General features: G+C 35.2%; 7 protein-coding genes, 2 long non-coding RNA genes and 1 pseudogene across 9 annotated transcripts; 1 reads left to right on the top strand and 9 right to left on the bottom strand.

Annotated features, from left to right (window-relative positions):
• Positions 1–11,601: 11,601 nt before the first annotated feature.
• Positions 11,602–14,960, bottom strand: LOC126728780 (alpha-farnesene synthase-like; annotated as a pseudogene).
• Positions 14,961–26,167: 11,207 nt separating this feature from the next.
• Positions 26,168–30,671, bottom strand: LOC126727290 (anthocyanidin reductase ((2S)-flavan-3-ol-forming)). The gene is made up of 6 exons (XM_050432874.1): positions 30,375–30,671; positions 27,658–27,824; positions 27,361–27,561; positions 27,076–27,235; positions 26,731–26,944; positions 26,168–26,424 (listed from the first exon to the last, which is right to left on the bottom strand). The coding sequence occupies exons 1-6, from the start codon at positions 30,499–30,501 to the stop codon at positions 26,280–26,282; spliced, it is 1,014 nt and encodes a 337-aa protein (XP_050288831.1). The 5' UTR covers positions 30,502–30,671; the 3' UTR covers positions 26,168–26,279.
• Positions 30,672–57,032: 26,361 nt separating this feature from the next.
• On the bottom strand, positions 57,033–60,589 carry LOC126727282 (protein HEAT-STRESS-ASSOCIATED 32). Its single transcript, XM_050432865.1, has 5 exons — positions 60,349–60,589; positions 58,998–59,189; positions 58,696–58,906; positions 57,486–57,709; positions 57,033–57,390 (listed from the first exon to the last, which is right to left on the bottom strand). The coding sequence occupies exons 1-5, from the start codon at positions 60,469–60,471 to the stop codon at positions 57,280–57,282; spliced, it is 861 nt and encodes a 286-aa protein (XP_050288822.1). The 5' UTR covers positions 60,472–60,589; the 3' UTR covers positions 57,033–57,279.
• A 2,604-nt stretch (positions 60,590–63,193) lies between these two features.
• Positions 63,194–64,596, top strand: LOC126727281 (protein DESIGUAL 2-like). The gene is made up of 3 exons (XM_050432864.1): positions 63,194–63,450; positions 63,558–63,763; positions 64,147–64,596. The coding sequence occupies exons 1-3, from the start codon at positions 63,352–63,354 to the stop codon at positions 64,391–64,393; spliced, it is 552 nt and encodes a 183-aa protein (XP_050288821.1). The 5' UTR covers positions 63,194–63,351; the 3' UTR covers positions 64,394–64,596.
• A 540-nt stretch (positions 64,597–65,136) lies between these two features.
• On the bottom strand, positions 65,137–66,035 carry LOC126727280 (probable histone H2A.1). The gene is made up of 2 exons (XM_050432863.1): positions 65,741–66,035; positions 65,137–65,614 (listed from the first exon to the last, which is right to left on the bottom strand). Exons 1-2 carry the CDS (start codon positions 65,927–65,929, stop codon positions 65,402–65,404), a joined length of 402 nt encoding a protein of 133 aa, XP_050288820.1. The 5' UTR covers positions 65,930–66,035; the 3' UTR covers positions 65,137–65,401.
• A 16,841-nt stretch (positions 66,036–82,876) lies between these two features.
• Positions 82,877–84,560, bottom strand: LOC126727278 (probable transcription factor At1g61730). Its single transcript, XM_050432862.1, has one exon. It carries the CDS (start codon positions 84,425–84,427, stop codon positions 83,147–83,149), a length of 1,281 nt encoding a protein of 426 aa, XP_050288819.1. The 5' UTR covers positions 84,428–84,560; the 3' UTR covers positions 82,877–83,146.
• A 3,379-nt stretch (positions 84,561–87,939) lies between these two features.
• LOC126727277 (uncharacterized) lies at positions 87,940–89,483 on the bottom strand. The gene is made up of 2 exons (XR_007656199.1): positions 89,234–89,483; positions 87,940–88,223 (listed from the first exon to the last, which is right to left on the bottom strand). It is a non-coding gene; the product is annotated as an uncharacterized LOC126727277 (long non-coding RNA).
• A 1,177-nt stretch (positions 89,484–90,660) lies between these two features.
• LOC126729192 (uncharacterized) lies at positions 90,661–92,776 on the bottom strand. The gene is made up of 2 exons (XR_007656534.1): positions 92,617–92,776; positions 90,661–90,952 (listed from the first exon to the last, which is right to left on the bottom strand). It is a non-coding gene; the product is annotated as an uncharacterized LOC126729192 (long non-coding RNA).
• A 5,565-nt stretch (positions 92,777–98,341) lies between these two features.
• Positions 98,342–101,098, bottom strand: LOC126727276 (receptor-like protein 56). Its single transcript, XM_050432861.1, has 2 exons — positions 100,751–101,098; positions 98,342–100,341 (listed from the first exon to the last, which is right to left on the bottom strand). Exons 1-2 carry the CDS (start codon positions 101,088–101,090, stop codon positions 98,453–98,455), a joined length of 2,229 nt encoding a protein of 742 aa, XP_050288818.1. The 5' UTR covers positions 101,091–101,098; the 3' UTR covers positions 98,342–98,452.
• A 38,354-nt stretch (positions 101,099–139,452) lies between these two features.
• On the bottom strand, positions 139,453–141,264 carry LOC126727275 (oxygen-evolving enhancer protein 3-2, chloroplastic-like). Its single transcript, XM_050432860.1, has 3 exons — positions 140,883–141,264; positions 139,732–140,027; positions 139,453–139,642 (listed from the first exon to the last, which is right to left on the bottom strand). The coding sequence occupies exons 1-3, from the start codon at positions 141,166–141,168 to the stop codon at positions 139,544–139,546; spliced, it is 681 nt and encodes a 226-aa protein (XP_050288817.1). The 5' UTR covers positions 141,169–141,264; the 3' UTR covers positions 139,453–139,543.
• Positions 141,265–143,936: the final 2,672 nt, after the last annotated feature.

Genomic DNA, 143,936 nt, shown 5'->3' with positions numbered 1-143,936 from the left:
CTGGCTTTCTCATACCATCTCCCTCGTTTACATTTTCAGTATCTCTTTGATGCTCTCTCATATTGGGCACCTCATTGTTCTGAGTACCAAATATGTCATCAAGATAATCTAGTCCTTCATACCCTTCATCTAGCCAATCAAGTTCATCCACATGAACATCTTCACTACCAACAGTTTATCCATGGGTAGCATGGTCATCCACATGCACAGCTCCACCAACACTACCATCCTTTAAACCCTCAACAGGTTCTTCACTAACATCATTTTGGTCAACCACAAATGATCTAACAGTATTGGTCACCTCCTCACAATCAGTATCATCATCTTCATCATTCATTTCCCATGGCTGGTCTATTGCAATTGGTTGATCTAGTTCAACTATAAGTTCTTCAACAGCAATTGGTTCAACTTCAAGTTCTACATAAAGTGTGATTTCATTGGTTGGGCATTCAGCATGTAGTTCACACATGTAGATCACATCATCTTCTGAAGTAATTAACATTAACCCTTACTCTAAGTCACTACCAGGTATTAAATAATAAATCTTACTGTTAATGGGTTCCCCAGCCTCAGCACAAATGTCTTGTATCTCAAAATGACTTAGTAGATCTGAATCAACATTATCCATTGTAGATACCTCACCACCTACATGCTCTAAACCAGGGTTCCACTCAGAAGTCCCACTATGGTGAATAGTAAAATCAAAATGAATTTCAGTAGCCATCTGCAGGAGTTGAAACACATGCACAAACAACAATAATTAAATACATAACCAACACATGCACACAGAGCACCAATGACAAAAGCAAAATAATTTCAGTTGCACATAAAATACCATTTAACATGGGGTTAGAGACAAGAAACACAACCAACTAAAAAATTTGTCTCCATAGGACCACAAACAACCTAAAGATGCATCTAACTAAAGTATTCCTAGGGACCACAGTCATCAATGTCAACTATAAAAGAACAAACACACCAATTGTTAGGTTTTGAGTTTGTAATGTTGGCAAACCATGACAAAAACTAAGTCTCATTAGTTTAGAATGGTCTACATTGAAGTTCAAGACAAAAAAAAAAAAAAAAACCTCAAGTTCAGGATGAAAAAAATGAGTTACAAGCTATTTCGTTTGATTGGTACTCGATCAATTGAAAATCGCATATCAGCAAAAACCAGCAAACATAAAAAGCTCATAACTTGACCGTTTAAAGCCCAAATCGCGAGCTGTTTTTTCCAGTATTTAAAGGACATTATAAACTAACCTTAGGTGAGGTTTTCAGAGTTTTTTAGAGATATTAAAGTGTATCTTATGCCTCTTTTGTAGATCTAGGGTTTTGTACCCAAATGCTCTCTAATGTCTTCTACCAGTGTTATTCCTTAAAGAATCTCATGATCCGGTGTTGTAGAAGTTGCTGCATACAACATCAACATTTAAGGAGATCCAAAACCTTTTAGTGGAGTCTCAAAGTCACAAGCAGGTGAGCTTGTGTTATTGCAAAGACCGAGGAAAGAAGCAGTCCGTGGACTCGAAGCTATCATAAGGTCGTGATAGTAAGTTTTCTACTCGAGGTAGCAATAGAATGTTAGTGGTCTAAATTCTATTGTACAAACTTCAATTCTTTCATAGTGGATTTTCTTTTTACCTTGAGGATAGCTAGGTTAAATCCTCCCCAAGTTTTTTACCAGGTTTGGTTTTCCTAGGTCATCATATCATTGTGTTCTTTATATTTTCCGCTGCTTTACATGATATGATTGTTATTGTTTTAACCTAGATCTAAATAATAAACCTAAGTATTCACTTAATTAATTAATTAGGTTAAACAATCTAGTTTACAAGGGTCTAAAAACGTATAAGTGGTATCAAAGCTAGATTTTCCTCAAAACTATTTTTCCTAAAACATGTTTTGTTTTTCCTATTTTTATAGAGGGAGAAAAGTTTTTTTTTAACCTTTTTTGTTCTTAGAGGGAGTTGTTGCTCTTCATAGAGGGAGTTGCCTCTATTCTCTATAGAGCTAGATTCTTTTGTTTCCTTGATTCTCTATTTGCTCGTGACTTTTGTTGCGTATGTTTTTGTTTACTCTTTGTTTGAGTTTTCTTTGTCAATACGTGACAAAAAGGGGGAGAAATAGATGAAATGTGGTAGGAATCCTGTTTAAAAAGGTTTTTAAAATGTTTTTTTAGGGGGAGATAAAATTGTTTTTGAAAGGGGGAGAATATAAAAACTTTTTGATGTATCTAACTTAGGGGGAGAGTTAGTTTACTTTTGTTTTTATATTGTGTTCCATATTATTGTTTATATGTTTTTCTTTCCACACATGCGGTGATGTGTTTTTTTGAGTGTTTTTAGGAAAGATAGGTACATTTTGATCAAGACCTTCTACCTCTTCTTGCAACTTCTAGGTTAGGAGTCTTAGATTAGGATTTGTGATATATTTGGGCATTTTATTGTATATGGGCATTATGTTGTATGTGTGTTTTGTCACGGATTGCCAAAGGGGGAGATTGTTAGGTTTTGAGTTTGTAATGTTGGCAAATCATGACAAAGCATGACAAAAACTAAGTCTCATTGGTTTAGAATGGTCTACATTGAAGTCCAAGACAAAAAACTCAAGTTCAGGATGAAGAAAATGAGTTACAAGCTATTTCGTTCGATTGGTACTCGATCAATCGAAAATCGTATATCAGCAAAAATCAGCAAACGTAAAAAGCCCATAACTTAACCGTTTGAAGCCTAAATTGTGAGCCGTTTTTTCCAATATTTAAAGGACATTATAAACTAACCTTAGGTGGGGTTTTCAGAATTTTTTAAAGAGATTAGAGTGCATCTTGTACCTCTTTTGTAGATCTAGGGTTTTGTACCCAAAAGCTTTCTAATGTCTTTTATCAATATTATTCCTTGAAGAATCTCAAGATCCAATATTGTAGAAGTTGCTGCATACAAGATCAACATTTAAGGAGATCCAAAATTTTTGAGTGGAGTCTCAAAGTCACAAGCAGGTGAGCTTGTGTTGTTGCAAAGGCCAAGAAAAGAAGTAGTCCGTGGACTCGGAGTTATCATGGGGTCGTGGTAGTAAGTTTTCTACTCGAGGTAGCAATAGAATGTTAGTGGTCTAAGTTCTATTGTACAAACTTCAATTCTTTCATAGTGGATTTGCTGTTTACCTTGAGGATAACTAGGTTAAATACTTTAGGTTTTTTACCGGTTTTGTTTTTCTGGGTCATTATATCATTGTGTTCTTTATATTTTCTACTGCTTTACATTATATGATTATTATTGTTTTAACCTAGATCTGAATAATAAACCTAAGTATTCACTTAGTTAATTAATTAGGTTAAACAATCTAGTTTACTGGGGTCTAAAAACGTACACCAATGGTAAACCACTAATTTTATGACAGAAAAACTTTAATCCGAATCACCTTTATCAATTGTTACACAATGAACAAGAATAAACACAATGGTAAACCCTAAAAAGTCATTTCATACCTGATATAGAGGAAAACCCAAGCTTCAGCACATCTCCTCCTTACTTGCAAGTGTTCGGGTATTTCACTTTGGCAATCAAAGTAAAGAGAGAAAGGGATTATGAGTTTGAGTATTTTTAAGGGTTCTAAGGTAGAGATAGGGAGAGAGCTCGTTTCTTTTTTTAGGGTTCTGATTGGGTTCTAATTTTGGCTTATATAGTGAAGGAGATTTTCTAACAAAAAGGGCAGAGGTGGGTAACAGGGGTCTAACGGAGGCCACCTCAGGTGGGTTAAGTAATAACTTTTAAATCACGGGTGGACACTGTTAAAACGAGCCAAACCACAGGTGGGTAAAGTGCAATTTCCCAAAAAAAAAAAAAAACTTAATCCTCTTAGAGTCTGTTTGGATATTACATATTTTGCTGAAACTGAAAACTTATTACTGAAAGTACTATAGATAAAGGTAAAAGTTAGTTGAAATAGTACAGTGGAACCATGAATAGTATCAAAAAGTACAGTAGGACCCAAGAATAGTAGAAAAAATAAGCTAAATAGTAAAATAATTTATAATTTTCATCCAAATCCAAATGCACACTTAATATATAGAGATAACTTGTCAAAACCAAGTAAACCCATTGGTTTACCACTTTATTATCGTACTATTTCTCATGATGTGGGGGTAAGAGGGATCAATATTACATTATTGTTATGACAAACCTAGAATGGGCATGGCCTAACTAGAAGCCTAGGACCTCAGCTTAGTCAAAGGCTGTAAAAAGAAACACAGGCTGCACAATTGATACCCTCTTTTCGGCCTCCTTGTTAGTAGACTATCCAATAGGATGAGATTGACTACTAGAATTGGCCATGGCAGACTTGGCAGTAGTAAATTGCATTTAATATGGTCATTTTGTCTCATGTCTGTGTCTATTGTCACCCCTAAAAAATAGAAAATATACGAAAACTTGACAATACTTTATTAGGTCTACAGTGAGAACGGCTAAAATGGTCATCCTAACTAATGAAACGATATTGTCTATATAAATGTGTTAGTTAGCTTTTTAATCAACATAAAGAAACTAAAAGAAAAAAAAGGAGATGTCACATTTGCACAAATAGTAGAATTTTACTGGTTGGAGGACCACTTCAACTGTTATAGACCTAATAATATCTCCACATTGACAACCAGTGTAAAATTTGGTAGTTCAGATTCTACATGAAAATTTATTTTATCAGCAAAAGTTCCTTTGCTTACTCTTCTTTCCCCCTTTTCTCTACTGATTCTGTTCTTGCTCGCAGCTATATTTCTATTGTAAATAATTAAAATGGAATATGGGGATGGTGATGTGGTCCAAATGTCGATCAACCTATGGAGTTAAAGCATGTTGGGACAATGGTAATCATAGATTATGACTGAGCCGTTTGGCCCAAATCTGACCATCTACACCCTATACAGAACCAATTTTCCTTTTTAATGCAGTTAATTATGCCTTTGTTGGTGAATCAAGATTTTTGTTTTTGGTATAGTTGATCTACAATCGAGATGGAATCCCGTTTAATGCCCCCAGTTTAGGCTAGTTTTAGTGGTTTACAGTAAATTGAAATAGAAATATGTGTTAGGAGGAGATGGGTCCAAGCAATTTGAAATAAACTACAACACTTACCAAGCAAATGCATATCTGCCACTGGTTTGGCTGGTAAGCAGATGCAATGTATTTCAAAAGCTTGATGTCTTCAAGCGTACTTACTAAATTGCTTTAGATTATTGGTAAATGAACTATTTATTATACTGAAACTCAAGCAAATTTAGATGTTGTTACACAATAGGACTAAAAACCAAGCCAGAGCATCACTAGGCTCCTAAACCATTAGGTCTTATATCTGCAGCAGGCCCTTGGCTTTGAAGTACTCGACAGTTTGGTCATAAATGTATTCAATCCCATACTTAAAACTGAACCCCTCTTTGATAAGTTTCTCTGAAGATAAGGTCAGCTTGGCCTTAGAGGGGAAATCTCCAAAACTGCAATTTCCAAATGACACAAGTCAAACAACACTTCACCACTGAAGAGAGAGAGAGAGAGAGATATCTCAAAACCATAATCTATATATATATATATATATATATATATATAACCAAAGCCTTTGAAGCTCCCACAATTTTCCACATCAGCAAAGTATTTAAAAAAAAAAAAAACAGTAAAAAACTTTTCTTAAAAAAAAAATAAAAGTAAGCACAAAAAAAAAAAAAAAAAACCTTTTCTAAAACCCAATAAAAACCAAAAAATAAAAAAACATAACGCAAAAAGAAGCCTCTGCCGTTCCTCTCTCTTCTCTATTTCTCTACCGTCTCCATCACCAAAACCCAACAATGAAAATCAATCCTGCCAAGAAGCCATCCCCACACGGTTAGGTCCGAGATAGAAAGAAGGCATCACCAACCATATGGTTTGGTCCTTCGGCGATACATACAACTATGGTTTCACAGTCGGAGAGTTTTTCCGGAAGCGAAAGTGACGATGGGACCACAACAGAGCTTGAAGAGAAAATCAAATCAAGCACTGCCACTGCTAGTAAATAATTTTTATACCATTAACATATTTTATTTTTATAATTTTCCTAATAAATGTAAATGTTTAATTTTCCGATTTGGGTATTTCGTAATATTTTGATTAGGAATCCATAACCCTAACCAAATTTGATTAGGAATCCATAACCCTATGTTATAATATAAATAATGTTTTTTTAGGGATTATTTGTTACCATGCAACTCACGGCTGAAAATTTGTATCTTTCATTCCTCTCTTCTAAAATTTTTTTGCTCGCTTTATAATTCTGAATTTTTATTGCTCTCTTTATAATTCTTCAATTTTTTTGGATTTAATTTTGTGAATTTTTATCTAGGTTCATGTGACTACCCCTTAAAAACTTGATTTTAGTGTATAGTTTGGGGATTTAAATTCAAAATTCTTAAGGAATTTTAATTTCTAATTCTTTGAGATTGTGTATTTGAAATTCTTTTATGATTCATATGTTAGATATTGGGATTGGTATTGATGGTGGGATAGGTTTATATTGTAGAAAACAACATTTATTTAGATAGTTTTGGTAATAGTTGATAGTATTGTACAATTGTTTTTTTTTTTTTTTTTTTTGGCTGCACTATTGTAACAATAATTTACCATATTAATTATTAGTCTGTGGACTGGTGTTACTTTGGAGCTTTAGGGGCCTCTCTTGGGTTGCTATTGTTGTGGACTAGAAGAATAGTAGAGAAATTTGATGGAGCTGTGGGAAATTATTCAGTTTATGTAAGTTTGGATGTGTGGATGATCAATACAAGTCAGTGTTTCAAGTGCCTATGGTCCCAATTCTAAGCATGATAGATATGTGGGTTTGGTGGAGTCTTGGAGGAGATTTTGATATAATTCCGTTTGAGATATAGGTTTGATTTTTTTAATGATTTATTTCATGGTGTGTTTGTGTCTGGATGTGTTTAGTATTCCCATCTCTCTTACATGAACATAAGTTGTTTGATAAAATTCCTATGTAATTTTTTTTTTTTTAATAGTTATTCTAGGAGTCATATTACATGGAGATTGGTAAGGAAGAAGATAATTAAAGAATGTGATGCTATGTTGGTGATTTAATCAGGTTGAGATGTGTTTGTCGGCCTTAGTTTTTCAATGTCATTTTTTTGCGATGTAAAAACATGACTGGCTAGGTTGCTTATGCCTCTAGAAAATTAAAGAATTTTGAACAAAAATTACCCAAACTCATGATTTGGAATTGGCTGCTGTGGTTTTTGCTTCAGATCTGATGGTAAAGTATTGAATGTTAATAATAGGCCCTTGGTTACAAAATTGTTATGATTCAATATGTAGGTATGATATATAAAAGGTCCATATATGATTTTGGATGAGGGATAGCACGAATGGTTTATATAAATAGTCTAAAGAACTCCACTCATTTTTCTTATGCTTTTTTAATTGAACCAGGATGGATTTTGTTTCTCTAACTTAAAACAAATGACTGGCTTTTATGTGCTACACCTATTCTTTGAACTTGCTTTCAAGTTTCATATGATTGTATTCTTTAAGAAAACATGTATTAAAAATTTACCTTCTGGAATATGCTTTTACATCCTTTATGAGATTTTGTGTTACCAAGATTTGTTGTAGCTCAATTTGTTGTATAGTTTATAGTGGTGGAACAACTAAGTGTGTATTTTGGTTTCTGCAATGACAATAGTTGGTTTAAGATCTCTAAAGATGACAAGAATTATCTGCAAAGTTGTGAAGTTTGTTTAATGGTAGGAAACAGAATTTTGTGTTGGGCAGGAAGAATAGACAACCACAAAATTTCAAGGGTGGTTAGAGATGATAACCCATAATGGAAGTGGTGACCAGATGGTATGGATGATATAATATACTAAGTAAATGCTATTTAGGAATGAAATTTTTTCTTTTCTTATCTTTGAGTTGTTTTAGTAGTGAATATTATTTTTTCACTTTGACATTAACGAAACCGTTACATCAATTATGTAGTTTATCTTATTTTTTATCAATATATTTTATTATATTTTCTCCTTAAAATTTTGATAGAGATGGTAGTAGCTTCAAAGCATACACACGTAATTCCTTCATATTATTTTTTTCCTATAAAGTTTTTTTTTTTTTTCCCTTCCAAATCATCACCATTAGCAATTCATTACTATTTTTTTTTTCTCAAAGTCATAATACATTTAGTGTTAATTTTGTGATTTTTCTTTGGTTGTCCTTGATAAATTTAAGTTGAATCTTTGAAACGAACAGTGGGAGCCATCCCAATTGATAAGGTTATTATTGTACAATCTATTTGTATTTTAGATTGAGCCAATTGTTTGAGAAATTCACTAAAGCTATTTGATCTGTCAGATATGGGCTTAGATAGCAAATTTGGAAGTACTAATAGATACATGCTTTGGAATTTTTTCTGTTACATTTGTAGTTTTGTAATGATTTATAACTATTATGCTACTATTTTAAAGTTGAGTATAGACATTTTTAATAATGTTCACTTTCATTAAGTATTGTTTCTTTTACATGTACACAAGGTGTTTGATGAAATTTCTTATGAGTTCTAGAAGCCATAATACATGGAGAGTCGTAAGGAGGAAGATAGGTAAGAAATGTGATGCTCTATTGTTGATTTAATCAAGGTAAGCTATGTTTGATTCTTATTACTATTTATCAATTAAAAATGTATTGTATATAAATGTTTTTTTTTTCTTCTGAACTTTGTCTCATTATTTTTATTTTCTTTTTTCTCCTGTTTTATCCTATACAATTGTTCAACTCAGGAGCCCTCCACCAAATTTTAGATTCCTTTTCAATTGAACTAGGATAGGCTTATAGATATGCGTACTCCAACTTATAGATAGACTATCCATTTGGATTAAAAATTTGTTGTTTTTTACCTCTGGTAATATGCCATTACATCATTTATGAGATTTGTGTTACCAAGATTTTGTATAGCTCAGTTTGTTGTATTGTTTATAGTGATGGAACTATTGAGAGTGTATTGTGGTTTCTTCAATGAAATTGGTAGGTTTTAGAATATTTGCAAAATTGAGAATATTGTTTAATGGTGGAAAACATAATTTTTTGTTGGCTAGAAGCATAGGCAACCACAAAATTTTAAAGAGTGATTAGAGATGATAACCCAAAATATGGTAGGTGGATGGTATGTTGATACAATAGTTTCAGAATTAATCCCTTTTAAATTTGATGGTTTTTCTACACAATGATGATGAACTATTTAGTACATTGATACAATTCTTTATTATGTTCAAAATCCTAACTTTCTTGATGTGTGGCTCTATCAACCTTTCATATGAAAGCCAGGAAACTTTGAAATTTTAAATTAATAATATAGATCATGTAGTCCAAACAAGATGTTCAAATTTATGATTTATGTCCCTTCCCATTCCTCTCTCACTCATTTTAGATAAAATTTTCTTGAGGAATGATCTTAATCTGTATAGCAAATTGCTTGCAGCCTTGCAATGTTGTTGACTACAAGTATTCTCTACATGGGCTGGCAATGGATTCTGATGAGTACCTTCACGTATTATATGAGGTTTCTTTTAAACCTTCTCTCTTTTTGTGTCATTGCAATTTTTTTTAATAATGATTTCTGTTTGGTTACTAAGAAAGTGTAGCAATAGAATACATATAGTTTTAGGTTTTTATTTTGGTTGGGGTTTGGGCATCTTCTTCATATAGCTGTTTGGGCTTTGTTTTTTTCTCTCCCCCCCACCCCCCCCCCCCCCCAAAAAAAAAGAATTCTATTTGGTTGTTGAAGGAAATCAAGTTCAAGTTAGAATCTCAAATAAATTACATTGTCGGCGAAAGAAAGCAAAAATATTTAAATTTTTACAACATTATTAGATTGCATGCATGGGATCTCTTATGGTCATTCTCTCAAAATTTTACATTGAACTACTAACATATGTGGTGACTCTTGACAGCATCATATGCATTGAGAATTGACTTTTTGAAAATATGTAAACAACTTTTTGGAGAAAAAACACCATTGTCTAATCCTTTAAGCAAATATAGATTCTAATTTTAAAATGGTTTACACATTCCAATCATTTTAAAAGGGTGTTGATGATTTTGCTTTAAATTATTGGGACTGTTTTTCTAATTGAAGGGGTTGCCGATATTTCCTAGAGGTATGAAAGGTTTGATTTAGTATCAACAAAAAGTAGATAACTCAATTCAATTATGATCTTGCTTTCATGGAGGAAATGAGGACAAGAAGACAAACATCTCATGAGTTTCACATACACAGTTGCAAAACCAGTTCATAAACCATAGAAATATGGACTATGTAAATGGACAAATGTCTATGTACAATGATAGATTTGCTTATTCAACTTATGGTGGTGTTCATAAAGTAACGTTCAACTAGCATTGATAACACCTACTCTTCTATGTTTATGAAATTTTACATGTATTACTTTTGCGATCTTTTGAAATTATGTTGTTTTAGGTTTTTACAAGTTTGTGTTTATTTTTATTTTTATGTGAACTTTTATTTTGAATAATTTTTTTTTATTTTCATATATTTTCAAGTCAATACCTTGAACAAAATAAATATATTTAATTTTTATTTAAATATCCCGTGCATCACACGGGTTAACGACTAGTTGAAATAATTCATTAAATTTTGTAAAATATTTAGTATCATTCAAATGAATTAGTTATATTAAACCATGAGAATAATGGATTTTAAATAAAAATAAAAATATAGAACATTAACTAAATTGATGACAATAAATTGAATATTATTTAAGTGATATTCAAATATAAAAATGCTCATTTAAATTTTTTCATTAGGCCTTAATTTGTATTGAGCTAGTCTGATTATCCTGTATGTGTATGTATATAAACAAAATATGTATAAATTTATTAAACTATATATATATATATATATATATATATATATATATATATATAATTTAAATATAAATTTAAGTGCAAAATACCGCAAATTGTTATGGTGCGTGTGAGAAATTGATTGTTTTAGCCAAGATTCATGCCATTTTAAGCTTTAGCCACATGGCCCACAACTTTAGAGTTCCTAGTAAACTGTAGGAAATCATAATGGATACATACACTTCAATGTATAAAACGAAACATCAAACATATTTGTTTAAAAGGAGGGGAATTCCACACACAAGATAAGACGCTTTTATTACATAATGTAAAATGCTTTACAAACCCATCACACTTATTTTGCATGGTAAGGACAAGACCATACACTTATGACTTAACCTAGATACCGATTCAAGTTACAAATCACAATACACTGCATTATTGGAAGGATGAAAGTTATTACATAAGTTGTTATACACACATGAAAAGCAATTGAAATTGTGACTTAAAGTAATAATTTTCAACTTGAAAATTGAGACTTCAAGTCACAATTTCACTTGATTTTTCATTTGTGCATAAATGTGTGTGTAACAAAATTTGTGTAATAAACGCTACTCTTATTAGAATACAAAACAATAAAATGACACGTTTTTATTAATGCAAATTATTAGGTACTCTTGAAATACGGAGACTTGATACTTTCTCCTCTTAAATTTCAGTAAAGCATAAAAGGTTCCACTAGCAAAGACAATATATTTTTCTTTATGCCTTGGTCTTGAACACCAAATCCATCTTCATTTTGGTAAAGGCTATGTGCCATTCGCGCAGTATTTGTAGCAATATTAACAAATTGTAGCTTCGGAAATTGCTTGAAGCATTGCTCATTTATTTTCTTCCAAGTTTTGTTTATCATTCCTTGAATGTGCATCCGGCTATTTCCTCCGAAACATTTGCTTCTCTCCTATAACATACAATTGATGAAGGAGCGTCGCCTCTCTCTTGCTCAGCCTGTTACAAGTTATTGTACCAATTTATGCTCTATAATGAATGAACAAAAATATAATTAATAAATGTTCAATAGGAAATGCATAATACGAAAATAATTACTATAGGCTTCTTCATTCACTTAAAGGGAATAGTAATTACCACTGAAGTCACTAGATCATTGCAGAGTCGAATTATCATAGATATATTATAAACAATTTCTTGGTTTTTCTCCAGAAAATCTTCCATCCCCTTTGTTACCTCATGTCCCATAGAAACAAATTCATGAACCAAAAGTAAGGTGGCAATTGATGAAATCCGTGCATTACTTAGATATTCTTGCAAGGATGGTGTGTAGCCCATGTTGTACCACTTTGCTTCCACAAATAATGCATTACAAAAATCTGTCCACTATTGAAAAAAGAAAGAACGAAAAGATTTTCATCAAGGTTCCAATAACAATGATCTTTACCTTCATATAGCAATAGCGTATAATATTCCACACATGCATGATGAAAAATAAACATATGAGTACCGCTTTTTTTAGATGAGGTAATAATTGGTTCCAACCCTTCTCCTTTTAGATTTCCTTAGCGATTTCATTAGTCGTATTGTAGAGCTCTAGGAAGCAAATCTTCATACACTCTGGAAGCTGTTGAGTTTCAATGACATCCCACCTGAATTTCATATTTTGGTCAGAATAGTTAATAACGCCCTAGTGCCTATTTAAAAGTGAAAATTTTCAGAGGTGATATGCAGCAATACTAACCTATTTACCGCATTGGTGAATTGCTTTAGTTCTTCAAATGTGCCGAAAACATCAGAAACATCATCAATTATCAGTAACAGAGTAATGACTTTAGTAAGCCATTTTCTAAGACGTGTACTTAGGCTCAAAAGCCAAGGCCACCGAGCACAGAAAACTTTCGACCAGTCTGTCTCTTGCAAAACTCAAGTTCTCTATTAGGCCCAGATTACTCCACCACCTAATAAATGACACAAAAGAACAAGTAATTAAGCTATATTCTTTCGTGATATATATATATATATATATATATATATGTGTGTGTGTGTTGTGCAAATATTGGTAGCTACCTGGATGATTCCCTTAAATCTGATAGGCCACAAATTAAATGATCCCTTATGATAGAAATTAATTAATTAATTAGTCAAGTTATTAATTAATTAATTTATCATGCAAACACATGGTAGCACAAACAAATCACCAATAAACTAATTATGCAGCGGAAAATAAATAACACGGTGATTTGTTTACAAATTGGGAAAACCTAACGGCAAAAACCCCACCGGGTGATTTTCAAGTCACCACTCCCGAAACTCCACTATTATCACAACAAGCAGTTATAAGTAAAGGAATCCCAAGTACCTTACCAACCTACGATTGAACTCTTACCCCAATACCCAATTGGACTTGTTCTGTAGTGACAGTTCCCCTTTCTGATGCACGACTCCTAAGTACTTGACTAACCAATTACGCGGATCCCAGTACGCGACTTCAATCACCAACTAAGAAGGTTGTTGGTTGCAAAGTTCTTCAGTTCATCCACATGATAAAGATCAAGAAGATACTTGGTCATAAAACTTTATGGTGCACATACACAGCAACTTCTTCAAGAGAAAGAGATGAACTAGGGTAAAAGTTTCGTCTCCAGTCACAATTTGCTTGAACAGAGTTTGCTCAATGCTTATGTAACTTGTGAACTGTTTGACGGCCCTTAAAACAATCCTTTTATATGTCTAGAGTTAGGAGAAAAGAAAATCCAAAGACATATTCACGGATCCTAAGAAAATCAGACAAAATTCTGAAATTCTTAAACCTCGACAGATAAGAGGTGTCGAGAAGCTGTCGAGCAGGTGTCAAGCACACCAGTCTTTGAACAGCTTTCTTAAGCTCGATAGATGCAGCTGTCAAGACAGCTGTTGAGCTTTAATGAATTTGCACTATCAATTTGTTTTCTTGGACAGACTTGAAAGTTTCAACATTTGATCTTGAAACATGATTTCTTGAAGTATTTAAACACATCCTAAATCTACCCAAATACAAGTAAAGTGCGTTTTCTCAAAGGATAAGCCAATTACGTAAAGTAGTGATATATGTTCCTAACAAATGAAACACATATGTCCTAACAATCTCCCCCTTTGGCAATCCGTGACAAAACCACAACAAACAAATGAGCATATGAGAGAAGTCATAAATCACTCAACTCATATTCACTTGTTGAATACAATAAAATCTATCCTAACACAAATTCTTGAAAAACTTTGCAAGAAGAGAGTTTATGGCAAGTAGACTTTGACAACCTATATTTCTGAAACATTTTAAACAAAACTCATCAAGGCATCTTTGTGTGAAACAGAAATAATAGATTGCATACAAGTAATAAGAAGCATGTGTATAAAGGGAGAAAAGAAACAACACATGAAGGGGCAGGTGAAAGAAAAATATACACAAATATAAATAGGAGTAAAGTATAATGTATGTCAATAAATGGTCACAAGACCTTATATACAATAATAATGTATCTAAAAAGAAAGAAAAGAAAAGATACATACTATCCTCACTACACAAATATAAATAGGAGTAAAGTACAATGCATGTCAATAAATGGTCACAAGACCTCATGTACAAGAATAATGTATCTAAAAAGAAAGAAAAGAAAAGAAAAGATACATACTATCCTCACTACATCCCTCAAAACATATCAACACTCCCCCTAATAAAATGGTCATATACTAACTCTCCCCTTAAGAATGACTACTCTTATATCCATAACTACTTCCCCTTTTTGTCACGAGTGACAAAGGGTAAGAGTGTCAAGTAGACATCTCATCGGTAGAGCTAACATCTCCATCAGCATCATCTGAAGCATCATCGTCATCACCATCATCATCATCATCCTCATCCTCAGAATCAGAAACCACGGGAGAAGATGGTGAAGGAGTAGCCTCAAGAGCAAAACCAACCATGGACACCTGTCGCCGTGCAATACGACTGACACAAACGTTCACCTGATACAACTCCGTAGAGAGTATATCTAGGCGAGCATCGATACGCTGCAACTGCGTCATGATGTCTCCTAAAGTCACTTCGCCCGAAGAAAAGGGAGAAGCGGATGTGGATGGAGCAGAACGAGAGGGAGGAGCTGCTGAATTCGACTGCCGCAACCGAAACTAGGCCTCGCTACGTTTAACGGTAGCGTAATCTATGGCACACATGATGGTGAAATGGTCGAAAGAGGGAAAAGGAACGGAAAAACGACGTAAGATGCTCGTGATAGCGGAAGGAAAGATGAGCTTATCACGAGACGCCGAATCTAGATGAACATCTATAATAGAAAGAATGAAATGAAAAGGGAAATCTATAGTAAGATGCTCAAGAAGAGATAACAAAAATCGAGCACGAGGCTCTGTAATGGAGTTATAGTGAGAGAGTGGATGCAAAACAAAGGTCATCACCATGTTCTAAGACTTTAGCAAAAGGTCTACATGGTGTAAACTGACGCTCACCCCAAAAATAAGGGCGCTCACAGAAAGCAAACATAAGCTCATCCCTGGACACAGTCCTCAGACGCTCACAACTAGGATAGTCAGGAAACTCTATCCTAAGGACCCAAAGCACATCCGCAACAAGTTGCGGTGTGATAGGAATGCGCGCACCTCTAACGCGAGTGAAGAAAAGAGGTACTGAACAATCAATCCCGTGCATGTTGGAGTAAAACTCCTGAATAAACACGAGAGGACAGGTGACCGGGACATCACACAGTGACTCCCATCCCCTACTGTGAATGACAGAGGCAAGGTCAGTGTCGGCAAAGTCCAACAGAATGACTTGGCCTTCCAAATGAATGCCTCGTCTAGAAAAGTTCTCCAAAAATGCCTTGAAAGCATCATCATCACGGAACCGAATATGAGACAGAGTAGGATTAGAGGATGAAGAAGCTCCGAAACGAAGAGGGTTCCAGGCTGGAGTGGATTTACGCTTATGTGCCATAGACACGACTAACGTAAACAGAAAGAGAGGGAGAAAAAGAAAGACAATCAGAAAAGTCCCAAGCAATTTTAAATATAACAATTATATTGAAAGGAGAGTACGATTGCATGAGAAATGCATGAACATGTGACATGCAAAGGAAATTTCATCGTGGGCTCAGCCCAATCCAAATCTATCAACACACAAATAGATAGCACACATCTAAATGCATGACAATACCATTATAATGCTAATGTGATGCAATGTATGAGGTTTTAAACTCATTTAAGTGTAAACTCATCCCAAAATTTCAATAAAAACTCATCAATTTTGAAAAACCCCAAAAAAATTTCAAAAACCCCAAAACCTAGGTTTCAAAACATGAAATGCATGAATGCGAAAGGATTAGAAGTTTACCAAGTGAAGAAAATCTTGAAAAAGCTTGAAGAAACCTTGAGGAACAATTATTAGAGTGAGATGAGAGAGTTTGGGAGAGATATCAGAGAAGTATCGAGAGAGAGATCGAGCGAAATGAGTTCCGGATCGCACAGGGAGCTTAAATAGTGTACCAGTAAATCTCGAGAGATGAAGGTGTCGAGACATCCGTCGAGGAAGGTGTCGAGAAAATGGTCATCGACAGATATAGGTATCGAAGAGGTATTAAGGAACAAATCATCAGATACTAGATCAGAATCTCGATCGATCCAATAGGTGTCGAGAAGCTATCGAGGAGGCAGAAGCATTCTCGATCGATCCACCAGGTGTCGAGAAGCTGTCGGGATTGCGATGAGAAAAAGCTGAAAAGGCTCGACAGATAGCAAGGTATCGAGGAGGTGTCAAGCAAGCTTTTAAAACCAGTTTTTCGAGATATGAAAAACACAAACATGAATGCAATCCAACATGTAACTCAACCAATGATTCAATCAACATATTAAGCTCTCAAAATCATCTCTCAATAAAAATTTTAAGCACATGGATCGTCAACAACACACACACACACACTAAACAAATCTAACCAATTTTATATTTCAAAAAAAAACAAGTCAAGACAGTTTAGTGAGCATACATTAACACATGTAAAACCTTGTGATGGCCAAATCACATTGTACATGCACATATATCAAGAATAGCAAAGAATATTGCATGTTGTGTGTGAAAAATATCGCAAGATTGCATATGTGCATACAAGTTATAACGATTTGAGATATGAGAAATTCACTTTAACTCACACACAATCATAACTGCTTGATGGGGACTATCACCTTCGAGGTACATCCTATAACTCCCACATCTCCTAAAATACACGCTTGCAATCATTTTTAAAGCATTTTTTATCTTTTTGCTTCTTCTTTTTTTTTATCTTTTACATATTTTTTCTTTTAAGCATATCATGCATGAGTATATTAGAGAAAGAAAAGAAATACTCAATGATATTTGACATTCCAATTTTGCTATGCCTAAGCACATAAATGTCATTGACACTGCACTTTTGCTATGCCGAAGCATACAAGTGTCATATTATGATTGGCGAGTAACAGTGGTGAGATGGTTATTTATGTCTTTCTCTTAGGATTTTCTAGTCCTTCCCGTCAGAAAGAATGATATGAGTGTTAAATACAAGAGACAACTTAATCTTACTCATCACTAACAAGAGCCACAAAGTTCACTTGCTTAGTTATACATAGAGATGCTCATCTAAGCTACAAATGATACAAAATTTAGAAGACTTTATTTCAATGGCCATCCAAGGTACACAAGTACCAATGTACACAAAACACACATTGTTTTTGTATTTTTTCTAATTTTTCAATTTTTTTTTATATGAAAAACAAAACAAAGAAAAACTAAAAAATAACCAAACAAAAACATGTTAAACAACCAAAGCATAAAAACTAGACTGACTCAAAACTTGAAAGCAAAACACATAAGTAATGCACACATAAAAACAAGAAGAGAGAGAGAAAAGTGACAGAATCACTTGAAACCATTTTCCTTCCACACCCTAGAAGAACCTTTCCTTTGATTAAACCCTTGAACCGAAGGTGAGGGAGAAAAACCGTTCAAGTTCGAAAGGAATATAAGGACTTTGAGAAGATCTCCAAAGGGAGCAAGAGAGGATTGAAGTTGATTCTAGTTCCCAGATGCTATCATGTTGTTACTCTATTGAGTGGCAAGCCACTTGTAGCAATTTGGTCGAGTATGACCGGCAGCTCCACTTTTGTTTAAGCTTTTAAGAGTCAGCCTTCTTAGCCCTAAGGTTTTTAACATCTTTCTTCTCAAGCTTAAGGGATGCTCCTAAGATAGATTTACCCTTGTCTATGTTCTCACTAGCTAATTCAATTTTAATCTCATTATTCTCAATTTTAACATTATTAGCAGGAAAAATAAAAACAGTAGTACTAGAAGAAGCAATATTAGAGGAAGAGAGACCATACCCTAAACTTGTTCGATCTGAAGCAGATTTTTGAATGCTTAGCATCTCAGCTAGCTTTGCACTTGAAGTCCTTTCCAGTTGAGCTCTGACTTGACACAGCTCTGCTTTAAGCTTCTAGGTCTTCTCAACCAAGAAATTGTTCTCAAACCTCAGTGCTCCAATGGTCTGATTAGCCTCATCAAATTTTGTGGAAAGCTCCTCACGGTCAAGTTCCACATCACTGAACTTCTTGGTGGTTAGTCTATACAGTTTCTCATGCTTCTTAGAAAGCTTGTACAGTTTTTCATAGGCTGTATGAATGTCATCTTGATCATCCATCTTCTCAAACTTAGATTCCACCAATTCCTCTTCTTCAACCACATCTTCAACAATCCCATCAGTAAGATTAACAGTGGTTGTGAAGGCATTTAAGATTCTGTCATCCTCATTGTCGGAATCATCTTCAGGCTCGGTGTCACTTAGGGTAACAGCAAATGTCTTGCTCTTCCCAATGCTCTTGAGATATGTAGGACACTCATGCTTCATGTGACCAAAGCCTTGATAGCCAAAGCACTTAGGTCCTGCGGGAACAGTGTACTGACCACCTTCCTTAGCATCCTTCTTCCCTTTGTCTTGACCTTTAAACTGAGAAGAACTGGATTGCCTGCGGTCTTTGTCGAAACACTTTCCATTTGCATTCTTCATAAACTTCTTGAACTGCCTGGTGATGTAGGACTTCATTTTGGAATCTTCATCATCAGAAGACTCATCTGTCTCACTGTTCTTGGCTTTCAGTGTCATGCTCTTGCCTTAACTCGTCTTGCCAATCCTTGTTAACCCAAGCTTGTAGGTCTGCAAGTTTCCAACCAGCTCAGTCAAATGAATCTTATCAATATCCTTTGATTCCTCTATTGCCGTGATCTTGGCATGAAATCTCTCAGGTAGAGATCTGAGCACCTTCCTTACAATCTTGGGTTCAGAAATGGTTTCCCCAAGATTGAAGGCTGAGTTCACTATGTCCTTTAACTTAGCATAGAACTCATCAAATGACTCATCCTCCTCCATTTTTATCTCTTCAAAGCTTGTAGTGAGCCTCTGAATTTTTGAATCTTTTACAGCCTTTGTACCCTTATAGGTTGTCTAGAGGATGGTCCAAGCCTCCTTGGCAGTTTCAGTTGAGGATATCTTCTTAAACTCCTCATTGGTGACTGCACTTAACAACGCATTCAATGCTCTACTGTTGAAGTTTGCCGCCTTAATCTTGGCATCATCCCAATCAGCTGGCGCTTCTGTAGGCTTAGTCCAACCTATCTCTACAGCTTGCCACACTTTCTCATCTAAAGACTGCAAGAAAGCTCTCATGCGTACTTTCCAGTATGCATAGTTAGTGCCATCAAATAAAAGAGGTATGATTAATGACTGTCCTCTATCCATGACAAACAGGGGTCAATGGATCAACACAGTAAAGATTAAACCCTAATCAGAGTGTATCTGCTCTGATACCACTTGATAGGCCACAAACTGAATGACCCCTTGTGATAGAAATTAATTAATTAATTAGTCAAGTTATTAATTAATCAATTAACTCGGCCATGGTTGAGTTAACTCTGCTCATATATGGTCTATTAGGTTTATCCTGATTATTTTTATAAAAAAAAAGTTTTTCTGTTTGATTTTGGACTTTACTTTATATATAATGGTACAATGAGATGATGAAAATGATGAAAACTAATGGAACTAGTTGTTCTCTCTGTTGCTCATCCAACCCTACATCCCTTCTCTCTCCAAACTCAATCCGTGGAACATGATTATGGGTTAAAGATGTGCTAACCTTTGTGACTGCTGATACTAATTGGCAAGAGTAAAAGAATGAAGTCTTTGATTGAGTATGGAAAGATTTATATATATATATATATATTTTTTTTTTTTTTTTTTGAGTTTGGCTGTTGCAAAGTACTGCATCGGATTAAGAAATTCCAAGTGGAGAAGGGCGAAGGAGGTGGGAGGGGAAGATGAAGATGAGGAGTGAGTAACAGAGGAATGACTGGAAGGATTGAGTTTGGAGATAGAAGGGATTTGGGTTGGATGAGTAATGGAGAGAAACTAGATATGTTAATTTTTATAACGTGGATGTGATTTGGATTTTTAATTGATGTGGCTGATTTTGGTTGGGCCAAACCTATCATGTTACAAGCCACATAAGCTTCTGAGTTCACGCTATTAGCCACATTGGTATTTTTCGTTAATTAGTTAACGGTAAGGACCAAATTGATTGCAAGTTGAAAATAATAAGGATCAAATTGATTGTTATTAAAACATAAGGACCAAATTAACTGTGATAACAAAATGTATGAATCAAAATGGTATTTTCATCAAAATAAAAATAAAAAATTTGATATAATTATAAAATGAGTGGTGCTCTATTCACGAGCACTGTTCTTAACTCCTATCTCGATATTCATGCTGTCAATTAGATTTTAAGACTTTTGTGTTTGGTGGCTGTCAACTGATGATGAATGTGATTTGACTCGAGACTGAATTAATGGGTGTAGCACATGTTGTTTAGAATTTTTTTTTTTTTTTAATATTTTTTATGATCAACAAATTTTATTAACAATGGACTTACAAACAGCATCTAAGAAACTAAATCCTAGCTTGCTCAAGAGCTAAAAAAAAAAAAAAAAAAAAAAAAAAAAAAAACCCTAAATATTTGTTTTTAAAAGATCATGAAATCAAAACATGAGCAATTTAATTTGCCTCTCTAAGACCCATTTGAACTTAATAGACCGATAAAGAACTGCCAACTTGGTAGGCACGTTTTGTTTTGATGCATCTATGATTAGGAGATTAGGACGTTGACACACGAAACAGGACCAGTGAATTCCAAGAGGAATTAGTGGATGTTGCTAATTTTATCATGTTCCACGCCAATCTTGTGCATGTGGGGCACGTGAAACAGTAGCAGTATATGTTATCTTCTGAACCAAATCTAATAAATAGATCTAATTCCTGATTTTTAAAAACTAAAACAACAAAAAATTCTGATTGAACAAGACATTAGTAGAAAGTTTCTATGTTTCTCCAAAGGCCATAAAAATAAGTGTTATGGGTATGATATGAAAGGTCATTGGTCATGTGCCTGTCATACGCCTAAACATTTGGTGTGTCCGACTATGCAATATTATCATATCAAATGTTTGGTCCACCACATGTGTTGTGTACATTAAATTCAATCAATATAGAGTGGGTTGTACTCATAATTCTTCAAAAAGAAACAACGCACCTTACCATTAGAAGAATCAAAATGAACTAAGATAAGAAAATGACAAGGGTTTGCAAAATAAACAACCAAAAGGTCATGAAAATAAGTGTTATTGGTATGGTATGGAAGGTCATTGGTCACATACCTGTCACACGCCTAAACATTTGGTAGATCTATACCAAGCCTCCATAAAAGTAAAGAGAAAAGGTATTGAAACAAACTTTGCTTATCATAGTAATCTTGAAAACCCTATGAGTTATCTTCATATTCCAAATGGAGCGAATATTACTCATCTTGATGTCTATAATTTCTTTGAGGATGTTGATGGAAAATTGATAATTTGATTAGTAATGGAAATGTCCATACCAATTAATTTTTTTCTTTTATTATATTTCCGCACTATAATAAGTTTCTTTTTTGCCATTTTTTTATGTTTAAAATAATAAAGTTTAATTTATGTTTTGCATAAATATAGACATGGGTCTTACTAATAAATTTAATTCCAAGATGACTACTGAAGATTTTTGTCTAGTAGACATACAACAACTCATACAATCATTAAAAATAATAAATAGGATAATAAAATTACTAATTCTTAGGAAGAAAACTTATAGTGAGTTGAGAGAACTACATAACTTCCTTTCGAAATTGGGTAGAGTCTCGTGCTGATTATGTATTATAAAATAAAGGAAATAGATAAAACAGAGCAAGAAGAAAACAAGGAAAATATATATAAACTCTTGTATTGAAGTGATCATCCACTTTCTTAAATTAATATATCTTAACTCTGTACAAATTACAGCAAAACATTCTCACATATATATATATATATATATATATATATAGCCTTAGGATGCCTATTGGGTTTAAGGGATAAGATTGCATTAATAAGCACAATAATAATTACTCCCTCCGTCCCACTTTGTTTGTCCCCTATTCCATTTTGGGATGTCCCAAAATATTGTCCTGTTTCTAAAAATAAAAGTCATTAATTTACTAATGTTCCTATTATACCCCTATTAATTTACTAATTTAATTTTTTGATAAATTTATTTAATGATAGTTTTGAAAACTTATACATTTTTAAAAGGTAGACAATACAATAAATGATGTTCCCTTAAAAAGTTTGACTTTTCATACAGGACAAACAAAGTGGGACGGAGGGAGTATATAAGGAGTAAATGATATACATCACCCGTGTAAACTTTACATTTCCCAAGTAACTTTACATTGCCCAAGTAGACTTTATTTCTAACAATTATGAGATTTTTTTTTTTTTTTTTTATGTTTGGCTTGTGTGTTAAAATCTTTAACATTTTTAATGTGTTAGCTTAGTCTATAACATTTTAGTACTGTGTCAAAATAGTCTCTCCATAAAGTGGTAGCTAATGGTAAAATTAAAAAGAAAGTCAACAGTTATGTTTAGCTTGTGTGTTAAATCTTTAACATTTTTAATGTGCTAGCTTAGTCTATAACATTTTAGTACTATGTCAAAATAGTCTCTCCATAAAGTGGTAGCTAATGGTAAAATTAAAAAGAAAGTCAACAGACACAACAACATAGCATAACATTTTCATGAGTTGTTCTACAAAAACAACAAGTTTTCCTAACAATTTTACAACCAGCTAAAGTATCAGTCCCTCAATAAAGACAAAATGACACCAAAGTGTCCCAAGATCTAACAAGCCCAACTTGATGTCAATTCAGGCCCAAAAGCTTTCCTTGAAGACCAAAATAACAACCCATTATTTTAAAAAAAAAATTATTATTAATTAAGTCAATTTGCCTTTATTTAGTGTCTCCTAGGATGAATTAGACTTTATGTTTTATTTCTCCTAGACCAACAAATAATTCATTATGTTTCTAAATTCCTAAGAGTCATATCTGACTTTGATCAGATTAAGTGAATGTACTTATTATTATTTTCATTTTCCTATGCTTGGGGGTTGTTCCAAGCTCTATTTAAGCTTTTGGCTGAATCTAATAAATATCAAAGTGTATTTTCAAAATTTAATAAAAAAAAAATTAAAAACCTTGTGTTTTCAGAAGATGTATTTCTTCTAAATTATCTCTTATCCCTTGGGTGGATTCCTTTGGGTGGTGAGTATCCGTTTTTGCATCTCTTAGGTGGTGTTAATCTGTATCCCATAGAGCGGTGAGCCAAATAGTTCTGAATCCTTAGTTAAATTCCTTTAGGTGGTGTTATCTGTATTCATTTGGGTTTACTTTGGTGATGAGCTTATCTATCATTTAAGTTATTGAGTGATTTTCTTATCCCATAAAACCAAAAAATACAAAATATATTCATCCAGCCTATTTCCATTTATTATGAGGCCATTTGGATTGTGCGTCTCAGTTTCAGTGTTTTTTTTTTTTTTTTTTCAGTGCATGAACAGTAAAATCACATGAAGTTACTGTGCAAAGACAAAAATCACTGTTCACACACTGTAGCAATACTGTTCACACATTGTAGTAGCACTGTTCACACATTAAAAAATATTAAAAATGGGTCCCACAACACTATTCACACATTTAAAAATTATTTTACTACAGTGCTTTCAGTTTTCAGTTTTTAATTTTAAGTTTCAGCAACAATAAATTCAATCCAAACGAAACCTATATCAATTAAGTTTGGGTTGCCCCTTACAAATCCGGTATCACAAATGACATTATGAAGTTAAACTAAAACCTTGTAAATATGGATTATAGGCCTTGAACTTGAAGTACATCAAATGGGTCAATCGTGTTTTCAAACTACGGCCTTCTATGAGGGATATGGTCCAGATTGTAGCTCTAAAGATGAGACATAATAACAAGCAGCCCAAGTGAAGCATTACACTAAGGTGGCCCAGCTAGGAACCTAGGATACTTTGTTAAAGTTAGGTTGTAAAAAGGTACGCAAACTGCACAATAGATAGCCAAAATGTAGGTTATTAGTTTTTAATTTCGCCCGTGCTGTGGGGGAAACAGACCCCTTTTAGGCCTCTTTGCTGATAGGTTATCCAATTGGATTAGATTGGTTAATGGGAGAGGAATTCGAATCTTGTACGCCTTTTTTAAAAATACTAAAAGTAAAAGATACTCGTTGAATTACAAAAAATTTATCTATTATTAATCTACTTAGAGAAATTTTTATGGTAATCAGATGCTACAGAGAGGGGAGGGCTTGGACTTAAAATTTTTTTTTTAATTGTTGCATCTATTTTACTAGCCTAATTCATCAATGGCAGCCAAAACCAGTGGCAAATTTTTTAAAAATGTAGCAACTTCAAATTGTAATGAATGAAAACTGTTAACTTTTACAAAAAAAAAAATTAATAGAAGAGTAAACATGTGTCCAACGGCTAGGTATTTTTGTGATTAGAAAATGCAGCGATCCAGATTATAATGAATGAAGATTATGAACTTTTTTCAAAAAAAAAATTAATTAATTAAAAGAGCCTCTAAGCACACGCATGCTTAGAGGCTTAGCGTAGTTTTTATTTTTTTGATGTGATGTGGGTAGGTTTTATATATATATATATATATATATATATATAAAACATGGGGTATTTTTTTTTTTTTAGTTTTGGTTGTGTACATCGGATAGTGGGAAGTTTTTTTTTTTTGTGATAAGTTGGATAGGAACTTTTTTTTTTTTTTTTTTTTTTGAGCATCATTGTATAGGAACTTTGTATCTATTAGCATCTACTATTTATTGGGGAGCTTTTAACCGTAGGTTTTTTATTTTTAATTTTTGTCTGTTTACCGTTTTAACCCCATTTCTTATGTTTTAGGAATAAGGATAAATTAATTAAATTAGAAATATATTTGGAAATCAAAAAGACAATAATTAATTTTCTTATCTTCTTAATATATAGAGATAACTCATCCGAATCCCCGTAAACCTGTTGGTTTACCACTTTATTTTCTGTATTATTTCTCATGATGTGGGGTAAGAGGGATTAATATTACATTATTCTTATGAAAAACCTAGCATGGACCTGGCCCAACTAGAAACCTAGGACCTTAGCTTAGTCAAAGGTTGCAAAAAGAACAGGCTGCACGATTGATATCCTCTTTTCGGCCTCCTTGTTAGTGGACTATCCGATAGGATGAGATTGACTACTAGAATTGGCCATGGCAGTAGTCATTTTGTCTCATGTCTCTGTCTATTGTCACACAAAAATTAGGAAGTATACGACAATTTGACAAGAAATTATTGGATATATGGGAAGGACTTCTAAAATGGTTTTCCCAACTAATAAAACAATACCGCTATGTAGGTGTGTTAGTCGGCTTCCTAATCAGTATAAGGAAAAAAAAAATAATGTCACATTTGCCCAGACGGTAGCATTTTATTGGTTGAGTGGACCAATTCTAGTGGACCTAATAATATCTCCAAGTTTAACGCCCCCGTTTAGGCTAGTTTTAGTGGTTTAAAGTAAATTGAAATAAAATATGTGTTAGGAGGAGATGGGTCCAAGCAATTTGAAATAAACTACAACACTTACCAAACAAATGCTTATCTGCCACTGGTTTGGCTGGTAAGTAGATGCAATGTATTTCAAAAGCTTGATGTCTTCAAGCGTACTTACTAAATTGCTTTAGTTTCCTGACATCTTCAAGCTGAGTTGCTTGATTGCTTTAGATTATTGGTAAATGAACTATTTATTATACTGAACTCAAGCAAATTTAGATGTTATTACACAATAGGGCTAAAAACCAAGCCAGAGCATCACTAGGCTCCTAATCCATTGGGTCTTATATCTGCAGCAGGCCCTTGGCTTTGAAGTACTCCACAGTTTGGTCATAAATGTCCTCAATCCCATACTTAAAACTGAACCCCTCTTTGATAAGTTTGTCTGAAGATAAGGTCAGCTTGGCCTTAGAGGGGAAATCCCCAAAACTGCAATTTCCAAATGACACAAGTCAAACAACACTTCACCACTGAAGAAAGTGAGAGAAATATCTCAAAACCATAATTGAAATAATTCAGTAACCAATTCAATTCTTCTACAAGCTAATGGCTCATTTGAAGCATGTCGCCACCAAATTTGGTTTTGTATTTATTCTATAGTGCTTCAACCTCATTTATTTGGTAGCAGTTTTGACTTTTATTTCAAGCAGGACCGTTATGCATACGACCTTTTTTATTAACCAATTTGCTAATTTGAAAGACTATGTGCCTTGATTAATTAGATTAGAAGCTTACTCAGTTGGGACTTTGTACTGAGGATATCTTTTATTGAGGAACTTTGCAAGCTCAGGAACACTGGAATTGATACCACAGCATATGTATCGACCAGAAGCAGATTCTTTCTCAGCCAAAAATATATGAGCCCGGCAAACATCCTCCACATGTGTGATAGATATTGAACCTGACAGCATTTGCATACCTTTCAATGCATTTATGAGGAATTCAGTTCCTGCAAAATTGTCAAAAAAGCCATTGAAACACTAATCTGTCAATTCAGGTATGGTGCAAGCAATTTTTCATTCCAGCTGCACGGCCTAAAGTGGAAATTGCAACATATTATGTAGTCCAGCTTATTTATACCTGTAATTAAAGACATTGCTAGACCAATACTGCTAGGGACGTCTGGAGTGAGTGATGCACCAGCCATGAGAGTAGGGATCACAGTAACGAGATCAATATTATTTTCTTCAGCAAATTTCCAAGCTGCTTTCTCAGCTAATGTCTTGGAGGCAGGATAACCCTGAAAATTAATTCAGAAAATACTTAAATCTTTTTGTTAAAATTGCTTTGACATAGGCCTTTTTTCTTGCTAGAGCTTAAGAGAAAACATTTATCCTTAATGATTTGATGTAATTCGGTGATTACCCAAGTAGGTGGCTTCTCAGTACTCAAAAACTCAACATCAGTCCATTTGCTTTCATCCATGACTAAACCTGTCCCATTGAGCTTGTTGATTGTTACAGCAGCTGCTGAGGATGTCAAAATGACACGCTTAACAGTTTTTGCTCTCACACATGCTTTCAACACATTATGTACCCCTTGGATTGCTGGCTTTATCATATCATTCTATACATGTCACAAAATTAGCTAACTTTGTCATTAAAAATTCAAAAACTGTGACATTACTGAAATTACTGATGCATTTCTTTATTTTTTTTTTACCTCCGGATCTTGTGAAGCAAAGTTAACTGGTGTAGCAATGTGGAAAACAAGGTCACATCCTGCTATAGGAGCATCGAAGCTTACTTCATCTGTTAGATCTGCTCCAAAAATTTTTAGGTCCCCCAAACCTTGTAGTTCTATGAGGTGAGAGATCTTTCTCTTATTTTCTGCGCATTAAAATACTTGATTAATAAAGTTCATTCTCATCTATAATTTAAAACATAATGCACCTTGTTAAAGATACTATGATTTATGAAGAGGCATATTCATGCTAAGCCAATTATCTATGGTAGAGACAAATTGGCCAACAAGTACAAATTCATTGTAGATCCCTCAAATCTTGTAGTAAAATAAAAATTATTTACTTTTACTTAGTAACTAGTTGGTAATCCGAGTAATGCACGGGAAAATTTAATATAAAAAAATTTTCTTTTTCTTTTTTTGGTCTTAATATTTAGACCAAAAAAGGGAAAAAAAATATGTAACTATATATTTATTATGATTGTATTTGACTATTTGTATATGAAACTATATATTATACTATTTAAAGAAAATATAAATTAAAAAAATTTAATGGAAGATTTAAATATAGAATATTACTTAAACTCAATTAAAAATTTATAATAAAATAATAGCCTGTAAAATTATGATCTCTCATAATTTTACATGTAATTATTATAAGATAAAAAAAATTAATATCTTTATTTTTATATATATTATAGATATATATATTACTGTTTGATGATACTATTTCTTTTTCTTTTGGCTGAATTGGTATGGGCCCTACTTGAGTGTGACTCTAATATCCTTAGACCTCAGATGAGTTCAACTGTAGCATGATCTTACCCTTAGTAGGGTCCTAGATACATTAGCCTGTTGGTGTTGTGAGATTATATTATGATGCATTTTGTTGATTTGATGATTTGATTTAGAACCACAAATTTGCCAACAACCGGGTCCTTGTAGTCTAAATTCTCATCAATTTAAATGTTCTGTGAAGTGCAATACATGTGGGCTAACCAACAAAAGTGGGTTCTATGTAACATATAAGACAAAACTTTCGTATTTAGGAAAACAAGGCCCCTCATTTTCCTTTTGTTGTTTCATCTTCAATTATTTTGTAACTTTTTGAGAGTACGACACTTGAGGTCTTGGGCAACTCATCTCAATCTTCAAAAGCCCCACCGCTTGCTGTGTATCGGATTGAAATCTAGTTATTGCACCTAATATATATATATATATATATATATAATAAAATTATTTTTGAGAGTAGGTTACAAGTCTTAAGCATTTCATCTCAATTTTCAACGGACCAACCAATTTACCAATTTACTTTGTATCACACACAATTAAGTTGGCAAACTTTTCTTGATTTTTATTTAGATCTATCACTAATATTATTTTTCTTATTTACCATTAATTTTGTCTTTAAACTCTCTCTTATATAAATGATGTGACATGTTCTAACCTCTAAACATCATTTTTTTTTTTTTTTTTTTTTTTTTGGTGAGTAAAAGTCACCATCAAATTTTTATTTTATATGAAAATTTTTCTATACCATCTGGAAAAATGTGTACCTTTAACTTTAATTTCCATATTGCTTAAGAAAAAACCTTTGATCTGCATATATATTTATGAAAGTGCAGTTTTATCTACTTTATTTTTGTGGGGTTATGGTAGGTAGATAGAATGACTTGTCTGTTTAGGTACCCGCAATTTTCAGTAGCTTATTTATTTAGAGATTATCTGAAAATATAGTTTTTAGTAATTTTTGCATTAAATGTGTATCTAAAAGTTAGATTTTTTGCCCAAAAACAAAAAAACAAAAAAAAAAAAAAAAAAAAAAAGGCCAAAAAGGCCTTTTCCATTCGTCCCTCAACTTCCACACATCAACTTTGTCACTCTTTCAACTTCTAGCAGCTATCTCAACAGGTTGATATTTTAAGAGTTTGTAAGTTATTTCACAAGTTATTAAAGTGATAATTATGATTGGTGTAAGAGTTTTTTTATACAAGATAGAAAATTCTACTCTAACATAATTTAAATGTATATGTGTGTGAAGTTTCCTCTTAGAGACTTGAATTCCGATCATTACCCCCCACACCCCACAAGCACTTATACTTGTAAAGTGACCATCGCACCAAGGGTGTGCGGTGAATATGATTGGTATAAGAGTTGGTAGCAACATTTTCAACAAAAAATTGCACGAAATAATTTAAACTAAAATCCAAGTCCCAAGTATAGAAACTAAGAGACTGGGTGCAATTGTGCAAAACTATGACTTATCTAGATCTTTTGCTCTTTCAAGCTCGGGCCCAACAGATAAAATGTCACTCTGGTCACATTCAAGTGGAAGATAGCAACAGCCACCCCTTTCCCATTTTTTGTCACAAAAATAAATTTTTTTTAAAAAAGGATAGAAACTATAAGGGTGCAAGCGCAACAAAATGCAAATAGCATGGGAAGCAAATACAAATTACTCACATGCAGGTAAATACGTGTAAAATGTAAATATGCAATAGTAAAGGGACCAATGCAATCACAAACAGGCGGTGTGTACGTTGTAGAAGACAAAAAGTGTATATTTAGATTATAAAAAAAATTAAATTAAATTAAATACAGAGAACACATTAGTATCAGGGTATGCAAAATAAATAAATAAAAAGTGATAAAATTATTTTTTATTTAAAAAAAGGAAAAAAAAAAGAAAGACTTACCAGGGTCTCTAACAGTGGTATTGACGGCATAGCCTTTCTGAAGCAAAAGCTTAACAAGCAAAGAAGCGACGAACCCAGTGCCGCCCACAACACACGCAGTCTTCTTTCCAAGGTTTTGGGTGGCCATTATCGAATTTCAAAACTACTTTCTTTGATTTTGGTAACACTACTTTGGATACTTAGTTTTGTGTATGAGAAAATAAATTTGGTGTTAGTTATACATATATATAGTCTTTAAATTTGAGTGGTGGGGTTTGGCTTTTTTAAACGGAGTTACTTTCGTTGATTTCGAAATTGAGAAAGAAGATGAAGAAGAAGAAGAAAAAGAAGAAGGTGAGCACGTGATGTTGCTTGTGCGCCACCAACACCAACTACGTTGAAAACCATTTTTAAGGAGTCTAGAGGATTCTTAAATTATCACTATTGTATTGTATTGTCTATGTCACTCACTATAATAATCAAAATACCATTGACTTCACCAAACAACTTGGGATGGGTAGATAAGATAAAGCATTGCACATTATTTTAGACATTACCATCCACATTAATTGCAATCTTAATTTTTTTTTTTTTTTATATGAATTGTCTATTTCCCAATCATGTTTTCATATGTTTGATTTGAAGAATCTTACATTAGGTTTTTTTTTTTTTTTTTTTTATGTGGACCAAATAGGAATTTAAAAACCCCTTAAGCACCCTCCACAGACAAAAGACGTGTACAAATTGAGTAATTATGTGAATTTTCATCAAGGGTGTTAACGTAAATTAAAAATATTATTTTACTTTCATAGGTCCAATATTTCTTTTTCTTTTTCTTTTTTTGGTGAAAAGAGAGGAGGTTTTATGACTTTATCTATTTAATTAACCAGCAAGTACAAAAGATGGTCCCTGTAGTGTTCCTTCAAAATGAAGATTTCTTGTTCTCGATCCCTTTTCTGTTTTCCTCTGGGTTGAACCAATATCTCCCATTTTATCGCATTAAAAAGGGGAAAAAAGTTCAAAAAACCCCGTAAAGAACAAAAAATAATAACAATAAAAGGAGGATGTTGAGGAAGCTCTCAACCATTACAGAAAGCTCATCAACTCCATCAATAAAAACTAATTGGTATCTTGATCTGATGATAAATAGTTATTATCAGGAGCGAACATTATAGATTAAAACACTCTAAAAAAAAATTTTAAGTTTGCTACATATTTTATTTTCTTTCCTTATAAAATTACGAAAGTTTAAAATAGATAACTTCTATAGGGGTAATTTGGTGATGGGATCATTGGTATGGGGCATCACATAAACCTAAAGGTTTCATGTTTAATTTACCACACTATAGGTCCATTGAATTTTAGAAATGTCTCGTAAATAAAGACTTGAGTAGTATAACTAAAGGTTGAGATACCACTTACTTATCTAAAATATATAAAATCAAACATTTGGTATATTATATACCATGATAAATTACCATTTCATCTCTAAAGTTTAAAATGTTAAAAAAAATGAATTTAATCATTTAATTATAATTATAACATGTAATTTTGAAAATCAGTACGAAACAAGGTGTTCTTAAGCTATAATACTATAGTTGCAATTTTTTTTTTCTTTTACATAAAGTAAGGGTATAGGCATTTGGGTTTGTTCTATTTCGATATTGTGTTGATTGATTCATGGACATGAGCTTCCATTAGAAAAAACTGGTATTAGAGCTTTTGTCCTTTTGCTATCATAATAAACTGGTATAAAAAACTCTATTTGTCACAACAAATTCTCACAACATAAAACACCAAGAATTGAAAGTCTACTCAATTTTTAGGCATTATAGTTAGTTATTAGTCCTTTCACCAGCTTTACCTAGGAAAATAAGTTCAAGAAACACAAAACTTTTGTTACCATGCTAGAAGGTACGAGCTCACCCAAATTCTGGAAATAAAAATTAGAATAATATTAGGACCATAACTTTTTCATAACTTATTTTATAATTTGTAGAAATGATAAAATGTGATTGATGTAACATACTTTCAGACCTACCCATCACTAACACCACTTTTCTTAGAGAAATGCTACAGTCAAATTATTTTACAATATTTTTACAAAATGTTGATATAACCAACTTCTTATTGTTTTTCATTTAGCCTCATCATTAATATCATATTTTCATTTATTAATAATCACTTACCACATAAGGACTTTATAAAAAAATTTGTAAAATAGTTTATATTTCTAGGATTATTCATTTTCTTATATGTCAATAACAACATATCACTTTAGTAATTATGAGAATAAATGTAAAAATTTGTGTCGCTAAATCTATGATTTTTTTTTTTTTTTTTTTTTGGCTAAGAAACAAGGCACTAAATCTATGAATTCATTAACAAGGAAATATTAGGTATAATTGAACATAATCCACATCCTAAGTCTGCTGGAACATTATAAAAGACTTTTTGTTCATTTGAAATGAATTAATTTTATAATTCATATTAGATATTATAAATCTAAAAATATATTGAATGCTATTTTATTTTTATTTCTTTATATGATATCGTGTTTTATTTAAAGGTTGTAAATGGTGGAAAGAAAAATGAAGTTAGTGGTTGGTCTATGTAAATAAATATGATCGTCTACCAACCACAGCATATCAAAATATCCAAAAAAGAAAAAAAAAACATATCACTTTAGCAAGTGGCAAAAAAAAGTTTTATTTGTAACAAATTGTTAAAATTACAGCAATATCACTTTAGCAAAATTGCAAAAAAAAAAAAAAAAAATGTATTTTTTACAAAATTTTTAAAAATTACAGCAAAATAATCTTTCGTAGCAATAGAGCTAATACATAAAATAAAAAGATATCTGTAATTGCTTTGGAAAAATAAAAATAAAAAAAGGTGTTAGTTGGCTTCTGCATCTGGTGCATCACGTGCGGCACTTGTTAGGTTGGTGCTGGAAACATGCAATACAACGTGTCCTTTCATTCTCTAATGAATGCAATACTCCACAACAGAAAGTTTCGTCGTTGTGGGTTCCAGTTAGCTCAACTGGTAAAGTTTCTGATGGTTGTATAAGAGATCTGGGGTTCAATCCCCGCCTACACCAAAACTGATTGGTGTCTTGGTCTGATAATAAAGAGCTATTATCAGGAGCGGACGCCATAAGTTGAAACTGTCTCTCAAAAAAAAAAAAAAAGTTTCGTCGTTTTGAATTGAATGGTTAGCCTTCGTTTGGATAGCACGGCTGGCATTTGGCATTTATGTGTGGGTCTTATATACTTTTTACGAGATTAGTAAGGATATTTTTAAAAAATAATTTTAAAATTAAGTCTCATGATACTATTTATATATTTAAAAATTATTTTATTACAGTATTTTTAATTTTTAATTTTCAATTTTCAACAATAAGTGGTATTTATAGAGCATCTACATTGGCGTAGCCATAAATTTATCAATATGACTTTACAAAAAGATATTTTATCTATTTTACTTTCTCACTTTATAATGTACTCAATATCAATAAATCTATATTTTTAACTGGTTGATTAAAAGAATATAAAATGGATTTTATATTATTAAAGCAGTGTGAACGCAGAGAGAGGACAAATGCAAAGGGACAAATGAAGCAGTGAGAGGCAAAATGAAAACAAAAAAAAAAAAGTAAAGAGAAAAAGAGATTATTAAAAAGCAGTGTGAACACAACATTTAATAATTTTTTTTTTTTAAATATATGAGCTATAGTGGCTGTGCACTGTAGCTGTAAAGCCAAAAAAATATGGCTTTAGCTCCATCAATGTAGCCACATTTTGGTATTTTATGGTATTAAAAATAGCAATATAGCTTTTTAGCACCATCAATACTAATGCTCTTATTTATGGGAATGCTAAAAAGAAAATATTGTAGCAACAAAAGATTAAATGTTGTTAATATGGATAGGCTGTCTTGCTCTCAGATTTGGAGAGCCATTAAGAAGGGTAGGGAAACATTTAACAAAGGCAGCATGTGGGTGGTTCATAGAGGCAGTACCCTCAGCTTTTGGCTGGACAATTGGACATGTAAAGGTCCTATCCGCAGCCTCATTCATGGTCCTCTAACCCGTGAAGCAAGCCAATGGAAGATTAAAGATGTTTTGGTAAGTGGAGGTTGGGATTGGAATCGAATTCCCTTTGAGCTTACACCTGAAATTAAATCGATCATTCAAGCCATTCCTATTTCCTTAGGGAATGGAGGAAAGGACAAGTTAGGATGGAGAGGTAATGCTAGGGGTTGTTTTAACCTCAAAAGTGCCTATTCCTTTGCTAGAGAGGTGGTTGATGTGGAGGATGTGGGAAGTATAGATGCTAGTTGGATTTGGAAATTAGATACACTCCCTAAAATTAAGACTTTCCTATGGAGATGTTTTCATAATAGTATAGGAGTTAAAACTTGCCTTGCTAGAAGTGGATTTGAGGATGATGAAGGGTGTCCTGTGTGCCAAAGAGATCCGAAAACCATATTGCATGCCCTTAGAGATTGTCCAAGGGTAAAGCAAATATGAAGTTAGTCGAGTGTGAAGGGAAATAATAGTGATTTTTGGAGGATGCATAAGTGGCTGCATAATAATGGGAAAGTGAGATGTAGTCTTATTCAAGGGAAGCCACCTTGGAGAATCATGTTTAACTTTGCTGTGTGGTGCATTTGGAAGAGCAGGAACTCTTTTGTATTCAATAGGAAGAGCCCAAATCTGAACCTGTATAAGGAGATTTCCAATCAAGCTGCAGAGTTTATGTTTTGTGTTTCATCTCCACGTAACCCAATCCGAAGAGTTAGCAAGAGAATCAAGTGGGAGAAACCGGCCATAGGGTGGAAAAAATTGAACACTGATGGCTCGGTTATTCGGTGTATGGAGCAGGCGAGATGTGGAGGGGTTGTGAGGGATGAGCATGGGAATTGGGTTGCAGGATTCACTAGGCATATAGGAGCAACTAATAGTTTTGCTACTGAATTGTGGGGGCTGAGGGATGGTCTTTTGTTGTGTAGTAGATTGAATATCTCTTGTCTTATTGTTGAGATAGATGTCAAAGTGATTGTGGATGTCATGAAGAATTCTGCTTATGTAAATCAGATTATATCTCCCATTTTGGACAATTGAGGGTAGTTGATGACTAGATTTCAGCAAGTTCAGTTAAAGCATTGCTACCGCCAAGCTAACCGATGCGTGGATCTGATGGCTAAACTAGGAGCTGACCAAGAACTAGAATACATTTTGTTTTCAAGTCCGCTTGTGGACTTAGCTAAGGCTTTGGAGGATGATTGTAATGGTGTTTTCTTTAACAAATTATGTACTGATCTAGATGTAATGTGTTGAGTTTTATGAAATCGTCTTTTAACCAAAAAAAAAAATTATGGGAATGAAATTTTTTTTTTTATCTCTCGAAATGTATGTACAAAAATATGACTCCAAGACCTTGAACTTGTATGGGTTTGAGCAATAGTCTAATAACAGTGACTTTTTTTTTTTTGGTAATGTTTCATGTTTGTAGTTCGAATCTCACCTTCTTCTTTTTTTTTTTTTTTTTTGTTATTTATTTATCTAAAAATATATAAAAATATCTTTAAACTCGTTTGAGGGTAGATGGAAAGGCTAATGAGCAATGGGAATGGATTTTCTTAAGATTTGCCACAATAGTAGAAAGCATATATTTTGTTAACTTATAAATCTAGCCTTCTTACTTTGGAATTGATTTGTTTTGTTCTAGAACGTGAACTTTCCAAATTACACTATGAACCTTTTCTTATTCAGCAAAAGAAAATATATTATTGTAAACCTTTTCTTAGTCCTCTTTCATTCAATTCAGTGAGCATATATATGATGCAGGTGTGGACTCACTTAGAAGGGTAGGCCCCCCAAACTTTTCTAAATCTATACAATTACCCCTAAAGTTTTCTAAAATTTTCAAATATATGGTTGGCCACCCAAACTTCTTAAATATTAGATTTTTACCCCTAAATTTATCTAAAATTTTCAAAAAAAAATGATTAGCCCCCAAACTTTTCATATTTCTTGTATGACACTATTAAATTGGTTCAATTTTATATTTATTATTATTTTGGACTCCCATTCATAAAATTCTAATTCCACCCCTGATATGATGATCATTTTAGCTGAAGAGTTAATAAAATCTTGAATATATAGGTGTGAAAACTTATATTAATTAAGACGATAAGTGAGATATCTTGTGTACATAACGAGTATATTAACATCACTCTTGTATGGATGTCAAAACAAACAAACCAAAAAAAAAAAAAAAAAAAGTCACTTTATGCTTGTGGGAGTGGGATTCATGTCAGTCTCATATTTGTTGTATAAGGTACAATTTTGAGACCACAAACCTCTCCCTTTCTTAACATTTGATTAGCAATCTACTTGTCCAACAATTAAATTTAACCCTAAATAATCCCTCCCAAAAAAAAAAAAAAAAAACTAAATAAGTCTACTGACTTTTTTACCTTTTTACTCTTCTAGTCTAAGCTCTATGGTAAAAAGTTATTTTTAACTTTAAATCTCATCCTTGGTTGTTATTGCACCCAATATAAATTCATTAATTGTTGTGCCAACTATTAAAGTCTTTCTTAAAGAATTGTGTTGTTCATATAATTAAATGGATAGAAAGACTCTCTTACTCATGGAAGTGGTAAAACACCCTCTAAGGCTCTAACCCTTTCAAGGCAGGTTCTTGCATATTGGGTTTGACCACTTCGGCCAATATTGATTAGAGGTCTCATTAGGGGAGAGAGAGAGAGAGGGGGAAAAAAAAAACCCAAAATTATAGACCAATATAGTTTTAACAGGGTGGAAAATAGTGGGATATGTACACTATTTTCCCATTCCCCAAGAATTACACTAAAATTGTGGGCAAGCATAAACCCAATCCAATAGAAATTTTAGTATTTAAAAATAAAATGTTTGAATATACCAAATCATAATTAAGAATAAATTTCCTATTTTCTATTAGCATTTGAGCTTTATAGTTTATATTCTAAAGATAAGAAAGAAATAAAATTGATTTTGCTACGTATTAGTTGGCCACTTACATTACAAGTTACACAGGAAATACCATGTATATGTGTGTTTATTCTCGATATACATCTGTTGATATATTTTAATATTTTTGGGGAGTGAAACCAACAAGAAATGCAATATTATATTTGACTATTTGTACTTGGCCACCTAAAAGCGAGAGAGGAAATACCATGTACATGTATTTATTCTCTATATACATATGCTAATATTTAAATATTTGTAATGAGTGAAAGAAACAAGAAATAATTAGAACAATAATAATAAAAAAGAAACAAGAAATAAAATATTATATTTATGTACAAATAGATTGATCAGAAAATAATAATATAAAAATATAAAAATGGTGTCTTTATGATTTATGTAGAGGAAAAAAGAGAAGATAAAATAACGTTGTATCTATGATTAGCTTTTTTTTTTTTTTTTTTTTTGAGAGAGAGAGGTAAGTAAGTTTATTGAACTAAATCAGATCGGAATACATCATCCAAATCATTGGGTAGCTCTTCTACCCATACATCAGTATCTGCAGATAAAACTACTCTTCTAGCTAGGGCATGTGCCAGTTTATTACCCTCTCTACGTACGTGGACAAAAGAACAACAAGCTAAAGAGGAGCTGAAACAGTGAATCTCTTCAATAATATGGCCAAACAGTGTACGACTGGGACCACATGCATTGATAGCTTGAATGACCCGCTGGCAGTCACCTTCAAAACACGCTTGGGAGAGCAAGAGTTCTTTCACCAGGATCACAGCTCTACAAGCCGCAAGAGCTTCAGCATGCTCCATGGACTGGGGTTTGGGAATTTTCTGACTCAGCGCCCCCATAACATTACCAAAGCTGTCCCGAACCACCACCCCAATACCTGCTAGCTCACTATTTTCAAAAAAAGCCGCATCAAAATTTGCTTTATACCCACCCTCTACTGGTGGTAACCACTTGACACGGGGAGCATGGTGCACTGGATTCATAGGTCGCTGATGAACCTCGAAGAACTCCACCACCAGCTCTTTTGCTCGACGATATATCTCCTGGATGGGCCACGTGGGTTGATGTTCACGCAGCTTATTTCTACGCTGCCAAAGACTCCAGGCAATTGTTGAGAAGAGAGCGACAAAGAAAACAGAGCCTTGCTCAAAAACAGAGTCAAGAAGATCCACAAAACTCCTATGCGCTTTCCGATACAACTCTAAAAATCTAGAATCAGATTTCCAGACCGATTTGGCTTGGTCACATAGCCATAATGCATGCAAGAGTGTTTCCTGATAATCCTCGCACAAGGAGCAAGTCACGTCCACAGGAATCTGCCGTCGGACTAGATTTTGTTTTGTGGGAAGAGAGTCCTTTGCCGCGCGCCATATGAAATGCTTGATCCTTTGTGGCGCATGAATTTTCCAGATGCGCTTCCACAGTAAGGAGCACGCCCCTCCTGACGAAGAAGGAAGTCCATTGGTAACTTCCGCCGCCAGCATTCTGTATGCAGACTTAACCGAATATTCGCCATCCGAAGATAATGGCCAAACCAGCGTGTCCTCTGTATTCACAGCACTTACATGTATCCTCATGATCTTCTCTGCTTCCCAAGGGTAGAAAGTGTGTTGAATCAGCCCAGGATCCCATATTTTTGAATTGGGATAAAACAAATCACACACCTTCTCAACCCTTGCGTCATTCCTAGGTGAGAACACTCTGCTCTGTCCCACATCCGGCAACCAATTATGACTCCAAATATCTATCTTCCGGCCATCACCAACTCTCCACACCGCCCCCTTTTGAATGATATCCCTGGATTGTAAGATACTTCTCCATGCATAGGAGCATTTCGAAGGTATTTGGGCTTCCAAAATATTACCAGTTGGAAAATATTTAGAGCTAAAAACTTTAAATAGTAATGAATCCCTATTATTCAAAAATCTCCAAACCTGCTTAGCAAGCATTGCCTTGTTAAAATTTTGGATATCCCTAAAACCCATACCCCCAATAGATTTGGAAGAACACAACGTACTCCACTTCACCCAATGTAACTTTTTTCTCTCACCATGCCCCCACCAGAATTTACGAATCATCATTTCAATATCTTTACATAAACTGACCGGCAACTTGAATACACTCATAGAGTAAGCCGGGATTGATTGAATTACTGCCTTGATCATTACCTCTTTCCCAGCTTGAGAGAGTAACTTTTCCTTCCACCCTTGCATTTTTGCCCACACTCGTTCTTTGATTTGGGTAAAGCTTGCTTTCTTCCCCCTCCCTATAAAGGAAGGTAGACCCAGATATTTCTCATAATGTTGAATAACCGGAAGACCAAGTGACCCCTTAATTGCTTCCTGAGTTGTTTCATCTGTGTTGCTACTGAAGAAGAGAGTGGTTTTATCCTGGTTCACCATCTGGCCTGAAGCTGCTTCATACACTGCCAACAACTCCTTTATTTTGTCGCACTCTGCAAGTGTAGACCTGCAGAATAGTAAACAATCATCTGCAAAAAAGAGGTGAGTAAGCTTTGGACCACGCCTACTAATAGAGAAACCATGAATCTGTCCATCATCAGCTGCTCTCCTAAGAAGCGCATTTAGACCTTCAGCACAAAAGAGGAAGAGATAAGGGGATAGAGGATCCCCTTGTCTTAGTCCTCTAGTTGGGACAATCATTCCTTGTGGCTCACCATTTATCAAAATAGAGTATGACACCGTAGTAATGCATTCCATGATCAGAGATACCCAGGAATTCTGAAAACCCATCTTCAATAAAATTTTCTCCAGGAAAGCCCACTCCACCCGATCATAGGCTTTACTCATATCTAATTTTAAAGCCATAAAACCTGTCTTCCCTGAGCAACAAGTTTTCATGTGATGGAGAGATTCAAAGGCAATCAACACATTATCAGTAATCAATCTGTCAGCAATAAAAGCACTCTGGGTTTCAAATATGATACTGTTAAGGAGAGGTTTAAGCCTATTTGCAATGATTTTACTGACAACTTTATAGATCACATTACACAAGCTAATTGGTCTAAATTCAGAGACTCTCTCCGGATTTTTTACTTTTGGAATTAAAGTAATAAACGTATGATTAATGGATTTTAAAATAGAGCCAGAATTAAGACATGATAAAACAGCTTGAATAATATCCATACCAATTTTCGTCCAGTAAGTCTGATAAAATAAAGGGGGCATGCCATCCGGGCCAGGAGCTTTCAATGGAGCCATTTCTTTTATTGCTAATTCAACCTCCTCAGCCTTGTATGGAGCTATGAGTTTTGAATTCATATCCCTGGAAACAACTTCTTGAATCCCCTCCAACACAAACTCTAAATTTTGCGAGTTAGATGTTGTGAAAAGTTCACCATAGAAATCAACCAAAATTTTTGTAAAGGCAGCTTCCTCAGATACCCAAACACCTTCAGCATCACGTAGCCCTTTAATAAAATTCCTTCGCTTCCTATTTGTGGTTGTCCCATGAAAGAATCTAGTGTTCTTGTCACCACTTTTAATCCATTGAACCCGAGATCTCTGATGCCACATTTGTTCTTCCCTATCAAGCAAGACATTCAATTCTGACTTCAACCTCAGCACCTCTTCATAATTATTCTCCCTGACCATTCTTTCCTCTGCTTGCCATAACAATTCCTTTTTCTGCTGGATTTGTAGTTTAACATTGCCGAAATGTGTCTTGCTCCACTTCTTTAAATGTTTTTTGCACCTCTTCAACTTACTGGCCACGTTGAACATAGGAGTACCAAATGCACACTGATGAGACCAAGCTCTAGAGACCGTATTCCCACATTCCGGATTAGTGACCCACATAGCTTCAAACCGGAATGGCTTTCGCTTCCACTTCTGTTTTTCCCCGTTTGGATCAAGAGCTAATGATAATGGTCTATGATCCGATGTGTAGCAGTTCAAATGAGTGATTCTACCCGTCGGAAAACGAGCTAACCAATCATAGTTTGCCACCCCTCGGTCTAGACGCTCCCAAATCCATTCACCATGTCGACGACCATGCCAAGTGAACTCTGGTCCAGAATACCCCAAGTCGACAAACCCGCAATCATCAAGAACATCTCGGAAGGACTGCATGAGATTATGGGACCGTTGTGTGCCACCTCTTTCTTCCTTAGCCTCTAATAACTCATTGAAATCTCCAAGACAGCACCATGGGAGCTTTGGTTTAGAATTCAACATACGGAGCATGTCCCGTCCCTCAGACCTTCTATTCGTTTCCGGTTCACCATAGAAGCCAGTCAAGCGCCATTTGTTATCCGAACCGCCATGCACTAACGCGTCAATATGGTACTATGAGAAACTATCAACCCAAACCACATCTTCTTCTTTCCACAAGAGTGCTAACCCACCGGCCCTCCCTTCACTTGGGACAGTAAAACAACCATCAAACTTCAACTGACATCGAACCCATTCCATCCAATCTTTATCCGACCATGTTTCCGACAAAAACACGATCTCGGGACCTTGCGCTTGTACAATGTCTACAAGCTCTTGAACTGCACGGCGGTTCCCAAGCCCCCAGCAGTTCCATGCTAAAAGATTCATTGGTTCCGGCGGGGCTGGGAACCAGCCTCCGCCGATAACGTTATATCAGGCTTTGCCACCTTTTTCTTGTTGCCCTCTGTTTCCTCTGTTTCTGCGTTCTCATCTCTGGATGTTCTTTTTGTTAAAATGGAAGAATAGTGTCCAGTGGGCTGAACATTGCTTCGTTCTCTACGGACCCATCCTTTTTCTTTATTTTTCCCCTTATCTTTCATTACACACGGGCTAGAGGAACGGCCCAACGGTCCAGGCCCATTGCCTACTTTTTCCTCCACCTCCTGTTGGTGTAACGTGACCTCATTACTCTCCCCATTGACTTCTTTGACTGTTACATCATCAAACTTAGAAAGTTCATAATCAATCTCCTCCAATTGCTCCTGGAATAAATCATTCTGCACCGTTACCTCATTATTGCGAAGCGGCACCGGCTCCTCAATATTTGGACTTTCCAAAATGGTTTCCGGTGATTCTGGGCTACCCAACTCTGCTTCCCGATCAGCCACCCTTCCAGCTTGCTCATCGGTCCCCTCCATACTCTGTTCTGCAGCTTGACTAGTCTTCGAACTACCTCCGCCAACTTCCTTTGAACTGCCGCCTGCCGTAACGTTCTCATCATGCCTTTCGAATCCGTTCCAACCCTCTTCCTCGTCCAAGCCCGGCACACGAATCACAGTTTTCTTAAAAGGATTTGGCGTGGTTACACGGAGCCATGCACCATATTGTTGATCACCATCCTTAAGAGTACCTCTGCTTCTAATCCATAGTGGGCATTCTCTATCTCCATGGATGAGTTTTCCGCACCAATAACATATATTGGGCAGACGTTCATACCGGAAGTTTACCCAACCCTCCTTTCCTCTAACCGTAGTAATGGTACGTCCACGGCATAACGGTTTATGGATATCGACCGCTACCCTTAACCGGATGAAATTTACACCATACTGGTCTCCCTCATCTGTCATTTGGTTCTCGACCTTGCCTGCTACCGACCCAATCTTCTTCGCCAGTTCTACAGAGAAGTTTCCGACCGGCAAGTCATGGACCTGAATCTAGAAACGGGTGATACTAAAATCCAGGGACCGGATGGCAACATCCCTATCAATTCTCTGCAGCACCACAAGATGCCTATCAAAGGACCAAGGCTCCCCCTCCAAAACCCTATCAATGTCTGCCTCCTCAGGAAAAACGAAGAGAATCTTATGATCCCCCATATCTGTAATCTCGAAACCTTTCCTGGTCTTCCACAAGAGTGTGAAAGTCTTGGCTATGGCCTCCATATTCAACACTCTACGAGTCAGAAACTTCGCTGCCAATAAATACTCCTCCACCGTGGTTTCCTCTTGGACAACAAACTTATCGCCTTCGCACTCTGAGAGTGAAAACTTCTTCCACGAACCCATCAACTTCTCCATCTCAACTAGAAACTCACTCACTCTCTCCCTTAGATCAAAAGCGACGTGGGAAGAGGACTGTAGAAGCCCCACTGGGACGTAGGCACTAGACTATTCTCCTGACGGCTAGGGTTTCCCTAGGTCAGAGAAACTCCCATGTTGAACGCAGTTTCCTATGATTAGCTAGATCAACCAAAGACGATCTCTGAATATTGTCAGTCGAACGATTAACATAGGATGTGTAAAAACATCACACTTTCTAGTGTTCTACAAGTTGAAATACAAATGTGCTAAAGTTAGATAAAAATTTCAAGGCAAATTACAGGCAAAAAAAATGAAAAACCTTGTAAATGTAAATGATGGCTAACAAATATGCATTACTTTATAATAGTTCAATGAATGTCGCTAAATACAGTTTGAGGTAAAACATATTAACTTTAAATTAACATTTTTATATTTAAATAATATTTATTATTTTTTTTAGAAGAATTTAAATAATATTTAGTTAATATTCTATTTCATAATATTATTTTTTTTAAATTCATTATTCTTACTCTTAAAGTCTTAATAGTCAATTCACTTAATGTTATTTGGGTCAAATTTCAATTAATCCAGAATTTGTTTTTGGAAAAATGCTAAGTTTACTACAAATGCTACCATGAAAAGCTTATAAGTAATTGATGACACTTCAATAATGAATATAATTAATTACAAATCAATTTGTAACAGCATTCCCATCAGGGTGAGTAAAATTTTTAGCATATACCACCTCAAAACCTAAAATTTTAGCTTTTAACAACTCATTTTACAATACATCCAACATCAAACATTCTATATTTTTTACCATTTCATTTAAATATTCTTTTTTTATTATTTCTTTATTCTTCAATTATATTTCTTTCTCTCTCGTCCTCTCTGTCACTCTCAAGTCTCAACCCAGCAAACTTGACCATCTCAACGCAGCAAACCCATACCCACCCCATCCACCACCACCGGAAAAAAACACCAACCACCCATACCCACCTATCTATCCAACAAACTCACACTCTTCCATCTCAACCCAACAAACCCATATCCATCCCAGCCACCACCACTGAAAAAAAACACACACACACACACACTAGCAGATGCAGAAAAACCAACGGAGACCCACAGAGATTCACAAACCCAGAAAACAACATCATCCACCACCAGAGATTCGAAGACAACACCACAAAACCCAAAATCGGACCAAATCTTAGCCACTACCGGCGACCTGGCGACGTTGCGGCCAAAGAGTAGAGAGATTGGTGACATGCTAGCGATGTTGTAGACGAAGAGTAGAGAGATCGAGTGACTGAGAGCAGAGAGATCGGCAACAAGCAGAGACCGGCAACAAGCAGAGACCGGTGACATGCAGAGACCGGGGACGAGCAGAGTTGAGCGACGAGTACAACAGACCATGAACCACGGAGAGAGAAGAGAGAACAGAGATGAAAGAAGTGAGAGAAGAAAGAGTGAGAAATGAGAAAACCGTTGGTGAATAAAAAATCATTTTTTATTTTACAATACAGCTACAGTACGCTCTCAAAAATGAGAGTGCACTGTAGAAACATTGTAAATTTTATAGCATTTACCAATTTTGATGGAAAGTGTTTTTTTGGGGTTCAACTGCTAAAAAATAAGATTTATAGCATTTAGGAGGCTTGATAAGAATGCTCTATATAGTAAAATATGTAGCATTTCTAGCATCACTCAATTTTTTGGGCCTTCTTACAAGTGGAAGGAAAAAAAAATATAGCTCACATTTTTTTTTATTAAAAATCAATTATTTATTGCCCCACCACCCTCCCCCCCCTAAAAAAAAAAAAAAAAAAAAACCTATTTGAGGGCCTTTCTCTAATAGCTAGAGGGTCTACACCATGGCATAAGTGGTACAAGCCGGCTTAGGGCCAATCCTAAGTTCAGTTGTAATTCCTTTGGAAAATGACTAACAAATTACATATGTTGTGTAGTATTAGTTTAGGATAGTGTTAATTACACACGCAAAAAACAACTAAAAACATGTGAGTACGGATGTGTGTGTGCGCCACGAGTTTTAGCCTTAGCATAATCCCCTCTCAGTCAGGGTTTGTAGATTACCACAAAGCAAGGGAGGATAGCTATGGGATTTAATACATAAAGCTCCTCAATATTCGAATGATGACCCATTGTCCCATCCAATGAATCGAACTCTGGACTAGATAATTCTTGAGTTCTTTCCAAAAGTCTGTGAACACTTCCAGCCACTACTCTGCACAGTATTAAAGCCTTTCCAAGAGACTGCTCTTCTTCATATAATTCAATAGATTGGAATGCGCTTTTACTTGTGGAAGTGGTAAAAACTCCTAACCCACCATTGAATTCCTTCTTGGTGAAGTATCCATGCCTTAAAACTTGACATACACCACAATTATCCAAAGTGCACAAGCTAAAAGAGCCATTCATGCCAAGAGAGCACACAAAAGTTGTGCCATAGAACCTCAAAAGCTCATTACCATCAACCAGGCAGCGTGGATGCGTTTTGATTTGTTTGCTAGCTTCATTCTTCACCTTTTCTCTATATTCTTCAAACAAAGCAATGGTTTTTTTTGTGTTGTGGACCTTCAAGACCCTCTCTATCCTCCCGCAACTGTTCTCAGACTTTAACCAACTCTTTTGGCAAATCATTTCTACTATCTTCCTAGATGAGTCTCTTTCACCAAGTTCAATTACTGCACACAATATACGACATTGTGAGGTCTCTTTAGAAACTAGGCAACCTCAAAATTTGTAAACATTTGTCACCAATATGAAAACAAGAAGAAATCAATTACCTCTATGAAAACCATTTTTAAGTTTGGATATTGAGCTATATGGAGGAAACAAAACATCTTTTCATTTTAATTGCAAATTTAATAAAGATTTGAATGCAGATAATGAGCTACATGAAAATCATTTGTAACTAAAAGTGGAGTATGGACATGATGAAAAATGAACTTGATGTAACATAGCAACCAACAAGTGAAACAATGACGAAGCCTAGATAGTAACAATTACATCAACCAGGAAAACAATGAGAGTGCCATATTACATTATATAATGGAATTTTTTTATCGAAGGTCCTTTATTTAGTTAGTGAAGCACGATTAGGCCTTAAACAATGGCACAACAATTATATTAAACTTATATATGAGATATAACTTTGGATATTAGTGTTCACCTGAAGGCTTGGAGAGATGTTGTGCTTGAATAGCATCCAATTTTCTAAGTTTCTTACCACATATCGGGCAAATTAAATTTGAATAACAATAACAATCGGTCTCAATAGATGTCCTCGATGGAATATCACTGGTACCACCACCATAAAAAAAAATAGAGCCACCATGGGTTTCAATGGGCCTATAATGGTGCACCAAATTGTGGCCTCTATTATCAGTGGTCTCTGGGCTTACTTTGCCCAAAAACATTGGGCCATCCTTTTCTCTATCTTTGCCCTTACTGCAAAATTCACTGCTCCCTAGTGATTTTGTACTGCAGCCTAGTGGCTTCTCTGTGTCTCTCACAATATCTTTGAAATTTGATGTGCATCTTGAGCGCCTTAACCTTTCTCTCTTTATTGTCATAGAGCTTAGATTATCATTGGCCTTTGGATCAAACACATCTGATTGTACCTGGGATTTGCAGTCCCATGAGCTCTTAAGACCACAGCAAACTGCTGGCATTCTGTCTCTTTCGTCGGTCTTAGTATTTCTTTGGTATTATATATGACTTCAATCTTCAAAAAAGCTTTAAAACTTAGATAGGAAATTTATTTTTGCACCTTTGGAATATAAAGACAAGAAAACAATCAAGGAAAGCCAGTTTTTGCCAATAACATTGTTCCTCTTTTGGCATACTATACTGAATCAAAAATTTATTTTCTTCCTAGCTTAGCCGAACAGTTTCAATTATAGAAACATCAAAATAATCTCATACCAAATGCGCAATATATACAGGTTGTAAAGTTGCATTCTTACCTCTAACTTGAATCACTTCCAAGTTTGAATTGAAACATTGTATACAGACATGGATCATGTCACATTAAAAATCTCAAATGGGTAATAATTTTTAATGTGACATGATCCTTGACATGATCCTAAGAAAAAAAAAAGGACCATGTCACATTGTAAAATGATTTCCCAATAGAGATTTCTAAATAGTTAAAAATAAAAAATGTTTTTCCATCGGAAATGAAAGTTTTTATTCATATAATTATACAAAATTACGAATATATATGTAGGGACACGATTTTTAACGACCCAAGGATAACGTTGAGCTCGTGTGTAAAGGGCCCAAACAATATGATTTGTAGAGAGTGGGTTTGGAAAGGCCTGCCTTTGGGCGCTGGGTTTCGGTATGGTCCCGGTTTCATGAGCGATCATACAAAGATGAGTTTGGACTGTATAGCAGAGCCTTGCATTAATGTAGTTTGAAAAGTTTGACTCCTCGGAATTAGTCCGAGGAGCATTACATTCTCACCATTCCTCCTTTTTCTTCCTTCTTTCTCCGGGGGCCTTCCCCCCTCCTTCTCTTTCTCCTCCTTTTTTTCCCTTTTATACTAGTATTCGATTTCCCTTCTTTATCTACGTGTCAGTTTCTCCTTGTTTGGGGCAATTACTCGTCCTATCAATCTTCATGTCAGAGTGGTTGGGAAAAGCTGGATAGCATGGTATAGGGTATGGGCTTGTCAGGTGCTGGGCTCCACGTTATGGTGTTGGCAGCTTTTTAGCTTGTACTGCTCTTGTACTGAGTTTGTCCTTTTCTTCAGGCGTTTTGTGAGGCGTTGAGCGTGAGGTTGTCATCGGCTATATTATTGGGCCGTCAAGGGGTTCTCCTCATACCTCCTCGGCAGTAGGGCTCCTCGACTTGGGCTTTGGGCCCTTAATGTGAAGTGGGCCGGGATTCCAAATCTCAGGCCCCACAATATATATAAATGATTTTCCGTGCAAGCCAAAAAATAAAAAATGTTTTTGACTTAATTTGAAGGTCACACATAACAGGTCATTCTTCCAAAAAAAATTAAAAATTCATCAAAACATGTGAAGAGGAAAGTTCATTATTGTTGATGAAAGTGGAGTGATGGGTTTCCCACATTTGACTTTCATGGAAATTTTTTAACCAAAGAAAAAAAATGTGACCTACCATCTATGCAACGAAGGAAACTAAGAAATTATTCAATGCATCAACAATCATATCAGCTATGTTTAATGATTCTCTAATGCAATAATGCATCGACGATCATATCAGCTATGTTTAATGATTCTCTAACGCAATAACGAATGACATATTTTTTATTTAGTGGACTCCGATTGTTCTTGTGGATAGGGAGATAATTCGATCAGTGATAAATGAATTTTTCCTTGAGAGAGAATTGAAGGATTCAATTGGAGGGATCCTTTCTCTTCTACAGCAACCAACATATACTCATGCAAACTAATTTTCCTAAAAAAGACGTTCAAAAAGTTCAAGATTTATCTTGGATGCTGGATTTATTTTATCAATTATAAAAGAAAAACCATAAAAGGAAAATAAACTAAAAGTAAGTCAAAAATTTCACCAATTAAATTTTTAATATCATTTTTCTAAGATTTATATGAGAAACAATTGAACTTTTTGTTATGTGAGAAACATTTAATTTGAAATATGGTATTCTTACTCAAATTTAGTTGTTTTTGCAACAATTGAAACAATGTCTAACAAAAAAATAAATAAATAAATATAGTAACACACAACCAATAATGTAAAAAAAAAAAATTAAAGAATATTTTCATTTTTTTAGTAGGCATGAAACATACATATCTATATTAGCCACTATATTATACAATTTTCAATTTATAAACACACACACACATATATATATTTATGTATGATAAAATTACCATATACTACTCTTAGTGTCTTTCTATTTTTTCCATAAAATACCTACACTCTGTTTGTTTTACTGGAAAACCTTCTGTAAATATAATTTTCCGCATTTTCCTGTGTTTGGCAGCATTAAAAAAATTGGTTAATGGAAAACTCTAATAAAAATAAAGCTTATTTTTTATAGGTTGTTTTCCAAAAATAAAAAATTTGGAAAACAATCTCTTTTTCACACGACCCATAACTCTTATAAATATTATCTTCTTCTAGCCATGGGAAACAATTTTTTTTTTTTACACCTTCAGTCTTACTCACGATAAGCTCTCTCACCCAGTGGCGACGCCACGTTCATGTCAGGGTGTTCCCAGGAACACCCTGACCTAAAAATATATATATATATATATAAAATAATTAAAAAAAATTATTTGTTTACCCTCTAAAAAAAGTTAGGAACACCCTCAGTCAAAATTAGGAACATCCTCAAATAAAAATAAATTTATTTGTTCTACTTTCAAACCAAAAAAACAAACAAACAAAAAAAAAAAAAAAAAACTGATCAGTGAAAGCCCAGCAAAGAGCAAACCCATAGATTCTCAACAAATATAATAATAATAAAATTTTTATAAACTTAATACGTATACCCATTACCCATTACCCAATTCCTAACCTAACAAGAACCTCACGTCCTCAATTGAGAGTTGAGTCACTTCTCGGCAGCAACAGCAACTCAACATCAGCAAGGCAACGATTCTCAAAAAAAAAAAAAAAAAAAAAAAAGACTCAACAAGGCAGCAACAGCAACACTAAACACCCAGAGCAGCTTTGCGATGGTGATGTCGGAGATTGACTTGGCCCAGATCGGAGATTGCGAGAACGGTGACAACAAAAGCAAGATCAGGAAATAAGAACCTCAGCCTTCAACGTGTCGCGGCAGCGCCACCCCTGACCTCAGGCAACATCAAGGTATTTCACCTCTCTCTCTCTCTCTCTCTCTCTCTCTCAGTTTTTCTCTATCTCATACTCAATACTTTCTGACTTGTGTTGTGAGTCTTGTGACTTAGACTTATCTTTTGACAATATAAATTGCTTAGCTTTTGTCTTTTTGTGTAAGTGTATGTAAATATAAAAATACGTAATTGTGTTGAAATTGCTGATCAACTCTTGTCTCTTAGTGTGGGGTGGATGGGGCCGTGGCATTGCATTGGGGTAGTGGTCTGTGGTCCCTTAAAAGTAAGTGAATACACATTATAAAAGACCAAAAAAAAAACTATGTTAAGTAGTTTTGCAATGGGTTGATATACATATATACACTCTTATTGTACTATTTTTTGTTGTTGTTTTTCATTATTTAATTACATATTTATGTTTTAATATTCTAAAACTGTAATTATTATGTAATAACTAAATAATTTGAGTGTCAAAAAAGAAAAACTAAATAATTTTTTTTATTTGAGGTTTACTTATTTGGATCAATAATTTTATGTTGTATAAGAAAATATAAATATATATTATTTTTAATTTTTTTTAGAAACCCCAAAACACCTTGAAACGGTACGTCGAAATAGATTGGTAGCGAAATATTCCGTTCCACTAAACAAACCGAAACAAGGTCTAAAACGGTATTCATAACATTGCTTTCAAGCAAAAAGAAAAAGCTAAAAAAAAAATGTTGAACTAAAATCTAAAAAAGAAAAAAATTGTAACAGAGAATCTAAAGAAAAAAAATTGTAACAAAGCAAGCCCACCCAGGAACACCCTGAGAAAAATTCCTAGAGTTGCCATTGTTCTCACCTATTCTCTTTCCTTTGCTTTTTCTCTCTTCTCACACCCTCATTGTTTGTTGCAAAGATTACAAATTTTTGAAAATGAAATTTATTGAAAATTTTTTTTATACATCAATATTTGGGATGGGAGATTTAAATCTTAGATGTCTCTATTGAAAACAATATAAGGTTTCAACCTGCTAAACTACAAGATTCTTACCAAAACTTATTGAAATATTAGGGAAAACTAATATTAAGTTACACCGCACATTATGCGAAAACTCAACTAGTTAAAATAAATTATAAAGCATAAGGGTGTGTTTAACAGTATTTTTCTATCCTTATTAAGCCAAGTCTAAAAAAAAAAAAACAAACAAACAAACATTTACTCATGCTTTTTGCTTCCAACTATAATACTTTGAATTTAATCCCTATAAGAAAAAAGACCTGTTACAACGTGAAAAATCATTGCAATAACTACAAAGTCATTGCAATAAGGTGTTATTGCAATATCAAAAAAGTTATTGCGAGCTGTTTAATAAACTTCGAGGCAATAGTTTACGCAACACAAAGATTTCGTTGCAATAAATTCTACATATTGCAATAAATAGGTTGATGCAATAACATTTTTATTACAACAAATAACTTTGTGGCAATAGATTACTACTTCGAAGGTTTTGTTGTAATAGTGCGTGAAAAATGTCATAGCTTATTACAACAAACAACCTTATTGCAATAGGTTGAGTTTTTTTTATTATTTATTAATAATTTGTCTATTGCCTTGTGTTGCAATATACACATTATGAGACAATATAAACGTTATATTTAGGAACTACAATAACAAATTAAAGATACAAATTAAAAAAATACAAAAGTTGAAGTACTCCATCAAATTAATATGTCCCAAAACACAAATATATACATAACACGTTGAGTTTACGATCAAACACATGTAACAAGTCTTTTTTTCACCTATTACAACAATATACTTTGATGTGAAATAAGTGATTACTTATTGCAACAGCATATTTCAATATAAAGTAAGGTTTAGTTATTACAACAACACATTTAGATGTAACAAGGTAATTCTTGCAACAATCTTAATTGATGTAATAAATTTAAGTTACTATTACAACCAAAAAACAACCCACAGATGCAATAGTATATATATTACCCCAATTATTTTTGTTGTTGCAATATTACTTATTGTAATAGGTCATTTTTTTTGTAGTGAATGTCCTTGGCTGTAAGTAGTATTGTACAACAATCGAGATTGAAAAACTGAAATGAAGGGGAACCAAGCCAATATGGCCAGTGGTAGAAAGAGGACCAAGCCCATCAGCATGTCCCAAAACAGGGTAAGTGAAACAACCGCTTTTCACATCCAAAGCTGCATCAGCGATGTCCTACTTACCAGCAATATCTGTTCATATAAAAACAAAGTTAATAAAAAGATTAAAAAAAAAGAGATATGTAGAGATTTAAATATAGCCCATTTTAAATGGTAATTGAGTGAAGCTTTCATATAAAGTAGAACCCTAAAAGCAAATTTCAAGCAGGAGTCGTAAACATGTAGAATTGCCAATAATGCAGATATGAAGGCACATACGTGAGGCAAGACAAAAATGATTGCCATCATAAAGTGGAGAATAATATGGATAACAGTTCTCAATGTCTCTGAGATATTCCATTGAAGACAAACCGGGAAGTTCAGGAGAAGATCCAAAAAACCTAATCAGAAGAAGTGGAAAATCATAAGAGAAACAAGAGAAACTTTGAATCAACAGTTTACTATAGTTTAAACCAAAAATCAGGCGAAGAACTAAGCTTGTGACAAATATGCTAGACAAATCATACAGAACATCTCATCCAAAAAGAAACAATAGTTTATTGCAACAAAATTATCATTGTAATAGCTTTATATAAATTATTTTATAATCTATTGCAATGATATCTTAATCTATTATAATGACAATCATAATACCTTACTGAACTAGAAAAATTTGTTACAATAACTTAAAATGAAGAAATCATTGCAATAACTTGATACCAATTATTTTTGCAATCTATTGCAACGAAAATTTCAAAATGATAGCTTACTGCAATGAAATTATTTTTACAATAACATTATATAAACTATTTTACAATTTATTGCAATGATATCTTAATCTATTGACAAACGTGATATAATTATCTATTACAATAAATGTATTGTTGCAAAAATTTAATCAGAAATATTTTTGCCACTTATTTACAATCTATTGCAATAAAATTCGTGAAATAATAGCTTATTATTACAAGATATTTGAAACAATAAATTATTTATTGCAACAACATAGATATTATTGTATCAAAATTATCATTGATTTAATGTTTAAGAAAAATAACTAATCAAAAAAAAAAAAAAATTCATGTGGGTTCCAGTTAGCTCAACTGGTAAAGTCTTTGATAGTTGTATAAGAGATCTGGGCTCAATCCTTACCTACACCAGAAACTGATTGCTGTATTGGTTTGATGATAAAGAGCTATCATCAGGAGCGAACGCCATATGTTGAAACTTTTTCAAAAAAAAAAAAAAAAAGTTCATGTCATACTCACATTGTGAAACAAAAAGTATAGGCACTCAAGCATGAACATAAGATTTGCTACCTCTCCCTAAATTAAAAAGTATAATGATAGGTACAAAGTCTTCCTCTTTACATGATTCTCCCCCTCAAATTGTTGCAGCCTATCAAAATTTAATAATATGTTAGTTGCAACAATTTTTTTTTTTTTGAAAATCTTCAGCAAACACAAATTTTCATTTTTTTTTTTCCTCTACAAGCCGACATTATAATCTAGAATAAATGTGAACTAAAATGTGTTCAATGGATAAGAATTCTCAGATTACCTTAAACTTAATTCCTAGCCTAAGAACTGGCACCATTACATGTAGTTCTCCATTACTTTCTCATAGATACCATCCACAGCCCTTAGATCAATATGTGGCCAAATAAATGTTGTATTTTTTTTAATGTATGTATGTATTATTATTATATAAGGATAACTATAGAAACTTAATTAGGAGATTTTATTAATAATTGTTTATTTGTAATCTTTTTGGGTGGACAATTTTGCAGTTTCTGCAAAGAAAATAATCTCAATAGATTATCAACAACAAATTGTTTCCCTAATTGGTCTAATTAATAATTGTTAAGCAATGATTGATATGACATTCTGTTTTGCAAAGCATCTTCATATGGGTATGTTTTGATTCAGTATATATTTATGAATGTATTGAAATAAGCACTGTATTCAAGAAGAAATATTATGATTTGACTTTGTATACTTGAAAAGAAATAGATTGGTTTGTGATTAAAGATAAGTTGATTTTTTTTTAATGGGGGAAAATTTTCTTTTTTATCATTAATTTCTATCGCCATTGGAAAACTAAAATCCCTCCTGTATTCTATCACTAACAAATTAGCTCATAATATGAATAGATGAAAATTTTAACATAAAAAGAAAGTAAAAAATATATATAATTTTTTATTTATAGAGAACATAAAATTCATTATTTAAAAAAATAAAAGCAATATGACATTTTTTATTTTAGGAAAAAAAAATCATTGCCCTTCGTTGGTTTGGTAAAGGGTTATAAATAAATAAATAAACATTTCTTAATCAATAGCAAAACAATTTATTATATTTATAGGGTCCGATTTTTCTAGTCCGGCCCAGGATGCGTGGGACCTTAGACCAACGAGCCCGGTACAGTGAATTTGTAGAGAGTGGGCCAAAGAGCTAGGCTTTCGTGTATGAAAAAAAGTTATCATGGTGTTCTACTCGATAGGATGAGATGGACTGAATTCGTCTGGGAGAATTGGTCCTCAGTACAGTTCCGGGAGCCCTTTCTGGTCCCTCTCGTGTGTTGGGGAATCCCCCCCCCCCCTCTGTTTCTCTTTACCCCCCTTTTATAGTAGTTTTCTTCCTCCTGAATGGGGTCCCTAGGGTAGGTACTTGTCCTATCAACCCTTCCCTCCAGTTGTTGAGAGTGGTTGTAAGGACAGAGAAGTATAACCGTGTCAGGTGCAAGGCACTGAATGCAATAATGGCAGCCTTTCCTTTGAACACTTTCGTTGTCCTTTTTTATTTTAGTACTTTTCCCGCTCCGTAGGATGATAGGGAGCGTCACTACCAGTGGCAGGTTACCTCCTCCATCCTCGGCTACACTGTGCCAAGGAGGACTCTCCCTATGGCCGAGGAAGGGTTTTTCCTCCCCGCGACCGAGGAGGGATTTTTCCCTTGAGTTGGGCCTTTGGCCCAATATAGGCATCGACATGGACCTACTAGTCTTTTACCCCCCGCAATACTGAATCAAAATTTATTTTCTTCCTAGCTTAGCCAAACAGTTTCAATTATAGAAACGTTAAAATAGGCTCATGAGAGATACACAACATATACAGGTTATAAAGAAGCATTCTTACCTCAAACTCGAATCACTTCCAGGTTTGAATTGAAACACTGTATGCAGACGTGGATCATGCATGCCACATTAGAAATCTCAAATGGGAAATAATTTTCTAATGTGACGTGATCCTAACCAAAAAAGAGCATGTTATATTGGAAAACGATTTCCCATTTAAGACATCTAAATGGTAAAAAAAATATTCTTCCAAAAAAATAAAAAATAAAATATTTTTCATCCAAACATATGAAGAGGAAAGTTCATTATTGTTCATGAAAGTGGAGTGAGAGGTTCCCACATTTGACTCTCATGGAAAATTTTTTAACCAAAATTTTTTAAAAAAATAAAAGTGTAACCTACCATCTGTGCCATTTATTTAATGAAGGAAACCAAGAAATTATTCAATGCATTGGACGATCTTATCAGCTATGTTTAATGATTTTCTAACCCAATAAATGAATGACATATTTTTTTAATTAGTGGACTCAAATTGTTTGTGGATGGAGAGAAATAAGAGATATTTCGATTAGGTGATAGATGAATTTGTACTTAGGAGAGAATTAAAGGATTCAATTGGAAGGATCATTTCCCTGCCATAGCAACCACCATATACTCATGCAAACCAATTTTCCTAAAAAAAAAGATATGTTCAAAAGGTTCAAGATTCATCTTGGATGCTAGATTTATTGGGATAAGAATTTATTTTATCAATTATAAAAAGAAAAAACATAAAAGGAAAAGAAAATAAAAGTAGGTCAGAATTCACCAATTACCGTTGGTTGGAAAATTGATGCACTTTAAATGTGTCTCCAAGGATCAGAAAATTTTTAACCACTAGAAACTGGTTGATGTAAAATATCCAGATTTCAATGGATCATTGCGTAATTCCCTCCGACGCCTCTTTTCATAGTGGGCTTCGTACTGGCCTTAGTACAGCATAAATTACATCCAACCACGAGAATCATGTGACACTAGTGACTGCGTTCATTTGTGAGTCTGTACGTGACCTCTACAGACAATTTGGATTTGTGAAACACTTGAATCAGTGGACCAGTCAAAGATCTGAAAGAGTTTTAATTTGATTTGATTAGAAATGCAATAAGATGAGTCAAGCAATTTTGTTACCAAAGTTTACAGTGCATTACCATTTACCAACAATGGATTTTTATATTATCTGGTGAGGTTCAGAACAAAAGCATCAAGGTTGGCACCCTCAGCTTTCTACTGGTCCTCTAAAGCAATAGTTGGTCAATTATTCCACCTCTTTCATTACAAGCTCACTAGGCCATCAAACAGAATTCAAGCTAAGTTCACTTATGAGCCTCATCTCTCCCTCCTCTCCCTTTTACAATTAGTTAGCGCGCACACAAACACGCATTCGCCATCCCTCTTCTTTGCCTTCTTGCTTCATCACTTCATTGCTCTACAGTCTCCCAATGGCATAAAGTAGCTGCAAGCTACATGTTGTTCTACTTGCCTGGTTGTGATACAAGGCAGGAAAACTAGATCTAGAGCATGAATTACATTCTCATATGATAATTCAGACACATTCAGTGGTTCACTAGGAAATGAATGAACAAAGATAAGCTGCTTATCGCAAAATTAAAGATTATGGATGAACACAGGTCCAAGAACTTACTGAGCACACACAAAATTTAAGTTTCATAGCTATGATGGGCATTACAGCTCGTATTACTTGAGCTATTACTCATTGGTGGACTGAAGATACATATATATTTAACATCATACGGACATATAACAGCACAAATTACAACATAACCAGTCCATACAAGTGATATTTCTCTACAAATTACACCAGTTCAGAACAGAAAATATGAGGAGCCAAGGACAGATGCATGATTTTTACCCAGGTTGTGTCCCCGGAGGCATTCCAAATCCATGACCTGAGAGTGATCCACATAGAGGTTCACCTGGAAGAAGAGGGCATCAGCAAGGAGTTTAGAACATCCAATGCAAGATCCCAAATTTCATAATGAAGAGAAGGATGATATAATGAGCATCATACCTTGGGACCATACTGTTTTATAAACCACTCGGAGGTTCTGGGATTTGATGCTTCAAACATGGTCTTCTCAACACCAAGACGCCCAATGACCTTAGCAATTATGTCTGCCCGTAAAGAATCAGCATACTTGCAGACATCATCTGCATCAATCATGATCATGTCTGCTCCAGCCTCTAAGCATCTCTCAGCCCGTCTGATCAAAAGATCCACATCTTCAACAAATTCTGTGTAACCAAAGAGAAAGCTCATTTTTATAACAATAAAAGGGATCCTCTAGTACTACTTCCTCCTTTCTAGTTTAATGAAAGTAAGTCTGACATTTCTCATTTGTTCTCACGTTCAACTGTTTCTATATAGTATGGTATGTACTGAGCAAAACAATATAGAATGTGGATTAAAAGAATGAAGCACTTAAACACCAATGTACCTCCAACATTGGTATCCAGGTTAAAGTACATACAGCAATGCCACAGAGCAATGCTCATAATTTCAATTTAGGTGTCCCTAGTGTAATATCCATGTTGCACTCACATAATTGAACAGAAAATGTTAAACTAGGAAATTCATGAATTATAAAAATAATTTCACTCCTTCAACAAATGAACCAATGTTTCATGATGAGAAACTACAAATTAAAAATGCAGATGACCTAACAATGTATAACTGCCATCCCAAATGTATAAAGACATAACAACATGTTTCATGTATGGTCCACCAGCTTTGGCTAAAGAGAAAAATGGTGTTTAAGAACTATTTTAGTAGTAGCATTAATCAGTGCAGTTAAACAGCTGCAGGTACACCCATCTGGAGCACAAATGCCAATCAGCCTAGATTATACTTAATTTCACTAATACAATTTATTACACATTAATCCAAGATGGTCTGAGATAAGGATGTTAAATGTGTATTTTACCAACCAAGCATTTCTGGCTCTTAAGTTTATATGGACAGCAAAAAAAGTGCCCATATCAGATGACCTCATTAGCTTATCAACTTTAATCTTGAATATTATATTCATAGTTTATCCTTCTTTACAGAAAAGACTAGATTCTTTGTTCGTTGTATTTTGTTTATTTGTGTAAAAGTAAATTTGTCATTAAAAAAAAGGTATAGTTAAGAAATAAACTGATGCAAATAAGCTTATCCAAATGAGTAGGAATTCATGATGATAAAACTTATCAAATTTATATCTAGTAAGCAGCTCATATACCAGTTGAACGAGGTCTTGGAACAATATAAGCTCCAAATGCTCTATCACCACCTATGGGAATGTCAGACTTGTTAAACTTCACTGCAAATTGAGGCTTGGCTTTCAGACCACCACTCTTAATCAAGTGAACAAATCTTAGTAGAGTTTCTTCAGGGACTTCAAGCGATCCCACATTCAGCTCAATCGTGTCAAACCCCAGGTTCTTGCATTCCTAAAGTGATAATAGCAGAGCATGAGTAAGAACTGTAATAAACATTAAAAGACAAATAACTTATAAATATAGACCCTCTAGCACACCTCACCTCCACATACTCTCTGAAAGCTGATGGACCTCTGCGAAGCAAATGTTCAGCCCAGTCACCCGTGCTAACATATATATCATGTTGGTGGGCCATGTTAGTCACTTCTTTAATGAAATCCTTTGACATCAGGCTATGAGATCCCCCAGAAAACTTCAATCCATCAACAAACTGCCCCATAGACTCAAAAATATCCTGCAAAACAGCAATTTGCAATTGTAACTTATCAGGAAACCCCATCTGCTCCCTTCATCTTCCTAGTGCTGGTATTCCATATCATATGAAAAAGGAGAATTGTAACAGTACTAGACTATCGGTTAGCCCACTGCAGATGTCTGAAATAAGCATCTACAACAAAAAGGTAGGTTGACTCACAATGTAGCTTTGAAACATATAAAACCATCATGCAACTCACTCCTTAGCAATATGGGACACATGGTCAAAAAAGATCCTAAAGCTTGGGGTTAATCGCACTTTCCCTCTTAATGGTGAAGTTGCAATGTTCCTATTCTTTAAAACTGAATAATTTCCCTACTTAATAAGTACATTTTCTTTTTCGTTTTCTTTTTCTTTTTTTCCTTATAGATATGATAGCATTTGAAATCTATGACATCCAATCAATGATGATCACTCTTTATCATCAAGTCAAGAAACCAATGGATTTCTTTTTGGGGTAAGCGGGATTTGAACTCAGGTCCCATGTTCGACAACAAGAAATTTTACTACTTAAGCTAACTGAAACCTATAACTACTTTATCCTCCACTGCTAGGGAAAATTTTCTTTTTGAAAAATATATCTAACAACAATTTGAACTTTCTATTATTTGACTGGAATCCTACTGACAAAGTACTTATTACCAATGGAAAATGGTTAAATTGAGACACTGCTCGGTTACAAAATAATGGTAAATTGTAATAGTACCATATTTAGAGGGGAAGGAATGATGCCAGAATTACTACAATTTTATTTCATAATGCTTATAAACTAAGCTGTCAAAAATTAAAAATAAATAAATCAGTATTAGGATTCATTTGATTTTGATCCATCAAATGAATCCTACTAGTGGTTTTTCTTGGTTAGTAAGCCTTATCTAGTAACATTGATAGCAGTTCCAATATGGCAATATCCGAGTAATTCCAAGTTCCAATATTATCTTCCCCTTCAGTTTCCAAGTCTGTACTCATCAAATTCTCTAATCTCATTTTCCCTTTTTTTTTTCATTTTTAATTTCGTTTTCCTTTACATGCAAAGTACCATTAATTTGTTAGGACAAATAATAAAGATGATCATATTCATAAGGCATTTTAATTATGAGAAGAAGAAGAAGAAGAAGAAGAAGAGGAAGGAAGGTACCTGAAGAACATTTTGGGTTAAGAGTGTGTAATGGGGGCCTCTCATCTCGGTGACTCCATAGCGTCGAGGCTTGTCGGGGCGATCCTCGTTCTCCTCGAAACTCTTCCATCGGAGCACCGACATATTAATTCCGAACTTGATCGATTTCCTGGGCTGTCTGTCTGATTAATTGGATTTTTGGATTAAATGACTGTTTCTGTCTCGAAAGCTTTAGAAGAAAAGTGTTGGATATATGTTCCAGTTGCTTCCAGACAATGCTTCATTGTTCATGTTAAAATCGTCTCCTGACACGCGTCCTTGACTTGTGCCCACGTGGCACATTCTCTCGTTTCACGTAAAATAATTGGAATTTAAACAACAGTTTTCCTAGCTTAAATAATATTACACGTAATCCATCGGGATTGGACATTTGATCTCAAAGTGGCTGTCTTAGGTTTGATTAAGAGTTCTCTAGTTTCAATCTAGGCACCAACACTTTAAAAAAATTCTCTGGCCCAGCGATTTACCTTATTATGGGTCCACCCATCGTGAACAGTATTTTTACACACTTTTTCATTCATCCACACGTATTTCTAAAAAATATAAATAACGTTATTAGAACAACATTACCAAACAGGCCCTTAATTTACATGATATATAATTATTATACACATTTTGCAAAAAAAGACTCTCTGGGTCAACGATTTACCTTACTATGGGCCCACCCATCGCAAACAGTAATTAGTTTCTGGTTGAAAACTTTGAGAAAACACGATGGAAAACCAAAAATAAATAAATAAATAAATAATATTACACGTATTTTTACACACTTTTTCATCTACACGTATTTTTAAAAAATATAAATAACGTTATTAGAACAACATTACCAAATTTCATCCACACATATTTCTAAAAAATATAAATAACATTATTAGAACAACATTACTAAACAGACCCTAAATTTACATGACATATAATTATTATACGTGACATCATGATCCACCAATTGTTTTTGCCGCATGAATCTAAGATTATATTGGGTATTCCATTGAGCTTTAATCTCCCATACGACCATCTAATTTGATCTAAAACGCCTTCTGGGTTTTCACCACCCGAAGTGCCTATAAACTGTTGGTTTGTATATATCAATGCAAATGTGTATAGTATTTATCAATTTTTATGTGTTTATATTGTAAATTTATATTGTACCATATAATCTCAAAGAAAATTTTTTCTAAAATAAAATTCTAGATTCATTGAGACAATCTGTGTCATGTTAAAATTTTTATTTTGTAAGCGTCCATTTGATTAACTCATTTGTTTATTTGTTTATTAACCAATGAAGAGGGATAATCATGACACAAATGATCAAATTCACTATGAAAATCTTTAATTTTTAGATATTATATAGATACTTGTCTTGACTAATATAGCACAAATATTATTATCTTTCCCAAAAAAAAATTGTTATTCAATTATGTGTTTTAATTTTATTAATAACCTAAGATTTATCCTTATGGACCAACAATCAAAGTTGTTAAACCAAAGCCATAAAGACCTCTAGGATAGGGAAAATTTTTGAGTACTCCTAGAATACGGAGAAATAGTGTTCTCTCCTCTCACATTCGTGGTGAACTGTACCATAAATTTAATAAGTGGACTCATCATAAATGTGAGAAGAGGGAACATCATTCTCCATACTCCGAATATACCTAAGAATTACTCTTAGAATGGAACTAATGATGTGAGAAAGAAGAGAACTTTAGACAAAGACAACACATTCATAGAACATCCCTCTTTTCAGTGCAATATTGCTATAACTAGCTTAAAGTGCACAAATTAAATTTCTTTTTCCTTTTTTTTTAAGAAAAAAAGCAGCTTAAAAAGCACATTAAAGATGAAACTTCAAAATGGGCTGCATGAGGCTCGCCCAAAAAGAGAGATCCCTTCTTCTCCTTCTCTGGAATCCAAGATTGGACGTGGATGGTTTTGCCTTTGCATCTCTGTACGTATATGACTGCCAGTAACATCTTGTCATGTTTAATTGCTGCATCAAAACAGCCTTTAAATTGGGATGGAGGTCTAAAGTTAAACAGTTATAATGCTATAGGAACAAGCGGTTAAATTGAGAAGGATACACTCTGCACTTCTTAAACAAAATTTTATTTCTGGCCTCCAAATCCAAATTCGATTACACAATAACCCTGCAAGTACTCAACATTATTATCAACATTGAGAGTGAAATGCCACATGAATTCTTATTAAGATTTACATAAATAAATGTTCAATATCGATGCCATATGTAGATTCCAGGGTGTATGGAGGCCATTTTTAAAGGCCTGCAAAGGATAGATTCTAGGCCTTTTTCAAAGCAAGCAAATTGCATTTAAGAACTGCTAAGAAATCACTAGTATGTACGTACCTCTAAAACTCGTTCGGACTAGCTATGATTCTTTTCTTTCCCAATACTACTAGAACTTTCAAAGACCTAGCTAATTATGTATAGGAGATCATGTATTCCATTGTGAATTAGACTCTAGCGGAAATTCGATCACCATACTATTAGATAAGCAACCTGATTCATTAACACTAATTGAGTCATGACCAATAAATTATTGAGGAATAAGAGCTCAAAACCATATGACTTCGGAACTCAGTGTGGGATCTATTATCAGCTGTCCATACAAGATACATCCTGCCGGTGATACTCTGCTTTCCTTGTTCCCCATGAAAGGAATCCAACTTTAAAAAGAAAGGTTGAGGCAAAATAAGAAAAAAGAAAAAAATGTGAAAACAAAAGAAGCTTTTACCCTGAGAGCACAGCTAATTCTTCTTATATATATATGTTATAGCTAGGCCTGCATGTATGACTCAACTTTATTCGTATTCCCTTTCTTCATCTAAATCCCATAAAGATTTGCTAATAAAAAGCGTGGGAAGTTGCCCATAGAATTAGAATCACTCCCTTCTCCTTTTCCACAATCACCGCTATCAAAGCTCTGAATTCAGAGAAAGGAGAAAAAAATGGCCAGAAATTATGGCTTTCTTGTCTGCCTCTTGATCATGATTTTGGACATTATTGCTGGGATTCTTGGCATTGAAGCTGAAATCTCTCAAAACAAGGTGTTTTTTAAGTTTCTAACCATATAATTGAATTTATAGTGACAATTTCAATTCCAAGTTTAATTAATAACTTCTTGTTTTTCTCTTTTGTTGTCTTTGTTTCGTAGGTGAAACATTTGAGGATGTGGATTTTTGAGTGTAGAGACCCAAGCTATCAGGCTTTCAAGCTAGGGTTGGCTGCAATTATACTTCTACTCCTTGCTCATGTTATTGCTCAGTTGCTTGGTGGTTGCACTTGCGTTGGGTCCAAGGCGGAGTTCTCAAATTCCACACCAAACCAGCAATTAGCTATTGGTTCTCTCATTTTCGCTTGGTATGTGTTGCACGCTCAACGTTACACAATCCCTTCTACACCATTACCTAAAAAGTAGTGAGAAATTTTTTTTTTTTTTTAAAAAAAAGGTTTTCAAACAGAATGTAGATTATGATACAACTATATTTGCGTGGAAACATCATAGCCTTAATTAAGGTAACTAAGATAACATACTTAAGTGTCGGCTTACGATTGATACACCAAAATCAACTTTTCATCAAGTACTCGTAGTGATTTGCATGTAAGTACTGTCTGTAATTTAATCACAAATTAACACTCAAGCATGTTGTAAAAATGTATATGAATTTGGGAATAATATTTGTAAAGATAATTGTATAGCCCAAACTAGAGTGTTCTAATGCTTAACCTTTGTGACCAATCAGGATCGTATTAGTCATTGCATTCTCAATGCTCATCATAGGAACAATGTCGAATTCGAGATCAAGAAAATCTTGTGGGATAGCACACCATAGATTCCTGTCTATAGGAGGGATTTTATGCTTTGTTCATGGACTATTTGCAGTTTCCTATTATGTGTCTGTCACTGCTGCCCAAAGAGAAAAACAGAGACTACAGCCAAGGAACCCTGCTGGAGGTGCTGCAGGCCCTACAAACACCGCCTCTGTTTAATTTTACAGTACTATATTTTTCTCTTTTTGTCAAGTTTGAATTCTTTAAATGAAATAAGCTTTACATACATCAAAGCACAGGAGTGCCTTTATTTAATTGGTTGTAATTTGTAGGATGATTGTTTGAAAACATTGTTTTTCAATTACCTTTTTAGCGGTAACCTTTTGAAATTTGAAGGAAAAAAACTGCATAATTTGCGCTCTTGTTCATTTCATATCTGTGTACTTAGAGAGAACTCTTTAAAGTTTCAGTCTTTATTTTTTTTATATGCGTTATTTTTTTCAAAGTTAAACACACTTTAATATTTGTCGTGAGCAAATGCTACCCAAAGTAGAATTATATGTAACAATAATTTTAAAAAAAAAATTAAATATGAGAAACATAACAAAGAAAATATAGGAACAAATATTTTAATTATACAACACATTTTCCCATTCAAATTAGTTCATATTATTATACAAACCATAAGATTTTTATGAAAAAAAAAATCTAAAAACAAAATTTTTCATAATTTTTTGCTAAAATTATGATATAATAAAGTATAATTGGTAAAAAAAAAAACTAAATCCATATGTAAATAATAATTATCTATTTACAATTTACCATATTAAAATTATAACAAAAATAACTATAAAATAATTTGTGATTTTAAAACTTTATTTTTACAATTTACCACATAATCTGTTAGTGAATCAATCTTTTACTCATTAAAAAGCCCAAGCCGAAAAAAGCACATATCATAATTTAGACAATTGCAAAGATCATTCACATTTCAATATTGCAAATCTTTTAACAATCAAATTCAAATCTTGAATTGTCAAAAAGCAAAGAAACCATCTAAAAATCCAAACAGAATGACAATAGAAAATCCTAATCTAATCAAATCCTACTCCTACCAATTCTTACAATCACCAAATCTAAGAACCACAATTCCTATCTATACCACTGTCCACAATTCTCTTCTTCTTTTTTTCTGGCAAAATAGATCTTTGAGAAAGCTCCTCCGGTCTAGTCATCGATTGGGCCGCTCTTGGAACCGGCGCCGGTTTTCTTAGGCAAGAGCATGTTGTGAATGTTGGGCAAAACGCCACCGTTTGCGATGGTCACAGACCCAAGAAGCTTGCTCAGTTCCTCGTCGTTCCTCACCGCCAACTGGATATGACGTGGCACTATACGTGTCTTCTTGTTGTCTCTCGCTGCATTTCCAGCCAATTCCAAAACCTAAAAGATTGAAAAATTCACCGCACAAAACGTTTTTTAAAAATCGATAACAAAGAAGTAAACTTTTTACTTTTAAAAAGAAACGGAAGTAACAGAATTTGTAACTGTCAAAAACTGTAAACTGACCTCGGCGGCGAGATACTCGAGGACGGCGGCGAGGTAGACAGGGGCGCCACCGCCGACGCGTTCGGCGTACTTGCCGGTTTTGAGGAAACGGGCGATACGGCCGACGGGGAACTGGAGACCGGCTTTGCTGCTCCGAGACGTGCTCTTCTTGGCTGTGCCTGCGGCGAGAGATTTGCCTCTTCCGGCCATTGATGAAAGTGAGAGAGAGAAACTTTTGGGAATCGAAGAAGGTTTGAGAGGGAACTGAATGCGTGTGTGAGTTTCTTTGAATAGCGTCGAATGTGAGAGAAGATGGGCTGGGGTGGTTGGGGTTTTATATGGGGTGGAGAGTTGTGTGGGCCAATTAGGTTGAGTGACGCGGATCGTGATCTGGGACCGTTGGTTTTTAATTGTTTGGACGGTTGGATTGTGATTTTGTGTTTTCGTTTCAATTCTACGGTTTTTTGGGTTTTGTGAGAAGCGGGAAACGCAAAATTTGAGTGAAAAGAACGAAACTTACCCCCATGCGGCATATTCAAATTTGAGGGAGAACTTTTTTTTTTTTTTTGAGAAAGAGCACTAAGGTGCAATATATTAAGAAATACCAGCTAAATCAGCATGGTAAGAAGTCATTACATCACATGGAACATCTTCCATCCAAATTACACAATTTGAAAAATTAACAGCCAGTTGAGCCAAATTGTGTGCAACTGTGTTGCCCTCTCTCTTAGTATGAGAGTAGGCCAATTTTGAAAACCCAGCAGATAAATCCAAAGAGTCCTGTAGCAGTAAACCGAATGGTGCTAGGCCAGTATTCTTGAAGCTCAGCGCCTTCATCACCTGAAGAGAGTCTCCCTCAAGAACGGCTTCTTTAATGTTCAACTCTCTTGCAAACACAAGGGCTCTGTTGGCAGCCAAGGCTTCAATTTCCACTGGTTGGAGCTGTTGTGGAATCCGGTCAGCCATGGAAGCCATAACCAGCCCCTTACTGTCACGTATGATTACTCCCAAACCAGAGCTTTTGTCCTCAGCAAAAATTGCACCATCAAAGTTGATTTTAAAAGTTTCCTTATCAGGAGGCTTCCACCGTGCCCTTCTCACAAGTCTGCTGGAAAGAGTTGCAGTTGTCAAGGCTTTGAACTCAACAAATCTGTCATGAGCCCACTGTGAGATTTGAGTAAGTGGACGGTGATTTTGTTGAAGCCGTACCTGATTCCTTTGGTGCCATATGGACCAAGTAGTGAAAGCAAACAACACCGGATTCCTTTGATGATCAAAAACCCAGGCCATGAGCTCACTAAAGCTTGAAAAGCTTTGTTGGCTCCGGAAACTCCATATAGCATTTGCTCCCCAAACTTCATCCAGCATGTTACAAGTCCAAACTGCATGCAGAGCATCTTCTGCTTCTTCCTTACATCGATCACAGCATTGCTCCGAAATAATTGTACGTCGGAAAAGATTACATTTCGACGGGAGGGAGTTACGGCAAGCCCTCCAAATTAGATTTTTGACTTTATTTGGGCATTCAAGGGCCCAAATCTTCTTCCATAGCCCTATCTCATGGTCTTGAGTCTCATCCACCTGGAATCCAACTTCGTCTTCTTTCAAGAACCGGTAGCCAGTTTTACAACTATACCTCCCGTCTTGCTCCCACGGCCAATACATAGAATCCTCCGTGTCTTTTCTTGCCAGCGGGATATTCTTGATTTCTTCAGCTTCTTGAGGTGCAAAAATTCCATCTATCATTGTAGCATTCCATGTTCTAGTTTCCTCATTAATTAAGCAATCCACAGTGGCTTCTTCCATTGTATCCACCATTGGGGAAAGAATCTTGGTTGGATGTTTTCGGGGCAGCCACTGGTGTTGCCAAATTTTTATAGACTTTCCATTCCCCACCCTCCAGCAAGCACCATCTAGAATAACATCCCGACCATGTAGTATACTTTTCCAAGCATAGTTACCGAACCTTGTATCCTTAGCTTCTAAAAGAGATTGATTAGGGAAGAACTTTGCTTTGAAGACTTTGTAGAAGAGGGTTTCCTTGTTATGCAAGAGCCGCCATGCCTGTTTTGCCAAAAGAGCATCATTAAAATGAGCTAGATCGCGAAAACCCATACCACCTACCATTTTTGATTTAGTCAATTCACTCCATCGGATCCAATGAATTTTCCTCTTATTTCCCCTTTGTCCCCACCAAAACCTCTTAATCATTGCCTCAATGTCATCACAAAGACCCAAAGGTAATTTGAAACATCCCATAGCATAAGTAGGGATAGCTTGGATCACAGATTTAATTAAAACCTCTCTACCTGCTTGAGAAAGCAATTTACCCTCCCATCCTTGGAGTTTCCTCCAAACCCTTTCTTTTATGTAATTGAAGCTAGCCTTTTTTCCTCTACCTACAAAAGAGGGGAGGCCCAAATATTTCTCATAAGATTTCACTTCTTGGACTTGGAAGAGATTCTTTATGCTTGATTTTGCTTCATCCGTGGTGGATTTGCTAAAGAAGATAGCAGTCTTGTCCTTGTTAATTTTTTGCCCCGACAAAGACTCATATTCACCCAAAATCTTCAACACATTATGGCAATCCTCAGAGATTGACCTACAGCAAAGCAAACTATCATCTGCAAAAAACAAATGGGTTAGTTTAGGGCCTCGTTTGCATAAGGAAAAGCCCTTGATATCTCCATTCCTCGCCGAATGTTTTATGAGAGCATGAAGACCTTCTGTACATAAAAGGAAAAGGAAAGGAGATAGTGGGTCTCCTTGCCTAATTCCTCTCTTTGGGTGGATCATCCCGGTTGGTTCCCCATTCACCATAATAGAGTACGACACCGTTTTCACGCAGCTCATCATGAGAGCAGTCCATCTAGCACAAAAACCCATTTTCTCCAAAAGTCTTTCCAAGTACATCCATTCCACCCGATCATAGGCTTTACTCATATCTAGTTTGATAGCCATATACCCGTGTTTCCCTGAATTATGATGCTTCATGTGATGAAGAGTCTCAAAAGCAACCATAATATTATCTGAAATTAGTCTATCCTTAGCAAAGGCAGATTGATGTTCAGTAATTAGGGAAGGTAAAAATTTCTTCAACCTATTAGCTAAAACCTTGGAATAAATCTTATACAAGACATTACAAAGACTAATAGGTCGAAAATCAGACATATGCTCAGGATTAGCTATTTTAGGGATAAGAGTAATGAGTGTGTGGTTAATAGGTTCGGGTAGGATACCTGAATTCAACCAAGAGAGAATGGCCGAAATAACATCATGCTTCATCGTCTTCCAAAAGTGTTGATAAAACAATGGAGGCATACCATCAGGACCCGGAGCTTTTAGAGGGGCCATCTGATCCAAGGCTTCCTTCACTTCCACTTCTGTAAATTCCTTCAACAGATCCGCATTCATCTCCTCGGTCACCATACGAGGAATTTTCTCAAGAGAGTCATCGTCAAGAATCGGATTTGAGGAGGAGAAAAGATCTTTGTAGTAACTTACCATCACGTTCCCTATCTCCCCTTTATCGGTCAGCCAAACTTCATTCTGGTCTCTTATTCCTCTAATTAAATTCTTCCTAAACCTCTTTGTGGCCTTGCTGTGGAAGAAAGCTGTATTACTATCCCCTTTGCTTAACCATAACACCCTAGATCTTTGACACCACATCCTTGATTCTCGGTCTTGCAACAAGTTAATCTCCATTCGTAGCCTCCTAACACGAGTATTATTTCCACTCGCCATAGCTTCGTTCTCGGCCACAACCAATTGTTTCTTCTTCAAATCTAAATCCCTTTTCACGTGCCCAAAATTGTGTTTACTCCACCATGATAATTCTTGTTCACATTTAGCCACTTTTTTCAAAATGGCTAAGCTTGGATTTGAATCCCTTGTACTACTCCACACTTCCTCCACCATCTCACCACAAGATGGCTCCGATAGCCACATTTCTTCAAATCTGAAGCATCTCTTTTTTCTAAGTTCTGGCATCCCTGACAGATTGATCAAAAGGGGAGAATGATCCGATGACATACAACTAAGATGGTGAACCCTAGTTCCTGGAAATTTTTGAAACCAAGAATTTGTAGCCATGCACCGATCCAGCCTTGTTCGCATGGAATGCCCATCAACATAGTGCTTTGCCCAAGTGAATTTAGGCCCCACAAAACCTAAATCCATAAATTGACATTCGTCGATCACATCTCAAAATAGTTGCATTTGATTATGATCTCTAGGAGCCCCACCCCACGTCTCCTCTTGGCGGACTATTTCATTAAAATCGCCCCCGCAAATCCAAGGGATATTCATTCTATTTTTTAAGCTTCTCAATTTGCTCCATGCCTCACTCCTCCTGTGGGTTTCAGGTTCTCCATAAAAACCAGTAAATCTCCATGCACTATCAGAATTCCCATTGATGATCGTATCAATAAAATACCTATGGGAATCAACCACATCAATGTTAATAGAATTTTTCCAAAATAATACTAACCCACCGCCTCTATTCAATCTTGGAGCCACCCACTTCTGGTCGAAATTAATCTTGCTCAAAGTACGATCTAGCCTTGCATCGTCTGCCCATGTTTCGGCTATAAACACGACAGAGGGATCTTTTGCCTGTATCAATCTAACAAGCTCATTTTCTGTACGTGGGTTCCCAAGCCCACGACAGTTCCATAATAATAGACTCATTGTTTCTGGCAGGGCTGGTTAACAGCCTCCGCCAATATCTTGTTTTTTGGTTCACCTCCATGAGAAACCCTTCTTTTTTTGAGTAACTCATTCTGGTTTATTGCATTGCCTGAGCTTCTTTTTCCCCCCACTACTTCTACCATAGCAGCATCAGCTTCCACTCCTATTCTATTAATTCTTTTCCAAGTCCCCTCAACATGTCCGTGATTGACTAGGTGCTGTGGTCTCTCTGCCAAAGCTGATGGAATCTCTGCCAAAGGTGGTCTAGGAGGCAAAGACAAATTTGCTGAGAGTATAGGAGTACACGGCACGCTTGCTTCAATGTCTCTATGTTGACCCATGTGATTTTCCTTTCCTGTGCAAACTCTAGGGCTGGCAAACCTACTGCTTTTTGAATCATACTTTTTTATTTCCTTATCTATCTCCCCTAAAGCTTCCTCAAAAGACTTTCCTGACTCTTTTTTCACTGCTGCCCCAGTCTGCTGTGTTATGACATCTTCCATGACTTTCTCCTCCGTTGACTGCCTTGAATCATGAATATATACCTCCTGAAAAACCGGCTCTATGTTTCCTTCATTGGGGACTTCAAAACTTTCCATTTCAGGCCTTATATTTTCTGGCGTCGTACTTTCTTTTCCCAGCCTAATAATGTCCGGCACTTGCTTGCCTGAGCGAACAACAACCACCGGCGCTGCCGTCGCTCCTTTGTGCTTTTCCGTCGCTGCTTCATGCTTCCCTTCACTACTTCGTGTTTTGCTGTTGAAAATACCAGGCACTTTGATCACATATTTTCGGGATGCTACAAATGGAGCTGCCTTAAGCCATGGACCATATTGTTTTGACTCAGGCAGGAGGCTGCCTTCACTTGCAATCCAGAGCTCACAATCACGATCTTCATGCGTCAAACAGCCACACCAGAAACACAGACTAGGAAGCCTCTCATATCTGAAGTGCACCCACAGCTCCTTTCCACTGTCAAGTGAAACCACACGTCCCCTACTCAAAGGTTGGGTGATATCTAGCGTGACCCGAACCCGTATGAAGTTGTCTCCCTCTGTTTCAGCTTCCTCAGTCCCTACATTAACTTTACCAATCGCTTCACACAATTGTTCAGCGATCTTTCTTGTCCGAAACCTGATTGGAAGATCATGGACTTGCACCCAGAAAGACATTTTATTAAACTCCATGTCACCTACATTCTTATCCTTCTCATACCGTTGCAAAACCATTAAACGTTTATCAAAACTCCAAGGTTCTGCAGCCATGATTTTCTCCACCTCATTCTTGTCATCAAAAGAAAATAACACCACATGATCACTTTCTTTTTTGATTTTGAAACCATTCCTCGATCTCCACAGGGGGGTGAAGGTCTTAGCTATAGCATCTATGTTTAGGGCTCTCTTGGTTAAGAATTTAGCTGCTAAAACAAACTCAGTCTTCGCCTGTTCCTCTTTGATGCGAAAGTTTGAACATTCACAGTCCGAGAGAGTCAGGCTATTCCAAGTTCTTGTAAGTTCTTCCATCCTAATCTAATAACTGTTTCCCAAAATCCCTGAATAAAAGTCCCACAAAGCCTTAAGGTAAACCTGTTACCTTAAGGGACAGAAGCACCTTCAAGAGAAGGGACACCCAATTCTACACTCTAGGAGAGGTTGAGAGCCAACCTTTGCTAGCAGAGAGAAACTTGTGTGCTAAGGTACTTGGTAATATACTTTTGGATGAAATTAATTTGAGGGAGAACTTAGGGGAGTGTTAGAGCACCCACAGCAGTTGTGGCAAAAATTATGTCATTTTGTCACACCAAAGACCTACTTTATTATTTTACCACATCATTTACAACATTTCATTTATCAGATATTTTATCATTCAATTCTATACATTAAAATAATATATACTACACATTAAAATAATATATTATCCCCTCCCTCTCATTACCATCAACAACAACGGCAGATCACCACTGTCGCAACAACAGCCACCAACAACCATTACCGCAACAACACCCACCAACCACCACCGACACAACCACCACTTCACCACCACACATGCCCAACAAGGTAGCAACCACCACCACCACCACCACCCCACCATCACACACACCCCAACAAGGCAGAAACCACCAACAAAACAGGAAAAAAAAAAAACCAATCACCAAGCACAACCACCACCCAAATGCCAAACCACCACCGATTCAAACAAACAAATAGCCATCGATTCAAACAGACAACATAGCCACCGATTCATCATTTCATCAAACAAACACCAACAGCAACCTTCACTGATCTAGATCATCCGTAGCAACCTTCATCAACCTTCACCCATCCTAAATCTCACATCCACAACGCCGACCCAAAACCCACATCAATGCCGACCCAAAACCCACATCGTAACCCACATCAACGCCGATCCACAAATCTCAACCAACCAACAACAATCAAAATAACCAACCACCAAAAGAGAGAGAGAGAGAGAGAGAGAGAGAGAGAGAGGCGAGATCGGAGAGCGATGGCGATGGCTCAGCGATGACGATGGCTCGTGCGCCGTGAGCGGCGAACTCATCGCCCATGCCGCTTGCGCCTCCGGTGATAATGGCCACCATCAAACTGATCTTAAATTAAAGGGAAAAGAGAGAACAGAGGGAATCGATGGCTGAGAAAAGAGGGAACCGGTAAGAGAGAGCAGAGGTGAAAGAGAAGAGAAAAGAATAAAGTGAAGAGAGAGGAGAGAGAAAAGAGAATAAAAAATTATTAAAATTATACCATTTTGATTCCGTACTGTTGCAAATTTGCAACGGTACTTGTAGGGGAACAATTTGGTGGCTCAGTCCTTGTTATTCAAGTCTTGGTCCAAAAAATCCAACACAATGAATTCTTGTAGAATATGGGTTGAAGAACTGGATTTAAGTAAGTTAAGCGGATTACTGCATGGGTTGAGGGAATATATGAACAAGAAACAAAGTCATTACATTTCAAAATCTCCTAGAAGTATAAGGATAAAACCTAATTTCTGGATACAAAGTAATGCAGCAGGACCTCGTTACATGCAATAGTCTTTTTTCTCTCTCTTTTCTTTTTTCTTTTTCTCCTCTCCTTTTCTCTTGCCCCCTCTTACGGGGACTTATACACATTATATAGGCCCCTTTCTTGTCATCTAGGCCTTACACTTGTCAATCATCTAAACCCTTACCTGAACACCTGTCCCATCAGACACCCTTCTCAATTCTTTGTGAGTTGCAGAAGCCAAGGTAGTACTGTTCAGGGGTCTTCTCCACATTAATGCGGCCAGGAGAGTAGCTGTAGTGCATTCAATGCGACGGTGGCAGTTTTTACTTAGATATTTCGTGTCTCTTCTCTGTTCATGTATCTAGGAGGGGGATTTCAGTGGCTGGGATGTACATTAGTTCCGGTTTTTCAGTATCCGAGGAGAAATATCTCCTCGGACATGTCGCCTTTGTTCCCAGTGATGTTTGAATATGGATGGTTTGAGTTACATTGACTCCTCGGATGGGCCGGTGTCCTCAGACGGGCCGGTGTCCTCGGACAGGTCCAAGGCCCAACCTGTTATTTTGGGCCGGTCCCCACAGTACTGTTTACATGTTGTAAAAATTATGGGATTTGGCACATCTGATATTTGGTATTTTTTTGTGTTTGGTGTGGCAAATGTGCCAAATATTTAGCATTTGGCACATTTGCCACACCTGCTGTGGATGCTCTTAGGTAGAATAATTTGAGTATTGTTATTTGTAATTTTTTGAAATATGTATGAGTGAAAAAATGTGTAAAAAAATGTGTAATATTATTTAAAATGTGAGAATGTAAATTTGAACTTGCCTGCCAAACAGGCCCTAAAACAATGAAAAGTAAAAACATGGTGCAGTGATTTTGTTTTTACTAGAGCACTAAATGGGTCGTCGTTTAAAGAGACAACTTGGACCGCATACTGCAATATAAGAAAGTATTTTAATTGTAAAATGTTTTTCTTACCCAAAAATAACAATAATAATAAATTCCATCAAAATAATAATAATAATTTTTCATCCTTTGTCTCATTATCTGTATTTTTTATTTATAAATAATTAAATACAATAAGGAGAAGATATCTCCTATATTTGAAACACATTTTCCACTGTCATATAAGGAGAAGATATCTCCTATGTATGAAATATATTTCTCATTGTCATAAAAGTCTCATGTGCGAGACATGTATGAGAAAAATATAGAAGTATATACTAAGGAAAATACTATATAAAAATAAAAACTATTTTCTTAAAATTAATTGAGAGTGAAATGTTGAACTTACTACCAATATAACACACGTGAACAACAAAAATAATTAAATTTCAGAATTATGAATTAGTTAAAGGTTTTGACTCTCATAAAAAAAATAATAAAGGTTTTGACTCTCCTATTACACCAGGTGATAGCAGTATATAATAATAATTGAAACACATTAGACAATTATGGTCCGTTTGTATTAAGGTTTCCAGATGCGTGACTTTGGATACAAAGTCATGGAGGTTAAATTGGTTTCATGCTCTTATATTTGTCACCATGTAACAATATTACTCACAAGACTTAGATCAAGTCCAATTGCCCGTGTAGGGATAAGGGTCCAAGATCATGTATTGGGTCTTGAGTTTTGTCCGAGAATATTGAAAGGTCCGAGGAGGAACAAATAGTTATTAGGGGTTCCAATTTAAAGTCTCATAAGTAAGGAACGAATTGAAGGTGGTCCGTTGAGGAACTCCTCCTTGGATATGATGAATGCATCTCAAGTATTTACTTCAGCAATTAGAATGACCCTCCAGAAAGCTCCAATGATAGGGACGTACCTCATAAGCATACAAGAAGGAAGGAAACCCAAAAATATCTAAGGAAAAGCTGCTATCACCGCATTAAATGCACTACAGCTACTTTTCTAGCCGCATTTATGTGGAGAAGATCTCTGAACAGTGCTACCTTGGCTACCACAACTCACAGAAAGCCAAAAAGGGTGTCTGATGGGACATGTACTCAAATAAAGGTTCAGACGATCAACAAGTGTATGATCAAGATGATCCTAAGGGAGCTATATAATGTGAGAGATCCTCCATGAGAAAGTGATAGGAAGAAAAGAAGAGAAAACACTGTAGCAATCTAAATTGTTTTTGTATCCAATTGTGATCAATCTATACAAGGGTGACCTCCTCGGACTGAAAGTCCATTGATATCAAATCCTCTTATTTGTGTTTGAATGACATTTAACTCAATACTAGCCATTGTCCAACTTATTAGGACCTGTTCTTTGACCACTCTCTACAAATTTATTGTACTGAGTTCATTGGACTAAAATCTCATACATCTTGGGCTTGGGCCGTAAATCGTGTCCATACAATTGGCACCAATTGTAAATCCATCATTGCTACACTACACACCACCACCATCAGTAAACCCACCACCAAAAAAAAAATCATAGACCTAGTAACCTAGCACCACCACAGACCATCATAGAGCTACAAAGCAAAAAAACCGGTACCAAACCCACCACCACCACAGCACCTTCAATCTACACCGATTCAACAACATCCCCTACAACCAATCTCCACATTGATCTCAAACCCAATCTCCACCAATCTCAAACCCAATCTCCACTGTGACCTATACTCAAACCTAATCTCCACCGTAACCCAAACTCGATCTCCATCGTGAAACCCAACCAACACCCAAACAACCACCACCAATCAGAACCCAACAACCACTGAAACAACCCACCACTTTAAACTCATTAACCACCGATTCAACCCAACCAAAAACAGCTGAGAAAGAAACAAAGAAGAGATTAAAAAAAACAAATATAGAGAGAAGAGGGGAGAGATAGAAAGAGAGATAGACAGAGAACAGTGGAGGTAGAAAATATGGAGAGTCAAAGAAGAGAGAGAAAGGGAGAGAGAAAGAATAAAAAATTAGATTTTAAGTTTACAACTTGTGAATAGTGGGTTGTATATTTAGGAACTTACTATTCACGGGTTGTATAATTTTTTACATATACCAACCCGAATGGAGCATGTTTTTTGGAACAACTGGGGGTGTAAATGCTAGTGCTCTTAGGAAAGTTGATTAGCAGTAAAGAATTACATTTAATAGTACACTACATCCCGTGAAAAGTTTATCAATTCAATTTTTATGTGGCTCTCCTCAAATAAAGAAACAAAATTCAAAAGGATAAAAATTGATGTCATAAATGTTTGAGCTATCTGCTTTTGCGAGTAAAGATATCCATTCAATTAAGTTGTCAGCCATGACTCTTCAATACAAGTAAAATCAGGTCAAAATACTACATTACTGTTCCTAAATCTACAAAAAAAAATCTGTATATGTTGATGAATTTCAAAAATATATAATAAATAATACATGTATATATATATATATCTCTCTCTCTCTCTTTCTCTAAAATATGATATGTTTATAGATAAATAATTTTTTGTTGTAGAATATCATTTTTTTATATATTACAATCTTTATCTAAACTTTCATTCACACATTTTTATTTACAATAAAAAATTACTTTGGTTTGAGTTAACTATTGGATTTGCTTTAAAGTTGGCTCTTGTCGATAGGCAACCACACATAATAAAAACTAATAAGAAAAGTTCTTTACTATGGTCAAGATCACAATGCCGAGGTAATTAAAAGGGCAAATCTCAATTGTAATTATAAAATGCAACGGTGTGTAGAGCAACTGCATTATTTTTTGGAACGCATGCTCCTGCGTATAACTGATTACATAAAACATCAAAATATAAAGAGAAAGTAAATAACTAAATGGTGATTTGTAATTATACATGTCTCAAAACTATTACATACATACATACTTGTTGGATAGTATGATTTACTTTCCCCAAATTGAAGACAAAAATCAAGGAATTGATTGCTTAGAGTAAATTAAAGGGTTGATGCAATCAATTATATGGATATGATATTCAAAATCAAATATTCTTGTAACAAATTGACATATTTCTCTATTGATATACACAATTTTGTTTTTTCAAATACGGGTGTCCACAACTTCTAGAACTTTATTTAATTTATCCTAAGCTTAGGATGAATTTTTGTACCTTCTTACTTTGTTTTTATAGCCTGCATCCAATTACTAATGAGTCACATTTCTGATTTTTTTATTCATTTATAGGGCTAAGAAATATGAGGCATTGTTTTCTTTTTTTCAAAACACATTAGGAAGAAAAAAACAACACGTATTTCATTGCTTCTATCAACCAAGGTACTAAATTCCAATCAGTAATAGCGTAAAGATTTGACTCTAAAGGGTAAATAAACATATACATATACATAAACATAAACATAAACATATAAATAAACTTGGAAGAACACAATTCAACAATTAATAATTTACAAAAACAAAAAACAACTCAATTTTATTCTGAAATTAATTGAGTGCAAAATGCTAAAACTACTACCAATATACCATGCATGTGCACAACAAAAATAATAAAATTTCAGAATTACTTATTGGTTGAAGGTTTTAACTCTCCTATTGCACCTAGTAATATCACTGCGTTGGCATCCTAATATATAATAATAATTTGATATAATTCTGGTGGTATAACCAATCAAACTCCAGAATCCTTTCACCCAATGTCCATGGCTGTCTCTAATGATACCTCTGCCCCCAGACTTCCCTGGATTTTCAAGGAATGCACCTTCAGTATTAAGCTTGTGCCACCCCACCAATGGTTTGGTCCATTTGATTGGGACAACAACTTTCGGGGATAGCTGCTTGGATTTGCCCACACAGTAGAAATAATCTATAGCTTCTATAATACAAACTTTATGGAGGTTGGGGTTGGGAATGATGTTCTCAAACACCACCTTGCTTCTATTCTTCCAAAGGGACCAAACGACAAAAGGAAAAAGAATGCTCCAAGGGGAGGAAGATTTATGCTCAACACTGCTCAAGCAGTTGGTCTTCAGCCAACTCTCTAATTTTCTAGCAAAAGAACTGATGAGAGGCGGGGGGGAACCTCCAATTTCCTCCAAAAGTCACGGGCCAGATCACAATCTCTGAGCAGGCAAAGAATGGTCTCATATCGACATTTACATAAATGGCAAATTCTATCACAATTGATGCCCCTTGAGGCTAGCACATCTCTCAAAGAGGTGCTGCTATGGAGGCATAACCACAGAAAATTAACAACCTTTGGTAACATGTCAGGGCTCAGTTTAGCTATTCAACTTGGTTGTCAGCAGTTAGATGTCAAACTCAATGCTAAGGTGATTGTGGATCTGATCAACTCTGATACTAATCCTAACAGAGCTTATTCCCCTCTTTTGTATGACTGCAGGACTCTTCTAGCCAGGCTTCCTCAGGCCTGGGTGATTTAGTACCCGTTTGGTTCAACTTTTAGAGCCTAAAAGTTGCGTTTTGCAAAACGTTGGCCCAAAAATTGCGTTTGGTTATTACAAAACGCAACTTTGGGTCAAAAGTTGCGTTTTAAAAAACGCTTAGAACGCGCATCTCCTATTATGGACCTCATCAGGTCCATTTTCCAAAATTCCTTGGGCGTTTTGGGGTATCCGTTGGGATGAGTTAGCAATTACCAAATTGCCCTTCAAATGCTCATGTCTTCAGAGATCACACAGTGCCTTCATACCACTTTGGGTCATCTCTCTGCTCTGCGCAAGCTCCTTCATTCCTCTCACCATTCTCCAACCCAAGCAAAAGAAACACAGAACAAACACAGCATCCCAACGGACACAACAATCCAACAAAAGAAGAATAAAAGAAGAGGAGGGGCACCACCCTACCACCGACCCAACACCACCACTGCAATCCATTTTCAACAGTTGATAATCCACCACAAAATTGACCTAAAATCAACAGAAAATCCAACTAAAAATCAAGCCAAACCCACCGTATCTGCCACCATTGCTGCCGTCAGATCTGCCATCGTTGTTGCCGTCGCCGATCTGCCTTGCTACTGCCCGGATCTGCTTGCTTCCGCCGCTGGATTTTCTGCCATGTGTGAGTTTTGGGTTTGATATATGAGAGAAGAAGAGAGTTCAGAGAGTACCAGACCTTTTGGTTTGAGACATGAAAGGGGAAGAGAGGTTAGGGAGTCCTAGAGGCAGAGAAGAATTTAGAGAGAGGGAGAAACACGGTTGAGACTTTTTTTTTGATGAATTTTTTTGATGAACACGGTTGAGACTTGAGATAAGGATATTAATATTGACAAGAAGTCATTAATGGTAATAACAAATAATTATGACACTAAAAAAGAAAAATTACCCAAACATTATTAAAATAATACCAATTATATATGTTATTATTATTATTATTATTATTTAGTAAGTATATGAAGTAGTTGATTTAAGTAAGAAATAAACTCCTTTATATATACATTGTCCTTTTTGGTAATTTATCCCTCAAACTGTAACTTTTATAGTACTAGCCAAACACTCAACTTTTTCAAAAAGCACTTTTTAACAAGTTTTACCAAACACTCAGTTTTTTGAAAAAGCACTTTTTCATTATGCACTTTTTAAAAACTCAACTTTTTCAAAAAGCCCAACTTTTGAAAGCCGAACCAAACTCACCCTTAGGGAAGTGAACAAATGTGCTGACCTTTTGGCAAAGAGGGGATGCTCCATGCAGGAAGATTTTGTCCTTTTTGTTCCCCGGTAGAATTTGATTCCTTACTTGCTTCAATAAGAATGGTTTGTATTATTGTAGGCTTGTAACCGCTACTTTGGTCTCTGTGGCCATTTAGTTTGCTTTATATATTATCTCCTTTTAACCACAATAATAATAATAATAATAATAACTTGACACATTATTAGACAATTATTCTTCTAAAAAATTTTATGCGTTCTAAGCGAATAAGCGATGAATCATAGTCAAACATAAGAAACTTGTGAAATGTTTCCCAGGTGCGTGGCTGTGTATACAAAGTCACGGAGGTTAAATTCGTTTCATGCTCTTATTTTTGCCACCTCGTAACAATATTATTCACACAAGAAAATTGGGAAAAAAAAATTACGGAAATGTTTTATGAACATCCTTTATGAACAATTTATAAGAAGTTGACCATTTATAAACAATTTTATAATGTTTGAACTGTTTTGCTTCTGCCAGTAAACAGATCCATTCAATTAAGTTGTCAGCCATGACTCCTCAGGATAGGCATGTACAGGTTATCATCCAACAATAAAATTGGGTCAAAATATTACATTACTGTTCCTAAGTCAGTAAGGTAACACAGATCATTCTCTCAATTAAAGAAAAATAAAAGGCTTTGCTACAAAGAAAGTACTAATAAAAAGATACCAGCAAATGCTTCCTTCATGTGAAAAACAAAGAAAGAATTGATTTGACTCACAATTGAAGTCTGGATCCATGAAAAAGGGTCCAATCTCAAGATTTAAGCAGATTTATTACAAATTAAATTCGAAATGTGAGCATAAATTGTTAATACAGTAAGAAATACCACACAGAGCCCCAAAAAACAGTGATAAATGAGCTGCAAATCATAGTATACCAAATAAATGGATTATAATCAACAACTGATTAGATGTTCATAAATCATGTGCAATATATGAAATAGACACTCATTGAAGAAATGCACAAGAAGATAAATACTACAAACCTCAAAATTAATTGAACATTATTATCAAAAACTGATAGATTAAAAATTCCCCTATAAAAGCATAAAAAACCAATAGATTTGGATTCCCCTGCTAAAGCAATGCCAAGGAAACCATGGACCATATCAGAAAACATCCTTTTTTTTTTTAATTGTACTAGTACGCACACAACTGGTCTGCCTTGACTTCTGTACGCAAGATCTCACACACCACCTTGTTCCTGGATGCACTAATTGAGCTAGTTATGTAGGACAAATTACAGAATTTGTCCACATGTACTTGTGGCCTGTTAAGGTTTAAGAGAAATTGTGGATTTAGGGTTTAAAACTTTATAACATAAGGATTAGGGTTCAAGAATGAGGAGGTTTTGTACGGAAGAAAAAAGGTAAGAAGAATTGGAAATCAAATTTCTCCACAATCAGTGGACAGTGCACTCGAACGATACAGGCTAACAATGACAGCACATCAAAAAGAAGGAAAAGCGAGAGAAATGGAGGGAAGAACAATAAGGCCAATGTGCAGCCTCCTATTGTTTAAGTACACGAGCACAATTATACACAATGACTCTTTGTTGTACTAGTAGCATCATTAGGGCTTCTCATTTGACCAATAAACTAAAAACCTAATAAAGTAATAACTAATAAGAGACTAACTTGGACACACAGAAAATCAAAAACCTAAGATATTAAGGATCTCCACGAAAATTCAAGACTTAATTAAACTACAAAAATACCCTTAATTCGCAAGGGTTACAGAAATTACAGTTTAGCCCTAAAAATAAAGTTGGCATTAACTTGTTAAATAAATATCCAAAAATTCTGTTGACCTTTCATTTCTCTTCATTAGTAACCACAACTAGTTGGATTGCAATTCCTCAAAAATAAATGATAAACAAAGAAATAATAATATAGATAAGACTAATTAGAACATGTGGTCTAACCTCCATCTAAACAGAAATAAGCTCCATCAGCCACATTCTATTCAAACCACTCACACAATCCAAAGATCACTGACACTATCTATGAATGAGACAAAATGAGAAAAGGCTTGATATCAACTATCAACCTACACCATAACACACAACGCACTATCAAAGACACAACATTTAACCATGCCCACAATTCATGAAAAATTGAACATCATGTCAGACTGGCTACAAGAAGAGGAGCCACCATATCAAATTGCCACAAACAAGAATAAAAATTGTCACTGTCAAGACCTCAAGCTAACAAGTATCAACCTACACCAGAACACAGAAAACTCACTAAAAAAACATAATTCATGAAAATTGAACAACATGATGTCGAACTAGCTAATAAAAGAGGAGCCACCTTATCACAATGCCACGAACAAGAAAAAAATTTGTCAAGACCTCGAGCCAACAAGTATGAGCAATAACCCAACAGAAGCCTTTATCGGATCAACTATCCCACTTCTCTAGAGCTAAATGCCAATTACAAAAATGGCATTATTAAATAAATCTTGGACAGAAAAATTTGCGAAGTAGCATGAAATTAAATTAATCTTTCATGCCTACATCAGCTAGAGCTCATTGGCTAACATCCATCCATCATGCCACCACTTATAAAACGAAATTCTAAAACCACATAACCTAAGACACAATAGATTAAACTAAGGTAGAAATGAAAGCATGATCTTTTATATACACAACATACGTGAAGTGCCCAACTAACAAACCCAGAACTAGTTGATTTGCAATTTCCCAAGCCTGCTAACCAGCATGCAAGATGATACACAACTCATATACAACACAAGCAAACATCATTGACACACAAAATGAACAATTTATGATACTTACCAAAAAAGAACAAAAGGAAACCACACCCACAATTTTTGAGAATTGAGCAACATCATGTCAAACTACAAGAAGAGGAGCCGCCTTATCAAGCTTACAAGTATGGGCATAACCCAACAGCAGTAATTATAGGACCAACTATCCCATTTCTCTATAGCTAAGTACCATTTAAGCAAACAACATTATTAACATGAAAAGTGAAAAAAAAATGCAAGAGACTAGAATCAAAATATTACAAACTTCCCAAATCAATGATTATCCCCCATAAAGAACCACAACTTTACCTCAGTGGTCCTTGTATGCCTCGAGTATCAACCTGGCCTGGTCCTTAATCAACTCGGTCCGCTTCACAAACACTTCCAATTCAGCCAGCTCCACCTCCTTCCACCTCTCCTCCAATTCCACCTTCTTCTCTTCATCAATCAATTTGAGCCCACGCTTTATGACCCTCTCATCCAACCACACATTCTTATCAAACCTTAACATCCCATTCAAACAGCTCCCCGAATCCCCATCAATCTCCATCTTCTCACCATACTTGTACAAAACCGGAGACGACTCCGTCAATTCCTCCTTCAAACTCCTAATCAAACTGTTACCTTTCTGATTCTTATTATTGTTGTTGTTGCTGTTGTCCTTAGCCTTAGCTTTCCCATTTTTGTTGTCCTTAGCTTTAGCTTTCCCATTGTTGATGTCCTTAGCTTTCTCAGTCTCAGTAGCAGCTTCAACGGAGCCCCAAATCTTCTTCGACAACTCGTAAGTCTTTTGCTCGTGGGGTTTCGAAAAGGTCGGGTCTTTGCCTTTCTTTCCTCGTCCGGCATTGTTGTTGTACTTCTTCCTTAACCTCTTCATCTTGTCCACCAGCTGGGCCTTCGTGACCTCCACGTGGAGGCTCTTCTTAACGAACTCGAAAAACGCGGCGGCATCTGCGGCGGGATCCGCGCCGCGCAAGGCGGTGTAGTCCAACATCCCTTTCAGCAATTCGATTTCGTTCTCGTCGCTCCACAGCCTCTGGAATAGCTTCTTCTCGTCGCCGCCGCCTTTCTTCGAGTCCTCCGAGGGCGAAACGACGACGTCTTGGGACTTCGGTTCCGGGTCCTTCTTCTTGACCCGCTTCGACGGCGTGGCTTCGGCTTCGCCGTTCGGACGCTTCTTGGTGGTGGCGGAGGATCTCGTGGAGGAAGGCTTGGATCTGGGTTTCGTGGCCTTCACCGGAGTCGGGTCGGGCTCCATGGGTTTGGAGGCTAAGGGTTTGACATTCGGGTCGGGTGTGGATCCGGATTCGGTTTCGGACTCGGATTCCGACCCGGACGAAGAAGAGTGGGTTTGGGGCTTGGAATTTGAGATTGGAGCCGGAGGGTCAGGTTTTTTGGGTTGGGGTTTCACTGGAGTGGATGGTAACGAATCAATTTTAGCTGCTTCAGCTTGGTGTTCTTCTTCTTCAGATGAACTTTCTCCTTCTTCATCTTCTTCTTCGTCTTCTTCATCTTCAGAGGAAGTTTCTTCTTCTTCAGAAGACGAAGCAGCTGGTGGATCGTCCAGATGAGATGGGCGTTTCGGAGCCATTAGAGAGAAATAAAAATTTAGGGTTTTGGGGAAGGCTGGGTTTTGGGAATCTATGAGAGTGTATTTGACGATGCGTCAAAGATGAGAAAGGCTAAAAAGGGGTTTAAAAGTACGATGAAAACGAGGGTGTGGAATATAAGATAAGGAGGAGGAGTTCTGGCCGGTTGATTGTTTATAGTTTTGGTTATTAGATTTATTCTTGACCCTTGGATTAGTGAAATCTGAAATTATCGAAATTAGGCTTCGTGCAAAAGGGGCTTGGGGTGTGAATTCTTGTGATTGGTTCGGAAGTCAACGTGGAGTTTGGAAGCCTTCACTGGCTGGAGTGTGAATTTTTTATTTTTTTGGGGTGATATAAGCGCGTGATGAATGTTCAATGCAAGTATGCAACTAAATTGACATGAGGGCGTCCCACAGTCAAGGCCCATCGAGACAGTACTCAGAACTTGGGCCTGAGTAATTTCATTCGTCCAACACCCCTCCAAGTGGGCCTAAAACCCAAGCCCAACGCAAAACCCAACTTCTCAGACAGATACATGTTGAGCCCAGGCCACACTACTAAAACATCCCAAGCCTAGACACCAAATCACTTCATAGAAAATCTAAGAGTACGTTTGGTACACTGAATGAAGATTACGACATGAATTGTAATATTTATTATTAGGAATAAAATGTATTGTAATATAATAACTAAACTTATTCATAAGTTTGGTTATGAGTTATAATATTAGAATAAAACTTAATATTTATTTTAGGAAATATCTTACTCATACAATTATATCTCTTTAAAAATTGTTAATTTTTAAATTTAAAAGAGATATATGTTATTTTTTATGATTTTTTATTTTTATAATTGTTATATGTATATGGAAAATTTGTTTATTTGGAAATATATTAAGTTTTGAAATAATTGCATTTACTAAGGAATAGCTAATACAATCCTTTAAAGAGGAATAGTTATTCCTCATTTTAAAGAATAACTATTCATAAAGAATGACTATTTCTTATAATAAAAATATAATCAAACTAAAGAATTTTTAAACTATAAGAATAACTATTATATTACAATGCCTATTACAGTTTACCAAACATACCCTAAGTTTTACATCGCCCCCAATCTCCTCACCTCAGACCACCGAATCACAACTAACCCCAAACACTTGCTCAGTCCTAGAGTCATAGGAGCATCAACCTACTTAATCATCCTCGCCACCACCCTCATCCAATCCCTTAAAGAGAAAGGTCACAGACAAGGAGCTCAAGGTTTTTTCCAAGCTACTCAAAAAGGCAGAAAGTAGTCCAAAATCAGTCTACTTTGATCCTGAGACAGACACGATCAGGATCAAAGTAGAAATTTGTGATAGAGTGAGAGAGAAGAGAGAAAAGTCGTGAGTAATTTGGTCACTTGGTCTACATCGTCAGAGCAAGAACTCAAAAGGATAATATTTTAGGAAAACTCTTAATTTACATTGTAGACTAAAATGTGAAAAACATTATACACATTTGTTTAGTTTACAATGTCTGATTTAAATTTCTAGTACAATATATACCTATAATTACCCTTTTACAGTTCTCTCTCTCCTCATTTTTTTTTTCTACTGTGGATTGCTGGTGCTGGAGGTATTGGTGGTGGTTGTGGCCGTGGCTGAGGAAAAAGATTGGAGATTTGGGGGTTTTTTTTTTCCCCTGCTGTGGACTGGTGGTGGTGGTGGTGGTGGCTGTAGTTGATGGTAGAGGTGGTTGTGGTTGGTGCTCTGGATGTTTTTTTGGATAGTGGAATATATTATTTTATTGTAGTGGTTATAATATTTTATTATAATGTTTATATTATTTTATTGTGTTGAAAGCTAAAATAGATCCATTGCTGCAGCATATGTGTAGGTAAAATAGATAAAGTAATTTTTGGTGGAGTTAAATAGCTAAATATTTAACTCCACTGTTGTGGATGCTCTTATGTTTTATTGTATTATTTAGCTGGCTATTTTTGTTTGATAATATGTCGATCATCCTGATGTTTGCGATTTTGTTCTTCGTTATTACGTTATGTGTGTTTTGGTAATTTGTTATGTAATTGTTTAGAATATAATTGTTTTAAGTTATGATGCTGGCTATAGAGAAATTTTTTTTTTTTTTTATAAAATAAAATAAAATTATAGTTGTGTAATGCAGCTCTGTTTTTCACCATTGTTTACTACATTGAATGGGGATGTTATTTCAGCTGTTAAGAGAGTGGTTTTTTTTTCTTTGGATTTTGAACTATAAGGTTTTTGATTTAATTGATTGATGAAATAAAACATTAGAGATTGAAATTCTGTAATTTATATTATACCTAGTTAGATGTCATTTTAATTGCAAAAGATTAACAATTGTAGTTTGATAGTGATACTGGTTCTCATTGCTTTTTGTTTTAATTTGTATAGTTATTTGTTGGGCATTGAACTAATTTAGTTTCATCATGAGAAAACATGTTATTCTTTTCTCTTGATGGTTGAAGAATTATACTTAGAACCTCGAAGTTTAACTGATTACAGTTACAACTAATTGCTATGTAGTCATGCATCTGTTTATAAAAAAATGCACTGTTATTCATGCAAGAATTTCTTTGTGTAGCCACAAGGTTCTGGTATTCATGCAAGAAAACAACAGCCCCATCCAGAATGGCTTTGGGATGGGCTTGAATCTTCTCAAAATAAAACTTACTACGTGCATTCCAACTCCCCCATGATACTGCTGCCCACTTCTCTAGCTCAGGTTTTGATAACCTTTTTGCCAATACTTGAAACAACAAGAAGAAATCTGTAGGGCCGATTGAAAATTGCAAGCTTCAGATGGAATGTACACATATAGTCAAGAAGCAAGAGACACCCCAAGTGTGGAACTAAACGAGTGCATGTGATTTTTTTTTTTTTTTTTTTTCACAATTGAGTAGGGTCATGACACAATTTTTTATTTACAATTAAGTAGGCGTATAAGATTGTTGAAGGCTTGAAGCATTTGATCTTGAAGTGCAAAACATTTTTTTTTGGTTATTACATGGGAATTAGGTAATATGATGGTAGAAAACAAATTGCCTATTGTATCATGTTATTATTGCCTTGTAATTAAAGAATATAATTTAATACAATTTAGTTCATTTTTTGGATCGAGCCTTTTTTTTTTTTGGGGTGGTTTTCTTCTATCTTGGATCCATTGATTTTAAAATATGCCAAACATCCTTGAAGACTCTTGTTATGTAATTCTTGTTTTCAAGAGAATATATTAAGAACGAAGTTGTAATTTGACAGAATAGAGCAATAATAGTATTTCCAAGAAATTTCATCATATAGATTGGCTTTTTGGTGAAGAGCTGTAATGAGGCTATGAATAATTTATATAATTTGTGTTTTTAAGTCATCCTCCAATTTTTAGTACTTGTTCCAAGCATATTCAAACACAAAGAACTGTTGGTCTCTCCAGCAAGAATGGCTATTTAGACTAGATAAAAAATTGGAATGCATTAAGACCTAAAAAGCTAATAATAGAACTCCATCACAACATGCTATTTGCAAACAAATTTGTTTACATTTCATCTATTCATCAACACAAAAAATCAGTTACTACATGAAAATACAACTTGCACAGCAATTCGATTATACAATGGCAACAATGGAAGGCAAAAGATGAATCTCCTAAATGATGCCATGGCTGAGACAAGTCTATTCGAAACTTCAATTTGTTGTGATTTTTTCATTACACAAGATGAATAAATTAAAGAATAGCTTGGCGCATTTCTCAACATGACGAATCTCCCTCAAGACTGCACAACATACAAATAAATTATCTTAACATCACTTCAAAGTTTCTAACAAATATTTTCACAAACACCTTCAGTGCATTTCACAATTCAAACCACAATAGAAATATAGGGAATGAGAAAACTAATCCATTGTGACAAATTTCAAACTGAGAAATTAGTATCAAGCTAAGAATCATAGCTCTATTTCAGTAAAAGAAGCTAAAAGGAGTAAGAAATGTATGATCTTAGGCAAATAAATCAAGAACAGAGAAAAAAAGGGGAAATCATAGATTTGGTATCAACATTTCCTAAATGTCAAATCCAATAGATCCAAATCCAATGCTAAAACAGCTTAGGGCAGCCAGCAGACCACTTAATGCAGTTAACAAATAAATAGTTTTTCACTTTTGTGCTATTTTGAATACAAAATCATAGCTTTTATGAGAATAATTTGTCTACTGTCTGCCTGAGATAAGTTCTCAACGATAACACACTAACTTGAAAATCCAATTTCCATACACATAACATCACAGTTTTAGCATCACATTAACATAAAAATCCAAAAAGAAAAGAAAAAAGAGGGTAGAATACAAAGAGATAAGCTAAAAATCTATGAAGCATTTCAACAAACACCTTCAGCAACAATAACAGAGCACCTTCAGCTACAATAACAGAGGACTCAAAGGCCACAACAACAGCAACAATATAGAAGCAAGGCAATAACAAATTTCACTCACTCAATAACTCACGCACAACATGACTCATATCAAAACCCATTTTGACATCAACCCAAAGTCTGTATAGTGCAAACACCCATCCAACCACCGTTCATTTGAAACCCAAAAATCCAAACCAAAGCTATAACCACAACACACACACATTCAGCCATTCACAGCACATTCAGCCATACCCAAAACCCCCATTTTTCAAACCCAAACAAAATCATACAGCTCTAGTCATCAAAATAATTAAAACTGAAACAAAAAGAAAAATAAAAGAGAAAATAAATTTGAGAGGAAGGGAGGGGAGACCCGGTAGCCACCAGTGGTGGTGATACCAGTAATAAGCACCGCCAACGGCAGTGGTGTGGGTGCAATGAGAAGAGAGAGAGCTAGGAGAAATTCAAATTTGGGAAAGCTGAACTACTGAACTGAGAAGAGAAGAGATAGGAGAGAAATTGAAGCACGCGGATTGCCAGCCTGGAGATATAACGTGTCAATTTTCTGAGCATTAGATTTAATCCATGGCTGATATTAAAGCTATTGCACCCCGTGCAATACCCTAGGTATTGCACGGGATGTGAATCCGTGTGGTTAAGTAAAATGTCTCTGGCCACACGTACCAGCACAATAAAAAAATGGAAGGAAAGAACGCAACATGAAAATGGTTAGTTGCACATGCACTTGCAACACATCACCTAAAAATAAGAGGATTGACATATATTAAAAAAGAAAAAAGAAAAAACAAAGATCACATGAGTCCAAAAGAAAAAAAAAAAAAAAAAACAATATACCTATAAAACCCCACACCTCAAAAGAAGTGGAGTAGCCTGCCAGCTACCTGAAAAGTTAAAATAGTGGAACACAACTGAACATGAGATTAGGAATTGATCAGTTAAGAGAAAAAAAAGGGAAACGGTTTCTCAATTCCTCTATAAATTAAAGAAGCTTCAGCAAGTTTCAAGAGGAAGAAGGCACGCACAAAAGAAAAAAAGCACAGCAAAACACAGAGAGAAAAAAAGAAGAAGAAACACAGACTAATGGCCTGTTTGGAAGTTTTGAGAGGAAGGAGAGTAGAGGGGAATGATTCCCCTCCACTTTGTTTGGATGTTTTTAAAATTAGTAAGGGGGAAGAGAGTAATTAGCCATTCTCCTTGTTTGGATGTTTTAAAAATTAGGATGGAGAGGAGAGGAAATGATTAAAATAGACAAATTTACCCCTATTTGAAAATAAACTTGCAACATTGATTTATGATTAATTTGTTAGTATATTTTTTTTTTTTGATAATTTTTGTATGTGAATTAAATAATCAACATTAGTATATGATTAAATATTTTTTCTACTTTTTTTTATTATATTAAAAAAAAACCATCTTTAATTGATAATAATTAAAATAAGAAAAAAAATGTTTGGTTTGTTTGTTTACTGACAAAATCAACAAAATATTGAATTTTGACTATTTCAATAATCACAGCCAGCCCACCAGGTTGAATATTACGACAAGGGCTTACAATGACATTGAAGCATAAGAGTTTTGGTTAATAAAAAATATCTATTCTTTATTTTTAGAATCAATTGAATGGTATCTCAAATAAGAAAAATCTGAAATAATAAGCTTTGAAATTACTTTTAACTGTACTATCTGGACCACACAACCAAGAATAAAATGCAATCATATCTTATATATCCTTATGGAATAAATAAATTGTTATCCATTTATTCCCCTGTGTTTTCATAGTGTCTCAAACCATCACTCTTCCTTTTAGTATACACACAATACACAACATAAATAACTGAAAATCCAATAGTGCTAATGCTAATATAATTGCTATTAACGTAAGAAAAAGAGCACATCGGTGGGCTCTTAAAGCCTCACTGTAGAAGCCTAGAGGGCAAGAGCTTGCGGTGATGTGATCCTCCTCCTTAGGCGCTCAGCAATAATGAAGGCAAGCTCAAGAGATTGTGAGCATTGGCAGTACAGCCAATTTTTGAATCAAAGGCCTCATATGACATTGTATCATGCCTGACAACTAAAAAGTGAAAAGCATAAAAATGAATGTAAGCAGACAAAGTTTTCAAGCCACTGAAAAAAGAACACTGTTACAATGAGCTATGACCATATTTTTTTTTTATAAAATGCAAACAAAAACATTGAATTAACAAAAACACTGTTACAATGAGCTATGACAATGTAAGCAGACAAAGTTTTCAAATTGACAAGCTCTGTATCCAAACTTGGTCCACCAATACCAATTCTTGCCACTATTTTTTTTTTTTTTTTTTTCTGGTTTCGGGACAAGAAATTTCAAAAAGAAAAAATAATTTCAATACATTATCAACAACCAAAAAAAAAAAAAATCATAAAAAAGGCTCACAATTACAATAACAACACAAAACCATACGCGTACACAAATCTTTCAGCATAATACAATTGTTCTGAAATTGCAAACAAACACTTTTTTTTTTATAAAATGCAAACAAAAACATTGAATTAACATCAAACTCATGGACTGTTTGAGAAGGAAGTTTAGGAGCTAGACTGACACTCTGACAGTGACCTTGAAGACTCCTGTAAGAGCATTCAATAGCTCCTTTACTTCTGTTTCATAACTGGCTCACTAAATTACTTATAAAAGGCACATAGTTGGTATCAGATTTGAGACATAACATTTTACTAATGGCAAAGTTCCTTCAAGTCACCATGATGGAAATTTTGCAGCTCACAAACTAGCAATTTGGGCAGAAAACTACAAATAGGGAGCTTCCCATTTTATGAGTACTGTTAATGGTTATATGCACCTCATGCTCATAGCTTTCATTTCAATCTGATCTTTAGGATTTACTATTCCCAATATAAGCACGCAATAACAGTTGAAAGCCTGGATAATTGGAATTTTGGATTACCATAATTGGTTTGTTGAAATGCTAATCACACACACACACACACACACACACACACACACACTTATCAAATCAAATATCACATGCATTAGAACAAATGTGCCAGAGACCAAATATTAGACAGAACCATTCAAATCTTTGGGTAGCCAAACTCAACCATATGACCATATACACTCAACAAATCATTAACAAACCTTTTTCTGTGAAACATAAACCTGTATTTTCATTGAATTCTTTTTATCAAACACTTTAACCCTAAAACCAGATTCTAATTATAGACACAAAGAATTGTCTTATCTTTACAAGAATCAGCATCAAGAAAATGCAATCGATTTTTGTTCTATTACTGCAAAAGCCAAAGCAAGAAAGCAAAGACCAAGAAAGACCCAGCTCTCACGAAACCAGTTTGGTGATTGATGATTCCATTGCACCCACAGCCAGAGAACTCGATCTTGTACTTCTTGGTCATATTCGGATACACTAAGCTATAAACACTAAGCTATTATTTATGCTATAAACACTAAGCTATTATTTATGCAAGTTCACAATCTAGACTCACTCAAGCACTTTATCAAACACGTTATGAGCAATACTTTGAAACTTTAAAATTAAAAAAAAAGAAAAAGAAAAAAAAAAGCCCTCAAATCCGAAACCCACCTACAAATAACATGTTATTACCCCATAAAATCACAATTAATAAGAAATTACCCAATAAAATCACAATTTTAAGAACATAGTTATTTGATTCAACTTAAAAGAAACCCATGAAACAGAAATTAAAAATAGAGTTTACCTTTGTGAGAGAATGGTAGGCGTGAGAGAGAACAGTGAAGAAGTTGTGAGAGAGAGAGAGAGCCAGTGTAAGCTGAGAGAGCCGAGAGAGCTTGAGCGCCGAGAGAGCTTGAGAGAACACAGAAAACACAGAGAGCTTGAGAGAACTGAGACCTTGAGGGTTACAGTGTTTTTTTTTTTAACGTTAAAATGCCTTGTAATTTTTTTAATATAACAAGGGTAAATTAGGTAATTTATATATTTAATAATTTATGTGCTTTACTCTCCCTCAAAATCTCTCCAATTTGGGGGAATTAAAAATGAGGGGTTGGAGGTAGTTGAAACCCCTCCAAATCTCTCCCCCTCCTTCCTTAAAAAACTTCCAAACAAAGCAAATGAATTACTCTCCTTCCCTCTACTCTACTCCCCCTCCTTTTTTTAACATCCAAACAGGCCATAAGACAGCAACAAACAGAGGAGGAACACATAGCATCAACATTATGTTGGGATTTTATCAGTCCTTTTCTTCTCTAAATCTCTCCTTCTCCCTCTTCTTCAAATCAGAATTTTTGTTCGATAAAACAAATAGGGTTGGGTTTCATGAGGAGTTTCTAACTCCATACATGAAGTTTTAGATATGAGTTCTTGACTTTTAAATTCTATTTAAAAATTACCAAATAAAAATTCTCTTAAGTTTTGGTTCAATGTTTTCTCAACTTAATTAATGGACTCATTAACTCTACTATATTTTATTGGAGTTTTCGACTCTATCAAATTAATGGAGTCCTTGACTCTACCACATTTTAATAGTCCATGACTCTACCAAACTAATGGAGTCCTTGACTTTACCAAGTTAACGGAGTCCTCGACTCCGCCACATTTCAATGGAGTCATTGACTCCAAAAATTATTTTAAATAAAATAGGGATTCTAATTCTTTCAAATTCCAATATGACTAATTCTTTGAGATTCCTAATTTCTTAATTAAGATTGGAGTTAATAATTCTTAAAATAAAATGACCATAAAAATTGATTTGAGCAAATTTTCCAATTCTCAATTCCTAAAGATTTTTTGTTTTTGAATAAAACCCTCTTGGGTTTGAGATAACAATTTCCAATAGGCAACCATGCGTGCAAGGATTGGGTATGATACACATCTTTGATATCTTATTATGTTGCATGGAAAAGTAATATGAAATCAGTATGCCGAAATATCTCAGATGTGACTATGGCAGGAACCATTGCTAAGCCTATAGACTGCACGTGCTCTATTAAAATTTCTATAGCGTAACATAATTTATTGGTGCATGATAGCTTTAACCACTAATGACTTTTCGCCTTAGATACCAATATGGTTTTGTTATCATTTACAAGGCAAAACCATATTTAAACTGGTTACAGAAAATACCAACAAAACAAGTAAATAATTAAATGGTGATTTATAATGTGTCTTTTATGTGCCTCAAAACTATTACATTTATACATGTTGGAAAGTATGATTTTCTTTTCCAAAATTGAAGAAAAAAGTCAAGGAATTAATTGGTTCGAGTAAATTAAGGGATTTGAGCAATCAAGTATATTATTAAGAAATTCAAAATCTAATATTTACGTAAAAAAAAAAAAATGATAGTTGACCCACTTTCAAATTTTTTTAACCTTTAACGAACATGGAAATATATAATTCTCATTTACAATTTTTTACTTTTTCATTTCTGCTAAATTGAAAATAGTCTATCAATATCAAGTTTTATTTTTCTTTTTTTATAATGTGGGTGTCCACAACTTTTAGAACACTTTGACATATTCATTCTAAACTTAGGATGGATTTTTGTACCTCCTTAATCTGTTTTTACAACTTGCATCCAATTAGTAATGAGTCACATTTCTAACTTTTTAAAATCCTTTATAGGGCTATGATGTATGAAGCATTGTTTTTTTTTCCCCCCAAACACATTGTCAAGAAATCAATAATATGTATTTCATCGCTTCTATTGATAAAATATCAAATTCCACTTATTGATAGAGTGAGTATTTGACTCTAAATGGTAAATTTTACTATATAAATATAAATAAACATAAACAAAACATATGCATATGAAAGAAAACACTAAATTAAACAATTAATAATTTAAAAAAACAAAAAAAAAAAACAACTAATTCAACAAATATAGTGCTAAGATGTATGAGGCATTCCCCCCCCCCCCCCCCCACCCCCAAAAAAAAAAACACATTGGCAAGGAATCCAAAATCAAAATCATCATTATGTAGTTCATTTCTTCTATTAACAAATGTATCAAATTCTAATTAGTGAAAGAGTGAGGATTTCACTCTAAATAGTGTATTTTACTATATAAACAACCACCGTGCACCCTTAGTATGATGGTCACTCTACAAGTATAAGTGCTTGTAGGGTATGTGAGGTAAGGGTCGAGGTTCAAGTCTCTAGGAGGGAGTTTCATACACATATACATTTAGATTAAGTTAGAGTTGAATTTCTATTTTGTATAAAAAAAAAAAAAAAAACTATATAAACATAGTAATGATAAACATTAACATTAACGTTAAAGAGCATAATATGTTCAACAATTAATAATTTACATAAAACGCTGCTATTTTAAATGTTGAAATACATTGGAATAAAACTGACCTTTTAAGAAAGAATTTGAGCTATCTCACGCTTGGATTGTGGGAATGTCTACTTCCATGGATACAAATCATATTTACATGTTCTACAAGCATTAAAAAAAAGGATCCATTGAGGAGTCCCATCAAGAAAAGAAACACAAGAAAATTTTGGTTCCTGCCATAGCATAACCAGAACCAAAAGCACTTCCAAAAGATGTCATTACTGAAATTCTGAGCTGGTTATCTTGTGCGCAAAGAGTGAGAGTGCAAGGAATGGTATTGGCTAATTCATAATCAAGTTTGTATTGAAACACATCACGGGCAGGCCACCTACATAACTGTTTACAATGAACCAAGGTGAAATTCAATAGTGAACACACCAGATACCTTGACCCCCCAATCACTTGGCCTTCCTCATCTGCATAAAAGGCACCTTCTTGCGGTCCTTTATTATAAGGGAAAATCTTGTTGCACTCTTGTTATCAGTTAATATTGCGAAACTGAAATTGTGTTTTGATTTCAACCCATGTGATTTTAATTTTTTTTTTTTTTTTTTAAGAGATAGTTTCAACTTATGACTTTTTATTTTTTTTATATTTATAAAATTCTAGATCTCTTATTTAATGATAAAAGACTTTACCAGTTGAACTTAACCCACATAGTAGTGTGAGTATATTATATATAATAAGGTGTATAATAATCTTACTATAAATTACTAGGTCAATTTTTTTTTTGGAGAAGTACTCGGATCAATGTAAAGTGGTCACTTTGTATTGGGATGCAAAAGAAGGCCACACTTATTATGGGCTTGCTACTGAAAAGGATGATCGTTGGAGAAAATTTTTTTTTTTTTTGATGCAAAGCTTGTAATTGTATTCAATCAAGCAAAGAAAAGGAAGTACAACAGAACAATCAAAAGAAGAAAACACAGGCACTATTTAATACAATCAGATTGAATTACTTCCTGCACTACCATAGGAAGGACTCTATCCACACCTGCGATTCTTCACTTCTTCTTGCTAGATGAGCTATCTCATGAGCAGCTCTGTTGTAAATCAAATGTTTAATGTTATAAATGCTCTAAAAATCAAATATAAACTGGTAATTCTTCTTGCTCGTAGAAAACTCTAGAGCCCTTCTACCTCTCACAAGGACTAGTCAGCCTCCCTAAGCTCCATTGCCCTCGCCCTTCCAATATTATTGTCATCAAATTCCAATGAACTTCACTGGCAAATCTGAAGAAGTTCATCTATTTTATCCACTTTGTATCATTTGCATGCTTCATTAAATCAAATACTCCCCGGTAAGTAATCAAGTCAGTTTTTTCTTGTTTTAGGTAAATTTTGCTTGTATCCAACATTCATATCCTAAATCATATTAATCTTAACAAATATACAATCTTGAATTCCTTTTTTTTTTTTTCATTCTTTTAATTTCAAATGACATGTAATACAATTGAAGTTGAATCCCAAAATACTATCTCACTTAATGAGTATCATGTATGACCCAAATAAATAATATTTTATTAGAATGTTAAAAATGAACATAGAGTGTATACAAACATATTACGCTAAGTTAATGGAGTTGAAGCTCTGGCTACAGTAAGAGCTTTAAATTTTGCCCAAGAAGTGGGTTTTTCTTCCATTATCCTTGAAGGTCACTTTGAGAGAGCTATCAATTCTTTGAGTAGTGATGAAACTTCTTTTGCTTGTTTTGGTCATTTGATTGAGGTTGCGAATGTTATAGTAGAATCTTTTGTTGTTTTTATTGTATCTCATGTTAAGAAATAATGAAATTATATTGCTCAGTACTGTTGAAACTAAAAAAATAGTATTCGTTAAACACTCACAATTTTGCTAGACATATTAGTGATTTAGCGGTGTGGATGAGAGTGTTCCTCCATTTCTTAATGTTGTAATCACTACTGATTTGGCTTCTTAGTTTTAGGCTGTGTTTGGTTCGTGTAAAAGTATTTCCGGAAAATATTCTATTTTCCGGAAATGCTATTTTCCGGAAAGGAAAATGTTTTCATGTGTTTGGTTGCATTTCAAAAAATGTTTCGGAAAATATTTTCTGATGTTTGTTTGTGTTCTTGAAAATAGCATAGAAAACACATTTTCACATTTTCTCACATTTTCTTGGTTACCAAACGATTATATAATATCATTTATTCATCAAAACACAAACAAAACCCAGAAAAAAATCATCAAATCCGGACAAACGAAGGCGAGCTCGCGATCGGAGAGATCGCGATCGGCGCGATCGCGCTCGGCGGCGCGATGCGTCGATCGCGATCGCGATCGACGCGTTCGCGCGATCGCGATCTCTCCGATCGGCGCATCGCGATCGCGCGAAGATCGACGCTTCGCGCGAAGATCGAAGCGGAGATCGCGATCGGAGCTCTGGGTGGCTGGATCGATCGGAGCTCTCGCACTTCGTTGGCTTCGATCTCGCTCGTTGGCTTCGATCTCGTTCGTGGATCGGGGTTCGTGATCTCGCTCGTTGAAACGCAGTGTTCTTCGATTGTTTTTTTTTTGTTCTTTCTCTCTCGCTCTCGTGTTGTGTTCTCTGTTTTTTCTCTCTCTCTCTCTGCGTTTTGCAAGCCACGGAAATGAATTGAAGTGAAAATGAGGGCAGTAATTCATTTCCGTGGTCAAGGCTTCAAACTTCGGTCAACAGGAAAACATTTTCCGGAAAATAATATTTTCCGTGACAGCCAAACGCCCTATTTTCCAGAAATTGATTTCCTGAATTCGTTTGAAGCCGATTCAAACGCACCCTTAATAATATTAGAGCATTCTTTCATTTTATAGTATGCAATATGTGAACAAAACGTAGATTAGTTGATTTTCATTGTCTTATTACTCTTTTGCATTCATTTTTTGTTTCATGATTAAAAAAAAAAAAAAAACCTTTATCTTGAGAAGACTATAAATGTGCAGTGAAACTACAAAACTAATTTTTAATTACTCAAAATGTATATGCTTCTTTACACTAATTTAGTTTTCTTATTCATTGTAATATACGCACAACATTCTCCAAACCATCTTACATAAAATATCATAAAATTATTGTGTATCAGGCAATTTACTAATCAAGTACAACAAAATACAACACAAACTGCAACCTTGTACTTAGAACCACTCAATGCTACAAATTCTATGAAGAAAACAAGAATTGCTTTGAAATACAAATCTCACATAATACTGTTTCCACGACAAATATGACAGTATATCACCAATACTTGGAAAGCATTTCCAAAAATGACTCAACATATCTGTCCACAGCTCTAAAATAGTTCATCCTCCAGTTCTTGTTAATGATTAGGATCCCAAAGAAAACCCAAAACCCAAATGCATAAGAGACTGCAACAAATGCATAAAAGAAGAAAGGGCTATCAATTACTCTAGTCCCTTCTTTCTGGTCCTTTTGATCCCTCTTATGTGTAGGATCCGGTTGGTTCGGGGTTGAGCAGTTTCTTGGCAGAGGGCCTCCACAAAGATCAGGATTGCCATCATAGCATTTCATGTTGAATGTTGAAAATTGCTTCTCAAATGGGATTCTTCCTGAAAGATTGTTGTAGGCAACACTAAATGCCGATAGAGAATTGAGTTCAACCAACTCAGAAGGGATTTTCCCACTCAATTTGTTGTGAGAGAGATCCAAACTTTCCACGTTTTTCAAGTTTCGAAAAGAACTGGGAATGGAACCTGTTAGAAAATTATTTGACAAGTTCAAGGACCTAAGTTGTGACAATTCTCCCATTTCAGAAGGAATGCTACCTGTTAGTTGGTTAGATGACATGTCGATTCCTGTCATCAATAAGAGTGGGATACCATTGAAAGTATATTCCATACTCTTTATTAGCAAGGACGTTCCAAATTCAAAATACAAGTCAGTTAAATTTATAAGGTAACTCAACCGACCCTTCTGTGTGAAATAGTTTGAGCCAGTAGGACTTGGAGAACTCTTCTTCCAGAATGTGATGTTATTAATGCAGGAGGGAATACCTCCTGAAATATGATTGAAAGAGATGTCCAAAACTTGCAAACTTCTCATCTGACACATTCCTCGTAGTAGGTGACCTTCAAAGCGATTTCCTTTTAAAAGAACTGCTACCAAGCTAGGATGACTATACAACCACCTTGGAATATTTCCAGACAAGTAATTGTGACTAACGTCTAGGATTACCAGGGAGGGGCTGTTTGATATTGTGGGTGAGATGACTCCTTCAAAGCGATTGCCACTAAGTTGTAAGCACTCCAAGCTTGGCATGATAGAGTCCCTTGGGAGCATTTTTCCTTGCAATTTATTGTCTGATAGATTTAGATAGACCAATGAGTCTGCGCTACCATTTTTAGTCAAACTTTGTGGTATTGTTCCTGTGAGCATGTTATTGGAAAGATCCAATATTACAAGAGACAAATTACCCAAGGTCCAAGGGATGTTGCCTTCTAATGCATTTGAGGACATGTTACAATGATTTAACCATGGAAGAAGATGCCCAATATTTTCAGGAAGAGGGCCTCTGACTTGATTATCAGATAAGTCAAATGATACAATTGTTGAAGTTTGATTTTTAGCATTGCAATCAAGAAAAGAACCTGTGAGTTTGTTGCTTCTCAAGAATAAACCTTGGAGACTCGTGTTGAACAACAGCTGACAAGGTATGCCTCCCTCTATTGAGCTATAAGACAAGTCTAGCCAATTCAAGTCAAGTTGGGTGGAGATGAAGCTGGGCACAACGTGACCATTTTTCTTGTTGAGGTTGCAATTTGCTAAGTTCAGCTTACTTAGATGAAAGGTCGGGACCCATGAGGGAGATTCGGTTTCAACCTCCAAGTAGTTGTTGGAAAGATCAATGTATTTGAGACTTGTAACGTTGGCAAAAATTGAAAATGACAATACCCCTTCTAATTGATTACTAGAAACATCCAACAACACAATCTTGCTTTGGTTAGACAATAATAATGGAGGTATATTACCATGAAAGCGATTACCCGATAGAACAAGTTGTTCAAGCTTTTCAATCCTCCCAAGACAAGGATGAATAGTGCCTTCCATTAAATTATTCCCAAGATCCAACGAGCTTAGACTTTTTAATCGCTTCAGTTCACAAAAGGCTGCAACAAAGTAAGTTGGGATGTGAGGTCTTATTGTGATTTTTCGTATATAATCAAAAGGCATAGAATTAAAATGGTAGGAGATCGTAAATATTTCTCCCAAGCAATTTAGTATACTCAGTTTTGCCTAAAATTAAAATTGAAATTGTTGACAATGAAATATAATATCTTTTTATTTTATTTTATAAGTCAATGAAATATATAATATCAAGTCATAATGGAAATTGAAAATAATTGATGTTCCCTTAAAAAATTGGGTTTTCTAAACAAGACCAACAATTTGAGACAAAGAGAATATAGTATATACATTTAATTTTTTTAACTATCAAAAATGTTATTAAAAAAAAAAAAAAAAACTTATGTGAGAAGCAAAAAGTAAATCATGGAGAAATCGAGTTAGAGTTCTCACGTTTAAGTTCTCCTCCAATGTTCATGCTATTAAGTATCAGTTCTTGCAGTTCATCGAATATGGTGAACAGGGTTACATTTGGATACCATGTACTTGATAGTGCATTGTCACTATGCAAATAAATAATTGAAACTCCCCCATCAATACCGTGACAAGTGATTCCAGGTGCGTTACAACAGTCTCTTCCATCCCAGTCCGCGAAGACTGAACCATTTGTGGAGTTTTTGATCTCCAGGAGAGCTCTCTTCTGTTCTATGCTGCATTCTTGACTCCAAGAACAAGGTAGAAATGCGATAACAAAAAACCATAGCAAAATGACATTATTAGCAAAAGAAGACATGATTTAAAATGAGATCCTCAAAGGCAGCTTATGTTATGTATATATTGTTAATGAAACTATATAGATATTGAATGGTTGTGCATCGATCTTCATATCATACTCCCTTTATAATGTACATGAGCAAGGACTATGTCTATGGATTAAACTTCCATGCAGATGCAGGGAGAGTTGAACAAGTCAAAATCTGATAACCTCATTGCCAATTAATTTCAATATCAATGTTTTAGATTACGATTAGAAAAGTCAAGATCTGGGTTAAGTTCAATTGATCCACACCCAACTAGCCCAATTTTTCATTTCAATATCATTATTAAGTTCTTAAATCCAGGACCATTCAACCAGGAAAATAAAATACTTTCGGACCAAAATAAAAAGAGAAAAGAGACTGTTTATATTGGCTTTACAGTCGCTTACAGACTTGATTTACACAATTTTTTCAAGAGAGATGTTATTTCTACAATATTTTTATAACATTTTTACAACAAATTACAGGTAGTTAGTTGTTATTGGTTCAAATTTTAAACTAACACTAAGATTACTTTTTTGTCCCAACAATAACAACTAGTAACAACTTGCCACTTAGGATTTGTTGTATAAATATTATAAATATATCATTTCTCTTTTTTCAAACTCAAAAGGATAAATACGTGCGAGTGAATTGGATGGGTGCAATTATGTCTCAATCAAAAAGACTTCATGAAAAGAAGAGATTGAAAAACAAAATAATAAAAATAACAATAATAATAATGAAATTAATACAAACCAAACCAACAACTAAGAGCCTGTTTGGTTATAGTTTTCAAAAATTATTGTTTAAAAAGATGTAAAAATTATTGTTTAAAAAGTGTTGTTGAACAACGTGTTTTTAGTATGAATAAAACAAAAAAATGTGTTTGGTATCATAGTTTAAACAATATTTTTCAGTGTTCAAAAAATGTAAAATATGTGTTTGGTATGTATGTTTTTAATGATAAAAAAAGCTGACCACGTATTAAATAACAATTTTTTAATCCCTTTTTTATCCCTTCTTTATCCCTTTTCTTTCGTCTTTATCCCTTTCTCTTCAGTCTTCCCTCAGAGCAGAAAACCAAAAAGCCAAAACCACGCCGTCCTCATCTCTATTGACGCCAAAGAAGATCCACGGCTGGGCTTCACGGTCGTCGTATCTCATCTCCACCATAACAATTTTTTAATCCCTTTTTTATCCCTTCTTTATCCCTTTTCTTCCGTCTTTATCCCTGTTCTGTAATGCACGAGAGAGGTGGATGAGGATGGGAGTGAGGCTTCCATTTGAAAGTATATATGGGATTAAAAGAAGCCCTAACATGAATTAATGTGAAATGATCTGAACTTGATTGGGATGTCAAAGAAAGTTGAAACAAGTAATTAACAAAATTAAAAACCTTTACTTGACCGACCCCTTCAGACTGTGTGAGGTTGCCCGTTTGGTCCTTAGCAACAGATTTCGTTTGTGAGGAATTAATTGGGAGAAAGGTTGTGATTGATAGGGGTTTCTTCCAAATGATGTGTGTGGGATTTTGGCGCATTTATGAAGCTGTTGTTAGGAGTAATGGCGCCGGATCCGTGAGGGGTGAGGTGGAATGCCGCTGGGTCAGAGGAGTAATGGAGGTGGGTGAGAGGAGTAATGGAGTTGGGTGAGAGGAGTAATGGAGTTCGGACTGTGATATTCTTTGTAGAGATGAGAGTAGAGAGGAGAGGAGAGATGAGATGATATTCTTTGGGGCGTGAAGACTGAAGAGATGAGAGTAGAGAGGAGAGGAGACAAACATTAGAAAAAAGCTGATCAGTGGGTCCGAGCACAGACAAAACTGAGTTCAATTTTTATTACCGTTGTGCCATCCGAATCATCTGTTAAGTGTTTAAAATCACAGCCGAGCACGTTTCAAAAAATATATTTCAAACATGGGTTTTTGAGCAACCATTTCCAAACAGCCCTATTTTAAACTCTGTCACCAAACATATTGTTTCAAATTTTGGACACTAGTGTTCAGTGTTTAAACACTGAACACTGTGTTTTCAAATGACAAACCAAACGGGCTCTAAGAAATTGAAGAAACATACGAAGGGTAGTCAAAAATCCTCTTTGAAGAAACTTGCGTTAATAAAAGAATGTGATATAAGTATCGAATAATGCAATATAAACGTCGAAGAACTAAATTACTACACTACTTCTACTTCTTTTTCTTCTTTTTTAAAGCAATACACAAATCGTCTACTCCTTGCAGAGAAGAAATTGACAACAAGAAATTAAATGTTATTATGTCATGTGGGTTCCAGTTAGCTCAATTGGTAAAATTTCTGATGGTTGTATAAGAGATCTGTGGTTTAATCCTCGTTTACACCAAAAACTGATTAGTGTCTTTATCATAAAAAACGGACATCATAAGTTGAAATTTTCTCTGAAAAAAAAAGTTATTATATCATGACTTAAACAACTGCACCACTTAAATCAATTAACATGACTTGGAAATTACAATTATTAATGTCTTCTCGATATGTGGTTAATCTAGGAATTACAACTTTGGTATTAAGTGTATTTTGGGGAATGACTATAAGCGTGTCTTTTACCTTTTTTTTTTTTTTTTTATTCTTTTTTTTTTGAGCAATCTTTTATTTATTTTATGTACTATTTGCTATTCCTATACTACATTTTGTCTCAATTTTATTTCAAATAATTTAACTTTCAGATTTTTTTAAATAAACTAGTTTTTAACTTTTTGTCCCACGCTATGCAAATAAGCTACTATAGGAAATAAGCAATTCCCAAATAGCTTTTTTTCTCACTAGTTCATACTGATCTCAAGCCACTTTTTTTTTTTCTTCTTTTTTGTTTGCACATATTTTGATTTTCGAGGTGTGCTAGAGACCATATTTTGGTCGCCATGTTATAAGATTATTTTGCGGTTAAACAAGACATCTGATATGAAAAATTTCCTTCCACTTTTAACTATAACGGTAAAGTTAACTTGCACATTCAAGCATCAAAATAGAACTGTAAATAAAAATTTGCTTTGGATTTATAGACTTATAGCTTAATATCCACATAAATACATGTTAGGTCATCCTGGATCACCAAATTTATCACAACTTGATAATATGTGCAAGTGCGTTCAGTGAACCATCACTCAGGGGTGGCTTGATGTATTTGGGAGCCTAATGCGAAAACTGATTATCTTGTTTTAGATGCAAAATTACTACTAATTAACATAAACTACGTAGAATTTTTTTCTTTTTTTTTTTAGAAATTTTATAAACAAAAAAAATTTGACAAATTTTTTCCTACTTGTTGATATGGTAAATTGATAATAGTAAGTAAAAGAGTGGTGTTAGTGGTGGACTTAGACGAGAACTAGTAAAAGTTTGCTAACTAAACTCTTATTATTGTTCTTATTTTTTTTTTAGAAGTACAACATTCACAATATTTTTTTACAATAAATCCTAGGTTTTAAGTTGCTTTTTTTTTTCTCTTTGAAAATATCATTATAATTATTTTTTTGGCATCAATAACAGGTTGTAACAACCTGCTACTTAGCATAATTGTAAAAGTGTTGTAAAAAATATTATAAACGTTGCGTTTTTTTCTATTTTTTATTTGTTTTTCATCTGGTAAAAAAATATTATTTTATTTATTGATTATTAATAACCCTATTGATTAAAATTTGGGGGCTTTTTTTTTACTTGGGGCCTTAGGCGACCGCCTCTCTTGCTCCACTATTGAGCCGGCACTGCCATCACTTTTACATCAATTCATTAGAGTAAATTTTCTCACTCTTTAAAACTATCATACATAAATTTTTAGTTTGAAAAAGGGTTTATAGGTTATGCTTGTCCATTGGATTTATAGACTTATAGCTTAATACCCACGTAAATACATGCTAGTTCATCTTGGATCACCAAATTTATCACAACTTGATAATGTGTGCAAGTGTGATCGGTGAATCATTAATTTCACATCGATTCTCTACTTTTTTTTAGTTTTTCCTACCCCTCACAATCATCATTTATTTGTGTTTACAGACTTTTGCAATATATATATACACATGTTTAGGGCCCGTTTGGTAGCAGTGTTTAAATATTGTTGTTCATTTCTTAGTGTTGTGGAAATACATGTTTGAGTGTTATAGAAATACATGTCAGAAATGTTATTGTTATTTAAATATTGAAAACTGTTGTTTAAAAACCACTACCAAATAGCCCCTTAGTAGTTATGTTTGTAATAGAAAGTAGTTTGGAATTTAATGGGCCTTTATTTTGAATAGCGTGTGGACCTAATTATTAATTCTCATGGACCAAAACTGATGTTACATTGATTCGGCTCACCAAATTGAGAAATTATTAGGTCCACCAAGAAGACTGTTGATGTAATCCTTTTTGACCTCCTAACCAATAAAATATTGTTATTTATGTAAATGTGACATTATTTGGTAATTTTTATTTTTTATTTCTTGTGCTGATTAGGAAGCTCACACATACATTTACATAAATGACATCATCTCATTGGTCACGAGGATCACATCAGCAATCCTCCCAGCATAAATAATAATTTCTCCACCAAATTGGTTTAATAGCAGAATTTTTGGTGTGAAATTTAATGAGAAATAGTTTGGAATTTAATGGGCCTTTATTTTGAATAGTGTGTGGACCTAATTGCTAGTATCTCGTGGACCAAAGCTGATGTTACATCAATTCGGCCCACCAAATTGAGAAATTAATAGGTCCACTAGGAAGACTACTGACGTGATCATTCTTGACCTCTCAACCAATAAAATACTATTATTTATGCAAATGTAATATTATCTGGTAATTTTTATTTTTTATTCCTTGTGCTGATTAGGAAACTTACACATACATTTTCATAAATGACATCATTTTATTGGTCAAGAAGGATCACATCAGCAATCCTCCTGGCATAAATAATAATTACTCCACCAAATTGGTCTAATAGCGGAATTTTCGATGTGAAATTTAACGAGAAAATAGTTTGGAATTTAATGGGCATTTATTTTGAATAGCAGGTGGACCTAATTATTAATTATCGTGGACCAATACTGATGTTACATCCATGTGGGTCACCAAATTGAGAAATTATTAGCTCACCAGGAAAACTATTGACGTGATCCTCCATGATCTCCTCACGAATAAAATACTGTTATTTATGCAAATGTAACATTATTTGATAATTTTTATTTTTTTATTTCTTGTGCTGATTAGGAAGCTCACATATATATTTGTGTAAATGACATCATCTCATTGGTTAGAGAGGATTACATCAGCTGTCCTCCTTGCGAAAATAATAATTTCTCCACCAAATTGGTGCGGAATTTTTGGTGTGAAATTTAATGAGAAAATAGTTTGGAATCTAATGGGCCTTTATTTTGAATAGCGCGTGGACCTAATTGTTAGCTTCTCGTGGACCAAAGCTGATATTACATCGATTCGGCCCACCAAATTGGTCTAATAGCGGAATTTTGGGTGTGAAGTGTGAAACTTCCGTTACTTTCTGGCTAAAATTTGGCGTGCTTTTTGGTTCGAAAAATCGACGACTTTCTTGTCAATAGGGGAGGTGCGTAAATAATAATTTCTCCACCAAATTGGTGCGGAATTTTTGGTGTGAAATTTAATGAGAAAATAGTTTGGAATCTAATGGGCCTTTATTTTGAATAGTGCGTGGACCTAATTGTGAGTTTCTCGTGGACCAAAGCTGATGTTACATCGATTCGGCCCACCAAATTGGTCTAATAGCGAAATTTTGGGTGTGAAGTGTGAAACTTCCGTTACTTTCTGGCTAAAATTTGGCGTGCTTTTTGGTTCGAAAAATCGACGACTTTCTTGTCAATAGGAGAGGTGACACTGATTCAGCTTGCGTTGGGTTTGGGCAAAATACTCTATATTCTCTTTAGATCATAGAATTTAACTGAAACTCTATGCCATTTTTTTCATAGAGTTTAGGATTTAACTATATATATTCTTTTTAATTTCAATTTTTTCGTATGAGATTCCTAGGATCCTAAGATTGTTGAAAACTGGTACAGGCTTTTGAGGAAGATTCCTGTTCCCTTTGCTGGATTTCATAGAATTGAATTGATTAACATCTTCTCTCTGTGTGTTTATCTTTGATTTAAAGTAATGTCTCTTAGTTACCGTTTTTCCATTATCAATGTTTTTCTTTTATACGTTTTGAACCCTACATTCATAAAATAAGAAGAAAAAAAAATCTTATTAAAGTGTGACACTTATGATAAGGAGTCAATTATTTATGCTATTCAATACGTTAACAAAAAAATATATACACATAAGAAAATATAATAAGAAAAAGAAAAAAAAAATCAATAATAAAAGTCCCAACAACATTTTTAGTCCTTATACATTCTTCTTATTTTCAATTTGGTCCTAATTGTACATTTAATTGTGGCAATTTCTTTCATCAACTTTTAGTGTGGCAAATTGGATGAGATGATTCCTTCAAAGTGATTGCCACTAAGTTGTCACCTGTAAGCACTTCAACCTTGGCATGTCGGAGTCCCTTGAGAGCATTTTTTTTTTCTTGCAATTTATTGTTTAATAGATTTAAATAGATCAGTGAGTATAAGTTGCCATTTGTAGTCAAACTTTGTGGTATTACTCCTAATAGCATGTTATTTTAAAGGTGTAATATTTCAATAGACAAATTACCGAAGGTCCAAGGAATGTTGCCTTGTAATGCATTTGAGGACAAATTTATAATTAAAAAAACTATATTATATTATTATTGTAAAATATTACATTTTTTTTTGAGGGGGGGGGGGGGGGGGGGGGGGTCTTGATCAAGTTTGTTGCTCATATTAGGGTTACCGACCCTTGTGCTTAGTTACATTGTCCTTTGGATGGCTGCGTTAGAAAGGACAAACGTTGGTCATACCTGACTCATGTGCATACAAGCATGCTTAAAGAACTTTCAAATCCTGTATGGACTTATGTTGATACCTTTGAGTGCATACATTGTCATAACTGCATCACTTCTTACCTAAATGCACTTAGCCATGTATGTGGAATCAGTGGCATCGTTAATGTTGTTTATATTTTTTACCATTTGTTGGGTTATAAATTGACCCAGTTAACTAATTCAATTCCCCAATTTGATTAATTAGTTAATATTACCTATAAATCAAATTAAGGCACAAACAAATCACCAAACTAAAGTAAGTGTAGTGAAAAGTAAGTTTAGTGGAAAGTAAGTTTGACACGACAATTTAATCACAATTGGGAAAATCCTCGCAAGCAAAACCCCAATTGGTGAATTTCAAGTCACCACTCCTGAAGAATCCCCCAATTAAGAAAAAACGGTTACAAGTACATGGAATCTTACCCTATAGAACCTAATGAGTTATACGTCTTAGTTCCAATCCCCAATTAGACTTGATCTTGTAAAATACTTCTCTTTTGCACAAATCTCTTTATCCATGACGTGATTAACTCTATAGCAACCCTTTTGATTGTTGTAATTTTATAGAGTTTCTCAATCCACACTTGGTTGAACTAGAAATAGCTTGACACAAAAATCTAGGCACACAAACATCACAGTAACTCCAATTAAAGCATCCACATTGATGGTGCTAAAATTGCTTAAAAGTTATTTTAGCAACCAAAATATAAAAACGCAAGCTACATCAATGGTGCTAAAACTAAAAATCTTAGCAACCAATCTATAGTAAAGTGCCATCTTTGGCACTTTACTGTAGCTCTAAAGTTATTATAAAAAAAAAAACTATTATTTTATTTCATTATCTCTCCTCTTCCTTTTAAAATATTTTTTTTTCGTTTTTTTTTCTTTCTTTTAGCATCTCTGTATATCTCCCTTTCTTCTCTTCTTTTTGTTTTTGTTTTTGTTTTTTTTTTTTTCTCCTCTCTCTCTTTTTCTCCTCCTCCTTTCTTGCCATTCTTTTTCTCTTCAGCATCTCCATGTCTCTCCCTTTCTTCTCTTCTTGTTTTTTTCCTCCTCTCTTGCCTATCTCCTTTGACTCAAAATTAGGACAACTAAGATTGGTGACAATGTGGGCATGTTGTGAAGGTTGAGATCAGCAACGGTGTAGGTTGCTTAGTTTGTGGGTCTCGCGGTGGTTTGGCGGGTGTGGATGGGTTTCAACGAGTGTGGCTGGGTTTTGGTGGGTTTGTGATTTGATTTTGGGTGGTAGGAGTTTTGATTTGTAGGGGTTGTGGCCCTTGTGGGTGGCGGTGATGGTGGTTTTGGTTGGTTATTTTATTTTGAGTTTGGTGGGTTGCAATTTGAAGGGATTGTGACGATTGGGTGTTGCGGTTGTGGATGGTGGTAATTGTGGTTGTGGTTGTATGGTGGTTTTCGTGGCTATGGCGGTCGTTGTTATGAGTGGTTGTGGCTATTGTTTATTGTGTTAGATATATTATTTTATTGTGTTGTTTATATTATTTTAATATGTTGAATGTTAAAATAAAACCATTGATGTTGGGTCTTTTGTAAAGTGAGGTGGTAAAATAGATAAAGTAGGTTTTTGTGGAGTTAAAAGCTAAAATTTTTAGCTCCATTGATGTGAATGCTCTTATGTATTTATCTCTCTATATCTATAATGACGACTATTAAAATATGTCTTTTGTATGCTCTAGAACCCTAGTACACGAATACCAAGAAAGTGAAGTCATCATGGGCCGAAATCAGACCTTTACATTCAGTATTCTTGAAACTCAATAGATCAAGAGATGTTGAGTTAGGTATCGAGGTTCATTAAATCTCGATAAATCGGCAAGTATCTAGGAGGTATTGAGACTTGCAAATTTAGTTTTTCTTAAGCAGTTTCTTGAGTAATCTTGTGTCTTTAATAATACCACTCGTTTGACAACTTCAAGGTCTTTCTGAACACACTAGAACCTGAGACTCAATGACATATAAAGTTCGTTTTGTTGAAGAATTTGCCAATTACATAAAAACATGACCCTTACACCATTGCTTCTCAGATTTCATTACTTGATCTTCATTACTTTCATTTCAAAGAAGTTTATTAAGCCGAAGAGCCATTCTTCCCTCAGTTCCTCTTAATATTTAGAATTTTATTAGTTCAACACGTCACACCCTTAATTGGTAGGCGTCATGAAAAAACTTAATAAAAAAATTTTAAATTGAATAAATGAAATAGAATTTAAAATTTAAAATAAATAAATAAAAAATAAAAAATACTTGTGTATCTTAACATGGATTTAGACTTTAGCTGGAAACCTTGATGATGATCTTCAATCTCAGGGTGTAATCGGTTTGTTTCGGTCGAGTTGAAGCGTGATTTTTCCATTGAACCAAAATTTTTAGTTTTGCCAAATTGGCACTGACTTGTAAGTGAGTGTTTGGATCCAGCGTTTGCTTTTGCGTTTTGCTCTCTTTTTTTTTCATGCGTTTTCTACTTTTTGAGACAAAAAAACATTGTTCATCACCATTCACAACACTGTTTACACACTATTCACAGGACCCATAGCCACTTTATTCAGAAAAAAAAAAAAATTTAAAAATGGGTCACACGGTACTATTCACACATTTAAAAATTATTTTGCTACAGTATTTTCAGTTTTCAATTTCAGCAAAAATAAGTTGTATCCAAACGGATCCTAAATCTCATTTTAAGAAAATTTTAAGTCAATATAAGTCAAAATATTTTAAATCTCATTACATATTTTGATTTTCAAAGTGTGCTCCTAGATACCATATTTTGGTCTCCATATCATGAGATTATTTTGCGGTTAAACATGACATTTGTTAAAATTTTCCTTCCCCTTTTAACTTTAACGGTAAAGCTAGTATCTAAAAAAAAAAAAAAAACTTTAACGGTAAAGCTAACTTGGACATTCAAGTATCAAAATAGAACTGTAAATAAGATTTTCATTCCTTATTGGGTCATGGGCCTTATTAACTAAGGTAAATTTTCCCACTTTTTAAACAGTCATACATAAATTTTTTTTGTTTGAAAAAGGGTTTATGAGTTATGCTTGTCCATTGGATTTATAGACTTATAGCTTAGTATCTATGTAAATGTTAGTTGATTTTGGATCACTAAATTTATCACAACTTGATGGGTGAATAATCACTTTCACATTGATTCACTATTTTTTTTGAGTTTTTCGTATCACTTACAACCATCATTTAGTTGTGTTTACGGGCTTTTACAATACGTACGTGTGCATTTGGAAAGAGATTAAAAATGAAAATTAATTTACTATTCAGTTTATTTTTACTACTATTTATGACTTCATTGTACTTTTTAACACTATTCATGAGCTCTACTGTACTATTTCAACTAATTTTTATTTTTATTTACTGAACTTTCAACAATAATTTTTTAATTTTAGCAAAATACCCATTTACACTTGTTTAGCAGTTACGTTTGTAATAGAAAATAGTTCGAAATTTAACGTGCTTTATTTTAAATTGCGTGCGTACCTAATCGTTAATTTCTCGTGGACCAAAGCCGATGTTACTTCGATTCGGCCCACCAAGTTGGTCAAATAGCAGAATTTTCGGTGCATGAAGTTTGAAACTTCCTTTAGTTTCTGGCTAAAATTTGCCTTTCTTTTTGGTTCGAAAAATCGATGACTTTCTTGTCAACAGGGGAGGTGACACGGATTCAGCTTGCGTTGGGTTTGGGCCAAATATATATATATTTTTTAATTTTTTTGGGAGAAAAGCTTGGGCCAAATCTGCTCTGCCTAAATCATAGGTATTAATATATTGAATTATTTCCATCGTGCATAACTAAAGAACTACACCACTTAAATAACATGACATGGAAATTACAATTAGTTAATCTAGGAATTGCGGTTTTGATACTGAGTGTGTGTTTTGGAAATAATTATAAGCTAAAAGCTTTTTATTTTTTATTTTTTTATTTTATGTATTATTTGCATGTCTTATATAATTTTTTATTTCAGTTTTATTTCAAATAATTTAACTTTCAAAATTTTGAGAATATGCTAGTTTTTAGTTTTTTGTCTCATATTGTGCAAATAAGCTATATGAAACAATTCAAAATAGCTTTTTGTCTCACTAGTGCATGCTGGTCTCAAGCCATTTTTTTTTTTAATCTTGAGAATATATTTTGATTTTCAAGGTGTGCTTGAGATCACATTTTGGTCTCGATGTTACGATTTTTCTGGATAAACACGACATCTGGTATGAAAATTTTCCTTGGTGAAGAAATAAGTTCCAATAAAAAAATAAAAACTTTGGAGTTTAGAAGATAAATTGATTTAGTTTGATACATATTGATTTCATAATAGACTTAACACAAAGATTATCATCATCATATTATTATGATGTTTAGTTCAACTATTATCCAAATAGAACAGCCATATTTGTATTTTACTTGGTTTCTCCAAAAAAAAAAAATTTATTTTACTTTATTTTCTTTAATTCGATAATCTATTCTTTTTAGATCATAGAGTTTAACTGAAACTCTATGCCGTTTTTTTTTTTTTTTTTTTTTAAATTTTTCATAGAGTTTAGAGTTTGAGTAAAAGTATACTATTATAAAAAACCAAATGATAATGTGAAAAGCAAATGAGAAGTGCAACGTCCATAATATTTTCACAACAAATTATACTTGATAAGTTGTTATTGATTCTAATTTGAATCTATAATTTAAATTACTTTTTTACCTATTCATAATAACCAATAATAACCTATCACTTAAAATTTGTTATAAAAATATTGTAGATATAGCATAGTGTAGGGACACGATTCGCGTTGGACCACAGTAGGGTTGGGTTCACACGTAAATGGACCCGTACAATATCATTTGTAGAGAGTGGGGTCGAAAGGCTAAGTCATGTTTACTCAGCCGTGGTTTTGTTGAGTTGTTCATGCATGATCTAGAGGTGTTCACCCCTTTAGGTCTTTTTCTTTCCGGAAGAAATCCCCCCCTTTACTTTAGGTTGTATATTTTCCTTTTATATTAGCATGCATTCAATTTCCTTCGTCCACGTGTAGGGTCGGACTTTCCAAGACTGACACCTGTCCCATCAGTTTCAGACCTGAGTTGCTGGGAGTGGTTGAGTAGGCCAAAGAAACACGACTCTGTGAGAGGCAAAGCTCTGTCTAGGGCAGGTAATATGGGCAGCCTTTCCTAGATATTTTAGATTTCTTACAAGATTATCCCTATACCACTTTTGTCCCTTTCCTTAGTGTAGCTCTGGGCTAACCGAGGGCTGTACCTTCCTCGGCGGCTTCTATGGCCCATTAGTGCTTTGCGTTTATTGGGCTGGGACTACTATCCTCCTCGGCTTGGGCCTTAAGTATCCCCGTGAATAGGTGGATCTGGCCCATCTGTTGTCGGGCCCCACAATAGCCCCTCAAAACCCTGCTATCCAACTCTTCGGTTGGAAAGGTGGGTTTTGATAATACCGAGACTTTATTGCGGCTCATTAAGTTCGGCCCTTGATCAACGTCAGCGACTTTTCACCTTCCCAAGTAATGCGCCGGTCTACGTGACAATTCCCTTGACTTACGCGTGAGGCGTTTATTCCGTTTGGATAGCCGTAGTGCGCTTTTAATGTCTTCTTTTTACGAGGCCTCTTAACTCTATCGGTTAAGGATGGCTTGGAGAAACGAAACGGTTTTGCATTTACTAGCAGATTTCTTAGAGGATCGGAACGTGTCACGTACCCTCGTCTTTTTCCCCTATATAAAGAGAGAAGATAAGAAGGTGATTCTCTCATATGCGGATCCCTTAGACTTTTCTCAGAATCCGCCTCTTCCCTCTGGTTATTCCTCATTTGATAACACGTCCACCATAGTGATCAACCATGAATGAATCCCTCCTTTCCCTGAAACACCATATCTTAACGAAACTTGAGATGGCTCGGTCGGGGCAAGGATGGTGGAGACTCAAGGTTTGTCTCCCCATTCTTTTAGCCAAAATCCGAAGCAGGGACTCGTCATACCCCATTTCTGGTGTGACTGAGTCGAAAACCTCCCTTGTCATCTCCATCTGCTCTCTCATGAGCATACCTAATTAGGCTCCCCTTCTCCCTCTTTTGCTCCTTTTACTTTCTTTTCATTGCTTCACTCTTCTTCTCCTCCTTCCCGCTCATGTCCTCCATCTTCTTTTTCCCTTGCGTTCTTCAGCAACAAGAGCTTGCTGAAGTGCTTCCATGTGTTCCAATTCTTCTTCCTTGTCCTTCATTATTTTTGTATAAGGTTCTTCTCCTGATATGAGCAGTACTGAGGCATGGATTTCAGAAAGACCTTGAAGGCAAATTCAAAAGACACCTGATGGTTTACTTATTTGTATTACAGATATTGTTATTGTTTTAGCAGTTCATTTTTTGTATAGGCTTGTTTAAGCCCTTCCTTGTACGTTGTAACAAATTTTCATATTAATAAAAGATAGTGTTACTCTATTTCTTATGTCTTGTTTATATATTCTAACAAATGCGAAAACGCTGCTCGGCATAATAGTATAGCATTTGAATCAATAATGACTAAGGACGAAGTAATCGTTGATAAAATGATGCCACGATAATTTTAACAAAATTATTATTCAATATAACAGTCCGACCAGTAAGGAATGAGACTTATCTTAAAATTAGCAGTGATGGGTGTCAAATGTCCGATTAGGTGTGAGAAGTATTTATCCGAGGACATGTTACCCCTCGGATGAATGGCCTCCTTAGGTTGACGATCATTAGGTTGCTCTGCCATCTCCACGAGGCGTGAGCATTAACCTTTTCCATTATTTAAGCCGAAAAAAATCCCTTCATTAGGGCGGCTGACTTCCAAAGAAGCTTGAGTCCGAGGACTTTGCCAAACCTGGGCTTTGTTCAGGACTTATACGTTTTATCTTATGCACTTGATTTTTCCCGGAGGCATGAGTCCGAGGCTTGGGTTTTGTCGGTATTGGGTTTTACCTTTTAGCATGGGTCCGAGGACCATGCGAGCCTTAGGTTCTGTCCGAGACCAATGTCTGCACTAGTACTTGGTTTCCCTTTTAGCCTGAGTCCGAGGACCATGCAAGCCTTAGGTTCTGTCCAAGACCAATGTCTGCATCAGTACTTGGTTTCCCCTATCTTTGAGCATTTCCCGAGGTGCCCAAAAGTGACTGTCCTCGGCCATGGCCGCTGCTCAGTGTCGGCCAAGGTACCTGGGCCCTTACACCAAGCGGCCCCGGGTCCACGAATCCACCTTGCCTATGAATTAAGAGATATTTCTGCAACTTCTGGCCACGTGGTACTCTCTGATGTCACGATGACCGAAGTGCGTCTTTACGAGGCCCTTTAATCTTGTGGTTGCAGTTGATGTTGGAAGTTGAGCCAAGACCACTTTGTCTGCAGTGCTCCTTGGGACGCTGCATGAGTTGACTACCATCATCTTGTCTTTTCAAATAAATAGGAGGGAGAGATGGTTGCTTTATATATAACACCCTTTCTTTCAGTTTTCTCTCACATCACGCTTCCCACATCCGGAGCTCTCCTTTCTTGGCCTAACATGTTGAAAACGAGGGTTGGGAATAAAGAACTTCCTCCGCCGCAGAAGCACCGTGTCTTCATGAGGCTTACAACAATAAGACATGGGCACAGGAAGCACAAATTCAGGAGAGTACTCCCTCTCCGCCGAGAGGGAAAAGAATCTTCCCCTCTTTTAGTCAAAATCCGAAGCAGGTTCTGTTCATGCCAGAGTTTTGTTACGGCAGAAGAAGGGTTTTCCTCCATCAGCGCCTTTGCTTTGCGGTAGGCGTATATTTAGAGAAAGCCCCATCACCTTCAACTCCCTACACCTTTTCTTCAATGGTGTCAGGTTCAAGTTGGATCTCTTTCGCTGTTTGAGTTGTGGGCAAGTGAGAGCTTTGAAGAAGAACAAGGTCTTGGAGCTGTAGCCAACTTCTCCTCTGACCTACTTCCTCGGCTTTTACTTATTCTCTTGTATCTTCATTTCTTTTGGTCATGTAGTGAACTTTTGACACAGACCGATTCTAGCTTTTCGTTGTACATTGTACTGTCTTTTTGCTTTAGTAAGAAATGACGATTTCTTTATTTATTCTGAATGTTGTTCCTTTGATAAAACTACTTTGTGAGTTGGTGTACTCCATGTGTGTGTTTCTCCTTGGCAGTATTCAGGGCAAGGACTCTTGAAACCCGATTCAACTAATTTTAATCTATGGACACTAACAGACATGAAAATAACTCATAATAAGTTAAACTTAGGAAACTAACCGAGATGTCGATTGAACGCTCTGTAATAAGTGTGAGAATATCGTCTGAGGGTGACGAACTTTGAATAATTCATCCGAGGGCACGACCAAGCGTTGCGTGACTTTGGTGGTGCTTTTGAAAACTCGTTAATCCATTCCATACTGGTCCCTTTAGTATTAAGGGTTCAAAAGCAGACTAGAGAGTCCATGTAACACAGCTCTTCCATTTAAGTAGTTGATTTCCCTAGAGGCTTGGGTCCGAGGACCATGCAAGGCCTTGGTTCTGTCCAAAACTTGTGTGATGCTTTTTAAGTAGTTGGTTTCCCCAGAGGCTTGGGTCCGAGGACCATGCAAGGCCTTGGTTCTGTCCAAAACTTGTGTGATGCTTTTTAAGTAGTTGGTTTCCCCAGAGGCTTGGGTCCGAGGACCATGCAAGGCCTTGGTTCTGTCCAAAACTTGTGTGATGCTTTTTAAGTAGTTGGTTTCCCCAGAGGCTTGGGTCCGAGGACCATGCAAGGCCTTGGTTCTGTCCAAAACTTGTCTTTGGTTTCCCCAGAGGCTTGGGTCCGAGGACCATGCAAGGCCTTGGTTCTGTCCAAAACTTGTGTGATGCTTTTTAAGTAGTTGGTTTCCCCAGAGGCTTGGGTCCGAGGACCATGCAAGGCCACTTGTGTGATGCTTTTTAAGTAGTTGGTTTCCCCAGAGGCTTGGGTCCGAGGACCATGCAAGGCCTTGGTTCTGTCCAAAACTTGTCTTTGGTTTCCCCAGAGGCTTGGGTCCGAGGACCATGCAAGGCCTTGGTTCTGTCCAAAACTTGTGTGATGCTTTTTAAGTAGTTGGTTTCCCCAGAGGCTTGGGTCCGAGGACCATGCAAGGCCTTGGTTCTGTCCAAAACTTGTCTTTGGTTTCCCCAGAGGCTTGGGTCCGAGGACCATGCAAGGCCTTGGTTCTGTCCAAAACTTGTGTGATGCTTTTTAAGTAGTTGGTTTCCCCAGAGGCTTGGGTCCGAGGACCATGCAAGGCCTTGGTTCTGTCCAAAACTTGTCTTTGGTTTCCCCAGAGGCTTGGGTCCGAGGACCATGCAAGGCCTTGGTTCTGTCCAAAACTTGTGTGATGCTTTTTAAGTAGTTGGTTTCCCCAGAGGCTTGGGTCCGAGGACCATGCAAGGCTTTGGTTCTGTCCAAAACTTGTGTGATGCTTTTTAAGTAGTTGGTTTCCCCAGAGGCTTGGGTCCGAGGACCATGCAAGGCCTTGGTTCTGTCCAAAACTTGTGTGATGCTTTTTAAGTAGTTGGTTTCCCCAGAGGCTTGGGTCCGAGGACCATGCAAGGCCTTGGTTCTGTCCAAAACTTGTGTGATGCTTTTTAAGTAGTTGGTTTCCCCAGAGGCTTGGGTCCGAGGACCATGCAAGGCCTTGGTTCTGTCCAAAACTTGTCTTTGGTTTCCCCAGAGGCTTGGGTCCGAGGACCATGCAAGGCCTTGGTTCTGTCCAAAACTTGTCTTTGGTTTCCCCAGAGGCTTGGGTCCGAGGACCATGCAAGGCCTTGATTCTGTCCAAAACTTGTGTGATGCTTTTTAAGTAGTTGGTTTCCCCAGAGGCTTGGGTCCGAGGACCATGCAAGGCCTTGGTTCTGTCCAAAACTTGTCTTTGGTTTCCCCAGAGGCTTGGGTCCGAGGACCATGCAAGGCCTTGGTTCTGTCCAAAACTTGTGTGATGCTTTTTAAGTAGTTGGTTTCCCCAGAGGCTTGGGTCCGAGGACCATGCAAGGCCTTGGTTCTGTCCAAAACTTGTGTGATGCTTTTTAAGTAGTTGGTTTCCCCAGAGGCTTGGGTCCGAGGACCATGCAAGGCCTTGGTTCTGTCCAAAACTTGTCTTTGGTTTCCCCAGAGGCTTGGGTCCGAGGACCATGCAAGGCCTTGGTTCTGTCCAAAACTTGTGTGATGCTTTTTAAGTAGTTGGTTTCCCCAGAGACTTGGGTCCGAGGACCATGCAAGGCCTTGGTTCTGTCCAAAACTTGTCTTTGGTTTCCTTTTATTTGCTTGTTTTCTGAAGGCTTGGCTCTTCGAACAAGGTGGGGGGAGCTGGCCTGGTGTTTGAAGCCCCTAGGCTTGTCTATGTCGTCGACGACGTGGAACGTAGCCCCTAGTAAGAGCTTATGTTGGAACATCAGTAATATGTCGCCGGTGATATAGGCACCTTCATAGCCCCTTGTTCGACAGAAGCTCAACTTCACCATCGCTCGAGCTAACATGCAAGCCTCCCCACAGACGGCGCCAATTGTAGGGACACGATTCGCGTTGGACCACAGTAGGGTTGGGTTCACACGTAAATGGACCCGTACAATATCATTTGTAGAGAGTGGGGTCGAAAGGCTAAGTCATGTTTACTCAGCCGTGGTTTTGTTGAGTTGTTCATGCATGATCTAGAGGTGTTCACCCCTTTAGGTCTTTTTCTTTCCGGAAGAAATCCCCCCCCTTTACTTTAGGTTGTATATTTTCCTTTTATATTAGCATGCATTCAATTTCCTTCGTCCACGTGTAGGGTCGGACTTTCCAAGACTGACACCTGTCCCATCAGTTTCAGACCTGAGTTGCTGGGAGTGGTTGAGTAGGCCAAAGAAACACGACTCTGTGAGAGGCAAAGCTCTGTCTAGGGCAGGTAATATGGGCAGCCTTTCCTAGATATTTTAGATTTCTTACAAGATTATCCCTATACCACTTTTGTCCCTTTCCTTAGTGTAGCTCTGGGCTAACCGAGGGTTGTACCTTCCTCGGCGGCTTCTATGGCCCATTAGTGCTTTGCGTTTATTGGGCTGGGACTACTATCCTCCTCGGCTTGGGCCTTAAGTATCCCCGTGAATAGGTGGATCTGGCCCATCTATTGTCGGGCCCCACACATAGTATTTGTCAAAGCAAAAAAAAAAAAAACTTTTTTGATATAACATACTACACACGCAAAAGGTAGATTTCACGAATTAAAGAAGAATGGGTTTGGTGCATTCTAAAGGTTTTAATCGATACTGTTCTATTCTTAACTCAGTTTTGATTTTCTTCCTAATTTGTAATTTCAATTTTGGGTCTAGGTATAATTTTCATTTGGTTTGTTGAAAACTGGTACAGGCTATTGAGGAAGATTCCTGTTTTTATCTTTGCTGGATTTCATAGAATGAATTGATTAACATCTTCTCTTTGTGTGTGCGTGTGTTTATATTTGATTTAAAGTAATGTCTCTTAGTTACCATTTTCCCATTATTATTGTTTTTCTTTTTATATATTTTGAACCCAAAATTCATAAAATAAAATAAAATAATTTCTTAATTAAGTGTGACACTTATGATAAAGAGTCAATTATTTATGCTATTAAATACATTAACAATATATATATATATATATATATATATATATTTATATATACACATATAAGGAAATATACTAAGAAAAAGAAAAGAAAAATCAATAATAAAAGTCCCAACAACATTTTTAGTCCTTTTGCGTTTTTCTTATTTTCAATTTGGTCCTTGCACATTTAATTGTGGCAATTTATTTCATCAACTTTTAAGTGTGGCAATCAGGATGAGATGTTTCCTTCAAAGTGATTGCCATTAAATTGTCACTTTTAAGCACTCCAACCTTGGCATGTTAGAGTCACTTTTCTTGCAATTTATTGTTTGATAGATTTAAATAGACCAATGAGTATGAGCTCTGCCATTTGTAGTCAAACTTTGTGGTGTTACTCCCGAGAGCATGTTATTGGAAATGTGTGATATTTCAATAGACAAATTACCTAAGGCCAAGGGATGTTGCCTTGTAATGCATTTGAGGACAAATTTATAATAACAATAATCATTATATTATTATTGTAAAATATCACTTTTTTTTTTGGTGGTCTTGATCAAGTTTGTTGCTCATATTAGGGTTACCGACCCTTGTGCTTAGTTACATTGTCTTTTGGATGGCTGTGTTAGAAAGGATAAAAAAAGCCACGATAGCGTTCATGGCGCTGTTGTTTGTCATATCTGGCACAACTAAGATTGTCATTAAAGTCATGTGAATAGCATGCTTAAAGAACTTTCAAAAAGGGGTATGGCCTTATGTTGATACCTTTGAGTGCATACATTGTCATAACTGCATCACTTCTTTCCTAAGTGCACTTAGCCATGTATGTGGAATCAGTGGCGGCGTTAATGTTGTTTATATTTATACCATTTGTTGGGTTATAGATTGACCGCAGTTAACCAATCCAATTCCCCAAGTTGATTAATTAGTAATATTACTTGTAAATCATATTAAGACACAATCAAATCAACAAACTAAAGTACGTGCAGTGGAAAGTAAGTTTAACACGACAATTTGATCCCAATGAAGAAAACCCTCACAGGTAAAACTCTAATGGGTGAATTTTATGTCATAACTCCCTAATAATCCCTTAATCAAGAAAAAACAATTATAAGTACAAGGAATCTTACCTTACAAAACCTACTAAGCTATACATTTGCACGAATCTCCTTATTTGTGACGTGACTGACTCCACAACAACCTTTTGATTGTTGTAGCTTTACAGAGTTTTTCAATCCACACTTGGATGAACCAGAAATTGCTTGGCACAAAACTGTAGGCGCACAAACATTGTTGCAACTCCTATTATGTGTGTGTCTGAGTATCTCTATATCTATGATGATGACTATTAAAATATGTCTTTTATATGCTCTGGAACCCTAGTACATGAATCCCTAGAAAGTCAAGTCATCATGGGCCGAAAGTAGAATTTTACATTCAATATTCCTAAAGCTCAAAAGATTGAAAGGTTTTGAGCTAGGTATCGAGGTTCATTAAATCTTGATAAATTGAACAATGAGGTATTGGGACTTGCGAATTCAGCTTTTCATAAGCAGTTTCTTGAGCAGACTTGTGTCTTCAATAATACCACTCGTTTGACAACTTCAAGGTCTTCCTGAACACATTAGAGCTTAAGACTCAATGACATGTAAAGTGGTTTTGTTGAAGGATATGCCAGTTACATAAAAACATGACCCTTACACCATTGCTTCTCAGATTTCATTGCTTGATCTTCTTTTCTTTCATTTCAAAGAACCTTATTAAGCTGAATGAGCCAAAAGTCCAATTCTTCCATTAGTTCCTCTTAATCTTTAGAATTTTATTAGGTCAACACGTCACAACCTTCATTGGTAGGTGTGATGACCAAAACTTAATAAACAAATTTTAAATTTGAATAAATGAAATAGAATTTAATTTTTTTTTTTTAAAAAACTTGTGCGTCATGACATGGATTTGGACTTTGGCTGGAAACTTTGATGGTGATCTTCAATTTAGGGGTTTCAGTCAGGTTGAAGTGTGATTTTTCCATCAAACCAAAATTTTCAGTTTCGTCAAATTTGGCACTAACACTGAACCATAGGGGAGGAACACCAAACCGAATTGACTAGATTTCAATCAATTCGGTTTGGTCTGCTTTCAATTTTTTCTAATTTCTTAGAAACCAAATAGATCAAAGAAAATAAAACCTATTTCCCTTTGTTTTCTCACATTTTCTCAACACCCAAATGCCAAGTACTAAGCAAACACAACAAAAATACTAAATCATGTATTTTCAGTAAAACAAAAAACAAAAAAATCAAACAAAAAACTCACAATTAAGCAAAAAATAGAAAAAAAGATTTAGAAAAAGAGATGATGAGACTGCTGAGCAGCTGATGCGTGTAAAGAGAGAAGGGTCAAACGACTCAAACCTTGGTTAAATGCGTGAACAAGCATTCTTACCACTATGCTATCAATACTATCTTGATATAAGTTGTATATATTAATACTTAATATATATTGGTCAGTTTTGGGTGGGATAGATGCATTTGTGAAGTAAATCGAAATCGAAACCAAAAAATTCAGTTTTAAAAAAATCAAACTGAAACTGAAATCGAACCAAAAAAATATTGACTTGGTTTGGGTGGTACATTTGGTCTAATTTTTTTTTTTTTCACCCCTACTTCAATCTATGACCTGGATTATATTTAGGGCCTTATATTTTTACTAATTAGATTGGCTCATTGTTTGTTTAGGCTCATTCATAACAAAGTTCAAATAATAACTAAGTTTATACTTTACTCTAACCATGCATTTTAACTTGGAACATTCATATTAGCCTCAATACAATTTAAGTCAAATTTGTTGAATGCCTCATTTTTCTTTATTTTCTTTTAACCAATTCACTTGTAAATACACCTATATCAAAATCAATATTTTATATCTAATTCTATTTAAATTTTGTTTTATTTGTTATTTATTATTTTTCTTTCTCCTCTACTCGCCTCTCTCTCTCTCTCTCTCTCTCTAACATTAAAATTGTGTGTAGAAATGTGTGTTTTAAGAACTTTCAATTAATGAGAAAATGAGGATTTGAGTCTAAATGGTAAATTTCAAGATATCAAATATAAATAAACATAACCATAAACACACACATACAATATAATTAATCAATTAGCAATTTACATTCATGAAAAAACATTTACTAATTTACATTAAAAAAAAAAACAAAAAACAAGTAAACTAATAGATATATACCTTAGTGACTTAAATTTAATTGTTTTTATACAAAAATTAATAAAGAAGAACAATTTGATGAGTTTCAAAAGATAATAGCAATTTTTTTTTTTAATGTTATTTTGTAAACTAGTTTTTGTGGTCACATTTGTTTATCAATTAAATTTTTTTTTTATCATTATATAGTTTTTTTTAATTGATTTTAGTTTAAATTGATGAATGTAAATTTGCAGTTTAATACACGTAAAATGTGTGTATTTATGATCAAATAGCAAATAATTACATAACAAATAGTACAAGTTTATACATATTAAATTTTTTAAAAACGATAAATTCAAAAAAAAAAAAAATTATATGCTGATGAATTCCAACACTACATATTAAAGAATACGTGTTTATACATCTATAATATTTTGTTGTAGAACCTCTTTTTGTTTTAAAAAAAAAATTATAGTCTTTGGGTCCGTTTGAATTGAGCTTATTTTTGCTGAAACTGAAAATTGAAACTGAAAACACTATAGCGAAATAATTTTTAAATGTGTAAATAGTGTTGTGGGACCCATTTTTAATGAAAAAGTTGTTAAAAAGTGTAATTTGTGAGTCCATGAACAGTACATCTGAGCACTGTTCATGGAAAATCTGGTCAACAACTGCGGCTTAGAAAAAAAAAGAAAAAAAGAAAAAGAAAAACGCAAAATTAGTGAACGTGGACGCGCAAACGTGCAATCCATACACAGTCTTTATCTTACATTCTTATTCACACGTTTTTTACTAATCATAAGAAATCTCTCAGTTTTGACTTGACTCCTTTTTTTTTGAAACCAAAACGATAGAAATTTTATTTCAACAGCTAATATACAGTAATAACTAGATCAATCATCTAGTCCTTGGGTGGACCATCAGCGAACAACATGTTGCGATGACCCACAAGAGATACTTTTACATTCTATCCAATAAAGTAAGAACTGCTACACTACTTCCCTGCTAAACCCGTTGTGCACCATTGAGACGTTGATATTCCTCCAGCCATTTGTGAGCACTCTCAAAGATGACCTTCGGATGGAGCTACACCTTCTCAAAGTAGACTTTATTGCGAGCTTGCCAAATCATCCAAGCTGTAGTTGCCCACTTCTCTAACTCCACAAGACTAATCCTCTGCTGCATCTTCTGAAAAGGAGGAGGAAATCAATAGGCTCGTTGCTGCATTTCTGGACAGTTCCCTTAAATAAAGCCCATACATTCCGCGCCAATGGACATTCCCACAACACATGGTTGACCGTCTCGGTCTGGTGACCACATAGTTCACAGCATTCTTCGATTCTGACTCGTTTCTTGTGCAGATTCTGCCTTGTTGGTAGACATCCTGAGCAAGCCCTCCAGATAAACATACGGACTTTAGGTGGCACGTTCAGCTTCCATATTTTCTTCCAAATATTTCCCTGGGCTTGCACCGCCGAATGTTCGGCTCGATTTGGCTGCTGTAGGCGTAGAGTAACCTGGTACGCTGAACTAACCGTGAAGGTGTGAGCTTTATTCTCCATCCATACCAATCTGTCTTGTGTGGCTTGGTGGTTTAGAGGCATATTGAGTATGGTCTCGCAGGTGTGTCTGTCAAATGTAGCAAAAAGCTTCCTCCTATCCCATTGCTTAGATTCCTCATTCATCAAGTCATGAACTGTCATATTCACTGGTGGTGCATTGATGAATACAGGGGAGTGAGGTAGCCAATTATGGGTGGCCACCCGTATTTTCCTACCATCCCCAATCTCCCATCTAGAGCCAGCATATATGATATCTCTTGCAGCCAGTAAAGAGCGCCATACAAAGGATGGGTTATTTCCCAGCTCGGCATCCAAAAAGGAGGTGCTTGGAAAATACCTTGCCTTGTAAACTCTATAAAATAGGGACCCGTTATTGTGAATTAGACGCCATGCTTGTTTGGCTAGCATAGCAAGATTGAAGGCATGGATGTCTTTAAATCCCATTCCTCCTCTTTTTTTTGAGGTACATAACTTATTCCAACTAAGCCAATGGATTTTTCTTTCTGCCCCGGTTTGGCCCCACAAATATCTAGCCAAAAGGGAATTTATGTTGTCACATATGGATTTAGGGAGCTTGAATAAGCTCATGGAATAGGTTGGGATAGCTTGAGCCACCGTTTTGATGAGGATTTCACGACCCGCCTTTGAGATAAACTTTTCCTTCCATCCCAATACCCTCTTTGTGATCCTTTCTTGTAACTCCTTGAACGTTCCCACTTTTGACTTTCCATTGGGCATTGGGAGGCCCAAATACTTTTCACATTCTGTCATGACTCGTGCCCCCAACAGTTGTTGAATTTCATTTCTGACTTCCCTCTTCGTATTTTTGCTAAAGAAAATTGATGTCTTCTGTCTGTTGATTGCTTGTCCAGATGCACCCTCATATTTGCCCAGTAATTCGAGCAGTCTATGACATTCATCAACTGTTGCTTAGCAAAACAGTAGACTATCGTCGGCAAACAAAAGGTGTGAAATGCATACCCCATGTTTGCTAGACAACACTCCCTTGAGAGATCGGTTTTCTTCAGCTTTTCTCAGTAAGGCAAATAGCCCTTCTGTACATAGTAGGAACAAATATGGCGAAAGTGTGTCCCCTTGCTTTATTCCCCTTGAAATGCATACCCGTTGATTGCTTTATGCTCTTAAAGATTGGATATAATACACGTTGTAATTATTTAGATTAAGGGAAATTGAAATGAAGAGTGCTCTAATTATATTCAATATCCAACCAATTATAGTTTGTAGTCTCCCACCAAAGTTACAAAACCTAAAAAGATGAACTTTGGTGTTCCTACTGAGCTACGCTGTGATTCTAAATGAGGGAGACCATTGTTGAACAATAGAAGCATAATTCACCCCATATAAGTTTACTTATGTTTTCATTTAAAAGGGAAGCTCCAAGTTGAAACTGGTTACAAATATACCAAAAAAAAAAAATTGTAAATAATTTAATGGTGATTTATGTTTTGTCTTGTACAAGCTTCAAAACTATTACATACATACATATTGGAAGCTATGATTTACTTACCCCAAATTGAAGAAAAAAATCCAAGGAATTGATTGCATAATTAAGAGATTGGAGCAATCAATTATATTTGAACTTTATGCTAAATCAAATATTCGTGTAAAAAAGTGATATGTGACCCACCTTCAAATTTTTTTAACAAATTTTTACATTTACCTTTGTGCTTAATAAACAAAGTGGTCTATCGATATCCACATTTTTTTTTTAAATGTGGGTGTCTACAAATTTTAGAAAATTTTTGTACCTCCTTACTCTGTTTTTACACTTTGCATCTAATTACTAACACATTTCTAACTTGTTTTTAATAATTTAGTGGGAAAAGATGTATGAGTTATTATTATTATTTTTTTCTAAACAAATTGGCAAAAAAATTAACAATGAAATTCAACATTATGTATTTCATTGCTTATATAAACGAAGGTATCAAATTCCAATCATAAGAGTAAGTATTTGACTATAAATGGTAAATATTATTATGTAAACATAAACATAAATATAAACATAACTATATGCAAATGCATATACATGAAAGAAGTGTTGAGGACCATTTGTGAGAATCCAGGTAGAAAGAAGAAAAGCCCAATAACAAGGGCAGCAAAGAATTAGCAAGCAAATAGCAAAACCATTAGGCCCAAGCGGCAGGAATAATGGATCACAGGCCCATGAAATAAACAAATGGGTCTCGAAGAGGCAAGTGGGCTTAAAGAAGCCCGGAAAGAGAGAAATAACATACCCATTGGCAGTATATGATGTAGAAAAGTGAGAAAGGGTTGCTGCAGGCCCAAGGTAATGCAAACTAAGAAAGTAAGGGGTTTGTAGCAGGCCTATGAACCCCAAGGATGAGAATAAGGTAATTAGGCCGAGGAAGCCTAATGAAGTTAGTAAAAACTCATGAAAATGCAGAATTAGTAAAAGGGCCAAGGAAACCCAAAGAAAGCAAGTTGGCCAAGGACACCCAAGAGAAAGACAAAAGGGACACAGGAGCTCATAAGTAAGAAAAACCAATGGCCATATCAAGCCACTGGGGGAAAGAGTAAACGGATGGCCTAAAGAGGCCCAACAGGATTGAGTCATTACAGTAGGAATAATAGAACAATATGGTAGGAAATGAGGGAAATCAAGAAGTGGGCTAAAGAAATATAAGGTCCATTATCAAGTAAGGCCTAGCTCCTAAAAGGAGCGGGAAATCAAAAAGCAACACACATAAAAGGTCAAAGAAAACGGACGGCAAGCTATGCAGGCAAGCCTTTAGACCACGGTAGATGAATGGGCAGTAGGCAGATTTTGGACACATATGGAAGGAAAGCATGTGCAAGGCTCAGGCACCACCAGCCTGTACGCAGCCAATACAGAGCATGGTAAGGTCGGGGTTCAGAGATTCAGAGGGCATGGTTTGGTGGCGGGGAGAGGGGAAAAATCTATTTTGAGGTTCCAACTCAAGCTCTTTCGGGGAGGTGTCCTGCTGGGATGACTCACTACCCAAAAGAAGCAAGTTGAGTTGGAACCACTAGGTGTATGTCATGAAGGATAGGGAGAGAGAAAGAACCTATATCGTGGCAGGAAAGGGTGCCACGGCAGACAAGCAAACAAAATACCCTTCTTTGTCTGGTGATGGGGGTGGCACACAGACGGAACAGTGATGGTCGGTCAATACACCCAGACCAGACAAAGGAGGTTAAGGGCTAAAACAGTAAAATTCGGTCACGGCAGGCATTATAACTTGTCGTGAACAGAAAACAAAGTAACAACGGGAACCTTGACTAAGAAATAGGAATTTGAAAAGAGAAACCAAGAAATAGAAAAAGAAACAAGTGGGAAAGAAAGAAAGAAAACAACTAAAAAAAACAAAGTGAGAATTAGAACAGCAGGCATGCACTGGTAGATTGATTCCCTCTCTCCCTTATAAAGTCCTACTCTCTGTGAAAACCACAAGGAGCCTCTGTGCATAAACCACTTAGGTCTGTTTCCCTCAGGGCAGTTATTCTTCACGGCAAGACTCTTCCTAAGAGATTAATTGCGTTGAGAAGGAACGTTCTTTCCTCACTGGCTTTGCTCCTGCGGACCGGACTTTAGTTGATTTCCTAACATTTTGATCAACCCATACATAGTAATACTTGTTCACTTCTGTTCTGTTCTGTTCTGTTCTTTTCCTTTCGTAAAAATGATTATTATTGCTGCTATAATTGTGTTCGAGGGTTGTTTGGTCATTTCCCACTAAGTGGCTATATATTTTATTTATTTTATTATTATTATGTCTGTCTACCACAACTTGTCTGAAACAATTCTGCCTGCCGTAAGCACGTTCCTGGCAAACCTGGCCTAGTTTGCGTACAAACCGGACCAACTTGAGTTGCAGCTGGACTGGTCCCAACTCCCTTATCCAAAAAACTTGGGCCTAGTGCCGCAAGAAGCAGCCCAACACCACTAGCACAGCCCACCACTTTACAAGAAGATACTAAATTCAACCATTAATAATTTACACAAACAAAAAGCAACTAATTTAACAAATATACACACGACTTAAATATAATTGTATATATTCAAAATTTCATATTGAAGAATAAATTTAAGGTTTTTTGAAAAATATTAATAAATATATTTAATGTTGTATTTTTTTTTTTAATCTTGTAATTAAAGAACTGCTTCTTATTTATAATTTTTTTGCCATTATTATTGTTTTTCTTTTATATGTTTTGAACAATCAAATACATTGATAATTTAGAAAATATTTCCTTTATGTTTTTCTTAACGAAGTTAACACATACAAAAGTGATTTCCTCTTAAAAGAACTATTACCAAGCTTCTCCCTAGTTTAGTTTGGGCAATCTTCCCCCGAGTTTAGTTGATGTTTGTAAGGAAGATGCCCCCATATTTTCTCTGTCTTTTGATTAATGAATTGTAGCTTATCAAAAAAAAAAAAAATAAATAAATAACTACTGTTACCAAGTTAGGATGATTGTACAACCACCTTGGAATATTCTCAGACAAGTAATTCTGTCTAACATCTAGGACTGTTAATGAGGGGCTGTTTGATATTGTGGGTGAGATGACTACTTCAAAGTAATTGCATGTCAAAGTCCCTTGGTAGCAATTTTCCTTTCAGTTTATTGTTAGATAGGTTTAGATAGATCAATGAATTTGAGCTACCATTTGTAGTCAAACTTTGTGGTATTGTTCCTAAGAGCATGTTATTGGAAAGCTCCAATATTTCAAGAGACGAATTTTCCAAGGTCTAAGGGGTGTTGCCTTCTAATACATCCTAGGATAGGTTACAATGCTTTAACTCTGGAAGAAGATGTCCAATGTTTTCTAGAACGGTGTGGCAACACGAAAATTTTTGAAAAAGTAGGATATGGGTGCGGTGGGATACATTTGTTAATAAATTAATAAATATATTTTTATTTATATTTTCTGTATATTGCTAAGCATTTTTTTTTTATATAATGGCAAAAATATACTAATTTAAGAGCATTAATAGATAATAAAGTGAGAGATGGAGGGCGTTTGAGGGAGAGCTAGAGCCATAGGTTAGAGAGAGAGAGGAGAAAGAGAGAACAAGAGAGACTTTGAGATGATTTTAGGATTATTTCTTTAAAGTATGTTGTCAAAACAGTGTGTTTTGATGAAATATTTCATGTTTTTTTTTGACAATTACTTTGGCCTATATTGGACTGATTCGGGGCCTGTTTCGAACCGAATCGAGCCAAATTGGGGCTTATTTTAGACTGAATCGGGAAAAAAAAAATTTAGGCCACAAATGTGCGTGTAGCCCTATCCACGGCCGCACGGCACGTCCATGCGTATTTGACTTAGGTGCGCCGGCCCAATCGGTGCACTCGTGCTTCCTAGCCTTTGACATGATTATCAAAGATATGTCAAATGATAAAATTGATGAAGGTTGATTTTTATCATTGCAATCATGAAAAGAACTTGAGAGTTTGTTGCTTCTCGAGAATAAACCTTGGATACTTGTGTTAAACAACAATTCAAGGTATGCTTCCCTTTATTGAGCTATGAGACAAGTCTAATTAATCAATCAGAATATATATAAAAGTAGAGACCTTATATGGGAGTGCATGAGGTCCTGCCATATGACGCTCTAATTTTGTATTTAGCTATTTTTACTAGGTTTTATTATTGTTTTTTTTTATTGTTACCTTTTTTTTTTTTTTTTGAGAAGGTTTTTATTGTTACCTAATAGATCATAATAAATTATTTTTATTGTTATATAAAATATGGGCTATTTTTGACAATTAGACCAAATGCTATTCACTACAAAATAGACTAACTTTTAAAAATAGACTAACCTTATGAAAAGTCCAATCCCAGTTATTACCTTACTTATTACGACCTAAGTTTGATCCCTCCCACCTATAAATCAAAGTCAAAACTCTTACCCATTTACAAACTCTCTTCCTCCTCCCCCATGTATAGATGATACTTCTAGTAAATCTCATTCTCATTAAATCATGTCTTCTTCTTTTTTCTCAATTTCAATTCAATACGCTTTTTTCTATTAATAAAAATTCTATGCAATTTATGTAGGTAAATTTTCTTTGTCATCGACCAATGCAACAAAAAAAAAAAATACATATAAATCTTAAGATTCCTGAGGTTGCTGAAATAATTGATAAGTGCATATTTCTAAAATTTATAATAACAAATAAAGTCTAATAAATAGCATATATTATCTCATAAAATGACATTTACACAATTTGTTTAAAAGAAAAATTTAATGATAGGAATGGTCAAAAACATGATCCTATACAAGAAACACCAAAAATACATACAAAACAATTTTCAAAGGACGATTTATCTTTAAAGAATATGAAGACAATAGTAGAGATAAAATGCATTGAATGGGATCCTATGAAATATTTTGTTAATCATTTCAAATTATACTCGTCATTTACATGAAAAAAAAAATCATATTAGTTACATTAAAAAATAATACATATTAACTTCAAAGTTCATTGTTGGATGTGAACTGCTAGGGTATTGCGGCAATAAGCAACATTGATACAGCAATGGGTTCATATTACATTCCGTGCGTGCTTTGTGGAAGGAAGGTCAAACCACAATCAGGATCATTTTGGTGTGCAAAAATGTGAAACAAAAACAAATTTCTCTATCCCAAGGCTAGAGGCACTTACATTAACTACATACTCTCCAAATATTTATAATATATTCATCTCATTATAACTACTATCTATACAATTGCAACTACTTCAAATACAAGATTCAAATTGAAATTTTTGATGCAACTGACAAAACAACTTTTGTGATTTTTGATCGAGATGTTGAAAAAATCCTAAATAAATCTGCAAGAGAACTTGCTAAAAAAAATGGAGATACAACTTATTTAAATTATTAAAGGCGTAAATGCACTTTTAATCCATACATTTTGGCTTTTTTCCATTTTAGTCCCTACATTTCCATTTCACCACTTTTAGTCCCTAAACCAATTAACGCATGTTATTTTAATCCTTTCCATCAGTCAGCCAATGAAAATAACTAAGCTAACTAACGGAGAGAATAAAATATTATTAAAAATTTACTGTAGCACTCATCAAAAAAAAAAAAAAAAAATCAAGCTCTATGTTCATCTTCAACTAGAACACCAAAGAACACAGACCTAGATTTTAAACATAAGAACACATGCCCAGATTTACATGCATTTTGTTGCCCTTTCTTGTCAACCAGACACAAACACAAATCGATTTCCAACAAGAACACAAACACAAACCTAGCAGCAGATTTTCTCAAACCACAAAACCCAGATATACAAAATCACAACTCAAACCTAGATTTTCTCATCTTTCAATCAACAACGAAACCTATAGCAAATAAAATTCATAAACCCAGAAAATTCAGCATAAAAACACCATAAAAAAAAATCATAAATTCCAAAGCTCCCATCCTTAAACCCAAGCAACATGATCTCTGATCGTGCCCAACCTTCGTCAGTCTGATCGTGCCACAGGTTCAGGCCTCAGCCTCATCGGACCGTCACCGTCTTTGCCACAGATCTACATCGCCGAGAAGCAAACACGATCTTTGATCTACAAATTGAACCAAAGCTGAGAAGCTAACATTGATCCTCAAAGCCGAGAAGCTAACACGATCTCTAATCGTGCCCAACCTTCGCCTGTCTGATCGTGTCACAGGTTCAGGCCTCAGCCTCACCGGACCGTCATTGTCTTTGCCACAGATCTAAACAGCCGAGAAGCTAACACTATCTCTGATCTACAAACCCAACCAAAGTCGAGAAGCTAACACCAATCCTCAAAGCCGAGAAGCTAACATGATCTCTGATCTATAAACCAATCTCGTCGCCGTCGCCTACTTCAGACCCACCCATTGACCCACCCGCCACTATCAGACCCACTCGCCTCCTTCAAACCCACCCACCAATATGTGGTCCTTTACCTCTCTCTTTCTCTCAATCTATCTCTCCCTCTCCCTCTCTCATGATCAATGCTTATTTTTGAGGAAGACTGAATTTTTTTTTGTTGATTTGGTTTATATATTTAGATTTCCTATTATAATATTAAAGTAGAGGGTCTGTGTTCTTTGGTGTTCTTGTTGAAGATGAACATAGAGCTTGATTTTTTTTTTTTTTTTTTTATTTGATGAGTGCTACAGTAAAATTTTAATAATATTTTAGTCTCTCAATTAGTCAGCTTAGTTATTTCTGTCGGCTGACTGACGGAAAGGACTAAAATAACATGCGTTAATTGGTTTAGGGACTAAAAGTGGTGAAATGGAAATGTAGGGACTAAAATGGAAAAAAACCAAAATGTAGGGACTAAAAGTGCATTTACGCCATTATTAAATTATGGTTAAACTATAGATCATAATATATATAAATTCCTCATATGTAGATTGATATTGGAGAAGGAATCCGACATAATTTGGAGAAAATTTTAGGAAAAAAATGCATTTTCCTACTTCATTTGAAAGAATTCGATCTAAATGATGGTTTTGAAAATTACATAGTTGCTAAGATTTTTTATGCACCTTCAAATGGAAAAAATGTATGGAAGAAAAAAAAAATACATAATCCAATATGTTATATATTAATTCTTTTGCTACACTATTCCTAAATTAACCAAAAAAAAAACATTAAAAAAAATGTCAAATCACTTAAATTTAATAGAAGTGCAAATATCTACGAAAAATCTTAGAGACAACAAATCTGCAAGTCCAAACTTCGTAAGATCCAGTCAAGAATCTTCTAGTGCCAATTCATTAGTGATTAACACAAATGATACAACTGTTGAGGGCCATTTGTGAAAGCCCAAACAGAAAGAAAGAAAACCCAATAATAAGGGTAACAAGGAATTGACAAAATAGATAGCAAAAAACCATTAGGCTTAAGCGATAGAAATAATGGATCACAGGTCCAAGGAATAAACAAATGGGTCTTGAAGAGGCGAGTGGGCTTAAAGAAGCCCGGAAAGAAAGAAGTAGCATCCCATGAGCAGTGTATGAGGTAGAAAAGCGAGAAAAGGCCGCTGCAGGCCCAAGGCAATGCAAACTAAGAGAGTAAGGGGTTTATGGTAGGCCCATGAACCCCAAGGATGAGAATAAGGTTATTGGGCCAAGGAAGCCCAATGAAGTTAGTAAAAAGCCCATGGGAACGTGGAATTAGCAAATAGGCCGAGGAAGCCAAAAGAAAGCAAACGGGTTGTGGATGCCCAAAGGGACATAAAAGCCCATAAGTAAAAGCAAAACAGTGGCCATGACAAGTCACTGAGAGAATGAATAAACGGCTGGTCCAAAAGAGGCCCAGCAAGATTAAGTTATTACGGCAGGAATAACAGTACAACATTGCAAGAAATAAAGAAAACCAAGAGTGGGCCAAAGAAATGTAAGGCCCATCATCAGACAAAGTCCAGCTCTTGAATGGAGAGGGAAAACAAAGAAAAGCTCACATAAGAGGTCAAAAAACACGGACGGCGAGCCTCCAGATCACGGCAAACGCATGAGCAGCAGGCAAATTTTTGGACATATCTGAAAGGAAAGCACCCGCAAGGCCCAGGCACCACTAGCCTGTATCTAGCCAATATGGGACGTGGTGAGGCCATGGGCCAGAGGTAAGAGGTAAAGGGGGTATAATTTGGTGGTGGGGAGAGGGGAAAAGACCTATTTTGCAACTCCTGCCCAAGCCCTTTTGGGAGGTACGACTTGCTGGGATGACAGATCACCCAAAAGAGACAAGATTGAGGGGGGAACCGTTAGGTGCATGTCTAAAGAGAAAGAGAGAGAACGCATTTATGCCGTAGCAGGTAAGAGTGCTACGGTGGACTGACGAATGAAACAAACCTGCCTTTGTCTGGCAAGGGTGAGTGGCACACAGACGAACTCTTTGGTGGTCGGCAAGTACGCCCAGACCAGACAAAGGCAGTTAAGGGGTAAAGTGGTAAAAAACTAGCCACGACAGGCACTATAAAAGGACCTCTGCCGTGCCCTGAAAACAGGATCGAAAAACAGAGGGTATTCACGGAGTAAAAGAAAGCAGAGTAAAAGAAAACGAGAGAAAAAAAAGAAAAAGATAAGAGAGAAAACAGAGGAAAGAAGAGAGGAAATTGAGGAAAAAAGAGAGATAATACAATGGGCATACACCAATAGGTCGATTTCCCTCTCTCCCCCTTCAAATTCTGCTCTCTTCCAAAACATAACAAGGATTCCTTTTGGGCATTAACCATTCAGGTCCGACTTCCTCAAAGCCATTAATCCCCATGGCAAGATCTTTTCCTAGGAGATTATTTGCATTGAGAGGAAGCGTTCTCCCCTCTTTGGTTTTGCTTCTATAGACCAAACTTAAAACTTGACTTTATGCCCATTCTTGATTAGTTCATATTATTTTCTTTCTCCTTTACTTTCTTTGTAAATGACATTATCACGACTGTAATTATGTTTTATAAGTAGGGATTACTTGGCCATTTTTTATTAAATAGTCAGAGTACTCTGTTTTGTTATTATTATTATATCTGTCTGCCGTAACTCATCTGAAACAGTTCTGCTTGCCGTAAGCCTACTCATGGCAGACGAGGCATAGTTTGTGCACAAACCGGCCCAAGTTGAGTTACAGTTGGACCGGTCTCAACTCTCTTACTCAGAAACATTCGGACCCATTACCGCAGGAGGCAGCCCAACCCAACGCACAATACACAAAAAAAGGCCCCTACAACAACAAAAGGAAAAAGTGATGAAAACTCAAAAATTGAACAAATAAGGACAGACCAAACTTCAAACATTAAAGATGAAAAAATAAATGATGATAACATACCCCTCAACAAGCTTTACAAGCGTTACCATACCACAATAACAAAGCATTATAGAGAAAAAGAAAAAGAAAAAAAATCATAATGAAGCTCTTTATTACATCACATAATAAAGAACAATAATATGGAATGAATTAATATGTTTTTATCAACTTTTATTATACAATATTACTCCAAAGTTGTTTTTTCTTTTTATTACTCATTACTTGAATTAAATAATAATGATATATGTGTGCAATTTATAGTTGTTGCTTCTTATGATGAACTCATTCCTAACAAAGTTCTATAACAAAGTTCTATTTTATACAATATTCTCCAAATTTTTTTTACATAAAATATTACAACATTATCCCTGCATCGCACAGGCAACTTACTAATTCATTATAAAAAAATTGAGAATCTTGGTTTTCTAAAATTTTTTTAAAAAAATTGAGAACTTATTACTAAAAGTATTGTAAATAAAGGTAAAAGTTAGTTTAAATAGCACAGTGGGGCCCATGAGTAGTAGCAAAAATAAGCTGAATAGTGAAATAATTTATAATTTTCATTGCTTCTCAAACGCACACTTAGTTACAAATGTCTTATGCAATTGGACGCGCTTATTATGTTTTTTATTACTAGGATTTTACTTGCTATTGGTGGACAAGATATATACTAGAATTTTTCTTCTAAGGCACCCTACCTAGCTCAAGACAACATAGAGGAACCTGGATGATAACTATTAGTTTATCAAGTATGAGTTCAATGCTATGAATGAAGGTTGTCCTTCGGTCTACCACTGCTAAATGCCAACTAGAGCTGAGATACAACGAGGCGTAGGAAAGGAACCCCCAAATCAAATACCAAGAGAATTGATTGCTTTGCTACCCACAGTCCTAACTTTGTATACCATTAATCAAAGATGCTAGCCATTTGGGTTCATTAAAAGGCCATCCTTTGTATCTTTTAATAATTATTATTTTCTGCTGAATTGCTATCTTTTGTATCTAAGAAACAATGATGTGTAACATTTGTGCAAATCAAACATGGCTACAAATTCTTTAACATCTAAAAGGTCAAATGTAATATTTGTTTAGGGAACTAATAGAAGTGCCTGTATAAAAAATATCAAGCGCTTTCCTGCCTATTTTTTTCATCCTCTCAAGCAAAACAAAGATAATAGTTGTTACTTATACTGTTATACAAACTCAGATTTCAATCCTTTTTTTATATGCAAAGAAAGAATCCCATAAGATAGCTTTAAAGAAATTTTTTCGTAACTTCTAAAATTACATCAGAACATATTTTAGTACTTCTTAACCAAGCTTGGCAAGAACATTATTCCGGGTAGATATAGTCATTGCATAGTACTTCTTTGCTTCTAGGGTGCTCTTAATTTTTGCTGCATAGTCAAGCTATTGGACAAAAAAGCACAACATATAAATACATAGAATTACTTGAATAATCAGACTTTGATTAATAAAATACAAACTTGATTGGAGAGTGAATGATTGGATATATTGATAAATATGTTTTGATGTGTTAGGTGTTGCTCTTGTTTGTTACTAGATCCAATGTATGTTTAAGAATAGATTATGTTTTGTTTATCTTTGATATCTATTGAGGGTCATTTGTGAGAATCCAGGTAGAAAGAAGAAAAACCCAACAACAAGGGCAACAAAGAATTGGCAAGCAGATGGCAAAACCATTAGGCCCAAGCGGCAGGAATAATGGATCACAGGTCCATGAAACAAACAAATAGGCCTTGAAGAGGCAAGTGAGCTTAAAGAAGTTCGGAAAGAGAGAAATAGCATACCCATAGGCAGTATATGATGTAGAAAAGTGAGAAAAGGCCGTCATAGGCCCAAAGTAATGTAAACAAAGAAAGTAAGGGGTTTATGGCAGGCTCATGAACCCTAAATATGAGAATAAGGTAATTGGGTCAGGAAAGTCCAATGAAGTTAGTAAAAGCCCATGAAAATGCAGAGTTAGTAAAAGGGCCAAGGAAGCCCAAAAAAAGCAAGTAGGTCAAGGATGCCCAAGAGAAAGACAAAAGGAACATAGGAGCCCATAAGTAAGAAAACCAGTGGCCATACCAAGCTACTGGGGGGAAAGAGTAAACGGCTGGCTTAAAGAAGGCCTAGCAGGATTGAGTCATTACAGTAGGAATAACAGAACAATATGGCAGGAAACGAGGGAAATCAAGAAGTGGGACAAAGAAATATAAGGTCCATCATCAAATAAGGCCCAGCTCTTAAGAGGAGCGGGAAATTGAAAAGCAGCCCACATAAAAGGTTAAAGAAAACGGACGGCAGGCTATGCAAGCAAGCCTCCAGATCACGGCAGAAGAATGGGTAACAGGCAGATTTTAGACATATATGGAAGGAAGGCACGCGCAAGACCCAGGCCTGTACCCAACCAATACAGAGCATGGTGAGGTCGGGGGTCAGAGATTCAGAGGGCATGATTTAGTGGTGGGGAGAGAGGAAAAATCTATTTTGAGGGGAAAAATAGCTTTGGTATGACATTCTCTTTTGTTCCATCTACTGGTTTCTATAAGTTGGTCTCATATGATGATAATGAGGAAACTGGAAATTAAGGTTGTGAAATCCTTACCATTGGAAGTGATAATTCATGGAGAACTATCAATTTCACTAGCCTAAATGATGCTAACAAGAAAAGAGAGAAAATTATGGTTGTGTCAGCAGCTGAGGCGGTTCACTGCATTAAGATAAACAAGGTTAGAACATGCTTTTTGTGCAGAGATGGTATCTCTTGATTTGGAGAGTGAGAGTTTTAAGAGTACTATAATGCCCAAAGGATTGTTCTCAAATTGGGAATAAGTTTGGGCTTTAGATTGGAATGGGTGTTTATCTTTTGCTGTCAGAGTGGAAGAGGTTATCAATGTCGTTGTGTTAGAAGATTACAAGAAGCTCAAATGGGGTAAAGAGAAGATTGTTATTCCCTTGGCATTCACGAACAGCACTCCAAATTTGATGGAGCATCTTGTTCCTCTTTTTGCTCAGAATGGTGATTTATGGTTTTGGGTAAAAGACGAGATTTATGGCTTACAATATTGAAAGTGGGAAAATTAATTGCATAATATGGGATACTGAGGCGTCTAAAATGGAAAAAATGTGGTTTCTACGTTGGCCCTTCCAGTTTGATAAATCTGAAAGGAATGCAACCAGTGAAGAAATAACCACAAAGGGTTTTCAAAGTTAAATTAAGATTTTAGGCATTGTTATCTTACTTCCATGTTTTTCTTTTCTGTTTTTAAGTCTTGGTAGGTTACATATACACAGCTTCCTCTGATGATGTGCCTTTTGTAACAAACAAGTACCCCCTTTAATAACTTCATTACACTTATTATTTGGTTTTGCAGTTTCTTTCTACTGTTTAATTTACTTTCTTTTGCTTGCTTATGAAAATGGAGTAATTGCATCTGTTGTTAAACTCAAAGACAGACATAACAAAGTCTATGGATGAAGGTTATGTGCTCCCACAGTTTTAAGAATTTTTATGTATAATAAACAGGAATTCTAAACCATGCAACACTCTGAAATTTGTTGCATAGCTCATATAGCTGGTTAGAAAATATTTCTGATGATAGTACATAGCCTACAATTGCTTGTAGAATTCTTTATGGTTTCATTATAACAACATGAGTATCTTGGTAACAGATGTCTTGATGCTACTTGAAGTGCTTATTATAATTTTTATTTCTGGGGTTTTACTTGCTATGAGTCGACAAGATGTATACACAAGTATTTCTCCTGAGGCACCCTGCTAGCCCAAGACAACAAAAATGAACTTGGATGATAATTGTTAGTTTATGAAGTATCAGTTCAATGCTATGATTATGAAGGTTGCCCTTGAGCCTAGTTCTGCCAAATGCCAACTAGAGCTGAGATTCAATCAGGAGGTGCAAGTGAACTGATTGCTTTTGCTCCCCACTCTCCCAGGCTCCTAAGTTTGTATACCATTAATTAAAAATGCTGGTCATTTGGGTTGATGAAAAGGCAATCCTTGTATCTAAGCATCATTGATGTGCAACATCTTCGCAAATCAAACATGACAGCAGATTCCTTAATTTTTAAAAGGTCAATTGTATCATTTGTTTAGGAAGCGAAGTAGAAGTGCTTGAAATTCTGCCTAGTTTTTTCATCCTATCAAGCAACACAGAGTCTGATAGTTGTTACTTATACAGACTCACATTTCAATCCTTAGATTAGCATGCAATAAAAGAGTATCAGAAATTGAAAAATAAAAGCAGTAGTTTTTCCAACCAGATTCCCTTAAGATAGCATTAAAGAAATTGTTTCATAACTTCTAAAGTAGAAGTTTACATCAGAACATTTTAATTCTTCCTAACCAAGCTTGGCAAGAACATTATTCAGGGTAGATACAGTCTCGGCATAGTACTTCTCTGCTTCTGGGGTGCTCTTAATTTTTGCTGCATGGTCAAGCTGTAGGAAAAACATCACAACAAATAAGTACATAGAAATTGAATAATCAGACTACTGATCCGAAAAATGAAGTAAACTTTTCAACTTACATTGCTAATGTCTTGGAAGAGCTTTCCAGCGAGGTCCTTGAGGGATTTCTTCTCATCTTTAGGCTTAGCAGCAATGACAGTGTTAAGGTCATACCGGAGATACCCTGCCCGCAAACGGAGATCATTCTGCACAAAGGGCCATTCCTTCTTATCAATAAATTCCTTCACACCAACAATTTCCTTGGCTGACTCCTTTGCCCTCTGAACTGCCTGAACTGGGGTCAATGGTTGAATGAAGAACCTCTCCTTTAATGGCAGATCAAGGTCTCTTGCCTCATCAGAGTTTAGAGTTCCAGCTGCCAAAATGTATAAATATGAATCTTAATTTTGCTAAATTTTTTTATATGTTCCTAGCAACAATATAACTATGAATTTGGTTTTAGTAATGTTTCTTAGCCCGCCAAATGGATGTGCATGTATCAGATTGATCTCAAAAAATTAAGCTTGACTTAGAAATCATGCTTAGTACCTAGGTTAGTTTAACAAAACCTGGACTAATGAGAGAAACACAACATCTCTCAGAATATATTTTCATAATGTGTTGGGTTGTAAAGTTGTGCATGGTGTAACCTCAGTTTTACATGACACCCTCGTAGACATTACTTTTATTATACACTAATTACAATATACCATCTCAACCGTTGTAAAAATTTTGTGCCACTAGCCTTATTGTGTAAACCTAATAAACCAATATTTTGGTCATTAGAAATATTTGATCCTAGGAATTCACCAACCTCAATAGATATTAAGCTATGACAGTATTTGTATTGAATTATTTCTATTGAGCACTGACTCTAAGGTGTTCACAAGTAGCTTACTTGTCACTGTTTTTTTCATATTAGTTTCTAATTAATTTGAAGAAAGAAGATAAAGGAAAAACTTACAGGTGAGAATATGATCCTCCTATAAGGCATTCATTAACTTCAAATAATATATTATTGACTTACTTTTCACTAGTTATTTCTCATTTAGCTCATGACAAAAACAACAAAAACAAAACTTTAATCCAAATATTTAAGATCGACTATGGATTAATGTCAAGATCGACTACATGTATTCTTTTTTTCGTTGGTTTTATCAAAATTCATATTCTTTATTGCCTTCTTAATTGACATATCTTGATCAAAAGCTAATGTTGAAGAAAGACTTACGCAATCCACCAGATGGAGGAGGAGGTGGACCCACCTTGATGGGCTTAGCCTCAGCAAGCACAGCTTGAACAAAAGACCCTGTGGCCAAACCAGCAGCAACTAGACCAAGAACAGCCCTGCGGCTAGTTTCAGGCTCAGCATGCTGCTGGGCTCTAATAGTGAGCCCTGGCCTTGTCATGGCCACACGGCTAGTGCCATTTACGTTCAACCTGGTTGAGCCACTTAGCTGAAGGCTACCCTCCAAAACAGCCTGAGAGGAGCCACGTAGACCAGCCATTGATGCCATTTATTTTTGTTTTCTCAATTGGTTTCTATGTGAGGTGAGGTGGAATTAATATTTTTGGCTATGGTGGTGGATGATGATTTTTCAAGTTTGTTCTGTGTTTCTGTGATGTAGAGTGATTTTGGGCAACACCTTATCTGACATTTTCTGCTTGGATAAGTTGGATATGGCTTCAGCCAACCAGTGGTTGAAACGTGTCACTTGATCATTTTTATATTTTACAAGTTGGATTGGGTTCCAGCGTGGGAGGGTAACATTTTGACACGTGGATACTACAAGATCATGCTCCTATTATTGACTATATCAGTCACATTCTTCCTTTGTCCTGCTGCATATGGACTCAATCCTATACATTTTGTTGGATGCATTGCATTGTTGGCTCACCCTTGAATAAGAGGGCAAACATACATCTGCCTATTGTTCATAATCTCAGGTTCATTTATAATCAAAATTGAAAACGGGAGAACTTTTTTTTTTTTTTCCCATCAATGATGGTTAATAGATAAATTTGCAGAAAATTGTAAAAAAAAAAAAAAAAAAAAAAAAAAAAATTGATGAAATATCTTCTTCACTTGAAATTGATCAATTTTATGATTTAAATTAATTTAATTTTAGGTTGGAGTGAAGAGAGAGTGTTTTTTTTTTTTTTTTTGAGAAAGGAGTGAAAATAGAGTAGATGGAAAATGTGGATTTGGTTTTTTTTTTTTTTTTTTTTTGAAGTTTCAATTTATTTATTTTTTGTTAAGTAGTTGTGGAGATTGAGAGTAGTTAAAATGCCATATAGGTGTAAGCCCATTACCCTAAGTCCACCTCACAAGTAGAAATCTAATTCTCAAGATAATTTAGGCACTTACAAAGCCGACATTTTTAATTGGTTGACTACATTTATTTATTTATTTATTGATAATTCAATAGTTGAGAGATGAGAGATTTAAACCTTGAATGTCTTCGTTGGAAACAAAAGGAATTACCAATTATGCTATGAGGCTCTTAGCAAATACATATTGTACTTTCAATAAGAAGTATTTTATCTATATTACTATTTAAAAGACTTTTCTTGTTTGGACTGGACTTTTTTTTGTTCTAAAATACCCCTACAACCTATGTTTAAGTAGGGACAAAACTTGAAGATAACATTGTAAATATATATCTCTAACTCTTACCTAAAATATTTCCTACAAAATAGGAACACTCTCTAGTTAGTTTTCAAACCGAGCATCCATGTTTCTTCAATCACTCCACATTTTCACTTTTCTTTCTTCTTCTTTTTAAAATTTTTTTTTTTTCCTTTATCAAGACTTAACCCTTTTTTTAATACTCAGTTTCCCTGGCTCCTTAATCTAATCTCACCTTTGTTTGTTTGTTTTTTTTTTTTTTTTGAATTTGGAAAAAAAAAAAAAACCCTATTAAAAAGTAGAGATAATACTTAAGGATAATATGCTAAAAAATATCTCTAACTCTCATGTAAAAGATTGGCTACAAAATAGGACAACTATCATGTTAGTTTTAAAACTCAACTTCTTCAATTTATTTATTCCTCAATTCTTTTCAGTTCTATGTTCTTTTTCTCTACACCATAATTATCATCTTTTCTAAATTCAAAAACCAAAAAAGGAAAAAATTTACTTACAAAAACAAAAGTGCAGTTCTAATTGTTCCAGTTCAATAAGTATGTCAATGTACGTTGCTCTTTTCTTTTTCTTTTTTTTAATAAAAAAATCAACAAACTTCTAATTATTTGGACTCTGGCTCTTCTTCGTGCCTGTTTGGGAAGCGCATTTTGCGTGTTTCCCAACAATGCGTTTTTGGATGGTGGGTCCCGTGCACTGTTCATGGGACCCGCAAGTACTTTTTTTAGCAAAATTTTCATTAAAACTGAGTCTCACGGCACTACCCACACATTTAAAAATTATTTTGCTATAATGTTTTCAGTTTTCAGCAATAAGCGGTATCTAAACAGACCTTTCATTTCCTTATGATGTGGGTTGAAACTTACTTTTTTTCTTTGATTACAATAGTACGGTGTTTTTCTTTGATTACAATACTACAATAGAACACAAACTTTCAATTTGGATAAGTATCAAATTGTGTAAAAGAAACACAAATTGTGCAATTTGGATAAGTATCAAACCATGTTACTCTACTATTAATCAATAAAACTATGAACGTATTAATTCATTATATTGTACTTTATTTATTTATTTTTGGGCAAATACTTAACTCTATTTCAAAGCACAAAATATATACAACAAGGAGGGTGATTGACCATTATATACAACCATATTACTAATATATCTGTGAAAAAAAAAAAAAAAAAAAAAAAGAGTCTCTGAGCACGCACACTCACCACACCTGAATTATAATGGATGCAAATCATTAACCTTTACCAAAAAAAAAATAGAAGAGCCTCTAAGCACATGCATGAGCGCGTACTCAGAGGCTAGTGTTTATATATATATATATATATATATATATATATATATATACTATTTATAAGAGAATTCTCCTATTTAAATTGGATTTTTATGTGATTTAGAAATACTAAACCTTACGTTTAACAGGAGAAAAATATTTAAGGACAATCCGATAAAAATATGTCTCCAACTCCACTTAAAATAAATGCAAAATAAGATACTGTCCTACTAATCCATGTCTTCAAAACAAACTTATCTATTTTTTTAAAAAAAGAGAAATTATGAGATTAGACCAAAAAAAAAAAAAAAAAAAACGTCATCACATGTGCAAAGTGTGTGTGATGAAGCAAGTTTTAT

The sequence above is a fragment of the Quercus robur genome, chromosome 5 (genome assembly GCF_932294415.1).
Source record: "Quercus robur chromosome 5, dhQueRobu3.1, whole genome shotgun sequence".
Lineage (NCBI taxonomy): Eukaryota > Viridiplantae > Streptophyta > Magnoliopsida > Fagales > Fagaceae > Quercus > Quercus robur.
This window is presented reverse-complemented; position numbering and strand designations above follow the sequence as displayed.

Bases quoted from the DNA above. Each gene is read 5' to 3' on its own strand.
- LOC126727290 (XM_050432874.1), bottom strand. From the start codon at position 30,501: ATGGCCACCCAAAACCTTGGAAAGAAGACTGCGTGTGTTGTGGGCGGC. The intron at 27,825-30,374 runs GTAAGTCTTTCT...TTTAATGCGCAG, and splicing joins TACCACTGTTAGAGACCCTG to AAAATAAGAGAAAGATCTCT. The intron at 26,425-26,730 runs GTAAGCTTCTAA...TGGAAATTGCAG, and splicing joins CAGTACAAAGTCCCAACTGA to TTTTGGGGATTTCCCCTCTA.
- LOC126727282 (XM_050432865.1), bottom strand. From the start codon at position 60,471: ATGTCGGTGCTCCGATGGAAGAGTTTCGAGGAGAACGAGGATCGCCCC. The intron at 59,190-60,348 runs GTACCTTCCTTC...GCTGTTTTGCAG, and splicing joins TAACCCAAAATGTTCTTCAG to GATATTTTTGAGTCTATGGG. The intron at 57,710-58,695 runs GTATATGAGCTG...TTGGTTACACAG, and splicing joins TCCAAGACCTCGTTCAACTG to AATTTGTTGAAGATGTGGAT.
- LOC126727281 (XM_050432864.1), top strand. From the start codon at position 63,352: ATGGCCAGAAATTATGGCTTTCTTGTCTGCCTCTTGATCATGATTTTG. The intron at 63,451-63,557 runs GTGTTTTTTAAG...TTTGTTTCGTAG, and splicing joins CTGAAATCTCTCAAAACAAG to GTGAAACATTTGAGGATGTG. The intron at 63,764-64,146 runs GTATGTGTTGCA...GTGACCAATCAG, and splicing joins GGTTCTCTCATTTTCGCTTG to GATCGTATTAGTCATTGCAT.
- LOC126727280 (XM_050432863.1), bottom strand. From the start codon at position 65,929: ATGGCCGGAAGAGGCAAATCTCTCGCCGCAGGCACAGCCAAGAAGAGC. The intron at 65,615-65,740 runs GTCAGTTTACAG...TCAATCTTTTAG, and splicing joins TCGAGTATCTCGCCGCCGAG to GTTTTGGAATTGGCTGGAAA.
- LOC126727278 (XM_050432862.1), bottom strand. From the start codon at position 84,427: ATGGCTCCGAAACGCCCATCTCATCTGGACGATCCACCAGCTGCTTCG.
- LOC126727276 (XM_050432861.1), bottom strand. From the start codon at position 101,090: ATGTCTTCTTTTGCTAATAATGTCATTTTGCTATGGTTTTTTGTTATC. The intron at 100,342-100,750 runs GTGAGAACTCTA...ACTTTGTTGCAG, and splicing joins CATTGGAGGAGAACTTAAAC to CCTTTTGTGAACTGAAGCGA.
- LOC126727275 (XM_050432860.1), bottom strand. From the start codon at position 141,168: ATGGCATCAATGGCTGGTCTACGTGGCTCCTCTCAGGCTGTTTTGGAG. The intron at 140,028-140,882 runs GTAAGTCTTTCT...ACATTTTGGCAG, and splicing joins TCCTCCATCTGGTGGATTGC to CTGGAACTCTAAACTCTGAT. The intron at 139,643-139,731 runs GTAAGTTGAAAA...TTTTTCCTACAG, and splicing joins TCTTCCAAGACATTAGCAAT to CTTGACCATGCAGCAAAAAT.